The sequence below is a fragment of the Marmota monax genome, unplaced genomic scaffold (assembly GCF_021218885.2).
Source record: "Marmota monax isolate L192 unplaced genomic scaffold, Marmota_monax_Labrador192_F-V1.1 WCK01_AAM20220418_F8-fsc00028, whole genome shotgun sequence".
Classification (NCBI taxonomy): Eukaryota; Metazoa; Chordata; class Mammalia; order Rodentia; family Sciuridae; genus Marmota; species Marmota monax.
Window position 1 is genome coordinate 4,181,252 of NW_026694779.1, and position 144,179 is coordinate 4,325,430.

At 37.8% G+C, this 144,179-nt stretch overlaps 1 protein-coding gene and 1 non-coding gene across 3 annotated transcripts; one reads left to right on the forward strand and one right to left on the reverse strand.

Moving 5' to 3' along the window:
* The first annotated feature begins 2,954 nt into the window (after window positions 1–2,954).
* Rad18 (RAD18 E3 ubiquitin protein ligase) lies at window positions 2,955–107,541 on the forward strand. Of its 2 annotated transcripts, XM_046425498.2 has the most exons (13): window positions 2,955–3,065; window positions 5,661–5,742; window positions 23,027–23,088; window positions 24,099–24,169; window positions 33,511–33,848; window positions 36,001–36,100; window positions 39,976–40,160; window positions 50,596–50,672; window positions 51,933–51,993; window positions 65,273–65,407; window positions 70,969–71,143; window positions 94,268–94,330; window positions 105,840–107,541. In XM_046425498.2, the coding sequence occupies exons 1-13, from the start codon at window positions 3,015–3,017 to the stop codon at window positions 105,940–105,942; spliced, it is 1,503 nt and encodes a 500-aa protein (XP_046281454.1). In that variant the 5' UTR covers window positions 2,955–3,014; the 3' UTR covers window positions 105,943–107,541. The 2 variants fall into 2 exon arrangements, with proteins under 2 accessions (XP_046281454.1, XP_046281455.1); XM_046425499.2 differs by lacking the exons at window positions 2,955–3,065; window positions 5,661–5,742 and having other exon boundaries at window positions 24,099–24,146.
* LOC124079887 (small nucleolar RNA SNORA28) lies at window positions 76,919–77,023 on the reverse strand. Its single transcript, XR_006847501.1, has one exon. It is a non-coding gene; the product is annotated as a small nucleolar RNA SNORA28 (small nucleolar RNA).
* Window positions 107,542–144,179: the final 36,638 nt, after the last annotated feature.

The window sequence follows — 144,179 nt, forward strand, 5'->3', positions numbered from 1 at the left end:
TATATGTCCCTCTTTCCCACACTTAAAACACCCCTTAGAGCGGGTTCCCCTGTTATCAGCTTTTTGCATTCCAGTCTTAAGGGCAGCAGCCAAAACCTGACCAGTAATATGAGGTCCATCTATATCTTTGCATGCTCGAATCATGTCATCTATACTTTTGGCCCGGGAGGACTTAATAGCATTTTGGCAGTAAGTGTTGGCGTTTTCATATGCCAGTTGTCTAATAAGTGGCATAGCCTGTTCTAGATTAGGGAATATTTTTCCTGCAGCCTGCATTAGGCGGGCTATAAAGTCCGAATAAGGTTCAGAGGGTCCTTGAGAGATCTTGGAAATTTTTGTTTCAGTCTTAGAAATGGGCAGGGCTTTCCAGGCATGGACTGCAGCTGAGGCTATTTGAGCATAAACACCTGGGTCGTAATTAATTTGTTGGCCTATGGTGGCATACTGCCCAGTTCCTGTCAACATTTCAGCATTTCGCCGTTGATGGCCCGCATTCAGGTTAATCTGAGCCAGCTCGCGGCACCTTTCATGATATTCACTTTTCCACAATAAGAAATCCCCTCCAGATAACACAGCCCTGCAAAGTTGCTGCCAATCATTAGGTATCAGTTGACTGGCTGAGAAAGACTCGAAGAGGGTCAATGTGAAAGGGGCATGAGGTCCATAATTAATGACCGCCTCCTTAAGCTGTTTTATGTCCTTGAAGGCTAGGGGGACATGGGCTCTGGCCGGCTGTCCATCAGCATCGGCGTTTTCAATCATTGGAAAAACCTGAGCCGCTCTAGAACCCCAGTGGACCCCCGCCCGTCTAGTAGGGGCGTCCTCATTCCAATCAGGATTATAGGGAGGAGGTGCAGCAACTGAGGGGGCCCTAGGCACCCTCACATTTGCCCTTTTAAGGCGATGTTCTAATTCCTCTATCTCCCTTTCTAATCCCTCCTCTTCCTCAGAGAGAGAACTGATGTCCTCAGGATCCTTTTTGGGCTTAGAAATCTGGAGGCGTTTCCTACCCTCCGAGCCCGAGTCCTCAAGGGGACCCTCATCCTTTAAGGATTCTGCCATTTGCTCTTCCTGCACCTGATTAAGGGCCTGTTCACATTCAGCAAGCTGATCCTTGATCTTTACTTTATCTGTTAATAAAGCATCCTTTACCAACCTCCATAAGGAAAAGGTGGCAACTGGGACACTGTCCGAGCCCCGGTCCCTCAATAATTTCTGAAGGTCATGCCTCACCAGGTCCCAGTCACTATTATTAAGAAATCCTCCTGTCAGAAACCAAGGACAAGCCTGGGCAATAATTTCAACGAATTCGGTTGCAGTCTTAGTTTTTATTCCTGTTCCTTGTGTATTTAACAGCTCTTTCAGTTCGTTGGCCAGACGAACCTTCGCTGTTGAGTTACCCATGGTACGTACCCTGTCTCTTTAAAATATCTTTAAACCAATCCTCCCCCTTCCTTCTTAGAAGGTGAGCCCCGTCCGCTTACCCCTGCTTTCCGGATCTCGGTGAGAACCTCCAATTGCCGCGTCCGGCCAAGGGAGCCGAGTCCGGCGAGGGACGGCGAGGTTAAAAGACACACAGGACACCAAGGTTCTTCATCCAGGAGTCAATAATCTTTATTGCTAACACACCTTTTTTTATACCCCAAGCAGCAGAAGTGGAAAACTACCCAAAAGCAGGAGGGAGGGGGGAGAAATTTAGTTTCAACATCTATTATTGTCAGGTACCGAAACCTCCCTTAACAATAAGTCCATCAGACCAGAAAAGGTCAAGGCATTCCCGTGGGATACATATGTCTCAGACGGATAAGCAGGAACAGAAAAACCGCAAGTTCGCCATGGCCTTGTGAGCTGGCCACACTGGCATGCAGAACAAACTAGTGGAGGTAGGGCTCCAGGGGCCAGGGTGGACCTGCTGCCAACACCATCTACTTCCCCCCTTTTGGCCATCCCACCAAGCATTTCCTGGGCCTAGTCAAGTACGCAGGAAGGAGAAAGATAAGGGGGGAAAGAACAAAGGAAGCCTAGGACATTTAAAAAGGGCAGAACACCTCACCTCTTGGGATACCATGGCCCCCTTCTTCCTTGCGGGAGAAATTTATGTTACCCCCTTTTAAATAAACCCTGCTTCATATGCTTGCCTCTGCACGCTTCTCTAATGTTCAAACTTCAACAAGCAGGACTTGTCACCAATAACCAGAGGTATCAGTTCAAGAGTATGAATAAAGTTTGTTCAGGCAAAGAATCTTTGTTAGTCTACATAGGAAATATTTGGTAGCTATGTACAATACCAACAGTGGTTTTCTCTGAAGAAAAGGAATAATTTTAAATTAAGATTCTAATTTGAGGGCTCAGGGATGTAGCCAGGGGTAGAGTGTGTGTATACATGGGGCCGTCAGTTCCACTCAATAGCACCACCATGACTACCAAATAAATAAATAAATAAAATTAAAGCAAGAGCTCCCATTTAAAGCCTATATAGCCCACAGGCCTATTTGGAGTCTCCTCAACGCCACTGTGTGACTTGAGACAGATGCATTCACTGTTTTAGTCAGGGGCTTCCTCTTGTGCAAACTGACAAATGTACCTTCCTCCCAGAGTTGTGACATGGGTGAAATGAAATAATAGATCTAAAAACTGTCTTGCTCAGAGTAGGACAGATTATTACAGCCATCAAGGAAGGCGACGCGAAGGAGGAAGCATCGGCTTACATTTTTAACTATCTGACAGGGCCTGGCCTTGGTCTGTTTGCTGGCTGTCTTTTCCTGATATTCAACAGGCGCTGAGATTTTTAACCACGCAACTGCGCGGGAAGACGAGGACCAGAAGTCAGGCGCATGCGCCATTTCGGAACCTTCGGCGGCGCTCCACCTATTACTACAACTCCCAGCAGGTTCCGCGTTCGCCTCAGGCGCGTCGCGAATTGCTGACGTAGCTCAGTAGCGCGGGGAATTTCGAGTAGTAATCTAGCGCGGGAGACCAGTGGGAGGCGGGCCCCGGCATCCTGAGGAGAGATCATGGAAACCTTGGCCGAGCCTCGGTGGCCTCCAGGCCTGGCAGTGATGAAGGTGAGTTCTTTGGGGACGTGGGGGGCCCCGTTTGTCGGTGGGAGGACAGCCCCGCCTTGTGGGAGAAAAGACTCCGCGCGAACTGCCGGCTGGGGCAGGGTACCCGGCGCTCCTCCGCTTGTAGCCTGACGCTGGGCTTTCGGCCTGTTTTCTCCGCTGAGCGGTGACGAGGGCAAGCTTCGGCCGCTGAGGTGAACCGAGGCTGGCCGTTTTAAGGAACCGGGCACACTGCGTTTCTGTCACCACATTCAGTGTCATGGAGAAAAACAGTCACTAAGTGGTGACACCGACAGTGACAGCTACTTCTTTCAGGGAATTGCCCGTATGCCAAGCACTATATTATAAACAGCGACCTTGGGCATGATTTGGGGTGGACAGTACGTCAAATAATATTTTTTTTTAAAATTTTTGCGGCGCTGGGGGCTGAACCCAGGGGCGCTCTACCACTGAGCCCCATCCTTTCTGGTCCTTTTTTTATTTTTATATTTTATTTTGAGGCCGAGTCGCACTAAGTTTCTCTCGGACTGGCCTCCGGAGTTGCTAGATCAGAGGCTTGCGCCGCCACATCCGGCTTCTAATTACGTGGTAACCATCGCGTAGCAAGGCGGGTGCTCAGCTGTACAGAATCTTTCACTTTTATTCTGATTAGGGGCAAGCCCAGTCTAGTTAGTCCAGTCACACTGTGGCCTAACTCCTCCCTAACAGTTTCTCTTATCCACCCCGCCCTTTTTATTTATTTTTTTTAGTTGTAGATGGACACAAAATGCCTTTATTTTATTTATTTGTTTTTTATGTGGTCCTGAGAATCGAACCCAGTGCCTGTCGCTCCTGCTAGGTGAGCGCTCCACCACTAAGCCACCACCCCAGCGTCCCCGCCTCCTTTTAAATAGTACTGGAGATTGAACCCCGAGGGGGTTTACCACTGGCTCACATCCCATATCCCTTTTTAATTTTTATTTTAAGACGGGGTCTCACTAAGTTGCTTAGGGCCTTGCTTAGTTGCTGAGGCTGGCCTCCAACCTGCCATCCACGTGCCATCCTCCTGCCTCAGCTTCCCAAGTCATAGGGATTACAGGTGTACCTCACTGTGTCTGGCGGGCTTTGTTTTTAAAACTGAGATACTTGTGCTATGTTACTGTTGTTAACAGGGTTAAACTTTAGAGTTGCTCTTATTTTGTGTTATTTTTGTCGATTTCGTTTTCTGACTTAAAAAAAAAAGATGTCCATTAAAATGGGGAAATTTTCTTGTGGCATTAACTATTCTTTGAAATCATTTTTTATTTTTTTTTTTGAGAGAGAATTTTTTAATATTTTATTTTTTAGTTTTTGGTGGACACAACATCTTTATTTTATTTTTATGTGGTGCTGAGGCTCGAACCCAGCGCATGCCAGGCCAGCGCACTACCGCTTAAGCCACATCCCCAGCCCCTGAAATAATGTTTTTAATGGCTACATAATATTTTATATGGACTAGTAATGACATTAGTCTTTTTTATTTGTTCTTAAGTTACGTGATAGATTCATATGGTTCAAAAAATACATAAAAAAATGAAAAGTGTCTCTCCCACCATGCCCCTCGTTTGTTCAGTTTCTTGATCCCTCCCTGATTCCTACAAAACATTTATTGCTTTCTTGTGTATCTTTTCAGAAGTTTTAAAATATATATGATAAAATAGAAGACATTCTTAATACCTTCCCCCCATTTTTTTGGTGCTGAAGATCAAACCTGGGTCCTTGCCCATACTAGACAAGTGTTCTGCCAATGAGCTGCATCCCAAGCTCCTCACCCTTCTCTTTTTAAGAAGGTGGCAACTATGTATACTCTCTGTACCTTACTTAAATGACTTAAACAATTTTAGTTTTCAAGAGTAGATCCTTTTCTGTTTAGATTGCATTCCAAGTTGACACCCTTGTATCTAACATTCCAAATTGTCTGCTTCTTCATCTCCTTCTGCTATCACTGATCCTATCTATTTCCAGGGCTTCTTCATTTGTCTCTACTGTGTTGTACCATGCATAAAGCACTAAACTACTAGTAGGAAGACAGGAATTTTAATCCTATCTTGATTCATATCCAGCATTGTGAGCCAGCTTTGGTACAGTTTTCTCATTTGCAAAGTAAGGGTTTTAACTAGATATTTTCTAATGTTTGCCTTTAAAAGCCTCTGATTTGGCTCTTAACCTGTATGATGACTGTGGCTCATGGAACCTTTTGCCCAACAGTCACATAGGCCAGGGGATGGGGTCTAAAGAGGTGGAGGCTTGGAGTAAGAACTGGAAACACAGGAAGTAGAGCAGGAACGCAGTAGCCCTTTTGTAAAGGGATGAGCATGACACAGGAATCTGTGCAGTGTCACTAGTGTCTGTCCAAAGCAATTTGGATAACCTGAGATTTGAATGTGTAACAATAATGGTGGGGGTAGGGTTCTCTATTTGTCAAGATCCCTTGCAGTTTATCTGGAGTTAGCTTCTGAATATGTATATTTGAAAAAGAAGTATTATTGAATTGTTTTTGTGGGGGGGGCAGAGAAAAAGTTCTGTGATGATCAATTTCTATGTCTTTCTGATGTGAATATATGTGTTTTTGTCTTTCAGAGAATAGATGATTTACTTCGATGTGGAATTTGCTTTGAATATTTTAACATTGCAATGATTATTCCTCAGTGTTCACATAACTGTAAGTATGTTTTGATTCTGTGAGTTATTAAAAATAGTGTTAGTTTAGTGCTGATGATATGCACATATACTTATTTCTCACTTTTAAGTCTGGTGTCCTGAGATTTTAAGAAAGTCTTTTCCACTACTTTCCTCTTGAATATGAAAGTTTTTACAATGTTCCTGAATTTTCTACCACTTTCCTCTTGGATATTTTTGTGTTTTATAGTATTTATGCCAATAAAGATTTTGGTTACAATATGTGGTTCTTTTATTTGTCAAGCATTTTTAGATGTTAGACTTAAGAATTTTTATTTTTAAAATTTTATTTATTGAGTCGGAATCTCGTTATGTTGCCCAGGCTGATCTCAGACTCAGGGACCCAAGTGATTCCCCTACCTCACCCTTCTGAGTAGCTGGGACTACAGGCATGCATTACCATGCCTATCTCAGAACTTTTGTTTTTAACAGAATAATGTTTCATCCAAGTAGTACTTGAGATAGAATATTTTTGTTATAGAATATTTTGGTACCAGGGATTAAGCTCAGGGGCACTTGGCCGCCGAGTTTCATCCTAGCCCTATTTTTTTTTTTTTTTTTTTTTTTTTGTATTTTATGTAGAAATAGGGTCTCATAAGCTGCTTAGCACCTCACTTTTGCTGAGGATGGCTTGGAACTTGCAATCCTTCTGCCTCAGCCTCCCCAGCCACTGGGATTACAGGCTTGAGATAGAATTTTAACATTTTAAAATCTATAACAATAAGAATACAGATGCTTCTTAACTTATGATGGCATTAATCCTAGTAAAACCATCACGAATTGAAAAGTTTTATAAGTTGAAGATGGTTGAACACATCTAATCGACTAACATCATAGCAATGTTGCACACAGGAGAGTTTTGCCTGTTTACCCTTGTGATTTCGAGGCTGTCTGGTAGCAGTGGCTCTCTCCTGCCACCCAGCATTGTGAGAAAGTATTATACTGCATATTGGTAGCCTGGGAAAAAAACTAGAATTCAAAGTATGTCTTTTAGTTAGTGCATACCAATTTTGCATTATGGTAAAGTAAAAATATTGTGATTTAAACCATCATAAGTTGGAGGACTGTCTGAATTTGCCCACTAAGAGAGAATTATACCACTGAAAAGTATTACAGACTTATCACTTATCTGCTCTGCAATGCTGGAAAGATTGTTATTTATAAATGTTGGCAAGAGAAAAAGAAACATTCATACATTGCTGGTGGGACTGCAAATTAGTGCAATCATTCTGGAAAGCAGTATGAAGAATCTTCAGAAAACTTGGAATCAAACCACCATTTGTCCCAGTTATCCCACTCCTTGGTATACAGTCAAGAGGACTTAAAATCAACATACTATAGTGATGCAGCCATATCAATTGTTTATAGCAGCTCAATTCACAATAGCTAAGCTATAGAACCAACCTAGGTGCCCTTCAATAGATGAATAGATAGAATGTGGTACGTATACACAATGGAATATTACTTAGCCATAAAAATGGAATGGAATTATGGTAGTTGCTGGTAAATAAATGAATGTGGAGACTATTCTAAGTGAAAAAAGCCAATTCCAAAAAACCAAAAGCTGAATGTTCTCTCTGATATATGGATGATGACACACAATAAGGGGATATGGAGGGAAGAATAGAAATTCAGTGGCTTAGACAAAGGGGGATAAAGGGAAGGAAGGGAGGTTGGGAACAGGAAAGCTAGTAGAATGAGTTAGACCTAACTTTCCTATGTTCATATATGAAAACACCACCAGTGAAACTCTACATTGTGTACAACCACAAGATTGGGATTCTAATTAGAATAAGTTATACTCCATGTATATATAATATGTCAAAATATACTGTCATGTATATCTAAGAAGAACAAATTAAAAAAGAAAAAAAGGTAGTTATTTATTAAAATTTACTTGTCCTTGTCTTTATGAATTATATGAAATGCTTAGTACATAGGCATTTTTATTTTTATTTTATTTTTCTGTTTTGTTTTTTTAATGCTAGGAATTGAAGCCAGGGCCTTGCCCATGCTAGGCAGGTACTCTTCCACTGAGCTACACACCCCTGCACCAAGCACTTTTATGTAACAAACCTAAGTTTGAGGTACTTAGTACACAGGAGGTAGTTAGGAACTGGACATCCATCTTCTGGACTATTTAGGTTTATGGTCTTTCTTGTCCTCTATTTTCAAGTTGATTTGTCTTGGAAAGTTAAAAATCAGTCAAGTTAGGCTTAAAACAATGGTTTTAGTGGGAAGTAACTTCAGTGGAAAACATCCTGTAGAGAAACCATAATAAAAAGATGACAGTGGTAGCCACATAGGCTTAGAGATATACTTCATATTGACTCTTGAAGCCCCACTAAGTGGGTGAGTTTGCAGTTGGCCAATATTTCTTCAGATGTAAAAGTCTGATGATTAATTTCTATCTTAAAACGATGCTTATGAGAATAATGAGTCCTTAAAAATGTTATTTTCCTTCAAGACCAAATTCACATTAATAACAAAGATAAATATGGAGAGCTCATTTCTAACTATACTTTAACCTTATTTCTATTTAGGTATAATGCACAAATGATATGTACATTTTAAGTTCACATTAAAAGTTCACATTAAAATGTACAGTTGACAATAAGTTTTGACAAATGTACATGCAGCGTATAATGACTATAATTTAAGATAGCAAACATTTCTATCATCAGATAACATTCTTAGCATTCATTTAATGTGGTGCCAGTTAACCATGTGTGGGTCTGTTTTTGGACCCTTCTGTTCTATTGTCTGTGTCATCCTTGTGCCAATTCCACAGTCTTAGTTACTGTGGCTTTGTAGTAAGTCTTGGAATCACGCATTGTATGTCTGCTTTGACTCTGTGTTTAGGCTTTTAGGATATTTGCATTTGAAAAGCATCTTCATATACATTTTAAAATCAGATTGTTAATTTCTACAAAAAAAGCCTGCTGGAATGTTCATTGGGATAGCACTAACTCTAAAGATCTATTTGGGAGAATTGCCATCTTAACAATGTTGAATCTTCAATGTATGAATATGGTATATTTCTCCATCTTTTAGCTTTTCAGTTTTCTTAGCAATTTTATTTAGTTTTCACTGTATAGACTTTGAACAGAAACAATTTTATATTGCTCTCTTGTTATGTGATTGTGCTAAATTCACTTTTGACATTTGTTTGTTTAATTTTGTGGTACTGGGAATTGAATCCAGGGTCGCTTTACCAACTGAGCCACATCCTCAGCTCTTTTTAATTTTTATTTTGAGGCAGGTTCTATAATTTCAGTGACTTTGGAGGCTGAGACAGGCAAGTGCCAATTTTGCCTGTCTCAGCCTCCCAAGTCACTAAATTGTAGGCCTTTGTTACCATGGTTGGCAAAACTAGTTCTTTCTGGTATTGGCACTATGATGACATATAGACAGTAGAACAGAAGGGTCCATCAAGTGCTCTTGGTGGCTGGCGTTTCATGTATATTTGAAAAGGATGTCTGTGCTGCTGTTATTGGAAAGTATTCTATCAATGTCAGGTCAGGTTGGTTGATAGTGATCTTTAAATTGTTCTCTTTTGATTCTCTTAACTGTAGGAAGAGAGGGATGTTGAAAACTCCAACAGTAATTGTGGATTCATTGATATTTTTTTTCCCTTTTACTTCTCTCATGTTTTGCTTTATGTATTTTGAAGTGCATTTATTAGGTACATACACATTTAGGATTGTTTTATCTTCTTGAAGAGTTGACTACATGTTATTAAATATTCATCTTTATTTCTCGTAGCATTCTTTATTCTGAAGTATACTTTTAAAATACTAACATAGATACTTCAGCTTCTTTAAGATGAGTGTTTCTTTGGTTTATCTTTTCTGCCCTTTAAACTACTGTTTTTATATTTAATTTGTATATTTCGTAGATAGTGTATGTTTGTGTTTTGCCCTTTAATCCAGTCTGATGATACCTATTTTTACTTGGAATATTTATACCTGCATTGTTTAATGTGGTAATTGCTGGCTTGATACAGGGAGCTATTTACATGTTAATGAAAATTTATTGAATAAAATTATTACCTTAGTCGCACTAGCCACATTTCCAGTATCCAATAGCTACATGTGGGTAGTAGTAACTGTAGTGGCCAGTGTAGACATAGAATATTTCTACCATTGCAGAAAGTTAATGTAATTATTAATGAGCCTGGGTTTAAATGTACTACTTTTCCTTTTTGTTTTCAATTTGTCCATCTAGTCTTTCCTCTCTTCCTGCCTTTAAAAAAAAATTGTTTTATTTTAGTATTAACATTTTCCCACAATTATTAATTCTACTTATTTGTTTTTAGTGGTTTTTTAAAGTATGCATCTTTAATTTACTACAGTCACTCTTTAAACAATACTATGCTACCTGAATAGTGGAAGACTGGAGAGCGTAAGATGGTTACAAACATGTACTTCCATTTATCCCCCACGTTAGTCAATTTCTACATATTTATAATTTTCTAGTTTTCCTTCCACAGTTGATTTTTATTTTCATTCCAGTATAGTTGGAAAAGATACTTGGTATGATTTCAGTCTTTTAAAATTTGTTAAGACTTGTTTTTTTTTTTTTTTAAGGTTTTATTCTTTATTTTTTTTATTATTTTATTTATTTATTTTTATGTGGTGCTGAGAATCGAACGTGCTAGGTGAGCCCTCTACTGCTAAGCCAGAAGCCCAGCCCAAGACTTGGTTTTTGACCTAATACATGATCTATCCTAGAGAATGTTCCAAGTGTGCTTGAGAAGATTCTATGTTCTGCAATTGTTGGATGGAATGTTCTGTACCTGTCTGTTAGATGCACTTAGTATATCATGCTGTTCAAAATATTACTGTCATTATGCTGCTCTCCAGTTCTCCCTTTAGTTCTGTCATTGTTTGCTTCATATATTTGCTTGTCTTTTTTTTTTTTTTTGGTACTGTTGATTGATCCCAGGAGCACATAACCACTGAGCCACATCCTCAGCCATTTAAATTTTTTTAAATTTTAAACTTAAATGGAAGGGGATGTGGCTCAGTGGTTAAGTGAGCCACATTCACAAATTAGTGAATAATTTTTTATTCACTAATTTGATTAGGGCCTTGTCAAGTTGCTGAAGCTGGCTTTGAGTTTAAGATCCTTCTGCCTCACGCTCCTGGGCCCTGGGATTATAGGCATATTCCACCAAGCCTCACATTGTTTGTTTTTTATAAGAGCCAGGTCTTTTGCTCTGTTTTCCAAGCTGTCTGTCTGAATTAATGGGTTCAAGCAATCCTTCTGCCTCAGTTTTTGAGACTGTACACACTGTACCTGGCTTTATGTGGCTGCTTTCATGTTGAGTGCATGTATGTTTATAATGGTCATATTTTCATGGTGAATTTGACTCTTAAATCTTTAAATTCTGATAGTTTTTGACTTATAGTCTGGCTATCCTTCTTCTCTTTTGGTTCCTATATGCATAAAATGTCTTTGCCTATCCTTTCACTTTCAGTCTGTGTGTGTCTTTAAAGCATGTCTCTTACAGATAGCATACAGTTGTTTTTTTTTTTTTTGTAATACATTTAATCGTTTTCTGTCTTTTATTGGAGAGTTTAGTCCATAAATATATAATTACTGCTAGTAATGGACTTATTGCTGTTTTGCTCTTTGTTTCTGTCTTGTAATTTTTTTATCCCTCTTTTCCTCTCTTGCTATCTTTATATTTCATCATTTTTTTCTTTAAATAGTGATGTGCTTTGATTCCTTTCTTATTTTCTTTTGTGAATCTGTAGGTATTTTCTTTGTAAAATATCTGATTTACATTTTAAACAGTCTTTTTAAAGCTGTTAACAAGTTAACTTATATCTCAAACAAAATCTATATTCTGTTTTCTTCTATATTTTTATTTTTTAAAACCTCTACTCTTGGCCAGGTATGGTAGGGTACACCCATAATCTCAGCAACTCAGGATACTGAGGCAAGCTTGAGTCCAGCCTAGGCAATTAGTGAGACACCGTTTCAAAATGAAAAGTAAAAAGGGTTGGGGATGTGACTCAGTGGTAAAGTGCTCCTGGATTTAATCCCCAGTACCACAAAAACAAAACAAAAGAAACCTCTATTGTTTTACTTCTTCCTCTCATACTTTGTTAATGATGTTACAAATTATGTATTTCTTCTTGTGTATCCATTATTATATTTTTATAGCTTTTAAAACTGCTTTTGTCTTTTAAATTCCATACCAGAATTAAAAACAATATATACATATACAATATATTCCTGTGAATGTATAATTTTTTGGGGGTGCTGGGGATAGAAACTAGGGGCATGTACATCCAAGGCAAGTGTCTTACCACAGAGACACCCTCCCTCCTTTAGTTTTTTTTTAATGATACAAAAGTCCTCAAAGTTTTGGTAGTTGGAGCCAGATCTGTTGATTTGGTATTATCCTGGATTGACTATAATTAGTGATCCTAACTACTAGTCATTTATTGCTACTCCTTAAACATTTCAGTATTTATTATTTATTTATTTTTGCAGTACCTGGGATTGAACCCAGGGGTGCGCTGCCGCAGTCTGGCTGGGCACAATCAGGAGCCACTTGTCAAAAGAAACTAACTTTATTTTTAGAACCACACACGCCAAACAAAACAGCTCCTCAGGAAAAACCCTCAGAGCCCCAACTGCCACCACCGGCTTCCCACAAGCCTCTCCCTCAACCACAAGCCTCACCACCTCCCACAATCCTCCTGCTCTTGAGGCCGATTGGCTGGGTTGCATTGGCGGAGCCAAAAAAGTCCCCCAATGAGCAGTTCCGTGGTCTGAAAGGGCAGGGAAACAGCCCAATGAGCATCACTGCAGAGGAGCCAATCAGCTAGATGTTGCTGGGGCTGCTGTGAGCCAGTCATCAGCTGGCAGTCTGAAAGGGCGGGGAAACAGCCCAATGAGCATCACCGCAGAGGAGCCAATCAGCTAGATGTTGCTGGGGCCGTTGTGAGCCAATCCTCAGCTGGCAGTCTGAAAGTTTGCTGGGGCCCCTTCGGCTGTGGCTCTCAACATCTCCCCCTCTCTGTTTAAACAACAAGCATGTGGCTTAGGGACCGTGCCTGCCTTAGGTTGTCCAATAGTACATATGGTCCTTACCCGTTATCGGATGAGCTGACCTCAAGGCGTCTTAGGTTGGTACCATTGCACTTGGATCTTACCCGTCACTGACTACCGGTCCAGAATACAGCCACACCTGTGGAGAGGTCTTTGTACCAGCAGGGGGGTAAGGTTCTTTGCCTCACCTCTGTTGGCCCCCAAATTTTAGCTGAACGATCATGACGAGCAGAAGGGAGGAAGATACACCGAGCCAACTGACGGCTCCTTTTGGAAAAATTGTACCACCGATGACATCATCAGCAAAAATACCCCAACACTACCACAAGTCGCTGCACCAACAGATAGTTCACAATGCATACAGGTGAATTCACAATGTGTCCAGGCAAGCTCTGCAAGCAGTTCAGTGATGGCTATTGCAGAAGCTGTAGATTGGTTTTATCTTTGTCTTCACCAGCACTGGGATGAAGATAGGAATTCTGGCAATAATGGCTAAAGAAAAAATTATGTAACATTCCAGAAGGTACTAAAAGAAAACAATTTTCTTAACAATTTACATTGTCTTCACCAGCACTGAGATGAAGATAGGAATTCTGGCAATAATGGCTAAAGAAAAAATTATGTAACATTCCAGAAGGCACTAAAAGAAAACAATTTTCTTAACAATTTACATTATCTTTAAGAGAATTATTAAATATAATGAAAAGGAAAGGTGAAAGTAAACAAACAGATCTGTTAACCTCCTTTTTTGTTTACATATTAAAACAATCCTCAACAGTTGTTTACCCAATTTAAATTAAACCATTTAAATCACGTGAATAAAAAAAATATATTTGGATCCATTTTTTCATGAGCGCTCATCATATATGATATATGGACATACGTACATTCAAACATATAACACAAAACACAAGTGTGCACACATAATATAATACATACAACACATAACCTAATAGTAAAGGCCTTATAACTTTTTACAGGTGAAATCTCCATTGCAATGTTTAAAAACTCTATAGTCAAAAAATAGAACTGATCAGCAAAACATTAACCTAGGTCTGTATGAGCTCAAAAACGAAAATAGAATGAGGGAAAGGGCAATAATAAAATAGATATTGAAAAAAGCATCCTGGTTCTATTGCAGATGTAAGGATAGCCAAACTGGAGTTTTGGATATCAGCTGTTATGGACTTGAGTCAAATCATCTTCTTTTTGGTCTGTAGAAATCGCTTTAGTTAATCTCTCTGGAATCCAAATCGGCTGCTGTTCTCCCTGTGGAAACACACAAACAGGCCTCCGACTCCAGACAATCACTGGGTCAGGACCTTTCCATTGTCCTGTTAGAATATCCTTCCAAAGTACCTTGGGCTTATGCACATTTTTTGGACACATATGCCTTTCTGCAGCACTAAGTCCTGATGAATCCAAATTTAAAAAGTTTAGAGTAAAAAGCGTTATTTTAAGTTTATCTTTGGGGAATATATACTCCTTCCCAATTCCGTCTTTTTGCTTTAATATGTACATTTTAATAGTTTGATGAGCTCTTTCAACTATGCCTTGTCCCTGTGGATTGTATGGGATTCCTGTTATATGAGTAATGCCAAATGATGAGCGAAATTGTTTAAAAGAGGTAGAAGTATAACCAGGGGCATTATCTGTTTTTAACTGCTTTGGAACGCCCAGAGTGGCAAAATTTTGTAAGCAATGAGCTATAACATCTTTAGTTTTTTCTCAGGCATGAAGGGAGCCCATCAAAAATCCAGAAGTATCAACTGTAACATGCAAATATTTTAATTTTCCAAATTCTGGCAAGTGTGTGACGTCCATCTGCCAAATATGGTTAGGTATCAATCCTCTAGGATTGACTCCAAGATTAACTTGTGGTAAAAAGGTCACACAATTTTGACATTGTTTTATTATTTGTCTAGCTTGTTCCTTAGTTATTTTAAAACGCTTTTGTAAAGTATTATCATTGACATGGAACTTTTTATGAAAATTTATAGCTTCTTCTAGTGTAGAGAAAATATGTATGTCATGTGTAGTTTTATCTGCTAAATCATTGCCCAAACTAAGGGCTCCAGGCAATCCTGTATGTGCCCTGATATGTCCTATAAAGAATGGATCTTTTCTGTCCCAGATTAGACTTTGTATAGCGGAAAGCAAAGAGAAAACAGTAGAGGAAGGGGAAATCCTACCAGCATCTTCAAGGGATACTATAGCGTTAACTATATACTGACTATCGGAAAATAAATTAAATACAGAATCTTTAAACATCACAAAAGCTTGTAATACTGCATTAAGCTCTACCTTTTGAGCTGATTGTTTGGGTACTAAAAATGTAAAAGTTTGATCAGGTGTAACTATTGCTGCTGTACCATTATTTGATCTATCAGTGAATATATTTGGAGCATTCATGATAGGTGTTTTTCTTGTCATTTTTGGAAAAATTACAGGATGCGATGACCAAAAAGACAATAAAGGATTAGATGGTAAGTGGTTATCAAATGAAACATTAGATTTGCACATGATTATTGCCCAAGTATTTAACTCATTAGCTAACTCATCAATTTGATTCATAGTATATGGAGTAATAATTTTATTGGGAGAAATTCCAAATACTCTCTTTCCAAATACTCTCCAAATACTCTCCTTTTAGAGTAGAAGAGCTGCGTCCCAAAAATAAGCCTACTGTTCCTTTGGGAAGAGGTCCTTTTTCCCCTGTGGGAATGATTTGAACTCCCATCTCTGGAGTTAGTACTGCTCTGGCGGAGGCGCAGATGTCCAACCCTGCGCTCCCTCTGGTTTGTCTGATGAGGGATCTGATGGACAATGTGTCCTGGGCACTACCCTGATGGGGTTGCTGGGTTCCTCCAGTGCTCCGTATATTTGTGGTTTTGGGCCCCGGAGCACTGGGCCCCCCTGTCCATTTTTTGGCAACGGAGCCCGATGCCTTTCTCCACGATATCGTGGATAAACACCTGGTCCTTGTTCGTTTTTTGATAATGGAGTAACCTCTATGGTGGTTTGAGAACGGCATTCATTAGCCCAATGTCTCCCTCTACGGCATCGTGGGCAAATACCTGGTATTCTACTCCTTTGATACCTAGTTTTGTTACACCCTCCTCCTATGGGGCAATTCCTTTTAAAATGTCCTGTTTGTTCACAATTGTAGCATGTTCTTGGCCTGGCATCTAAAGCCTGTTTTACTGCAGCTGCCACAATTTGCCCTTGTTCATTAATGTCTCTGGCATCTAAAGCCTGTTTTACTGCAGCTGCCAACACTTGCTCTTGTTCATTAATGTCTCTACATAATTTAATATATGTGTTTAAATCTTCATGTTTCCATGGTCTAATGATATCTGTGCACCAACGATTCGCTTGCTCATAAGCCAGGTGTTTTAGTAATGGCATTGCTTGTTCTGTATTCCCAAAAACTCTGGTAGCTGTTTGAATAAGCCTATCTACAAATTCAGCATAAGGTTCATTAGCTCCTTGTATTACCTTAGATAATTGACCTTGTAAACCTCCATGTCCTTGTAAAGTCTTCCATGCCTTAATTGCATCTGCAGCAATTTGTGCGTATACACCAGGATCATATGCAATTTGTTGCTGCTGATCCTCATAAGGTCCCTTTCCTAACAACATATCTAGATTTCTCTGAGGATAACCAGCTGCTGCATTTCGCCTAGCCGTCTCCTTGCAAAATTCCTCATTGGCAACCTTCCATAACAGGTATTGTCCTCCATTTAGCACAGCTTTACACATATTAGCCCAATCTGCTGGCGTCATGTTCAAGTTGTTAATGGATTCGACCATGCTTACAGTGAAGGGTGCTTGAGGACCATAGGTTGTTACAGCCTCTTTTAGCTGCTTCACTGTTTTGAAATTTAAAGCATGGTAAACTTGCTGCCCTCCTGCCTCAAATACAGGGCATGTTAATATTTGAGATCTTGTCTCAGGATCCCAACTATCAACTGCGGGGGTTGGGGGCCTCCCAGCATATGGAGGTGGCGCTGTTGGTTGGACACTTACGCCCTCTGGTGATAGAAAGGTGTTAGTAGCAGTCTCCTGTAGAGGTGGTGCTGTTGGTTGGACACTTACACCCTCTGGTGATAGAAAGGTGTTAGTAGCAGTCTCCTGTTGTAACTTTCCTCCTGATGGCTTTTTCTGTTTTACACTTTCTTTCTCTGTCTGACTAGCTTGAGAGGCCTTCTCTTTTACTTGAAATTTTTCCTCTGTCTGACTAGTTTGAGAGACCTTCTCTTTTACTTGAATTTTTTCCTCTGTCTGACTAGCTCGAGAGGCCTTCTCTTTTACTTGAATTTTTTCCTCTGTCTGACTAGCTCGAGAGACCTTCTCTTTTACTTGAATCAATATGTCTTCTCCTTCCTCTACCATTGTTTGAATGAAGGCTTTGGACTAAGCAAACAAGATACGAACGTCCACAATGGCAGTGTGCCAACTGGCAGAGTTCCTGGGCTTTTCTTTTCTATTCTTTTTAAATCTTCACCATGATGGTTCCATTGTGATATATTTAACAACAACTCCTTAAAAAGCCATGGGCTACATTTTTGTATTGTATCAACGTATGCCCTGACTGTTCTTGATTTTACTGGGATGCCTCCTTCCTCTAACAATTTACTTAACACTCTTTCGGTTTGTTTTTTACTAATTTCTGATCCCATATTTCTACTATAATACAACCCAACAAGATAACACCAAACAAAACCGAGATAGAATGAAATAAAAATGGAACAACAAAAAATCATTATAGCCTTTCTCCCTATCTGTTCCTCAGACGCAAATAGTTTTTCCTCAGATGTGAGCGGTTTTTCTTCTGTCTCACTCATCTCCAGGGACAGGCAACTTAAAACAAAAGTGAAGCAAAACAAAAGAGGAATCTTAAAATGGCTACCCATCCTCTCGCCCTGCCCTCAGGGGCAAGCAGTTTACCTTATCACTTACCCTCAGTCGCTCCCCGTGCGAGTCACCAAATGCTGCAATCTGGCTGGGCACAATCAGGAGCCACTTGTCAAAAGAAACTAACTTTATTTTTAGAACCACACACGCCAAACAAAACAGCTCCTCAGGAAAAACCCTCAGAGCCCCAACTGCCACCACCGGCTTCCCACAAGCCTCTCCCTCAACCACAAGCCTCACCACCTCCCACAATCCTCCTGCTCTTGAGGCCGATTGGCTGGGTCACATGGGCGGAGTCAAAAAAGTCCCCCAATGAGCATCTCTGTGGTCTGAAAGGGCAGGGAAACAGCCCAATGAGCATCACTGCAGAGGAGCCAATCAGCTAGATGTTGCTGGTGCTGCTGTGAGCCAATCATCAGCTGGCAGTCTGAAACAGCCCAATGAGCATCACCGCAGAGGAGCCAATCAGCTAGATGTTGCTGGGGCCGTTGTGAGCCAATCCTCAGCTGGCAGTCTGAAAGTTTGCTGGGGCCCTTTCGGCTGTCGCTCTCAACAGTGCGCTATTGCTGAGTTACACCCCCAGCCTTTCTTTCCTTTCTTTTCTTTTCTTCCCTCCCTCCTTCCCTCTGTCTGTCTCCTTCCTTCCTTCCTTTCTTTCTTCTTATTTATTTTTATATTTTGAAACAGGGTCTTGCTAAGTTGCCCAAGTTGGCCTCAAACTTGATGATCCTCTTGTCTCAGCCCCCTTGAGTTTCTAGGATTGCAGGCATATGCCCAGCTAGATTTATTACTGACCCAAATCTACTGAATCAATATGATTGGGTATGGAGTCTGGAAACTACATTAAAACCAACAACAGTATCCATAGGTGACTAATCTGAGCAGGTGGTTTAGGAATTCTTTTTTTCCCTTTCTTTCTTTTTCATAGTACTGGGGGTGGAACTCCTGGCCTTGAGCATGTCTGGCAAATGCTTTACCACTGAGCTGCACCCCTAGCTCTTTTTATTTTATGATAGGATCTCACTAAGCAACTTATAATCCTCTTGCTTCTACCTCCTGAGTAGCTGTGATTACAGATATGTGCTATTGCACTTGGCAGGATATTTTCCCCCCAGTACTGGGGATTGAACCTAGGCTCTACCAGTGAGATACATCACCAGTTCTTTTTATTTTTTATTTTTTATTTTTTTTGAGATAGGGTGTTGCTAAGTTGCCCAGACTGGTCTTGAACATGTGATCCTTCTGCCTTAGCCTTTTTGACTTGCAGTATTGCTCAGGTGACTTCTTGTAATGCAGAGAGTGACATTGTTAATTAAGATAATGAGTCCGGAAAGGAATCTTCCCTCAGAATTGAAAAGGTCAGGCGAACTTCGGAGGAAAATACCACCAAGAGACTGTCTCGTGCAACAGCAAAGGGTTTATTGGGGGTCCAGCATGCTGTGGCTCAGAGCTCACTTCAGAAGAGCAGAGAACAAAGAGCCCCGAGAACAACTTAAGCAGAGTTTATATACATTCTTTGGAGAGGGCAGGGACTCTACATACATCATAGCCTCCCTTAGCAAATCACTGTACACCGTGGGAAAAATCAAATAACAACTCTTAAACATGATTAGTACATTCACTGGCGGGAACAGGTCGGGCGGGGGTGATAGGTCAGTCCTAAGGAGGGGTATGCATTCAAACTGATCGGTTTAAGCCCTAAGGTGTATACATGCTGAACTGCATGGTCTCGGGGAGGGGGTGGTTAAGCAACTAGGTGGTCAGGGGAGATTTCGACACACATCTAATGGGCAGTTCCGGGAATTGTTTTAACTGCCACAGGAATTTCAGGTTCTGAGTGCAGCTTAGAAACTTTACAAAACCTGGTCCTTTACATTTTAATTTCAATTTCTTTTATCCTTTCAGAATGATAGTCCCATTCATAATCTGATTTGGGTGGTGGTTAGGTAAAATTTTGGAATTTAGACTTGGGGCTGCAGTGAGTTAAGACTTTTGGGATTGTTGGGAATGTATTCTGCATGTGAGAGGACATGAATTTTGGGGGCCAGGCAATGCTATGGACAGAATTATGCCCTCTCCCCATTCATGTGTTGAAGCTCTAACCCTCACTGAGTTGGTATTGGAACATGAGGTCTTTAGGAGATCACTTGGTTTAGATGAGGTTATGAGGGTGGGACCCTCATGATAGGGATTAGTGCCCTTGTAAGAAGAGATACTAGAGAGCTTGTGTTCTTGCCCTGCCTTGCCCTCTGAGGACAGAGTGAGATGGTGGCCGTCTATAAGCCATAAAGAGAGCACTTAACAGATACTGGCACCTTGATCTTGGACTTCTAGCTTCCACAACTGGGAGAAAATAAATTTCTGTTGTTTAAGCTATCAGGCAGTAGTATTTTGTTATCACAGCCCAATCTGACTAATATATCTGATTTCTTCCTCTTGTCCTTTATGTTATTGCTGTCGTTCATTTTATTTATTCATAAGCTTACATAAGCATGCATATATACACAGACCACCCCATACACACATAAAACCATATGTAATTCAATATTCTGTTGCTATTATTTTATACAAACTGTTCTTTTTTAGAATAATAAGAAAAATCAAAGTGTTTATTTTAATTTTACTTATTCTGTCTACACTGTTCTTCCTTTATTTATGTAAGTCTGAGTTTCTGGCCTAAATCATTTTTCTTCTCTCCGAAGAACTTCGAGCAGATTTTAGAGACAGATCTACTGGTAAAAGACTCCCTCAATTTTTATTTGATGAGAAGATATTTATTTTGCTTTCACTTTTAAAGAATAATTCCATAGGATATGGAGTTCTAGGTTGGCCTTCCCTCCTTGTTTGTATGTTATGAGGAGAAGTCATATGTAGTTCATCACTCCTTTGTAGGTAAGTTTTTTTTTTCTCCCTTCTGGCTTCTTTTAAGAAATTTTCTTTATCTTTGATTTTCTGAAGTTTGAATGTGATCTGCTGAGGTATAGTTGTATTTTTCTTTTTTTTTTTTCTTTTGGCATCTATCCTTCTTGGTGTTCTTTGGTTCTTGTGGATAGGTGGTTCAGTGTTTAATATTAATTTGGGAAAGTTCTCAGTCATTGCAGTAAACATTTTTTGTGTTCCTTTCACTCTTCTGCTGGCATTTCCATTATGGATATGTTAAATTTTGTAGCTGTCCCACAGTTCTTGAAGATTCTGTTCCATTTTTTTTCTAGTCTTTTTTCTCTTTACTTTTCAATTTTTAAGGTTTCTATTGACAAATTCAAGCTCAGAGATTCTCTTCTCATTTGTGTCCAGTATATTTATTATCTTCTCAAAGTATTCATTTGTTACAGTGGTTTTTATCTCTAACATTTCTTTTTGCTTCTTTTTTAGCATCCCACCTCTCTGTTTACATTACTCATCAGTTCTTACATGTTGTCTGTTTCCATTAAAATTCTTAGCATATCATAGTTTAAAAAGTTCCTCATTTGATATATTGAACATTCCTTTTCTATTTGACCCTGTTTCTGATGCTTGCTCAGTTTCTTCAAACTGTGTGTGTGTGTGTGTTTTCTTTTTTTTGGTGCTGGTGATTGGATCTTTTATTTTTTACCTTTTAGTATGCCTTGTAAGTTTTTCTTAATAGCCAGGAATGATGTACTGGGTAAAAGGAACTGCAGTAAATAGGCCTTGAGTGCTATGGTAAATGTGGAAGGAGGAGAAGCATTTTCTAGTTCTGTGAGCAGGTCTCAGTCTATTAGGGAGCCTTGTCCCTGGAGCTTGAGATTCACAAATGCTTTGCTTACTTGCTCGTGAACTGGAAGAGGATGGCTAGAGAGTGTTGTAGTTGTATATTTCTCTCCTCCCAGTTCAGTTGGGCTCTGATAAAAACCCAATAGGTTATTCTGGTAAAATGGTTTTTCCTGAGGACAGGCCTTGTGAACTTAGTACTGGGGCTTGTCTCAGAGTGGTTACTTTTCCCTTCTCCCTGCATGACTAGGGATTTTATTTTTGGATAGTCACTGTGAGAACTTGGTAGAACTCCTGGAGCAAAAACTCACAAAAGCATGAGGACCTCTAAGGACAGGGTCCTCTAAAGCTTTTAACTCTCAGATTTGTCCTTCCTAATCTACTGCAGTTCATCAATGACCACTGAGGTTTTTCTTCCTCCACCCTGGTTTCCAGCACAGTATTCTTCTCTGGTTCTTGTGGATGTTTCTCTTGTGGGTTTCTCCGCCAGTAAGTGGCGAGTCTCTGTATCTGCTTCTCCATTTTTAGAGGAAGCAGTTGCCCTGTGACTTTGCTTTTCTGGATGGATCTCAGAATTGTTAGTTTTTCAGTTTAGCTTTTTGCTTGTCGTTAGCATGGAACGGCAGTGTCTGAGTTGGTCCCTTCTGTTCATCTTTGTTTCCCAAACCCTTTGATGGTTTTAGCCTTTTTATAATGTGTCCCTTTATTTTTCTTCCTGGGGTACTCCTACTGAGGATGGCAAGACTTCCTTATTTCTGAACACCTGTACTGTAATCATACCGTCTCCTCCTTCTCGGCTAAACTCAACTCTTTTTGAGGAGGCTCCTTAACTCAACTGAATTTGGGCTACTGGTAAATTAGCTTCAGTAAGATACTACTATTAGTGATATGTGCTTTTTATTTGACTACGAGAGTATTTTATACAGCCTTGAGTGGTGAATTTAGTTGGTGCTCATTTCTTGATTAAATTGTTAGAACTTATTACACTAAAGTACACTATGATTGCCTCACTACTTTCTTATCTCCTTGAGGTAAAGAACGTTCCCCTCTCCACTGCTCTTTTCTTAGTGCCTGCCACAGAAGTGCTTGTTAAATGTGCAATGATGGACATCACCTGCAGATTTAATATATAGAAATTGCTAATTTGTTAACCTAGGTAACATTTATTTCTTAAAATATGTATATGTCCTGTTTCAAAATTTATTTTTCAAAAGATAGGCAATAAGAGATATCTGACATGTTTATGTAATACTCAGCCCAGGTCTTGCACGCATGTTCCCACAGTTTACAAATGGAGAAAACAGAGTGATGCATATTGCTTACAGAATTGTGGTATCCTAGGGAGTCATTATATTTGATATATTTCCCTTTACTAATAACACTGTTTAATTACATGTGAAAATGTGCATAGAACACAGGTACTAAAAATTTAAGATTATAATGATATGCCTTAGATGGTGGAAATATTCCAAGGCCTAAGTCAGATTTGTTAAAAGTTAGATTCCCTTATTATTAATAAAGATTAACTTATATTCCATTTTGTGTTTTTACAGATTGTTCTCTCTGTATAAGAAAATTTCTATCTTATAAAACTCAGTGTCCAACTTGTTGTGTGGTGAGTTTTTATATCCTTTTTAAAAAACTTACTGATTGGTAAAAATATTTCATCTTTATGTATGTACAAAAACCCATGAGAAGATGTGTAATTATTGAATTAAAAAATATAAAAGCCCTTTTCAGAAAGAACCTCTAAAGTATATGTAAGGAGAACTGGATTTTGTTCAATTTCTCATTAGGATTTCTGATATTCTAAATGTATTTTCGGAAGTAAAAGCTAATTTTAAAATTGGGATATAGCACTCTTTAATTCTTATGATCTATGCTTTTATGGTTCCTATTTTTTTTTTTGAATAGTTTCTTAGTTTTGGTGGAGACTCTGATAGTGGGATTATGAATTTACAAAGGACTGGTGAAAGTAGTTGTGCAAAAGGCAAAGATTCATGGCCTGTGGGCTTAAGAAAATTGGATGTTAAAATTTGCAAAACCTTTCAAGTGGTAGGGACAGGTGGAAAGGTAGATTAAAAGGGAGAATGAAAATAAGTTAGGATAAAGAAAGAAGAGAGTGTGAAGTTTAATAGAAAGGAAACCTTATCTCAGGGATCAACTATGTAATGTTCATACTGAAGGAGGACAGGATTTTTCATTTTTCTCTTGTGTTCCTGAAAACCAATTTTATTTTTAAACTTTTCTTGGACACTTAATGGCTCTCCCAGTGTTTTACTTAGAAGTTTTCTGTTTATGAGGAGAAATTTTAGGGAAAGCTGAGTGCTGGCATTTTGAAGGATTCTTGCTCATATTAGGCTTTTTCTTAGTACAGAATAAATAATATATGATTTTAAATAGATGCTTTGAGAGCTTTTATCAGACTTCCAGTTAATAGGTACTGATTCACTCTTGTAAAATTCCATGTAGTCTGAGATAAATGAACTTTATTTTGAGTCTTTCCTGGAAGACTTAGTGGGATGGCGAACCTCAGGAGGATGGGTCAGACATTTTCAAAAACAAGATTACAACAAGTTAATTATTGTTTCTGACCTTTTTCCATCTGTTGTTTTTCTTTTCTAGACAGTCACAGAGCCAGACCTGAAAAATAATCGCATACTAGATGAACTGGTAAAAAGCTTGAATTTTGCACGGTATGAGTTAATTTTGTGACTAATCTCTAACCACTTTTGCTTTTAATCCTTCTCTGGCACTCTTCAGTTAGGGAATGCAGGGTTGCATGTTTTGGAGTAGAAGAAGTAAAAGAAGGCACATCTAATATGTAGTAATAAGATGTTCTCCCTTAATAGCAATATTTCCCTTATGAAGATCAATTAAGAGTTGAAATGAGGATTTGAGGACTTCCATACTTTTGGCACTAGAAAGATACTCCTGGTTCATCTTACAATTTACCTGTGCCAACCCTAGAATTAGCAGTTCATTTCTTCAAGGAGCCCTGGTTCCTCTTTATTGAAGAATGGTATTTAGAAACTAGGATCAGGTACTGGGTATGCTTGTTACTGCTTTTAGGCCCTTGATAGACCTAGATAATATATGTATACATGCATATGAGTGTACTAACCCATGTACATATACATGTCTGTAGTTGGTCCTGGCTGTTATGTATTAATCCATTAATTCTTAATCTGATTTACTCAGCATGTGTAACATGTTGTGCCATGTGAAGTACATAATTGCTTGTATTTTACAAAGCTCAGAAACATAGCTTAACTTCCTGTCAAATGCATGAATGTGTAAAAGCAGGTTTGGTCGCTCAAAGGGATATAAAAAGACATGTTTTACCAAATGATATTGTGAATTCAGTTTTAATCATGTAAGTCAAGCAGTAATTTTTATTAAGAGCATACTGTATTTAGATAGCAGTCAGGTGCCCATGTATTTAAGTATATGACTTCCTAGCTTGTTGGGGTATTCTTGGAGGTAACTTACATTGCTTGCAAAAACATAAACATTTCTTCTAATGGAATTGCACATTTGTTAATAGGTTTGCACTCGCAAAATGATCAAGCTTAGTACTCTGACTCAACTAATATGACATTCTAGAAATTGAGAATGATGTATTTGCCTAGATTAAGAAGCTCTACAATTCTCTGATTCTCCTAATTGAAGTTATTGTTTTTCTTAATGTAAAGCTCTTCACAGTTAGTTTTTAGATGAACTGAGATTCTCTGATTCTCATGATTGAAGTTATTGTTTTTCTAATTGCAAAGTCCTTTACCAGTTAGTTATAAGAGGATGGAGCCAGGTCTCTAAAAAGGAATCTGTGGGCTGTTTGAGTTTCTCCAAGGTGATAAAATTGTCAAAGCTGCTTCTCTTTTTGCAGCTGGTACTGAAAGCACAACAACCTGCCTGCTAGGAAAAGGGGAAGCCTTGCCAACAACAGCCTGTTTGTTGAGAAGTACTCAATACTTAGGCTCACAGACCTTTCGGTAACTTGAAGGAAAGTCTCAAAATGGTTTTGCTTTACTCTTCCCCTCTTCCTTCCAAAGGAATAGGCTAATTATTCATTAAAGCAGATGTGATGGGGTGGGAGGACTCTTTCTTGATTTGGGATGTATTTTTATCATTTGTTTCTCTTTGTTTACCCTCATGGAATTGCCATTTTTTACTAGCATCACCCTCGCAGTGAGCGTTTTGAGACACTTGTCATGTGCAGAGTGCTGAGGGACTTCTGCAAAAATAGTTCAAGCTCACCAATATCATTATTTGTTTGAATTCTGGTTTAAGATTGATGAAGGAAGAAGTTTAATCTTAGACTAAAATGTAAGATATTTATATTGTTCGTTGATTTTATTTCTTGTCTTCTCCATCTGTCATTGCCATTTTATTTGCCATTCTGATTTTTTAAAATTTACTATTATAAGTTGAATAATAAGAAGATAAAGGAAATAATTCAGAGGTTTTCAGATACAAAGCTGACATTCAGCTCCTACATTTTCTTGTAACCTTGGCACTTTATTTTCAAAGAACATGTGTGTCACCCCTCCCCCACCTCGACTCACTTTTTTAAAAAATAAAGTTTTTAAGAGCTTACTGATTTTTGTGCAAGTGGAACTTCATTCTAGCCCTATGTAGGACAGTATTGTTTCTTTGTTTTTGCATAGTAGACTATCATTCTATTATTATTTTTTATAAATTGCTTTGGTTTATCCACCAGTGAGTTTTTCCCAAGTATTCCATGTTTTAAGAATTTCAACATTTAAGATAACCATCATAGTGGATAATTTCCTTCACATCTACAAAGAGGATGTAGAATGTAATTTCATCTTTATATTTGGTTGTGGTGTAGTTTAAAGCATACTGGCTTTGGATTTAGGCAGAATTGGGCTCCAGTCTTGCCTTTATTCGTTTTTCTTTCTAATATGATGGTGATATTTAACCTTTTTGGCCCCTGTTTCCTCATGTGAAAAATGGGAATAACTCTATTGATGTTGCCCTTGTATATGTTGATGCCCTAAGGTGCTAATCAGAATTTGTGCTTTGGTGGATGACTGCCTGTTTAACCAAATGACTCCAAAGCATAGCAGGGACTTTAAAATAATTTTTGCTTAATAAACGTCTCAGGGATTCAGATAAAATTTAGGCAAAACAGCTGTGGCCTCCCTGGCCAGCGGGAGGGTCACATTCATACTCCTTGTTGTCCTCCATGAGGCCTTCTAGACCCAACCATCAGCTGTCTTGCTCAGGACTGCATCCCTTCTCTGGGATGCAATGATTTGGGACATTGATTTGGCAATGTGAACAGACAGCCTTCTTGAAACATCAGGATTATCTGGAAAAATAGTTCCTTATACCACATCCCAGTTGTCATTCCAGGCAGGAAGTTCTCAGGGTCATCTCCAGATTAATGCCAGCTTGAAAGTCCAAATTTTTTTTTACCTAGGTTTTAATGAAACAAGTGTTTCCACAATACAGAACATTTTCACTTTTTTAAAATTGTGACCATGGTTTCAGATATCTCAGTCCATAGATGGTTGACTTCATTGCCTTGGGCCCAAGGTGAGTCCATTATGGAGGAAAGGCATGGTGGAGGAAAGCTGTTCAGCTCATGACAGGATTCAGAAGCAGAGAAAGAGCTTTTTTGTACCACTTAATCTATTGATACGTTAGTAAATTCAGGTGGCTTCATCCTCACAAAATTTCTGAAATCTGAATGTTTTTCAGCTCCCTACCATTATCATCCATAATCTGGTCCAAGCCAGTGTCAGCCTACATGACTATGATAACTTCTTAATGGCCTCATAAAGTCCTTCCTGAAGACAGCGAGTTATCCCTTTAAAACAAGAAGCTAGATCATGCTTAAAATCATCCAGAGGTGGCTCCCTGTGTTTGACAGCTATATTATAACAACAAAATACCATAAAGAGAAAACATTTATTTTGGATTGCAGTTTTGGAGGTTCCAGTCCAAGATTGGGAGGCCCCCATTGATTTAGGCCTCTAGTGAGAGCAATATATCATATTGGAGAATGCATGTTGGAACAAGTGCTCATGTCTTGAACTAGGAAACAGAGGACAGGAGACTTATGGGGATAAATCTAGTTAAAGATATAAATCTGGAAGCCATGAATATACAAATGGCATTTAAAACCAGGAGACATTTTGTAATTCATATACTATAAGATGAGCTGGGTGAAAATATTAAAATCCCTTTGAGGGTATATCTTTAATGACCTCTGATTAGGCTCAACCTCTTAAATTTTCACAGCACCTTGAGAACCAAGCTTTGAATAAATGGATCTTAGGGGAACATTTAACATCCAAACTTAGCATTTTCCAACTCATTTGGAGCAAAAGCCTAAGTAAGACCTCTGGTTCCTATGTAGTCTTGCTCTCTTTTTTGCCCTTGTTTATTTGCTTCCAGGCTTTCTTGCGTTTTCTCAAACATTTTAATTATACTCTGATCCTAAGCCTTGTGCTTTCTGTTGCTCCTAGATGAACCGATGTTTCCCCAGAGGGCCAAGTGGTTTAAATCTCCCACTTTCTTTTTTGTTTCTTCAGGGTCATCTCAATGGGATATTCTGTGGCTTAGTGGTAGAGCACTTTCCTAGCATGTGCAAGGCCCTTAGGTTCATTCCTAACACCACAAAAAAAGGGAAAAAAAAATCAAGCTGTTTTTCTCATATTACACTTCATTTAAAAAAAAGTATACAAGAATGCATGCACGCGCGCGCGCACACACACACACATCTCAGGTTTTGTTTTGCCAGCCCAATCATTAAATTTTGATAACTGCATACACTTATGTAGTCATCATGCAGCCACAGGTATACCCCTACCCAAAAGACTCTTATCATAATAAGCTTCTTGAGGGACACCTCCCCACCATAATTCTTGTCAGCAAGATTTTACAAAGAGTGACAACAGTATTTCTGCAGAGAGCTCAATGTGGTTTGAAGCTTCCTCTTTCTTGTCAATGCCAAGTTTGAGACCAAAGGTATGGTAGACTCTGTCTTGAGAGCTTGTTGTATAAAAATTATTGTTTCTATTTTCTTGATAAAAACTTGTGAAACCTCTGTCTTACCTAAAATATGGGACAAAGAGTACCTGCCATGTAATCACCCACTGTTATGTAACCCTTCCCAATGTGTATAAATTTCAAAGAATTTCTAGACTCAGGGTTCCAAGATTTTTAGGTATTAGCCCCTTTGGACTGCTGTCGCTTAAATAAACCTGCTTCCTGGAAATTCCTTGGGCGTCCAGCCTCATCTATCTTACATCAGTCACAGTCAGGATTTAGAACATTTTTAAATGTTTCCTCAGAAATTTCCTTTATTCTGTTGTTAGTTAATCCGTACCTCTGTGGGCAATGACCATGCAATTTTCTTATTTATTTATTTATTTAATTTTATTTTTTAATTTCTTTTTACCATGCAATTTTCTATCATTGGATTATTTTTAAACTCCAGTAACTAAAATCATGGTATTCTTTTCTTTCACTTCATACACTGGTCATGTTATTCATCCCTGAGGTTGTGTGGGTTGGTGTTCACACTGTTTATTGCTGAATAGTTCCTTTGTGTACACTCTTTGCCCATCCACCTATCCATGGTTTTGAGTTGTTTCTAGCTTATGATTGTTGTGAAGAAAGCTGCATGAATATTTGTTTGTATTCTTTGCATATTTTCCAATGAGGTTGTACTACATCCAGCAGTAGCGTATGGGAGTTTCAGTCATTCTACATCGTGGTTAATGTTTGGTGTCATCAGGTCTATTAAGCATTCTATAGAGTATGAAGTGTAGTAGCTCATTGTGATTTTACTTAGTATTTCCTGATGACTAATGTACTTTTTCATAAGCTTTTATGTGTTTTGCATGTCTTCATGGTTTTTGTCTAGTTTTAAAATTTATTATTGACTTGTATGAGTTCTTCACATGTTTTTGCCAAATATGTTACATTTTTCCTTCCCTTATCCATGGCTTGCCTTTTAATTTTCTTAAGGGTTTCTTTTGATGAGTCAATGTTTTCATTTTGATGAAGTTAATTTTCTCTCTCATGAATTAGTGCTTTTTAAATCCTGCCTAAGAATCTTTGCCTATTACAAGAACTTTTGATACATTTTCTTCTAGAATTATTGTAGTTTAACTTTTATGTGTAGGTCTGTGAACCTATTCAAGTTAATTTGGGGATCTAATGGAAGTAAGGGTCAGGTTTCATTTTTTCCTCAACAAATATTCAGTTGTATCAGCACCACTTATTAAAAGGCCTGCTAGATTGCCAAGTGATTATATTTATGGATATATTTCTTGACATATTATGTTCTATATTCTTTTTGTCTCTCTGTAAACTAATACTTGCAGTGTCTTTAATACTGTAGTTATACTGTAAGTTCTTAAAATCTGGTAGTTTGGGTTCTCTAACTTCATTCTTTTTCAAGACTGCTGGCATTCTAGGGCCTTTTTATTTCCATATAAATTTTAGAATGAGCATAACATTTCCATTCTTCCAAAATGTCTTATATTTTAAATGGTATTGCAGAATCTATAAATAAAAGTGGGAAAAATGGATATTTTAACATTGTTGAGTCCTCTCAACTGTGGACATGGAATATCTCTTCATTTATTTAGGCTTTTCTTTATTATTTCTATAAGTAGCATTTTGTAGTTTTCAGAATACAGGTTTTATGCATTTTTGTTAAGTTTATTCACAGGTGTTTAATATTTTTGATGGTACTTTTTTAAAAATATATTTTTTTAGTTGTAGATGGACATAATACCTTTATTTTATTTTTATGTGGTGCTGGGGATTGAGCCTAGTGCTTCACATGTGCAAAGCTAGCACTCTACCACTGAGCTACAACCGCAACCCTTTTTGATGGTACTTTGAGTGGTATTTTAAGATTTTATTTTCTGTTTGCTAATGTATAGGTATATCAGTGTTTGTCTGTTGACATCATAACTAGAATGTACTTGTTGTAATTGTGAAAATGTAGTTGTTGGTTCTAGCTTCTTATAGATTCTTTTAAATTTTCTATGTACATAATCATTTCATCTGCAAATGAAAATTTTTTTCTCTTTTTCCAATCTGTGTGCCCTTCATATTCCCCTTCTTGCCCCCACCCGTTTCTTTTTGTCTTGTCATTAAGCTAGGTCCTCTAATACAATTTAAGAAGCTGGTGGTTATCTTATTTTTAGAGTTAGAGGAGGAGATGTTCAGTATTTCACTTATGATTGGTATTAGCTTTAAGTTTTTTTGACAGTAGTCTTTTATCAGATAAAAATATTTACTTCTGTTTCTGGTTTTCTCGAATGTGTTTATTATAAATTGATGTTATTTATTTATTTTTAAATTCTGGGGATCAAACCAGGGCCTCATACACAGTCTACCATTGAGCTACACCCTCAGCCCTGGGCATTACATTTAAAAAAAATTTTTTTTTTAAATTCTGGGCATTAAATTTTATCAAATGCTTTTTCTATATTTATAGAGATGATTATATAGCTTTATACTTTATTTTGCTCATGTAAATTTCATTTATTGATTTTTTTTTTTGTATTCTTGGAATAAATCCCACTTGGTTATGATACATTATATACATATTTTGAAAATTTATCTGTAGATTTTATTTGTGAATATTTCATTTAAACTATTGTATTTGTGCTCAATGAAAGATTCTTGAACTATAATTTTTTCTTCCTAAAATGTGCATATCTGATTTTATCAATTTGAGTTGGGAAATATTTCCCCATTTCTATTTTCTGAATGATTTTGTGCAATGTTGATATTATTTTTTCCTTAAATATTTGGTAAAATTCACCAGTGAAAATATGTGGGCCTAGAGTTTTCTTCATAGGAAGGTTTTTAATTATAGCTTTACTTTCTGTAATTGCTAAGAAGGACTCTTCTTTTTCTTTTTCTTCCATTGTCAAGTGGGTTTTTCTTCTTCTTTTTTGTTTTTTTTGGTATTGGGGATTAAACCCAGGTGTGCTTAACCACTAAGCCATATCCCCAGCCCTTTTTATTTTTCATTTTGAGACAGTCTTGCTAAATTGCTTAGGGCCTCACTAAGTTGCTGAGGCTACCCTTAACCTTAGATCTCTTGCCTCAGTCTTTCAAGTCGCTAGGATTATAGGCAAATTGCTGGGGTTACAGGTGTGCACCACCACACCTGGCTTCCTTTGTCACTTTTAATGAATAATGTTTTTCAAGGAATTTATCCATTTTATATAAAATTTCTAATTTATTATTATAAAATATTTATGATCTTACCTAGTGATCTTAATTTCTGTAGTATTTGTAATGATGTGTCCTTTTAATTCTTTGTTTTGGTAATTTGTATTTTCATTCTTTTTTTGGTATTTAATTTTGGTGGAGATTTAATGATTTTGTTAATTTTTTTTAAAAAAATCAACTTTTGGCCTTGCTCATTTTCTCTTGAATGTCTCTTTTCTATTTTACTTGTCTCTGTTATTAAATCCTTCCTTGTTAGCATTTAATTGCTGTTCATTTCCTAAGCTTTTAAATTAGAAGCTCATAATATTGATTTTAATCTATTAAAAATTTCCTTCTAGAGACTGTTTTGGCAAACTCCCATGAAATCATTCAACTCACTATTTTCTAGTTTCCACTATGATTTGATCAGTTGGGTAAATACTATTTGTTTTTCTGTCTTTTTCGCTCTTTGTGTTTCAGTTTAGATATTTTCTGTTGACCTGCTTTCAAATTTACTACTACCATCTTTTGCTATCTCTTATTATATCCATCCAACTTAGATAAACTATTTTGTAATGATAGAGTGTTCATTGTTTTTTTAAATTGATATAAAGTTTTCTTTCATAATGTAGTTTTTCATCCATTTATCTGTGTTTCCTCTGTAACATATTTATCATAGTTCTTTGGAATGCTGCTTTTTGGATCACTTCTGATCTACTGCTATTGAATATTTTATCTCTTTGCTAATGGCTATTTTTTCTTGCTTCTTTGCATATCTAGTAATTTTTAAATGTGTGTCGAACATTGTTGACAAAATATAGAAGTTGCAAATTATCTTCCTTTGAAATATATTGAATTTTGTTAGGACAGTTAAATTGCCAGCTCTTCACCTTTGTTCTATCAAGATCTGGTAGTGTTCTCTTAGATTGTTCTGTTTAATTTTGTTTACATGTATCCAGTGTGGTCCATTTTCCTAATGTGTGATCTTTGTGGAATTTCACTGGAATGGTCTTCATGAACGCCTCTCTGCTTTGATTGGGCACAAACACTGATGACATTGTAGCCTTGACCTTTGAAATCTCAATTTACTAGTGTCTGTTTCCTACCAGGTAGTCTGTGGTTTTGTTTGATTTTTCAACCTAGAGATGGTCACAATTGGATGAGAATTTCTGAGCAAATTTCTGGGTTTCCTTCTCATGACTTAAACATGCCAAGCACCCTAGCCTCTGTCCTACCTACCCTGTTTGGATTTGAATTTAGTACCCTATTCCCAGAAAATGCTTCCAAGGTACAATCTTGGGGGAACACTGACTGGATCACTTCATGTGTCTCTTCTCTCTTAGAGATCTCAGTTTTGTATTGATTACACTCCAGTGCCTATAACAAATTTGTCCAGATTTTAAAGTTATTTACCATTGGAGAATAAAACTTGCATAAGCTTTTCTCCATGACCAGAACCCGACGAAATCTTGCCATTTCCTTTTGTAGACATATCAACTACATTTAAAAAAATTTTTTTTTTAGTTGTAGATGTACACATTACCTTATTTTATTTAATTTATGTGATGCTGAGGATCAACCCCAGTGCCTAACACGTTCCAGGCAAGCAGTCTACTACCGAACCACAACTCCTGCCCTTTTAAGTTAGATTTTTTTTACTTCAAGTTTTATTCTAGAAGAAACATTTTGGTTTGATTATGGTTATGGTGTAAGCTTCATATTTCAGAAAAATAAGTGTTAATTGGGAAAACAGCGCATGTCAGTCCATTTATTATACATAAATTGATATCTTAATTATCTGTTGTGTTTTTTATGTTTCCAGGAATCATCTGTTGCAGTTTGCTTTAGAATCACCACCCATATCTCCTGCTTCTTCCTCTTCTAAGAAACTTGCTGTCAAAGTACATACTCCCGGAGGTTACCGACATTCTTTAAAGCAGGGGAGCAGATTAATGGACAATTTCTTGGTTAGAGAAACTAATGGTTCTACATCAGAGTTGTCAATGAAAGAAAATGACATTAAATTCAGCCCTCAGAAAGAGGCAAGCACTTCTCTGGAGACTAAAGCAGCATGTTTTATGGGAAAGACAGCCCTTGGCTTCTCAGATACTAATGGTCATGAGATACCCTCTACGTCCACTTTGAAGCAAGTTTCTAAAGGTGGGAAATTATTTTTATGTGTATTTTCTTATTTAGTGGAAATATTCTCATTCATATGACAGAAGAATAAATAGACAGCAATTTTTAGGGGGAAGGATTGGGAAGATATAAACCAGATTTTACTTTATCATAATCTCAGAGATTGATGTAGTGGGTACTTTTATGTATATTTGTTTTTTCTTTCTCATGGAGTAGAAATTCAGCCTGATTTCTTAAAAACAACAATAACAACAATTACAAAAAAGAAAGAAACAATTTAATTAGTTCATACTTCAGCCTCACAGTAACTTTCTTTCTCATTTTTAAATCCCCCACCCCCATTTAACATACCAGTTTTAATTTAATCTCTAAGAGCTGTTTTTGTCTTCTTATACCATTGTTTGAATACCTGCCTCCATGATGTTTTGCCTGTCATTTAAAGCCTTTGCTGATTTGGTTTCTACTGTAGCCATTCCACATTATTTTTTATCTCTCTCTCTCTCTCGTAGAAACCCATTTCAAGCCAAGCTGATCTCCTCATTCTTCCTCCAATATAGCCAGGGAATGGCAAACTGCATTTCCAAGACCAAATCTACCTTGTCACCTATTTCTGTAAATAAAGGTTTACCGGAACACAGCCATGTCCATTTGTTTACAGATTGACTGCTTTCATGATGCAGTGAAGGAGTTCATACTGGTGACAAAGGCCATACTGACTTGGAAAGCCTTAATTCTTTACTACCTAGCCTTTGCTAAGAATGTTTGGAGACCCCTGTTCTACACCTTTTTAAACTGTCCAGATTCTAAACTACTCATTGATTAGGGTTAGACAACATCCATATCTCACAGCCCTGAAAACACTTGTTTTCCAGCCATTTTGTTTACTGTTTGCTTATCTGTTTGATGAATATATTGCTTTGTTTAACCTTTTGTTTTCTATGTTTTTTCTTACCAGTGAAATTTGGAGCACCTTTTAGGCAGAAATAGACTTAGACATCTTCAGAAAACCTATGCCACCCACAGTGCAAGGCTGTTAGTGTTTTTTAAAGTTAGATAAATTAGAATTAATTTATTAGTTAATTGATTTATTTCTTAAGGGAATATAAATTTCACTTAAATTTCCTAGTATGTTTTATCCTCAGTCTTTTTTACCAGTTGTTCTTACTGTATTTTTTTTAAGCTTGATTGCTAATTTAGTTTTTGCTTCATAGAACCTTTTTTCCAAATGAAATCTTATAATGAACCATAACATAAAATTGGCCATGATCTATTAAAAGTAAGGACAGAGGACCTAGAAATTGTGATGCTGTGTCACAACATTACCTTCCCTGCTTTAGTCCACTGTATCCATAATGGCTTCTAAGTCTTGAGATTCCTCCACAGATCCTTTCAACTCCATGAAGAAACTTGAGAATGATTGTATTTAATAATTTTAACATTACATACGGAATTATAAATGAGAAGTAAATTAGCAAATTTGTAAGCACTGTCAAAATTGTATAGTATTTGATCTTATCCAGTAAATGCATTAATCCAACTGTACTTACCTGCTCACTTGCCCCAGGCCAGTTATGTCTCCCTGTAGTTGATGTTGATTGCTTCTGTGCTAACCAGGGATGCTCCTAAGGATTGGGAAAAACAGAAGATTTGTTTTATAGTTTGGTCTTACTTTGGTAGAAAAGATTTAATGAAAGCTTTTCCTTTTTTGGTACTGGGGATTGAAACTGGAGTACCTTACCACTAAACTATATCCCCAGCTTTTTTTCCTTTTTATTTCTTATTTTGAGAGAGGATCTTGTGAAGTTGCTAAGACTGGCCTGAACTTGTGATCCTTCTGCCTTAATCTCCCCAGTTGCTTGTATGATAGGTGTGTGCAACTGCGCCTAACAACCAGAGCATTTTCTAATAAACCAATTTCCAGCCTATGTTCAGTCTTTAAGCCTGGGATTCTGATTGGTGACTTCCCACAATGTAGTTCTTACCCATTAACCAGTCTGTCCTGCTGATGTTGCCCTCTTGGGTCATTCCTTTTCTCTTTTGCTTTTGTAAGTTCATGTTAAATTGGGATTATGTTTTTTTTTTTTTAATCTTAATTGCTGAAAGAACCAGCACATATATATTTTTACCCCTTCTACAGATAGTAAATTCTGTGTTTCTCTTTTTAAAAATACAGTGGATTGTCCTGTTTGCGGGGTTAGCATTCTAGAAAACCACATCAATAAACACTTAGACAGCTGTTTATCACGTGAAGAGAAGAAGGAAAGCCTCAGAAGGTAAGAAAGTTGAGCATAACCCAAGCTACTTTAGTTATGTGCTTTTTGTGGTTCATAAACCTGAAGAAACGGTTCATATTCATTTCATCCCAGTGACCAGTTGTATTCTCCCTCCCATTATTCTTTAATTCTGTTGATCAGAATCTCCATCCTTCTCCTTTTGTTCCTCCCTGAGTTCCTACTTTGCCAAATATAGTTATTTTGAATATGTAGCTACTGAATTTTTTACTTGAGAAATTAGTAACTTAAAATTCATTTCTTTTTAATCTCTTTTCTTCTTAGACTTTTAGAACTCCATAAAATCCTATGATTAAAACAAGTAAGGCTAAACTTTGAACATTGAACACATGAAGTCTTTCTTTTTTTTTTGTCCTTAGGATGCTCAAAAGTTGTAGAAATTTACATCAAGCCTTTTTAAAAATTTATTTTTGGACCAGGCATTTATGTACACATGTAAAAATGGTGAAAAAGAGTATGTGTGAAACATGATGTCCTCCCCTCCAATCTGCCCAGTTGACAAACTAGTAAGTTGTCAGCTCAGTATTTGTCCCCAACTACTATGCTATTCTGCCTCCTTTATACATCAAAGTAATAGTAATTTCTTAAACTCGTCCACTACTTTCACACATATAAGTTATTTAGGAATGAAATTTTAATTGAAATTAAATTGCAGGATATTAAGAAACCAGTGGCTGATGAAGATAATGAGGAAGCAGAAGCTGCAAATTAGATGAGTCTGATGATGAAGGGAACAAGAGCAATGAGATGGTAGTTGAGAGAAAGAATGAACAGCAAGATCAAGGAATGATTCTTTTAAAAATAGAGGTTATTTAAATCTTTAGTCTCTTTGCTTCCACTGTCTCCAGGGAGAGAACAGATGATAAATGGAACAAAGTGGTGAGTACTAAAGATCAAGAGTCTAGTAATGAAGTTATCCTGGGCCTTGTGAAACGTCTCTTTGGAAACTTTTAGGAAGAAAGGCAGAGAAAATAGGTGTAATTTTGTGAGCTTTGGAAAGACGGAGAAGGATACAATGATTGGTAAGAAGTAGGGATGAATAGAATGATGGGCCCTTAAGTTTGATCTGTTTTGAAGGACTTGGAAGAGTATTTTCCAAACACCACATTAATAAGGTAGGACCATCTTACTGCTTTTTATAATTAAAAGTAAAAAATGTGTCACTTAATTTTCACATTTGGAGTGAATGCAGGTTCTGGGGGAAAGTTATATATTATAACTTTATATTATAAATATAAAGTTATATTTCTCTAAGTTATAACACAAAGTGTTATAACTTAACACTGGGTATCATAAAGTTCAGTGGTGTTTTGTTAATTTACAGTGGGGGGGCAAACATAAGACAATCTGTGTGCACAGATTGTTAGTGAGGTTGCTTAGTTAGTGAGGATTTATGAGACTGGACAGTCCCATGGATTGTTTCCTATAAGCCATGAGAGTCTAATGACCTTTTTTAGAAGTGTTTCTTCCTTAAGAATGATTATAGAAGCTGAGGATTTTCTCCTTAAAGAGTGAGGAATCAACATTGATAATTCTGTTTGAATTCCTCTTTTTCTAGATGCATTTATCATATTCATTTATGTCTGCCTCTGTCAATTTATGGAAAGATGGGCTTATCCATGTGTAATTAGTGGTTCCAGATCCTGCTCCACAGAATCCTGGAGTCCTGCCAGTTGGTCCATAGTACAACTTAGAAGCACTGTGTATTGCATTACCCTCTTAGTGTACTGAGGCTGCTGAAAGTCCTACCTTATAGATAACTTCTGGGTTTTATCCTCATAACTCACATTTTACAGAATTGGTCAGACACACTTATGGGAGCATTTAGCTGAATCTGTCTTTACTTCCTGTCCTGGGGTTTTGTCACATAGAGGAGTCTCTGCTTATTTTTCAGTTTCATCCTCTGCACCCAGATCATCTCCCAGATATGAATGACAACCCTTAACTCATTCTATATAAAATCATCTCCTAGTTGATTCAAAGACTATACCTTTTCATATCCTCAGATTCTGAGCCCTTTAAGTGCATTACTCAGTTTTATCAAGTCATAGAAGAAGGATTAATGTCATTTTCATGTTTGAGGAAACATTTATCATGTTTTATATTTTAAAATTCTAGACAAATAGTTGATCTCTGGTGGTGCTTTTCATTGTAAATTCCAGTGAATAGTACGATTTATTATTATAATTTTTTTGGTTATAAATTAGACATTTATCTTTGATAAAATAAGTGTTTTAGATAGGAATCAATGTGAATTATTCCTTCCTGATGCTTGTTATAAATGCCTGTAAAATGATTCATCTGTTGCTACCTACTGTGATATAGTTAAGTAGTTATCTCTGGCTTTTAGATTTTATTAATAGAGCCTAAAAGAAATGGTTTAGTCAGGAAATGGCACTATTGGTTCATAAAGACATCTGTGGTTATTTTTGTATTTTTGACTGTAATATTTCTCTGAGTGTAACCTTTGCACCATGTGTACCAGGTGGATCTGGGGGAACCTTGCTGAAAGTATACACTTTAAACTTCCACTTCAGACCTGAACCACATGAGTAGTTGTTGCGAAGGGGATTGAGAATCTGCATTTTAACCAAGCCCTCCTTCCAGGGGAATCTGAGGGAGGCACAACTTTTGTGAACTAGTTCTATGCAGATCCTTTGTAAACTCTTGCTTTTTGGATAAACCTGTTACTCTCAAGTTCCTATTAATTTTTACCTTAACCTTTTCTGTTCTCATTTTGAAATGACTGCGGTTATAATAACCACTTCAAAAATATACTAAGCACCTAATTACCATCAAGCTGAATGAGGGGCTGTACTCAGGGAGTCATGCTATAATCAGATAAAATGGATTAAAACTCACTAAGGAGTTCCTGTTTATGAAGATTGTCTCAAGTCAAGATTGATGTTTGTAGGCAAGCTTGAATTCTAGTCTATTTTAAGAAATAATGTTTTCTTTTGGGGCAAAGAGTACAGAAGGTAATATAACATGGCTTTGTTATACTTAAAATTATTATCAGTGTATTTATTATATAAATAGATTGAAAAATGAGAAGCCAGATGGTAATTTTCCTAATGCATTTTTTATAAGGCCTTATGTGTTTATTAACATAAATACTTGAAGAGGACAGAAGCTTGTTTTTTTTTTTTTTTTTTTATCATTGTTTTCCTTTGTGTTCTTTGAAGATTATTGCTCACTGTCCAACTTTCTGAATTTGTTTTTCAGTGGCAGTAATGAGCTGAGTAAAGTTGACAGTTCCCCTTTTATTTATCTAGTCCCTTTCAAAACAATTTTTTAATGTCTGAGGGGCACGTTTGTCTGTTTATCAGAATGTTTTCTAGAGAAGCTATTTGTAATAATAAATACTTATACCCACAGCCTAACTCTCAATAGTGTTTATATTATAATCATTTGACATAATTGGTTTTTATAGGAACTTTGCATGGAAACCATGGGTAAATTTTAGGAAAAGCATGCTTTAAAGAGAATTGATCAGGCCTACATAAGTGTGATTCTAAGTGAAATTCTCATAACATTGAGTCCATAAACCTTCCATATAAGCTTTCTGAGTCTTCATCTTTAGACCTGACCTCTTTCTGAGACCTAAGTCTTACTTCAGGAGCTGCCTGGATTTCTCTATCTGAACATTGCTGGCACCTCAGGGGCACCATTGTCAAACACCGTCAACTTTTCCACAAACTAAATTCTTCTCTTTCCTCTCATTATTGTAATGTGTCTACTGTTCTCCCAGTCACCCATGTGTTGAGTCAGAAGATAAATTATTGTTTTACATGAAAGCATTTGATAATATTCACAGTAATCCTCAGGGAACTTTTTTTTTTCCTTTGCCTTTTCAGTTTTGTTAACAAAAGGAAGCCACTGCCCAAAACGGTGTATAACTTGCTCTCTGATCGTGATTTAAAGAAAAAACTAAAACAGCATGGATTGTCGACTCAAGGAAATAAACAGCAGCTTATTAAAAGGCATCAAGAATTTGTACACATGTACAATGCCCAATGTGATGCTTTGCATCCTAAATCAGGTAAAGTAGTAAAATAATGAGTTATGCTTATCATCTGGGTAAAACACTTCTGTGTAGCTCAGATATTAAAAACCATAAAGAAAAAAATTTTAGTGAGTACATTTTTGGTAATAGATAAGATATGCAAATTTATTCCTTCAAATGATACCTAGAGATTACTACAATAAGCTAGCCTTTTTCTCAGCCTGTCTCCTAATCCCCAAGTCCCCATTCTCAGAGATAGCACTGTTACCAGGTTCTTAGGCATTTTTCAGATAGCATGCTGGTGAAGAGTGGATCTGGAGATACTGGACTACTGTCCCAGTTCTTCAGCTCTGTGGCTGGGTGACTCTGGGTAAATTACTTGCTATCTATGTACCTCAGTTTTCTCATCCATGAAAGAATGGTTATGATACTATATATCCCCTCCTGTGTGTCTCATTTTGGATATTCAATTGCATCCTTTAAAATACCCTTCATAGTAAACTAGTAAATGTGTTTCTCTGAGTTCTGTGAGCTGCTCCTGCAAATAATCAAACTTGAGGAAGTGTTACCAGACCCAAGCCTGCCTGCCTGTTACTAGAAAACCAATACCGGGGAAAGGAGAGCTGGTGGGAAAGGAATCAGGTTTTGTCAAGAGCTGGCACCCTGAGAAGATGGGGGAGCTATCATGCTCCGAAGAAGTGTTAGGGAACTCATTTATGCAAAAAGAGATGGAAAGGAGGTACAGGAGGCATTCTGGGTGGGGTCTTTGTCATCTAGGGCATGTTGTCAACCTCAACCTAGTCTGACTGCAACATGGCTATCTTGACCTCTGAGTCTAGTTTGTATAATTCTTTAGGTAAACATATTAATTTTTGCAAGTTAAACTTCACAGAAAACCTATATGCTTTGTGTTAGTTGCTGCATAGGACTAAAGAGTAAGAAGAGTTAAACATTAGAATGTAATCTGAAGGTCACTAGATGTTCTAGGTTCTGTAAATCTAAAGAAAGATTATTTAGCAGGTAACCTTTTAATCACTTTGGGGTGGCTTTCCTTTAGTCTTTAGGATGCTGAGCAAAGGGAAGCGAATCAAAAGTAAGTCTGCCAAGGAAAACTGGCAGAGGGACAGCATTATCACTGTTACAACTGGATTGTGCAAACCCTGGTTAGTCAAAAGCACTAGTGAACAACCTGTGGCTTATGATTGGCATTGGAAGCATACAAGAGACAGTCTTGTGGCACAGATCCCTTGTCTCGTGGGGTCTGATGCTCTTTCAAGGTAGATAATGAGGGAATTGAATTGAGCATATAGCTGGTATCTTTTGAAGAATTGCTTGCTTGCATGGTATATGAGGGGAAATCACCACACATCTTGTTTCAGAAGTATGAGAGTATAGTGTGAGAGAGTAAGTTTCTTTTTTCTTTATTTTATTTTGTAGATGGACAGCATGCCTTTATTTAATTTTTTATGCAGTGCTAAGGATTGAACTCAGTGCTTCATATATGCTAGAAAAGTGCTCTGCCGCGAGCTACAGCCCCAGCCCCTGAATTTCTTTTTCTGCTGTACACACACAAAAACAAACAAAAAACAACAACAACAAAAAACTTTTATTTTTCGTCATCATCTAGTTTGCCATATGCATCTTTAACTTATTGTAGTCTACCTTCAAATAATATATTACTTCATGTTCTTCATGTGTGAGGGAAGGATTCTACAACTTCCATTCTTTTTATTATTGTCATAGATTTTTCTTCTGTTTATGTTAAAAACTCCTTAATACCTTTTGCTTTAAGCTGTCACTTTTTCTTTTTGATATAATAAAAAGTAATTGGATATTATGGCACATTTCTGTAATCCCAGCTGCTTGGGAGGCTGAGGAAGGAGGATTGTAAGTTCAAGGCTAGCCAGGGCAATTTAGCACAACCTATCTCAAAATAAGAGATAAAAAGGTATGGGGATGTAGTTCAGTGTCAGAGTGTGTGAGTCCGTGGGTTCAGTCCTGGTCCTTAAAAAAAAAAAAAAAAAAAAGTCTACCTACGTATTTACCATTTCTAGCATTCTGAATTTCTTTTTGTAGATTTAGACTTCCATCCACTGTCATTTTTTTTCCCTGAAAAATTTAGTCACTATTTCTTGTAATGCACATATATTGTTGAGACAGATTCTCTCAGCTTTTGTTTATCTGAAATGGTCTTAATTTTGCATTCTTTTTTTTTTTTAAGTGTGTGTGTGAGAAAAATGCTCTACCACTGATTGACATCCCCAGCCCTTTTTTATTTTGAGATATGGTTTTGCTAAGTTGCCCAGGCTGGCCTTGAACTTGTGATGTGATCTTCCTTAGCTTCTGAAGTAGCTGGGACTATAGGCATGTGCTTAAAAATTATTTTGTTCAGAAATGATACTGAATTTGTAGGAAAGCTGAAAGGGTGTCATAAAGAACATATTATAGTATACCCTTTATACAAAATGCCCCACTTGCTCTTTACTTATAGTTTCTATCTCTTTTTCTCTGTTGGTATGTGTGTGGGTGTGCATATATTCACACATACATTTATCTTCTTCATTAATTAATTAATTTTATTTAGGTATATATGACAGCAGAATGCATTTTGATTCATTGTATACAATTGCAGCACAACTTCTCATTTCTCTGGTTGTACACGATGTAACGTCACACCACATGTACAGTCATACATGTACCCAGGGTAGTGATGTCCATCTCATTCCACCATCTTTCCTGCCCCCATGCCTCCTCCCCACTCCTCCCTCCCCTTTGAGTTCCTCTATTTTTCCTATCCCCCCCACCCCCAATTATGGATCAGCAGCCTTAAATCAGAGAGAATATTCAGCCTTTGTTTTTTTTTGGGGATTGACAACTTCACTTAGCACGATATTCTACAACTCTATGCATTTACCTGCAAATGCCATAATTTTATTCTCTTTTAATGCTGGGTGATATTCCATTTTGTATATATACCACAGTTTCTTTATCCATTCATCTATTAAAGGGCATCTAGATTGCTTCCACAGTTATAGCTATTGTGAGTTGGGCTTCTGTAAATGTTGATGTGGCTGCCTTACTAGAGTATGCTGATTTTAAGTCCTTTAGGTTTAGACTGAGGCGTGGGATAGCTAGGTCAAATACTAAGTTTTCCAAGGAATCTCTAAATCTTATGAGAATAAATTGCATAACCTGGTCTCTTCACCTCTAAATACTTAATTGTGTATTTTCTTGGGTGGGTGAAGGGATAGTATTTATTGTTGCTGTACAGTTATCAGTTTCAGTGAATTTAGCTTTCTTGGAATACTCTAATTTATCATCTCTGTTCCAGTTGCTTCAGTGGATCCAATAATGGCCTTTATGGATTTTTTTTTTGTTCACTGCAGGATGTGATCCAGTTTTGGATCACTTATTGCATTTAGTTGTATTATCTTTTCAAACTCTTTCAGTGTGAAACAATTAGTCTTTCATGACATTAGCCTTTAAAAAAAAAAACTGTCTTTGGTGTGTGTGTGTGTGTGTGTGTGTGTTGCTAAATACAGTGGTTCTCCTTTTGGATTTGTGTTTACTGTTTTCTTATAATTTCATCGAGGTTGTGCATTCATGGCCAAAAACTATGTAAGTGACTGTCACTTCTAGGGATGCTTGACACTTATGAGCCCATCTTTGTGATATTAATTTAATAACTTGGTCAGTGTCTCCATTGTGTATGTTGTTTTCCCTCTTACTAGTGAGAAATCTATAGAGAGATAACCATTCTCTACCTTATTAATGTTTCACATGTGTATTTAGCTTCCTGTGGTAACTTACCTGACCGAGTCTTTTCTGTGATAGTTATGAAATGATTTCCCAGCTCCATCACTCCCTTCACATTTACCGGTTGGCACTTGTTATGATTCTGAAAACAAGAGCCTTTCCTCTACCTTGTTTCCCACCCCCACTTCATTTGTTATGGATGTGGATCCACAGATTTATAGCTTCTTACCATTCCTGGTTATTGTGGTGTTTGTAGTTTTTCAGATTTGACCAGTAGGAGGACTTCATACTGATTCCTAGTCCTCTTAACACGCATCCATTGCTTTTATTGCCATTTCCTTCTTTATGGCATAGTAAAATATTACAGCCTAATCTTGTCCTTCCACATCCCAGCCCTGGAATTAGCCATTTCTCTGAGGAGCTCTGAGAAACCAAGATGTAGCTACCAGCTATGCTTCTAGGCTTTGCAGATAGAGTTTGGGAGTGTGTGTGTGTACATATGTATACATATATATGCATATGGACAGATGGATACATACATAAATGCACATGTGTGCACACATTTACATTTATAACATGTATATGGATGCATGTAAATCCATTTACACTTACCATGTTTTTAGAGATCATGAGAATACACCAAAACCTCTACTTTTAGTCCAACCCTTCAGGGTTCTTTACTTTTCTCTAATCTGTGTTTTTCCTTTTTTTCTTTAAATTTTTTTTTTTTTTTTTTTGGAGAGAGAGAGAGAGAGAGAGAGAGAGAGAGAGAGAGAGAATTTTAATATTTATTTTTTAGTTTTTGGCGGACACAACATCTTTGTTTGTATGTGGTGCTGAGGATCGAACCCGGGCTGCACGCATGCCAGGCAAGCGCGCTACCACTTGAGCCACATCCCCAGCCCAGTGTTTTTCTTTTTTTTTTCTAGTCAGAATCATCCCTTCTACGAGAATCAAAACTTTTTCTAATTTGTTATTTATTTGATATATAGTGAGGCTTACTTGTTTTACTTTATATCCAACTTTTGTTGTTATTATTTACTTCCCTCTTGAAATTATAAAATATAAATAACTTGAATGTGTAACATTGAAACCACTGAAAATATATATTTTTGCAGTGGACCATCTGCTGTCATGAAGTATGACAGAGTTGCAGCATCGTTTTCTTTTGTTTGAAGAGGGTTCCTAATTTTTGTTGGATCATTTTATGATGGTAGCTTTAAAATTCCTGTCAGATAATTCCAACAACTGAGTTATCCTGGTTCTTAGCATGACAAGTTTTTTTTTTTTTTTTTTTTAATTTTATCCTGGAAATTCTGAGTGTTTTAGAATGGGACTTAGAACCTATTTAATTATTGTACATAGTAGGAAATCACCTTGTTGGGGTTTAGCCTACTTAGTGGGCTGAGTGTGACAGTTTAGTCTCCAGAGCTTTGCAGTGTTACTCTGGTCTTTGTTTAATTGTAATCTAGAGGCCACTTGGAGAATGTGGTGTTCCATACTGTGGTTTAGTTCTTAAACCTCTTGGCAAACTGAATTGTATAGTTTTACATGTGAATCAGTCAGGAGTGCACTAGGATTTCCTGGGTAGGTGTAAAGAATTCTCTTCTGCATATTCATTCTCTTTGGGCTCCTCCCCTTCTTTGAGAGTGAAGATACCACATGCCACTGCCAGGTCCAGGGTAGAAATCTCCATTCTTCCCTAGGCTTTCACTGACACTGTGTTGGTTGGGGAGGAAAGCTGGCCCCAGGCCTCCTGCTACCTCTCTAAGCCCACACTCCCCGTTTGTTCTGTGATGGTACTGCTGTAGAAGATGGAAAAATCTACTTTGTTCTTTTTAGGCAGAATTAATATTGTCAAAATGACCATACTACCAAAAGCACTATACAGATTTAATGCAATTCTCATCAAAACCCCAATGACATTCCTCATGGAAATAGAAAAAGCAGTCATGAAACTCATCTGGAAAAATAAGAGACCCAGAATTGCTAAAGCAGTCCTTAGCAAGAAGAGTGAAGGTGGCATCACTATACCAGACCTTAAACTATACTATAGAGGTATAGTAACAAAAATGACATGGTATTGGCACCAAAATAGCAGTCCATCTTTGTACCTTTCAGTGTTCTCTTAAAATTGTTGTATCCAAGGTAGTTGTCTTTAGTGGGGAAGAAGAGGGAGAAATGAGTCTAGCCCATCTTGTTTGGAATCAGGAGTTCTTTTTCATGTGTTTCTAATTTCTGTCATAGGTGTATGCACATTTAGGATTATTGCACCTTCTTGGTGAATTGACTTGTTTTTCACTTGAATTTTACTCTTTACCCCTGATAACATTGATTGTTCTGAAGCCAGTTGTGCCTAATACAGCTATTCTAGGCTTCTTTGCATTAGTGTTTACATGATACATCTCTGTCCATACTTTTATTTCTAATCTGTCTTTTTATTTAAAATAGGTTTTTGTTGCAATTTGGTCTTGTTCTTTTTAAAATCCAGTGTGACTTTGTTTTTGTCTTTTATTTGGTTCTTTTAGACCATTCATGTTTAATGTAATTATTGATGGAGTTGGCTTAAATTTAACATCTTGCTAAATTTTTTTTCTTCTGTCTGCTTTTGGTCTTTTAATCATTTTTTTAAAGCTGTCTTTTTGTTGATTTAGCATTTCTTATTGTTCCACTTTATTTTTACAGTTGGCTTAGTATTTCTTTTTTCAAAAAATGTGGTCACTCTACGGTTTGCAATATATATCCTTAGTTACAGTCTACCTTTAAATAGCATATAGCTTGCTTCAGTTGTTTATTAAATGTTTTAACAGTGTATTCTCAGTTCTTAATTTTTTGTGTGATTGAATCACATTGCTATTGTTTTCCTAGCAAACAGATAATTTGTTTTAGAGGAGCTAAAAAGAAAAATGCACATTTTACGTTTACCTTTATGATTGCCGTTTCCAGTAGTTTGTTTATTGTAGAGATCAGTTTCTGGTTCTTCTGCTTAAAGAACTTCCTTTAATATGTTTTGTAGTAGAGGACTGCTAATAAATTCCTGTCTGTTTGTGGTTGTCTCAGAATTTTTTTTTTTTTAATTTAACATCTTGCTAAATTTTTTTCTTCTGTTTAACTTTTGAAAGATACCTTCATTGTTATAGAAATCTAAATTAGTAAACTTTTTTTGGGTCAGTGCTTTAAAAATGTTACTGCATTATTTTCTGCCTGGAATAGTTTCTGATTAGAGATGTGATGTAATTCTGGATGTTTTTTATGTAATATACTTTTCCCATTCTGGCTTCAAGATTTTATGTGGGTACACGTTGTTGTTTGTTTTTGTATTTGTTTTATTTTGTATTAATGTTCTTTGACTTTTTTGCATTTGTAATTTGGTGTCTTTCATTATATTTGGCAAGTTCTAGACATTAGGTTTTCAACTATTTCTTTTTTTCTCTTCATTTCTTTGGGATTTCTATTACATTTGTTTTATTCTTCTGCTATTGTCCCACAGCTTAGATGCTTTGTTTGTTGTGGATTCTCTCTATTTTCAGATTGGATAATACCAATCCCATTTCAGGTTCATTATTTTTCCCCGTAAGTATTTCAAATTATCCTGTTACTTTTTCTTTTTAAATCTAGCATTTTTATTTATTTTACTATTATTTTGTTGGTACTGGGGATTGAACCCAGGGCATTTAACCTTGAGCCACATCCCCATCCCTTTTTATTTTTTATTTTGAGACAGGGTCTAACTAAATTGCTGAGGCTGACTTTGAAATTGCAGTCCTCTAGCTTCAGCCTCTCAAGTCACTGGGATTATAGGCATGCACACTGTGCCTGGCTATTTTATTCTTTTTTTTTTTTTTAATTTTTGTTTTTTAGTTGTTGATAGTCCTTTATTTATTTTACGTAGTGCTGAGAATCGAACCCAGTGCCTCACAAATGCCAGGCAAGTATGCTACCGCTGAGCCCCAACCCTAGCCCTATTTTATTCTTTTTTAAGGAAAGAATTTCTACTGATACACTTTCTACTGAAATGCTCCATTTGTTCATATTATTTGTCTTTTTCCACTAGATCTTTAGTGTATTATTAATTGTTATTTTGTATCCCATGTCTTATAATTTTAATATCTTGATGCAATCTGAGTTTGTTTTCTTATTACTGTTACAAGTCTTTGTTGAAAGCCAGACTTTATATGTAAGAATGTAAGAATCTGAATACTGAAGTATTATATAGTATTTGTGCCTAGAAGTAGATGTGTCTCTTCTTCTGCTAGGTCTTTATTACTTGGGATTCTTCAAATTTAGTCTATACTTGTACTTGGTTTGGATTTTGTTGTTGCTATGGTTACCGTCAGAGCAACATAATTTTCACATTTCTTGAGAACTCCCTTGTAGCTTATGTTGGTGGGTGAGTGTCATTAATTTTTTTTTTAATGTGTCTACCATGCATAACTGAGGTTTCCCCTGTGATCCTGTACCTTATGTTCATTTCTTTCCCAGTGGTGGAGGAAGCTTGCTGTTGCTTGTCTCTTGGAGCCTGCTCAGTTCTTGGCTCAGAGCAAGGGGCCCTTCTCTGTTGTACTGATTCAGACCGTGTCTCAGGCAGGCCCTTTGATTCTGGTCCCAGGGGTAGGGTTCTCAGTTACCAGTTCCACCCACAGTGGTGTAGTGGTCTTCTAGTTTGGGCCTGGAGTGGGATTTTGACCCTTTTGCAGGGGTAGAGGTTTTTGTCTGTGGTTATTTGCTTACTTTCCCCAACAGTAGTAGGGATTTACTTGTATTCTGAGGGCAACAGTTTTGCTGATCCTTTTCCAGTGGTTTAGTCCTTTCATTTCTTAAGGGATAAAGATTTAGTTGGGACTTCATCTCTGTCCTGCACTGTGGGTCTCTTCTTTCCCATGCCTGAATCTGGAGGGAGAATTTTTTCTTATCTATATTTCCCCAGTGAAAGACAGACTCGATACTCCTGAGTAGAAAACAGCCTGCATTGCATGTGATGGGCCTTGTGTTTAAGCCCCCCTGGGCTTTAATCTTCCTGGAAGCCCACCTTTGTTTGGCCTTTTGCAATTCATCAAAAAGTTTAACTAAAATCCTCTTACTCAGAGGAAGGGTAGTCCCAGTTTTTCTCCTGTACACTGTATTGTGTTCACTGGTGCTTATGACCCCACCCTACCTACCCCAGGCACCTCTCTTGTCTTAGGTTTCAGGCTAGTTGGTGATTTTAGATCTAATGAAGTAAAAAACAATTGTGGTTTTATAGATTATGAGCTTTTTCTTTCCATTAGGGTTAGAGTGACTCTGTTTCCAACTCTCTACATCCTAAAAAGAATCGGAACTCTCTCTGAAAGAGATGGAAGGAAGCTCCTAAATTGTAACTAATCCTAAGATCTTTTTGTTAAAACCTTAGAAGAGGATATGCTGGATGTTCTCTGTCTTGAATTGATGAATTGGATAGAATGCATATGGTTCTTTTGCTTTCCTATATTACCTACCTTGACTTAGTAGCTTTAGAAAGGAGAGAAGTGCTAGCAGAGAAAGGTACTATTTACATTGTTTTTACCGGTCTTACTATATTAGGGAGGCAGAAAGTACATCTCAGTGCTTGGAAAACACTCAGCTGCTTGCTTTCTTAGATGATTCTCTTAAGGTTTGTGATTTTTTTTTTTTTTTTTTTTTAAAGAAACTTTAGTAGGGATTAGTTCAAGCCTATATAGAAGTAAAGAGTATACTGGTTTCCCTCATATATCTACTGCACAATTTAAGCAATTATCAAACTACCCTCAAGTTCTTTTTCATCTACCATTTTCAATTCCCCCCACCGGTGGATTATTTGAAGCAAATTCCAGACATATATTATCTTTCATATGTGAATGAGCATAAGAGATTGTAGATTCTTATTCCTATCATACGTACCTTGGTTTTAATTTTTAATACATTGATTTTGGATGCAGAAGGATAGCATTTACAAATTCTATACTCTTTACATTCAAATGTGTGACAGAGTGTATTCCAGATCTCTCTGATATGTATAATTAGTAATTATACCTATAGGTAAAGGTTCTAGAAATAGAATTTTTTCCTTTGGTATTTGTAGACTTTTTCTCTCTTTGAAAAGTAACCTGTTGTACTACATTTAACATATTGGAGTTTGAGCAGGTAGCCCCTAAGAATTGAAAACATACAAATAAATGAATCTTCGTATTCCACTGGGATTATTGTTTATGCCTATGCATTCAAAGGAAAAAACAAAATTATTTGACTTTTCTTTTGGTTATACTTTGAACTGTGTTATACTAAAACTGTGTTTTAATTTCATGTTATATATTTTTAACCTAGGTTGAAATGATATTAGGCTTAGAAAAATTGCAAGAATAGAACAGAGGTATAGCCGGGGATGGTGGCACATGCCTGCGTTCGTGCCTGTAATCGCAGGGGCTTGGGAGGCTGAGGCAGGACGATTGCAAGTTCAAAGCCAGCCTCAGGAAAATTGAGGTGCTAACTACTCAGTGAGACCCTGTCTCTAAATAAAATACAAAGAAAGGGGCGGGGGGCTGGGGATGTGGCTCAGTAGTCCAGTGTCCCTGAATTTAACCTCTAGTGCCAAAAAACAACAACAACAACAACAGAGATATATCCATCACCCAGCTTCCTCTAGTGTTAACAACTTTCATACCTATAGCACATCAGTCAAAACCATGTGATTAACAATGATTATATGTTCTTATTTTAACAGCTGCTGAAATAGTTCAGGAACTTGAAAACATGGAAAAGACCAGGATGCGTCTTGAAGCAAGTAAACTCAACGAAAGTGTAAGTTGATGGTCTATTTCAGTGTCTGGTTAGAAATAAGGGGAAGAGAAGTTTAATACCTACCAAAACTAAAGCCAGCCATTTTAAAATTATTTAGTAGGAGATATACTAGACTACATTTAGTATATAAGATTTACTTGCAGAACATTTTAGCATGGATTCAATTATGTTTAGTAGACTTTAACACAGAATGCAATCCAAAGTAGAATTTGTTCATGAGCTGGAGTTCTGAGGAAAAAGCCCATGCTTTTGCATAATGGAGCTTTGATATTGGCCCAATCACATTTGAACAATTATTTAATCTCTGTGGCCTTCAGGATCTTCATCTGTAAAACTAAGTGGCTGAACATGACTTCTAAGATCCTCTTTTAACTCTGAAATTATGCAATCCTGTGATTAATTATATCTATAGAGATGTTAAGTAATTACAAGAGTTTATAAGAATTAGGTGTTCTACAAAGCTTTTGAGGGAGTCAGAAACATAAAAATTTTCACTGTTGCCTTCTTTTAGCTTTGTGGCTTAACATTTGAGGAAAGGATATCAAAGAAGAAAACGGTCACTTTGTCCTGTGACTATGGAGGAGGTGTTTGGGTCTCTCTCAAGTAGATTTTTCTAGACCCTTGGTAATGTCTTTGTAAGGAAGGCAATGATCTTAGGGAAGTAAGTTTATACCCAGGTAATAGAGAAAATGGGATTTCTATGCTCTTTATTATTATTACCTTTGTGCTAATTGTAAATGGAGATTGTGATGAATTATTTAGGTAAGTTTCTGAGATTTTAAAAGTAGAATAAGAAATTTAACACATTAAGTCTTGTGTTAATTTCATTTTCTCTACATATGATTTTTCTAATATAATCTGGAGAATTTAGGTTAGAAAGGAAAGAAGGCAGATAAGAAGGTGTGTCTTATTAATGATCAGCTAAATGTCTCCAGTCTTCTAGTTTCTAATATTACCTGTTGCATTAATGAGAGTGGAAGATGAGATGTTGAAAATAGGAAATTTATTGGATTGTTTTGTTAATACTTTCTTTATTATAATGGGATCAGTGTTGCATTTGCTACTGATGAGAAAAAAGTAATGAGTATAATGAATACTATTTATGATCATCAAAGGAAACACATAAGAATTGTTCTTAATCTATGTAAAACAGAGATAAGAGATTATTTTCCTTTAAATACATTGGAGAATTTAAAGTTTGTAGTATTTCCATTTTTGTCATTTTGGGGGAAATTTTAAAGATTTTTCTGATTATTTTAGGTAATGGTTTTTACGAAGGACCAAACAGAAAAGGAAATAGATGAAATTCACAGTAAATATCGTAAGTTGTACAAAGTTTTCTTTATTTGCAAAGAACTTGGGTTGATTGTTTTTATCTTAAGTAAATTTTAAAAACTGTTTTATGTTAATGTTCAATACGACTTTTGTTAATATTACTTCAAAGACTGAATTTTAGTTGTTTACTCAGTGACCTTCTTTTGTACTCAATGAACCTGCTTTTTGATTTATGACACTAGCTTTGAGTTAATCACTAAACACTTTGCAAATACTAATTAGTTCTCTAAAAACATCTCTGTGAGAAGATGAGACTAGCTTGAGAACATTCTTGACTCTCTCCTGTCCTCAGGCCTTTAATAAAAATTCTTCTGTAAGAAATTTCAACACTTCTATAGCTTGCAAATTGTGCCAAAAATAGTTTTCATTTTATTCTTAATACCTCCGAACTTTATCACTTTCTTTTCCTTAAATGGTCTTTTTATATATCTTTCCCAGGCTAACACCATTCTGTTTTTCTCAATTGAATATTCTTTGTTCCCTTGGTTGTTTTCTTTCAATAGCTAAGCCAGGGAACCTGCCTATAATCAGGTGGGCAGGATTTGGTCTCTCAAACTGCATAAGAAGGAAGCAATCTCCTCAGATGGCTCCAACTATGTGCATGTATGAATATAACATTTTGAATCCCACTATTATGTATAATTATAATGTACCAATAAAAAAGAAATAAGCAAATGTTAAATTGTAAATGAATAAATAAAAAAAAGAAAAGTGATACAGTCTGATCAAACTGGGGAGAAGCAGCTAGATTGTTTCTCCACTGGTCCTACAGAAACTGTTAAAAGTGGTAGAAACAAAAACCAGGTTTACACATGTAGATTTAGCTAGCCTTACAGTTTAATCATATATTTTAATTTGTGTCAGTCTCCAAGTAGGCTATTGATATATCTTCTTCTTGTAAACATTTTGTTAATGTTTTATATGCATGTAGTTTTTAAAAATCAGATATATCTGTGAGGCCTAAACCATCAATTTCATCTCTCTTCCAGCAACAACCTGCCTCCTATCCTATAAGGTGACAGCTATTATGCCTTTGGTTTTAAAAAAAAAAAAAAATATATATATATATATATATATATATATCACACGCATATATATATGTAAAAGATTACAGTATAACAACTACTTATAGCATTGACATTGTATTGGGTATTAAAAGTAATCTGAAGATGATTTAAAGTATATAGGAGGTCAGGTATGGTGGTACATGCCTGCAATCCTAGCAACTTGGGAGGCTGAAGTAGAAAGTTAACAAGTTTGAGACTAGCCTGGGCAACCTAATGAAAACCTGTCTCTAAATAAAAAATAAAAAGGTTTGAGGATGTAGCTCAGTGGCAGAACACCCATGGGTTCAATATCCAGAACTGGTGGAGGGGTGATAACTCTATTTCTTGAAGTTTTTCAGTTTTTTTTTTTTTTTTTTTTTTTATGATTGACATGTTAATAATATGGAAAAATGAAGATTTAGCTCTTTCATATATTCTGACCCCTCCATTTGCCTCCCTCTTATCCTTTGAATATTGTTACATAATAATGTTTTATTAGATCATTATTTAGGTTAGATACATTATTTACAACTTATACATAATATATATATATATATATATATATATATATATACACACACACACACACATACATACATAGTATGGATGTAATCCTTTTAGGAAAACATTTAGTTTTCTATTTGTCTACTATGGGTATATTTCTGAACATTTCCTCCTGAAGTATAAATTACTTTAATACATTTAAACACATACATTGTCAACTTAATTATTTGGCAGTGTTTTCCCCCAGAACTTTCTCTAACCTCTATTATACTTTTCAAGCCTCCTTTGGTTGCTTGTTTGGTCTCTCACATGGAATCTTCTGGAGATTCTGCTCTCTTCCCTCCTCTGTTTTTAGTATCCAAATCTGCCTTTTCTCTCCCCCCCTTTTTTTTTTTTTTTTGGTTTGGTGAAATACATTTTCCTGGAAAAGTCTTAAGAAAGGGTATATGGAGGAATACTTTTTGAGATCTTACATAACAGTGAGTAATACCTTTATTATTGACTAATAATTTGGCTAGTTGTAGAATTTGAGATTGGAAAGATTTTTTTTCTGTCTGAATTAGAAGGTATTCCTCCATTGCCTTCTGCATTCCCACTTGCTCTCAATAACTAGCTTGCCATTCTGATTCTTTATTCTTCATATTGACCTTTTTTTTTTTTTCTTTCCTGACTCTCTGTTCATCATCAAGTTCTGTCAGTCTCTTATTTTCTAAATAGTTCTTGATCCTGTGCACTTATTCTTCCCTTTAAATGACTCCCTGGGTTCAATCCCCCAGCACCAAAACAAACCACCTTCTGAAATTACTTGGTTTTTGATTGTGACATTGATGCTCTTCTGCCTTTATCAAAAACTTTTCAGTGTCTTTCCATTACTCTTCAGATAAGACTCAATAAAATCTGTTATTCCTTGAGTCTGGATTGCCTACTTCATTTGCCTCATTCTTCTTCTCCCCTACCTCTTTTATCAAGTTCTTTGCTGCTGCAGCAGGACCTTTGTTATGCTTTTCTCACTTTGTCTTGAGTTGTCACCTCTTAATTGTATTTGTGGCCCTATCTACACTCCCACCTCATTATTAGATTAATTGTAGTTTTCATGAGAAACCCTCCTGACTTCCCAGCCAAGGTAAGGTTTCCTTTACAGCCGTGTGCTGCATAAAGATGTTTCTTTCAATTGCAGACTACATTTGTGACAGTGGTCCCATAAGTTTATAATGGAGCTGAAAAATTCCTATTGCCTAGTGGCATTCTACTCACTGTTGTGTTACTGTTTCCTACAGTATTCAGTGCAGTTACATGTTATATAGGACTGTAGTATAGGGGCAATAAGCCCAGGAGTGTAACAGACTAGAGCATTTAGGTTTGTGCTCTGTGATGTATGCACAGTGATGGCGTTTCTTAGGCTATATCCCTGTCCTTAAGAGATGCCTGTCTGGCCTTATCATTCTTTACTATTCATTCAGTACAAGCTTTCTTAGTACTTATTATATGCTAGATATGTGCTAGCTGCTGGTGATATATGAATGAACAATATAGACAAAAACTCTGGGAGTGTATATTCTATTGTTTTAGAAACTGATAAGTGAAAAATTAAAGCAAGAATGTGTAAGAAATTTTAAACTTTTGACAAGATAGCCACAGTTATTGTCAGTTAATATTATTTCTAAATAATATTTAATTATGTTTATATTCTAATTGTGTGATAGGGCTGCTATAACAAAGGTACCATGGAGTGGCTTAAATAACAGAAATTTATTGTCTCACAAATCTGGAGTCTAAATGTTCAAAACAAGGTGTCAGCAGGGTTGGTTCCTTTGAGGACCATGATGGAAGGGTCTATCTTAGGCCTCTCTCCTTGGCTTGTTGATGGTTGCTTCTCCCTATTTCTCTTCCCATCATCTATTTTCTAGGTATTCCTCTGTGTCCAAATGTCCTTTTAATAAACATAATCAGTCTTATTGGATTAGGGTTCTCATCCAATGGCCTCATGTTAACTTGATTACTTCTGTAAACACCCTATTTCCAAATGAGGCCTCATCCTAAGGTATTGGGCTTAAGACTGCGACATATGAACTACAGTTTTATAATGTACAGAGGAAATGTTTTTATCTTATTCACCATTTGACAGAACAGTGTCTACAATCAGTATCTTGTCTGTACTTAGCACTTGCAAGTGCTCTACCACTGAGCCACATCCCAGCCCGGTATGTTTTTGACCAAGTGAATGAGTAGATGAGAATGGGAGAGGCACCATGGTTTTTAATCACAATCTATCAAGCCTATAGAAAGTAAAGTAAGAGAATCTAAACATTTTCTACATCTGTTACTATTCTAACTTTTCTTTCCTTTTGAGAAGAAGTAGAGAAACTTTGATCTATCTTCCAGGCTAAGATATTAGCCATGCTTCAGTGGTCTCATCTGTTCTACTTGTGTGCACTTCTACTCATTTTTTTTTTTTTTTTTTAAATATATCTCTGCCACAGTACTGGGGATTGAACCCAGGGGCACTCAATCACTGAGACACATTCCCAGCCCTTTTTAAATTTTGAGACGGGGGGGTCTCACTAAGTTGCTTTGGGCTTCACTAAATTGCTGAGATTGGCTTTTAACTTGTGATCCTCCTGCCTCAGCCTCCTGAGCCACTGGGATTACAGGAGTGCACCACTGCACCTGGCTTTACTTTGTTACTCTTTTAAAGAAAATAAAGGAAGGCAGAAAGGCATAATTGTTGAACGTGTATAATTTCTGTGCCGAGAGTTTTGCTTGTTATTTTAATAATCTTCCCTGAAACTCTATGCAGCACATATTGACCTATTTAAGAGGAAGAACTGGAACTTGGAAACATTAGACAAATTGTCCATATATCTAGTAAAAAGCAGAACTAGAAATAAAACTCATATTTAGTGGATGCTCAAGTCAAAGCCCTTTGCAGCATCGTTATCATGTTTGAATCTTAGTGAGATTCACATCTTAAGAAGGGTAAGCAAAAGCATCTGTGAGTGACTGGTATGTTAGGAATCTTTTTTTCTTTTTCCCCAGGGCCATCTTTAGTTTCAGATTATAGTGTTTAAAAGCAGCTTAATTTTATGAATGGGCTACTGTGGCATTTTAATGATAATTATGTCTTATTTTTTCTCTCTCTCTCTCTTTCTATACACACACACACACACACACACACACACTCTCTCTCTCTCTTATTATTTTTTTTTTTAGTGGTAGATGGACACAATACCTTTATTTTATTTTATTTATTTTTTATGTGGTGCTGAGGATTGAACCCAGTGCCTCATACATGTTGGTAAGAGCTCTACCACTGAGTCACAACTCTAGCCCCTCTAGCAATATTTTAAATAGATTTGTATTCATGAGTTTCTCTTTCAGAAAAGGAAAGAAGCAGTGGTAATAGTTAGTTTGAGTGTCAGTTGTATGTCTCTAGATGGGGTATTTGATGCAAAGATTGAGTCTGTTGAGTCACCTGGGTACTTCAGATATCAGATCTTTTGCTTACCCTTCTTAAGATGTGAATTACTCCAGTAAGAGGCAGAATCTTAGCCTGATGGAAAGTTACTCTACTTGCCTCACTACCATGACATGTATTTTAGGGATCTTATGTTTCTTTACCTTTGTAAAATAGTTTTATACTCAGTGATAAAAAAAAAATTTCAGTGAGTACTTGAGTTATCTCCAGCAATTTGCTGGGTCCCTCAGCTTAATCATGTTAAGTTGGCAAGGCCTTTAAAACATAGTTTAGCTTGTTTCTTTGTTCCTGAGTTTGGTCATTTATTAACTCAATAAATATTTAATGGGCGTCTTCTGTGTACTAGTTGATATTTTAGATGCTAGGAGTATGGAGTGACCAAGACACATAATTGCCTTCACTCGTGGAGCTTCATTCTGGTAGTAAACTGACCAACAGCATAAGAAGCAAATGATAACCCAATTTTAGGTGGAAAATGCTATGAGGACAATAAAACAGGATAATTTGATAGAAATTATGAGGAGCATTAATTAGATAAGGTAGTCAGGAAAAAGCTTTTATTGAGTAGTTGGCATTTGAGAAGTTTTCATTAAAATAAAATTAAAGAGGTGCTGAAGGAGGAGTATTTCAAGTAGAGAGCATCAGAAGCAGAGGCCTAACAGAGAAACAAAGCGGTCAATGGGCTAAAAGATAATGATATACTTTGGATGGAGAATAAATCACCAGGAGCAGGAATAGTATGAAAACCAGTGTAGAGGCTCTTTGGTCAGGAGATTTTTATTGACCACTGATCAGTACATCTCAATCAGTATTTTAGGTTTCAGGAGTGTAATATCAAGCAAAGACTACCTCTGCCCACTTGGAGCTTAGTTCTAATGGGTATCATTAGACAGTGAACAAATGAGTAAAATGTGTAGCTGTGAAGAGATATAGGGCAGGCACAGAATGAAGGAGCTGCTACTTCAGATTTGGTGGTCAGGGAAGGCTTCTTTAAAAAGATTATATGCTAAGGAGGAGACACCTGAATGAAGTGACATTTCTTTGCTAAACTAGGACAGATAATGGCTTCCTCTAGAATGGTAGCTATATAGAAGTAAAATGGGCATTTCAGGCAAAATTTCAAAGATGAACAAATATATTAGCTACTGAGTTTAATGTAGAGAGCAACTAAAAGAGGTACCAGGAATGACTCCTACATTTTGGTCTAAGCAACTGTGTAAAAATGATAGTGCCATTTACTAAGGTGGAGACCAGGGATAAATCATGGATGGGAAAGGGAATCAGTTTGTTTTGCCTATATAGTTTTGGTTTCTGTTGGATATCCAAGTGGAAAAGAGAATCAAGCATAAAAACTTGACTTTACCTCCTAAAAAGTAAAACCAAAGACCTGTTGTGGTTACAATTAGTATTTAAAGTTGGGAACCTAGGTAAGTTTATCCGGAAGGAGAATGCCGATAGGGAACAGAGCCTAAGGCTCCATCCTAGGCTCACCAGCATTGAGAACAACATTCTCAGTTCTCCAAGCTTCTTTACATTCTGAAAAATTATCAACATACCAAAGAGCTTTTGTTTATATGGGTTATATCTATTGATATGTATCATTTAGAGGATTGTTGCTCTGGCCAAGATGGAATAACAGATAACTGATTTACCTGCTTGAAACAACCAAAAAAATGGACAAGTCCTATGAAACAGCAGTTTTCAAGACATGTCAGCTGTTGGACAACAAAGGACAGGAACCTCTGAGAGATGGGGAAAGTGGGATGCACATAATAACAGAGTTTAAATGGGGACTTCCAGAAGACTCTGGATTGAGAAAGAGCTGAGAGACCAGAGAAACCAAAGAAATTTGAGTTTGCAGTATGGAGTACTGGGAAGAGAGAGTAGCTCAGAGAGAATCCTTGGGATGTGCAGAAGGAAGCATGTTGTCTGACCACAGTGAGATTAAGTTAGGAATCAGTAACAAAGCCCTTGGAAGATTCCAACTATTTGAAAATGAAATAATGCAGTTCCAAGTAACCCGTGGGTCAAGAAGCTTCAAATATATTTAACTTGTTTAACAATAAATAACATTCTACTAAAAATAACTGTTTCCCCCTCCAAAGATTAAAAGTATAGAAATTTTTACTTTTAGCCCAGATAGAATAACTTTCCTTTATTAAAAAATCAGAAGATCAGACGAAGTATATAAAAGAATGATTTCTTAGATACTAGAAACAGGTAATACAAGACAGTGATTTCTGAGAGAAGGAAAACAAAGTAAGATGATAAATTCTATAGCTGTAGTAGCAAATTTCAAGCACATGATGAGGGAACCCCAAAACAACCCAGTAGTATCACTGGGTTGAGACAGATCAAAGCTCTTAGAGGCCAAGATATCTAGAATTCATGAGATGGAGTACCAGAAAATAGGGTACTGCAGAGAAAAGACAGCTGTAATGATCTCTAGAAGGATCCTGTTAGGTCTTTGTCTGCCTAGCAATGTGCACATGAATGAAAGGAGACTACTGGAGACTAGGGAAAGACCCTCTTGGAAGGATTATGTAGAGCAATTTCTGGAGTTTAAATAAGGCATAGAATAGCCTGAATTAACCATCAACTAGAATAGAGAAAGCTCATAAAATATGGGCCCTCAGGCAGCATCCTCAGAAGTGTATGCCTTAGAATAGGCTGAATTACCTTAGCCAGATAATATATAGTTTAGGCTTTACAGGCTACATGTGCTCACTGACCACATCTTGTTTGTTTCCATAGGGCTATACAAGTAGGTCTTGAGTTGGATTTCACCCTTGGGCTATATGTTGATTCCTCCTCTAGGCTAAATGCTGCTCTCATCTTCCCTAATTTAAAAAAAAAAAAAAAATATATATATATATATATATATATATATATATATATATTTTTTTTTTTTTTTTTTTTGAAGAGATTTCATTTTTTAAATCAGTTTTAGGCTCACAGCAAAATTGAACAGAAAGTACAGAGAGTTCTTATATTCCCCTTGTCCCTCCCTGCACATGCATAAGTTCAATTGCTATCAGTATCCTGTACCTGAATCGTATATTTGTTACCACTGATGAACCAAAACTAACATAAAGTCCATAGTTTACTTTAAAGTTTACTGTTGGTTGTTAATATATCCTATGGGGTTTGATATGTATCCACCATTATAGCATCATACAGAACAGTTTTTCTGCCCCAGAAATCCTCTTTGCTTCACCTATTGATCTTTCCTTCCTCTCTAACCCTTGGCAAATGCTGAGCTTTTAGTTCCCATAGTTCTGACTTTTCCAGAATATCATATAGTTGGAACCATACAGTATAAAGCCTTTTTGAATTGGCTTCTTTCTTTAAATAATATACATTTGAGATCCTTTTGTTACTAGTGGAGGATCCATTGGGGGCCAGGTTCTTGGTGTCCTGAACAAAGAATTCCGCAAGAAATGCAGAAGTAACAGGCAGAACATAGAGTTGCTGAAAAGTGAAGTAGAGCAGAGTAGCCCAGCAAGGGAGGCTTAAGGCCCCCATGTGTGGGCGAGACTTGTTTTATATGCTGAGCTGTGCCTCATTCACCTCCCCATGGACCTGATTGAAGTCCTTGCCCTATTTGTTCCCAATGGTTACTTTATTTTTGCCTAATTAGAATACAGAGCTTGTAGTGAGAGTTGCCATGGTAATGGGACTGTATAGAACTTGTGGTAACAGTGTGGTGATAAGCTCTCCCTAGCAGGAGTTGCCATGGTAATGGGACTTCTTGTAAACAGGGACATGATAACATGTCCTCATATTGTTGTCTGGCCAGCATTTTCCATGTACCCTACCTCTGCTATCTTGACATCCCAAATCTCCTACCTCACTTCCATGTCTTTTCATGGCTTATTATAGCTCTTGTTTGTTGTTCTTGCCATGCTAGGGGTAGAACACAGGGTCTCATATGCTAGGCTAGTCCTTTACCACTGAGCCACACCCTAGGCTGGCTCATTTTTTTTAGCACTGAATAATATTCCATTCTGGATGTATCCATAGTTAAACCATTTACCTACTGAAGAACATCTTGATGGCTTCCAAGTTTTGTCAAGTATGATTAAAGCTGTTTATAAATGGTTGTGTGCATTTTTTTTTGTGTGAACATATATCTTCAACTCATTTAACTTAATATTGGGGGAACTTGCTTGTGGAATGGGATGGTATCCTTAATTTTGTAAAAAAATGCCAAATTGTCTTCCAATGTGGTTGTACTGTTTTGCACTCCCACCAGCAGTGAATAAGAGTTCTGTTGTTATGTATCCTTACCACATTTGGTAGAGTCAGTGCTTCATATGTCTGCCATTCTTGTAGTTATGTAGTGTTGTATCATTGTTGCTTTAATTTGCAATTCCCTAATTTCATGTGATGTTGGGCATCTTGTATTATATTTGTTTACCATCTATATATCTTCTTTGGTGAAGTGTCTGGATCATTTTCCCTTTTTGAAATTGGGGTTTTCATTTTCTTATTGTTGTCTTTGAAGAGTTCTCTGTGTATTTGGTTAATTACCTTTTTATCAAATTTGTCTTTTGCAAATATTTTCTCCCAGTCTGTAGCTTTTCTTCTCATTCTCTTGATATTTTGCCCTAATGAAATGTGAAAATAAACCTTAGGATGCTTCAATAGATTATATAGCTTGTGTGGTCCAGAACAAAACTCTTTACGGCTTTAGTGTCATCTTGTAATCTTCTACATAGATGCAGATAAGCATTTGATAAAATTGAACCTCTACTCATGGTCAGAGCTCTCAGTAAGCTAGAATTTCTTCAATTTGACAAAGGGTATGTATGGAAAAAAAACAAAAACCCTACAACTAACATATCTAACGGTGAATATTGAATGCTTCCAATTGAGAACAAAGTATAGATGTTGATTCTCACTACTTTTATTCACCATTGTACTGGTGGTCTCACCCAAAGTGATAAGGTACCAACTATTATGCCTGGAAGGGTTTTTTTTTTTTTTTTAAGTTTGTTTTTAAAATTAGGAGATATAAGTTTCCATTAAAAATTGTATGCCATAAAATAAGCAACTAGCTCACAAATCAAATAGGTACCCAACATACTTTGGTATGCCTCAGAAGGGCTTTATTTGTAGTTCTCATTTCATCATAGGTATGTACCCAGGAACCCATATTTAATAGACTGCTTCATCAAAAATATCCCTTTTCTCTGTGTGTGGAGGACTGTACCCAGTGTCCCAGGCATGCTGAGCACACCCTCTATCACTGAGCTAAACCCCAGCCCTTTAAATATGTTAAGTGAAAGTGACTTTTTTTGGTAGTTTAAATGGTGAGTGGTACATGCTAACACATCAGAAATTGTATCCACCATTGCTATTGTAATATAAATGTAATAATGCATGCATGTCCTACATAGGTATTGTTCTAATAATACAAAGACATGCGTTATTACATTACCTCATCTCCCCTGTGAAAGAGTCTCAGGGATCCTTAGCTGCACTGTACCTTGAAATCTGTTTTAGCACGTAGGAGATGAGAGAAGGAAGAGGAGCCTGCCCAGAAAGCTGCAAAGAGAAGGGAGGAAAGCTTGGAAACATGGTATCAGAAAATCCAGGAAAAGAGTGTTTTAAGAAGAAATCATGACTTATTCCACATGTTGCTATGAAAAGATCTGTAAGAGGCCATACAAGGAACCATTGATTTTCATAGCTTGGAGGCAACAAACCCTGACAAGAGGAGCTTCCTCTAGGATGGTTTCACTGAGAGGAGCTGTTTGATTGAGAGGAGGCATCAGAAGCACTTAGAATTCATTGAGATCAAATTGGAAATGAAGCAGTGAGAATATGAAAGTGGACAGTTCTTAGGCAAAGTTTCACTGTCATAGTGAGATCGTAGCTGGAGGTGGATGTTGGGTCAGGGGAGGGCTTTTAATTAATTTCTTGAGTTTGTTGTTTAAATTGGGAGATACTTAACTCAGCAACTCAGACTTTTTGAGGGTAGCCCATAGCAATAAATGTATTTTATATCATTACTGTGTACACACACATTGAAACAAAAGTTTCTCAAAATGCTATTACCTTTTCCATTTTTAATGCACTCTGAAACTTTCTATTCTGCTCTTTATTGTTTCATTAAGGGAAAAATCAAATAAGCAGTCTGAATTTACTAAGTTGTTTTCATAGCCCACTCACTCAATTTCAAACATAGCTTGTGTTTGAGAGGACTTCATGATGGAATCCACAGTGTAAGTTTGGAGTCAGCCTTTAGATATAGCAAGGACAGTCATTTCATGGTAACAGTAAGGAATAAGAGATATCATGTGTACATACACCAGATGTAATGGTGATTGGAAGGAGACAGAGTTCTGTTAGAATGACTCCATAGTTTTCAGAGTAGTGTGAGACCAACTAAGAGTGGGCCATAGAGGAGCAGTGTTAGAGGTTTCAATAAAGAGGAGACTATGAAACAGTAGTTCTGGAGAATTTAATGAGTTCGGGTTAACTGAATATGAACTTAGCAGATCCCACAACTAGCTGAGCCACTTAAAACTTTCAAGAGGTAAATTCAGGACAGATAACCAGCAGAATTGAGGTTTTATGCTGTAGAGTACACCTGGCCAAATGGCAGATCTCCAAAGATGAGGTGAAGAGATGAGTGGGAACAATTTTATTAGTCATAATCTGTTGGCATCATTCATTTTCTAAGCAGCATTATTAGACTTCTTGGGCCAAAGCCAGAGCAGTGGCTGCCATTTGGTTTTGTTTTCCAGCCTAGCTATGGGATAATTAGATTTCAATAAGAAAAGGAAAATTTTTTAAATCTGAGATTTTATTATTTCAAAATATAAAGTCATTAAGCCTCCTTAACTGTTAATACAAGTATTTAGCAAGTTTCTGTAGTAAATCTTAAGCCCACAATTCTTTATTTTCTAGTGGCCTAGAAATAGTATAAAATCTAGGAAAATGGCCTGGACATGAGCTAAATATAAATAAACTGCATTGATCCCATAGTGATGTGTTACCCTGGCCTAACACAACCTAACGATATTGGCCCATTAATTCTGGAGAACTGAAGAAGGATAGGATATGATAATTATCCTCAAATGCATGGAGTTAAATAGAAACCACCTAGCTTGTATCCATCTATGTAGAGATTCTACATAGAAGAATGTTTCTGAAGAGCTGAACTTTTCCAATCATCTTTATGGCCAGCTTATAATTTCTTTTGCTGAACTTTTAACTATCTTTTTATTTAAACTTACCAGTTTCTAACCCCACTCATTAGTTTCACTGGGAGTTTTAATGCACATAAACATAAATATGTTGGAATTTGTAGTAGTCTCTCCTAAATGTCTTCGCTATGCCTACTAGTATCCACATATAGGAGTCCAACTTCTTTTCTTCTTTGTTGCATCATATTTTAGTGTTCTTTTTTCATATTAAAGGATAATTTTCTGGGCTGGGATTGTGGCTCAGAGGTAAAGCGCTCGCCTAGCATGCATGAGGCACTAGGTTCGATCCTCAGCACCATATAAAGTAAAATAAAGACATTGTGTCCACCTGTAACTAAAAAATAAATATTTAAAAAAAGGATAATTTTCAAAACTAAATGAAATCATTCCTATGGATACATAATTAATATTTTTATTAGAGGTTTGAAAACCTCATTAGAGAGATTACCAAAAAGATGTTAATTCAAAGGAGAATCCAAAGAACAGTCATTTTATAGGTTAGTAATATTAAAATGAATGTACGAATGGAGGCAAAACTGATTTCTTCTATTGTGGTGTAGGGAATTTAATGAAATATCCACCAGAGGGGATTTTGTATATCTATAGCCAATTATTATTATTATTATTTTGTTATCACTTATCTACAACTAGCAGACCACAATTCAAAGGCACTGAATGACTGGAATCCTGTAAGGGTAGCTCTAGACAAGGCAGTTTTCAACTGAAACGCACTTTTTTCCCTACATGCAGTAGATTCTCTACACCTTAGTATTATGCTATGAGGGGGAAAAAAAGCCCCTCTCCGGAGTTTGGGATTTGGGAAGAAATCTAGAGTAGCAAACTAGGAATAGCATGGTTCTATATTTGTGTTTGAGGCTGGGAAAAGATAAGGAAACTTCTATGACCCCCTTGCCCTTTGTGCTTTTGTGCTTATTAGCAGGCAGCTTTTATCTTCAGTGCAAGGATGACGTTCATGAGTAAATGGGTTCACCTACTTTACCTAGAAGGTCTTTTGAATTTCAGGTAAAACGCATCAGAATGAATTTCGGCTTCTGGTGGATCAGGCAAAAAAAGGATACAAGAAAACTGATGGAATGCCAAAAAACAAAGTAATGAAAAAAGATGAATCTACAGAAAAGCTGTTATCCATGCATATGGGTAAGAGACATTAAAAAGAGAAGTATGGTTAATTTCATTATTTATTTCTATTATGAAAAGAAAACCAAAGGAATTTACTTTGGGGTTATTAGGCATTTGAAATGGGAAAAAGTATTTTTTAGATAAATTCATATAGCAGTGGTCGAATATAAACTGTTTATTATTATTCTGGGAAAAACAATTGGAAGAATGTCCTAAAGAAACAATTGCTAAGCCTTGGCTTCCTTTCAGTTGGTGGGAAAATCACAAGTTCATTAATTGTTTAAGCTTGAGGATATTTTCTAGGTTTAGGATTTATTGCTGAGAGTGAAGCTATCCTACAAAGAGAATAAATCATTATTGTTATAGAACACTAGCATTTACCTTGGATGTGATGGTCTGCTAAACAGTCTAAAGCTAATGCACTTGGTATGGCAATGCACATAACGCATTAATTTTGATCTATTTTAGAATTTGAGATTAATGTTCTATTTCTGTTGCCAGGGCTTTGGGCCAGCAAACAAAACAGAATCATAATGGGAAAAGGTGCATAAGAAAATTCTTTATTTTTTCTTTATTGTGGAAAAATACACATAACACAATATGTATCTTTTTATCCATTCACAAGGATTTAGTTCATTGGCATTAAATACCTTCATAGTACTGTGTAAATATTACCACTAACTATACCCAGAACCTTTCTGTAGCTGCCAATCCAAACTGTAATCACTATTTTGTACTTTTTTTTTTCTTTTTTCTTTTTTTTGGTACTAGGAATTGGTTCCAATGTGTGCTTTACTGCTGAACTACATCTCCAGTCATTTTTACTTTTCGTTATGGGGCAGGATCTTGCTAAGTTGTTGATGTTCTACCTGAGTTGTCAAGGCTGGCCTTGAACTTGCAAACCTCCTGCCTCAGGCTCCCAAGTTGCTGAAATTATAGGCGTGTGTCATTATACCTGGCCTATACTCATTATTTAATAACTCTTCCTTTTCCTCTCCCTCACATTCCTAATTGTCTTTATTCCACTCTTTGTATGGATTTGGCTATTCTGGGTACCTCATATAAATGAAATTGTATAGTATTTGTCCTTCTGTGTTGACTTATTTCTCTAAGAATTTTTTTCAGTGTCCATTAATGTAGCACATGTTAAAATTTTCCCCCTTTTTTGTGTGCTGAGAATGAAACCCAGAGCTTCTTGCCTGTGAGGCAAGTGCTCTACAAGAGAGCTACAGCCCCAGCCCTCTCATTCCTTTTTATGATTGAATAATATTCCGTAGTATGTATATGACACATCTTATTTATCCATTTATCCCTTAATAGGCTATTTTAGCCTTTTGGTTATAGTGAACAATGTTGTTATGAACATAGATTTTCAAATATTGGCTCAAGTCCCTGCTTTTAATTCTTTAGGATATTTACCTAGGAGAGGAATTACTGGTTCATATAGTGGTATCATGTTTAACCTTTCAAGAACCACCAAACTCTTTTCCACAATAGCTGTATCATTTTATATTGCCTACCAGCAATGTATGAGGTTTCTCCACATCCGTGTCAGCACTTATTATTTTCCTTTTTTTTTTGAGTCCATCTTAGTAGGTGTGAAAAGGTATGTCATATGATTTTATTGTTGTTGTTGGTGGTTTTTCATTTGTATTTGCTTTTGGTTTTGGAATTCTAGATTGAACCAAGGGTTCTTCTTCTACTGAATTATATCCTCACTTCTTATTTTTTATTTTGAGACATGGCCTTGCTAAGTTGCCGAGGCTGGCATTGAACTTGTAATCCTCCTGCCTCAGCCTCTGAGTACCTGGGATTATAGGAAAGCACCACTGTGCCTGACTGCCATTGTGGGTTTTGATTTGCAATTTGTTTTTCTTCTTTGGAGCGTATTCAAGTTCTTTGCCTATTTTAAAATTGTGTTGTTTGTTGATTTTATGGGGGTCTTTATGTATTCTGACTGTTAATCCCCTATCATATGTATGATTGGTAAATATTTCCAAATGTTCTCTTGTTGTCTTTTTGCTTTCTTGATAGTGTTGTTTCACCACAAAAATGCTTCATTTTGATGAAGATCAGTTTGTTTTTTATTGCCTGTTTTTGGTGTTATATCTATGAAGTCATAGCCAAATCCTGTGTCATACAGATTTTTCCTTTATATTTTCTTCCAACAATTTTGTAGCTTTAGCTCTTATGTTTAGGTCTTTGATCCATTTTGAGTTAATTTTTATATATTGTATTATTGTATAAGGTAAGGGCCCAACTTGATTCTTTTTTTTTTAATGGCCCTGGGGATTGAACCTAGGGCCTTGTGCATGCATGGCAAGCTCTGTACCATCTGAGCTATATCTCGAGCTCTCAACTTGATTCTTTTGTGTGTAGATATGTTTACCTAGGAGATATGTTTTATTCTCAGCCCAATTCATTGAAGATTCTTCTTCATTGATTGCTCTTGGTTAATCCTGTCCAAAATCAACTGACCCTGTGAAGGTTTACTTTGTATATTCCCTATTTTATTCCATGGGTCTTTATATCTGTCCTTATGCTTGTATTACTGTTTTAATTACTATAGCTTCTATAGTCAGTTTCAGAGTTGGAAATGTGAGTCCTTCAATTTTATTCTTCTTTTTCAGTTTTGGCTATTTGGGGTCCTTTGAGGTTCCTTGAGTTTTAGGATAAGTTTTAAAAAAACCAAAAAACACTGATTGCCTCTATAAAACATTGGTATTTTGATATTGGATTACATTGAATTTGTAGGTAGCCTTGGGTAGTACTGATATCTTAACAATATTAGATCTTCCAGTTCACAAACACAGGATGCTTTTTCCATTTAATTATCTTTTTAATTTCTTTTAGCAGTTTTATAGCTTTCAGTATACAAGTCTTTTACCTTCGTGGCTGATTTACTCCTAAGTATTTTATTCTTTTGGGTACTTACACATTCCTTGTTGTTTCCATTACTCACACTTCCTTTAGTAGGTTGCTGCCTCAGCATGTAGCTCATGGCCTTTGAACAACTTGAAGGATAGTTTTATAAATTATCATTGCTTAAGAAATTCTGGCTTGATATTTCCCACCAGAAGAAAACTATTTTTTTACTAATCAAATCTTTATTGAATATAGTTGGTTACTTGTGCTTGGGGGGTTATATAGAATGTGTGTATATACACAAAAGTATTTCTGTCTCTGGGTGACTGTTGATGTTAGGTTGTTGTTCATAATGGGGATGTCTGAGAGAGGAAGACACAGATTGGTTGAAGAGGTGGTTTTTGTATGGCAACATACAACCAGTGTAACTATTGCTCTTTAGAGTAAACTTTGAAGTGCCCATGTAAGTGAATAAGGTTCATGTTCTCTCAAGGGAAAACCTAATCTTTTTTATTGCATGTCTTTGGGGAGGTCTGATGTCCTAGCCTCATAGTTGGGGCTCTCCTTGAAGTCCTGTGTTCTTAGATCTAAGGGCAGACAGGATCTAAGGTCAGCTCATATTGTTGAGTGCTGTTTGTCCCTAACAGAGAATTTTTTTCTGTTATTTATTTGTTTAAGAGGGAAAGAAGTAAGAGACTAAAACTTTTAAAAATAAAAGGTTGTTTCAAGATGAATTCCTTTTCCCTGGCTTGCCAGCTTGATTGCATTCTCTGAGCCAGTTGAGTGATATAATTGCCTGGGTGCATCAAGTTTCCAGGGTGATGGGTTCCCCTTATAATGTGTTTACAAGAGGAGATCCTAGAGATTCTGGATGGTCATCTTATTAGCTCAGTTTTTTCTTTTGATAAACATTAGAGGATACAGCTTTGTTTTGGAAATGATGGCTTACTGATAGGCAGTATTAGGAGCTCTTCTTCCAATCTGAGAGAATCATTTGTGAAAAAATCTTGACTGTATGACCTTGGAAAGTTTTTGTCCTCCTTTTTGAAGAATTTGGCTTATTCTTTTCCCATGCAATATCTCTGGCTAAAAAGCCTGGCCTGTTCTTTTTAATGTGCTTTGTCACATGAGAAAAAGAATCATAGATAATGTCTTGCACTCTTATTTGCAGACATTTGGCTATACCTGTGTGTCTCATTCTTGTGTACACTTTGAGTCTTCCCTTTTCCTATATTTGCAATGAGAAACTCCGAGAACTAAGACTATGATAAAGGTTGTATAGAAATGTGACTTGTGGGGCTGGGGATGTGGCTCAAGCGGTAGCGCGCTCGCCTGGCATGCGTGCGGCCCGGGTTCGATCCTCAGCACCACATACAAACAAAGATGTTGTGTCTGCCGAAAAAACTAAAAAAAAAAAAATAATAAATATAGAAATGTGACTTGTATGTCTGATTAGTTTTCCTTTCCCATAATGAATTCATTCTATTTAGTAGGTTTAGGGTCCATGTAAATTCATTATTATGTAATAGTGTATTAGGGTATTAGCTCCTAATGTTACCTGTCTGATACACATATATCTCATTGGTTCTATTCCTCTATATGTAATCATATACATATGATTATAAATAATAAGCATATAAATAATATGATTCTATATATGTGATTATAAAGGGGAATTTATCAGATTGGTTTATATGACCAGAAGCTGGATATTCCCACAATGGCTATCTGCAGACTGGAGAGCTGGAGGAACCAGTAACTGCTCAGCCCAAGAAGCTGGAGCCTTAGAACAAGAGGAGACTCCAGTGATGCAACCCCAGTTCAGGACTGAAAGCCTGGTAACTTCCAGGACAGTTGCTAGTCAGATTCTGTTTTGTAAGAGTGAAGCAGAGCAGAAATTTGATGTCTTCAGGAGATACAGCTACAGCAGTTGAGGTACCTTGCTCAAGAAAGAACTGAGCTTACATCTGTTTTGTCTTCCTCATTCGTCCTCCTTTTCATTCTATCCAGGCTCCCAACTTATGGGACTGTGCTGCCCACATTTAGGGTGGGTCTCCTGGTCAGTTTGTTGTCCCACATACTGGTCATTCTTAGAAACCCTCATGATACACCCAGAAACCTCTTAATCTTAGGCATCTCTTTATCTACTCAAGTTGACAATTCAGATTAACTCTCATAGCCAGTGACAAATATTGTAGTTCTCTTTATTTGTTGAATCTTTAGTCATTTTTTGCTAGAGTGACAGTGTTCTCCATCTATGAAATGCTTAGGAATTTAGTGATATGTAAATAGGGGATTTATTAGAATTAAAAACTTGGGCTCAGGATATAGCTCAGTGATAGAGCGCTCGCCTATCATATGTGAAGCACTGGGTTTGATTCTTAGCATCACATAAAAATAAATAAAAAAGGTATTTTGTTTGTCTACAACTAAAAAATAATAAAAAAGAATTATGAATTTGTTCCATTTCTGGTTTTAAAGGAAACTTTATTTTTAAATTAATTAATTGTGGAAAAACAAAGCACCATTGTGGTATTATTGATTCTCTGGCTCTCACTGGAGTTTTGGGATCAATGTAATATATACTTAGATTTTACTCAATATAAATAACAATATTGTGTGTTACAGAAATAATAGGCATACAAAGGTTGTAAATTTTAAGATACTCTTTAATTTTTATTTCATCCTTTTTACATTTCTTTTTTTCCTTTTAGGACAGGAAGATGATAAAATGAAATTCTCAGATACAACCTCAATAAGAAATCACTTTCCTCCATCAAATCTATGCTCCCCAGAAAAAGTGAAGCCTGTTAGACAAGATGATTCTTCTAGTTGTACTGATATTCAGGAATCGGCTCTTTACTCATCGGAATCAGGTTCATGCAATAGGTAAGGAGCAAGTGGTAGTTGATAATGAATCTTTCAAGTTTCTATTTCCCATGTACGTGTTGCTAGAAATAATTAGAAGATAGTTTTGTGGCATTATGTGGTTTTTGAGGTTTCTTCCATTTCCTGTTTTTTACTTCCATGTTGTCTTCATAGTGATAGCAAGCCAGAATAAAAGGATACTACAGTGACCATTGGGTGACTTTATTTCCCACTCTGTAGGCTTTATGTAGGACTTCCTAGAGCTGGACAAGAAGCATGATAAGCAGAAAGTTGAGACAATGAGTAAAGGAGATGATCAGGAAGATGGTAAATAGTAAAGTAAAAGAAAAGAAAAATTCAGCCAAATGAATTGGGGGAATCTCTAAAAATTAGAGCTTCAATGGCAAGCCCTTTTGAGAAAGTATTTAAAAAATTGTGTGTTGTAAAAAGATGACATAGGGTTAATTCATTTTATACACACACAGGTACATACACATTTTATATGCTGGTGTCTTACTTTATAAGTGGAGCATCCTAAATTTGAAATCTGAAATGCTCCAAAACCTGAAACTTGGCACATTTGAAACATTTTAGATTTTGGGTCTGGGATGCTCACCTGTAAAAACTATGCAAATATTAAAATATCCGGGAAGCTTTGAAATCTGAAACACTTCTGGTCCTAACATTTTGAATAAGGGATGATCAACCTATACATCATAAATATTACTCATGTTTCTACCTCATATTTGTAACTGTTGTTTTTAATGGGTGCAGTATTATGTTGTGTTTCTGTACTGTAATTGATTAGTTCCTTCCATTTCTGTAAAGCTGTACATTTTCCCCAGTTTGTTCTTATGTACCTGATGCTATGGTAAAGCTCTTTTGTTTCTTACTGAATTACTTACATTCTTACCTTTGTCATCATTTTGACCGAAGTAGGTGTGGTCATTGCCTTCTAATTATATCAATTTAAAATGTTATAAGCAGCATGTGAATATGAATGTCTCTTGGAAATTATCTAATCTTTGATATTCACTTAAAATTACTAACATGCACTTGGGTGACAGATTTCATCAGTCTGAATCATGAGATTTAAAAAAAAAAAAAGTCTTACTTGAAGACCCTCTTCTTTCTTACTGTTTCTGGGGAGCATCTTCATATTATTCAGAATCAAGTGTTAGGAAAGGAAAGTATTCCCACCTCATCCCAAAGGTTTTCAAGGCCCAAAACTGCATTTTTTTTAGTTATTTGAGGGTTAGCTCTGAATTGTTATATACTAGAATTGGGCATTCCTGCAAGTTCAGTGGGTAGTATTTGTTTTTAAACATAAATCTCTTGTGAATACAAAATAAAAATAAGGAAAAATCAGAGGCAAGGTGTAAAGAGCTGGTTTTTAATCTTAGTTACTGGTTGCTTGAATGTTTTAGAAAGCCAGAGTGAATCAGGACATTGGTGTGGTAATGAAATAAACTAAAGGGAAAATATGGCCATCAAATATCTGTTTATCTGGTGATGACATTATAGCAAATAAGATGAGTTTGGAGTCTTGGCCTCAGAAAGACTCAATGACCACACTAAACTGTGAGAAGATGATTTAAAAGAAAGATGCCATGCCATTGCTTTTAGCTACACTATGGCTCAGGAACTAGGAGAGCCATTAGTAGATAGTCTTTTGACTTTGTTTCAAAGGTAAAAGAAATAAGACTGAAGGGAATATGGAATAAACCTTCTTGGGTCAGTGTATTAGTCAGCTTTCTGTTACTGACCAAATATCTGAGATAACCAACTTATAAAGAGAAAGGTATATTTGACTCAGGTTTTAGGGATTCCAGTATGTGATTAGTAGGTCCCACTGCTTTGGGCCTTTGGTAAGCCAGTACATCGCTGCGGGAGTACATGGTGGGGGAGAACTACTCACTAATGACCGGAAAGTAAGAAGAGGAAGGGAGAGCAAACTGGGATCCCACAGTCCCCTTTGACGGCACACCCTCTGTGACTTATGGACTTATTACTAGGCTTTACCTCCTAAAGTTTCCACAACCTCATGATGGTACCACCCTGGGGACCAAGCCTCTATCACATAGACCTTTAGAGCACATTCAAGATCCAAACTATAGAGCCGGGGTTGTGGCTTGCCTACCACATGTGAGGCACTGGGTTTGATCCTCAGCACCACATAAAAAAATAAATGAATAAAATAAAGTCATCTACAACTAAAAAACAACAACAAAAAATGATCCATACTATAGCAGAAATTTCCTAAAATGGGTTTAGCCCAAAGTCTGGTTGTTGTAACTCATCCCTCATGAAAAGAGGTAAAAAGTACCCTTATGTTTATCAGTCACATACCATTCCTACCACCATTTCATTACAGAATTGGGTTTTCTCATTGTTTACCTTTCTGCTGATCAGGATGCTGGGTAATATTATAGAAAGTTTCTCTGTTTACCCTAATGCTTCCTTTTGGTAAGGGTCAAATTGAGTTATTGTATGAGACATTTTGAGATGACAATTTTGTTAGCAACTCAAAATGAGCATTGTGATACTAGTAGCTTATTCTTTGCTCTGTCTTAAGCAGGGTCTAATATTGTACTCACTCAATAAGTACGAATTGTGTACCCAGCACTGTTCTAGATGTTGTAAGTTAGCAGTGATCAGACCATTATTATTTTTTAAAATTTAATCTTACATTCTATTTCACATGTGATGTCTGTATATGTACATATACACATTCCGTTGGCCCAGTGAAAATAGCTACAAAGGGCAAATTTTTAACAACTTTTATTGAGATATAGTTCACATACTACACAACTTGCCTATTTAAATGTACAATTTGATGGTTTTTTGTTTATTCACAAAGATATACAGCACATTTCACCACAATTTTTATCATCACGTAAAGAAACAGCAGTCATTACCTATTGTCCCCCTGAAACTTCCTGCCCTAAGCTATAAGCAACTACTGACCTATTTTCTGTCTATAGGTTTGCCTATTCTCTATTTTATATAAATGGGATTATACAATATATGGATTTTTGAAACTGTCTTCCTCAATTTAGATAAATGTTTTCAATGTTCATCCATGTTATATTGTGTTTCAGTACTACATTCCATTTTATTGTTGAATATTCCATTGTATGAATATGTTTTCTTTATTCATTTATTAGTTCCTAGACATTTGGGTTGTTTCCAAGTGCGTTTTAACAAGGAAAAGTATCAAGTTTGTTTGCACAGTTCGAATCTTAGCTTCAGCAATATTATTCAACATTTATAACTAGGCTTGCCTTGAAGAAGTGGGCAGTCTCTATTATTCCTCTCTCATGTAAGAAAAGGAAATGTTATACCCATTGTAAATATTAAATATGGTTATCTTTTAATTTTTATTCAGATTTTTTTATTTGCTGTCATTTTGTCTTGAAGTTTAAAAGGTAGTGCCTTCCTTGTATTAAACCTAGGCACTTAGGCTAAAGGGAAGTGGGGGGAGAAAAGTGAGACCTAATTAAGTACTGGTTTTGGTTTGATCCCAGAACAGACCATGTGGCAACAGATTCAAGAGTAGGTTGTCAGGGAGTTATGTGTGCAGCGGGAAGCAGCACTGGGGCAGCAGGAAAAGTGAAAAGCTTGTGTTGAAGAGCTTCAGGTCAGGTTCTGTGGAATGACTTTGGATTCAGTCTTTTTGAAGTGTACCTCCACACATCTTTCAAAAGCGTACTAAATGTATTTCGCATTGTCAGATGAGTGTGAGATTTTTGGGGGCCGGGGCAAAACGTTATGGTTTAGATGTAGTATCTTCTAAAAGCTCATGTGCAAGAAGGTTTGGAAGAGAAATGATTGGGCCATAGCCTTACCCATAGCCATACCCTAACCTGATGGGATTAATTGATGAGTGACTGGAGGCAGGGCGTGTGGCAGGAGGAAGTGGTTCACTGGGGGTGTGCCTATGGGGTATATATATTTTATATAAGGAGAGTGGAGTCTCTCTGCTTCCTGATCCTCATGTGAGCTGCTTCCCTCTGCCACACTCTTTCACCATGATGTTCCGCCTTACCTGGAGTCCCTGGGGAATGAAGCTGGCTGTATGTTGACTAAGAAAAAAAACTCCAAAACCACGAGCCCTTCCTTAAATAAACTTTTTCTCCTCTACAGTTGTTCTGATTGGGTCTTTTAGTCACAGCAGCGAAAAAGCTGACTAAAACAAGCATATAAACATGTCTCAGGCCTGTTGGGAAGATGAAATGAGATATTAGTTGTGAGTCTTTGCTGAATATGATTATTGTTATACTTTCATGAAGATGAATCAATTATATTTTCTTTAGTAATACTGGAAAATGTAGGACTTTGTAGCCAAATGTTACAGAAATGTCTCCACTTTCCTCATCATGTTGATTTTCAGACATACGTTTCAATTTTTGTTTTACAGAAGGACCTAGGAAAGAAATATACAAGTACATGAAGATGTGTTACATTTTGTTAATTAGTGAGTCAGATACAAAGGGTTGCCTGTATGTTACATGTTAGACCGAGGGCAGGAGGAACAGCCAAGTCTCTCGCAATAGATGGAAGAAATTTCAGAGCAATAACGGTGGTCATAAGTGATTCATATATGGCAAAGGACTATTGTTAAGATTTGAAATGTCAGTTTATTAGATACTTCTTGCTGTTTTTGAGCAGAAACTGCTTATCTTCTGGCTACATGCATCATGATTAGGGAATTATGTTCACTCTGGAAGATGGGTGTCAGTGCCTTAGATCAAATTCCCTGGGGATTGCAGTGAAATATTTTTGAGAATGATATACCTCTGGTATTTTGTGATGCAGAGAGGATGAGTTTTTGTGTAATACCTCAGATATTGTAAATGCTGATCAAAACATGAAAGGTATGATTACAATTTGAACTCTCGATCCTCCTGTTTCAGCCTCCTGAACTACTGGGATTACAGGCATGCTCCATCATGCCCTGCTTCAATTTTTTTCTTTTTATGATAGTTTTGTTGTTTTTATAAGGAAAGCCATACATTTCCAAAAGTATTTTTAATACATGTTGTTTGTGTTTATTGGGATAAACAAAAGTTTTGAATTGAAAGAAGAAAATTTCATAGTTTTATCAGACAGAAATAGCAGTGTTAAACTTCAGTAAATATATCCTTCCAAAAATAGATATGTGGGTAGATAAATAGATGAACAGTTTTTAAACATTTGTCATTTTTAAATACTTTCCTTTGAAGGGACAAATCATGCCATTTTAGGTTTAATGTGAGTAGAAGTAACATTGTGAGCAGTTTTTAATTCATGTACTCTTGCTGTCATATAGAATATAGATCTTATTCTTACATTGTTGAATAAAGAGGTCAGTTTTCTTTGTCCTAGAGAAATATTTGAACTCATAATTTGGCAGACTCATAACTAAGAATAATCTTATTTCAAGATTTAATTGGTATGTCCAATCCAAATTCTTAATTCTTCCTTGTTTTATTTGCCACCCTGGAAATGGAGCCTATGGCCTAACTCACACCAGGCAAGCCACGGTCCCAGCCCTAACTCTTTTTATTTATTTGTTTTTTTGTTTAATGTTTTTTGTAGTTGTAGATGGACAGAATGCCTTTATTTATTTGTGTATTTTTATGTGTCTTTTTGTGCTAAGGATTGAACCCAGTGTCTCACACATGTTAGGTAAGTGCTCGCCACTGAGCTACAGCCCCAGTCCCTCAGCCCAAACTCTTAAGTACTTCTTTTAGAATTTGAATATTAATATTACATTTATCTTCTCTTTTTTTTTTCTTCTTTTTTTTTTCTTACACTGTTCAAGCCCATGTAATGGCTTGTCTCACAGAAAAGAGACCACCAGAATAGGTTAGACTTTCTTACTATAGCAAGCTCAAATTGTGGCATTGATCTTCTCTTACACATCTTGAAAACATATGATAAAGGCTAATAAGAATTTTATATTTTTGAATAGCTTCTTGCTAGATTATTTTGGGAAGTTCAGGAGACTTATCCAAATTTCTGTAAATTATCTTATTGTTCTTATTAATCAACAAGAGTATGCTTTTGTTCGCTAAGTTTTGGCATGCATTGGACACTGCATTTTTATTGAGGGCTAAATTAAAAGAGAAGATTCTTTTGATTATGGCCCTAGAAAGGATGCGTTGTCTTCATGCAGGAATGAATTGTAGTCATGCTTTTTCTTGGAAGAATCATTAGGTTATTATTTTTTAAAAAAATTTCTGCAGTTTAGGTCTAGGCTAAAGAAATAGAAACAAACAGTGTCTTTTGGCATAGCTAGAGAAATGTGAATAGGTCTCTAGATCAGATAAAGTTTTTGTAGCAATGTTCAATTTCCTGAATTTGATAATTGTATCATTGTCATATAAGTGAATAGACCTGTTCTTAAGAAATGCAAACGATGAATTAAAGGGGAACAGTGACTACCAGTTACTTGCAAGAGTTGAGGAAACAACATGTGTTATGTGTGTGTATGATTGTGTGTACACAGAACAAGAGATAAATGGTAACGGTCAAAATCTGGATGAGGGATATAAGGGTTGTTTTTTGGTAGGTATGAAATTATGCAGAGTTTAAGAATTTTGCTTGTTGAATTCTGAGAAATAGAAGTTGCTGAGTTTCTATATCTGGAATTTTTTCTGTAAGGAAATATTTCATTGACCAAAGCCAGGGGGCCTACACGGATCATGACCCACCTAACATGGCTGTTTCTGCCTTGGTGTGTTAGAGAATGTGGACAACTTCAATTGCACTATTCCTGAGAACAGCTCATTTAATCATTTTGTGACCAAATCTGTAGCCCCTAACCTACCTAGGTGGGCCTTCCTGCAGATGCTAAGGGTTGATAGAAGACCCTTAGTGAAGATATAAGTGATACATTTTAATTCATCACAGTTCTGGAAAAGGCAGTTACCTCTTCTCTGATGTTACACTAGGAGTGGGATCTTTGTGTAGGCAAGACACAGGCACAGGCACAGGCACAGAATGCCAGGCACTTTGACTGAGAGGCTAATGAATTATTGGCTCTTTGCTTGCTATATTTTGCCACAACTTTTCTCTCTTTTTACTTATTTCTGAAAGAGCTACCCAGAAACTTAAGAGCTAGAGAAAAAACTGAAAACAAAAAATGTTTGATTCTTTGGCCAATGTAAGAAGTTAAATTCTTTCCTAAGTTCTAGTAAATAGGAAAATAATGGAGGTAATTTTAAGGGAAAAAGTTTCCATTTTGACATTTGCCTGAGGAGTGTTGGAATGCTGACACTATCAGCCTATGGATGAGAGAAGCTGAGTTTTGCTAAGTGAAGGGAAGGGGAAATACCAACTCAGTTTTCAGAGCACCTTCTCATAGCAGAGGGGTGCAGTTGGCTTTGAAGCTTGGTTCCAGGCAGGCCTTTCAGACAGGTCATGGTAAGGACTGGGTAAACTTTATAGTTTGGGTTTGGTAAATACAGCAAATGAGGATTTTGAGTTGATTGGTTCAAAAAGACTTGGGTGTTGTCCTTTGATGCTTTATATTGAAAAAGTTGATAGATCTTTTAGGAAGTTTCTGGACTCAACAATAAACTTAATCCATAACTTTTAGCTTCCTGGGCAAGAGTCTCCTGGAATAGTGAAGTTATATTGATGAAAACAGTGGAATGCTGAAGTCTTACTAATGTAGGCAGTGAGCTGTTTGGGTTCTACAGGTACTTCTTGAGTCCTGGGAGTGTTGCATGTGCTATATTATTTAGTTCTGTAGAGATGTGGAAATGAAAGATGAAAGGAGTCAAATAACTTGTTTGAGGTTTTACAAGTCGTAAGTGGCAAGTCCACATTGTTCTCCTTCATAATGCCACTGTGGACAAGCAACTTGGCTTTTTCAAGAGTAGAAATATCCAGTTATTGAAAAGGTTGAGTTTCCTCAGAAGCAGATGTGGAGATGAGGATTTAAGTGGATGTGGTTTATTTGGAGGGTGAAGGGGACACTGTAAGGGAGTGGGAAAGTGAGACAGGAAAGGGAAGAAGTGCTAAGTGTACCTGTTACCAAACCAGAGATCACCCTCAGCAGCTGAAGTCTAATCCTCATGGGGAATCTGGGAGCTGGTCTGAAATACTCCCTCAGTTATCCCACCAAAGGGCAAGGGAACTTCTGCTAGCCATTCCTTGGTGGCTATTCCCTGGTGCTCCCAGCGCCCATGCAGGACAGAGCAGGCTTGTACAATGAGGAATCACCCCTGGGCAAAGACACTGATAGTCCTCAAGCCTGATACACTGGGGGTGGTGGGGGGGGATATAGTGCAGAGAGTTAGGCAAGCCGCCAGTGGGATCTGCCCAGGATTGATTCCAACAGAAGACAGGGCAGTGTTTTGGATCTGTGTATTCCTTATGAATACAAACGTGGCTCTATGGGTCTTAGCCTGGGTCTCTAGCCCATGAGAATGTAGGAATGTGTGTGGCTTTCCAGAGCCCACTGTAGCTCTTGCCAAGCACACTTGCCCTTTGCTGAAAGGAAAGAAAGGGATAAAGATGTCTGGGGCTGCTGAAGATGTGATAGATAAGAAATGTCAGAGGACAAAGTGACAGGAGAACTAAAAAGCTCTGAGCCAAATGGGTCTACAGACTGAAGAGTGCATTTGTTGATGCGAAACAATTTACTTTTTCATCTTATATGATAATAAACTAAAGTACAAAATAATCCATCACCACACTGAAATTTGCCAACATACTAAATAAAAATGTCTTGGCTTTGGGTAAAAAAGTGCAAATACAGAAAGAACTAGGAGTTCTTTAATTGTCTGGAAATATTTCCTTATTATCCCGCTTTGTTTCTTGAAATGTACTTACCTATAGTGTTTAATTTTATATGTGACCTTAAATATTTCTCTAATGTATACTTTCTGAAGTTTCTTCTCAACTTGTCATTTCAGAAGTCTTTTCTCTAATTATACACATCTGTAGTTTAGGGTATTGCTTTTCTTATTATGTATTCCTGTCAGTGGTGGCACATGTTGAGAGCCAGGTTTCTCCCTGTTATCATGGGAAGTTACAGACACATAAAACTAAAACTATCCACATGATACTAGATTTGAATTGGAGACATTAACATGAACTCATAAATATGTTAATATAGATTGGAATGAACATATAGAAAGGTTTACAGATGTGGTTATAAACAATTTGGTTGTTTCACATCTATTTCACTGCTCTGTCAGCTCTGAGGCGCAGGAAGTAAGGATTCTACAGTGGCAATGAGCACACTTGGTGCACATATCTTGGTTTCTAATACCATTGTTCAGCAAAAGGAACAGATGTGTCTGAGAGAAAAGACTGGTCCTAGGGCTGGCACTGGCAGATGGAAAATGAGCTTGGAGCATTTTATAATGCCAGGAAGCAAGAAAGTCAAAAAAAAAAAAAAGAAAAAAAGAAAGAAAAGAAAGGGGAAAGGGAAAGATAGAGAAAAAAGGAAAGGAAAAACATAAACATGATAGTGGATGTATGTCAGAAGGACACAGGAAATAACTAAAAGTTCCCAGTGGCCAAAGCTGAAACAATTTAAGCAATGACATAAATTTTATAGCATTGGATAACTCAAAGTCTAAAATATCTTTTGAGTTCATTCATACTGAAAAAATGTAATGGGGGAGGATAGACAAGGCTTGTGTGCAGAGGAATCCCAGATAATTTACATTGATGAACTCCCTTCAAGGAATGTGGGCTTTGCAGAGTGATTTCCTTCCAAAGAAGGAAGTGGGTGCAGAGAGAAAGAGTAACCTCCACAGTGGGGAATCTGACAAACACTTCCTCAGCCATGTGAGCAAAATCAGTGTCAATCATAATGTATTGATAGTAGTGCCCTTGATGTGATGTAAGCCCACTTTACTTCTGTGATCTTTCTCTCCAAAACTCATAATCTCAGTCAAATTATGAGAAAAATATCAAACTCCAGCTGAGAGTCCTTGTATAAAATTCTTAATTAGTACTCCTTAAAACTATCAAGGCATCCAAACTAAGGTGGGCAACACTGTCATAATCTAGAGGAGGAGGAAGCATGACAACTAAATGTAATATGTCCTACAGAGGATCCTGGACCAGAAAAGGGACAACAGGTAAAGACTAAGGAAAGGGGCTGGGGTTGTGGCTCAGTGTTAAAGTGTTTGCCTTGCACAGGCAAGACCCTGGGTTCGATCCTCAACACCACATAAAAATAAATAAATAAAATAAAGGTATTGTATCCAACTACAACTAAAAAGTAAATATTTAAAAAAAAGGATGAAGGAAAGATGAATGAAGTATACACTTTGGCTACTAATCATAATGCATAATCATTGCTTCATCCACTGTAGCTAATGCATCATACTGACATACGTAGATTATTGACAGCAGGGGAAACTGGACGTAGGGTATATGGGATCTTTGTACTAACTTTGCAGCTTCTCTGTAAGTGTAAAACCATTCTTAAATAAACAGTGCATCACAGCATCAAAATGAAGAGGTATATTGGTATGAAAATATCCAAAGAATGGATTGATTATTGGAACACTAGAGGTCATCAAAACTAAATTCTTCAGTGAGAACTAGAACACTTCCTCTGGGTTGTAGTAAGTTTAATTATTGAACTATTATTTTTTTCAGTTAATATTACATATAACACTTAAATGTATAAATTAATAAAACCGTGTTTTAACACATCATATAAAATGCATTGTACTTTGTTAAAATTTAATTCATAAATGTGCATTAGAGAATTATATTCTCTCTTTTTCCCCCCAATCATCTTTGCCTTGTTTTGCTAATATTTTCACTTTTTACAGGATGGTTACCCCTTAGAGAGGAGGTGGCTCAGCCTTTACATATCATCATAAAAGACAACTTGCTCAATTTACAGTCTGACTCATCCTCTTCAATTACCATGTGTTTGTTCATGAATATATACTTTAAAAAGTGATTTCAATAGTGATTCCCAAGGAGAATATGAAAGTACATAGTTTTATCTTTTCTCCATTACTCATTGCCAAAGGTTTTTTCTTATTAAATAATAAGGTTTTCTTTTACTCTGAGGCAGTTCGTGTTAGTACGTCTTGGGTTTAAAAAAAATTATTATGCATTCTCATTGTGTATTCTGAAGAGCCTCTTTATAATAACTTTTGGTTTTGATTTTATAATAAATTACTGATTCTTAGGCATTCTAACTCAATTCTAGATAGTGGATATTATCGTTTTTACCAAATTCATGAAACGCTATGACAGAACAATCCTCTGTAAATGTACTCTTTAATTTCCTGTATCAGGAGAGTTTTAAAATTCTATACTTGATTATTAATTGTTTATCTAAAATGCTTATAGAAAGCAACTTTTCCTTCCAGGTTCCATGTTTAACAAATGACACCTTCTGTGTCACAGCATGTAGTGTCTGGTTATCACTCAAGGTTTTCATACGGTGACTATAGTGTTAAGAGTTTTAGTTGTCATGACATGATAATAATTGCATAAGGTTGATATATATATATATATTTAATCCTTCATACAGTCTCCAAAGGGGGAGTCTCAGGCATTAACATCACTGATGTCCTGTTTATGAGAACTACCTGTAGTCAAAGCTTGATCTTTTGGGGGCAAGATAACATCTGGCAGATGTTCTTCTGCTGAGGTTGTAATTTATTCATTCTTAGACTTATGGGCAAATATTTTCCAGATACCTCTTAAGTTAGGTGCTGTATGTTTCATAAAAATAGCACTTACTGACCATCCTTCAGTTCCCCCACATCGTTGTCTTTCCAAATGCTGGTCCTGCCCTTGAAATACATTCTTCCCTATCCTTCAAGTCCCAGATCAAATGTCTACCCTGTTGTCCTTAAATTCTCTTGGCCTTTCACATCACTGAAATTGTCTCTTCTTCCTGCAGTTGGGCCTTGTCCTCAGGATACAGCTCAGTTCTAGGACTTATGACATCCTAATGTGGTTACTTACTTAAAAGAATATCTCTTTTCCATCCCCTCTTGACTGGGGGTTAAGAACTGGAAGTTCATGGACATTGAGTGTTACTTTTTTAATCCCACTAGTCCCTAGGCCTTGCTCATATTAGGTGTGGGGTAAAGGTTTTTTAAGAGAATGAACAACCTGCCCTCAATTAGCTCACAATCTGACAGAGGAAGTAAAAGAGATGTGGACAATTACAATAGAGTATGATAGGTATTTTGACAGGTGAGATGTAGGATTCTGGGAGAAGGACAGCTAATCCAACTATTGTAGGATCAGAGAGGGCTTCTTAGAGGAGGTGACACCTGACTAGAATCACAAGAATGAGAAAAGTTTACCAAGCAAAACTGAACAGTGGAGATGAGAATCGAGGAAATGGTGATCTCATGCAGATAGGAAAAGGATGTTGCCACTTGTAAACATAGTTGGTTGTGGCATGTAGGGTACAGTGGGGAGTATAGGTGTCACCCTGAGACCACCTAGTTGGGGAGTATAGGTGCCACCTTGAGACCACCTGTCACCCACCAGGGGATTAAGGCTGAATTTGTTGAAGTGCATTTCTTTTTAATGTTTCAGGTGTTTTGTAAACTATAGGAATTCTTGTCCTATATGCTCCTTTATATGTTTAACTTGACTCATATAATAGGTAAAAATTTGACTGGTTCATAATTCAGTTCTTCATTATAAAAAAATAAAAACGGGAATAGCTAAATTATGAGCCTCTTAGAATGCTTTGAGAAAGCTTAGAGAATTTGAAGGAACTACAGTTCTTTCTAAATGTTAGACACACAGTAATTACTTTTGATCAATATTCTCAGACCCCCAATGTGGGTAGCCAGTTAAGAGGTGTCTCTAGTTTAATTAAAAAAAAAAAAAAAAAAAAACAAATCTGAGGCTTTTTGGCCTTGTTCTGGTGGATGAAATTGGATGTGATAAAAATGATATGTAATTTACAATATCATACTATTGAAATTTTATGTTTTTAATCAGCTGATCAAGATTTCATTTGTTAAAATCACCATGGCAGTTATCCAAATCAGAGGTTTTAATTTTTTCTTCCCTCACTTTTTAAATCAGTGTAACAGATGTTGTCAAGTCTCCTTGGAGACCTTGAGTCCAAGAGAAAGATACATTAGGATAGAATGCAAACATTGTCAAATTAGCAAAGAAGCTGAGAAGTCACTAAATACAGCTACCTATTTTCATAGATGAGAAAATGGAGCCCTGGATGATGTGGTGATGTCATTTATCTAAAGTAGTGAAATAAAGGAGTCATTCACTAATTCTAGCCCAGGTTTCCGCCATTTCAACATGAGTTCTATCAGGATTTTTGTCTGGCCACACATTAGACCATCATTGTTTTCTTTGTCAGAATTTAATGAAGTCATTCAAATTAGACAGTGACTATGTATGTTCTGCCTTCCCTGTGATAAGCTAGTTTCTACTTCTTATCTTAGCACATGATTAATAAACAGCATATTTTATCATTCTGAAATGTCTGCATTTGCACGATTGTTCAGGTGCCTTGTCAGAAGAGGGTGTTCAGTATGAACCTGCCTGTCTTTTTTTTTCCTCCCACACAAATATATTCTGGAACATGGGTACATATTAAATTGCTGATTTTGCTAACTCTTATTGATTTTACCATGTAAGTGGTGCACCTCGTTCCCGTATCTCAGAGGAAGCCAAGCATTAAAGGATGGTAGGTTTCATTTGCAGAGGAATATTTTTTAGGTAATGCAAATTATAGAAGCCTTTAAGATTTCATTAATGGGTAGCTTTAGTGTATTCTTCTTGCTCTTGCAAGCACATTTTATTAAAGCCATTAATAACCTGTTATTGGGGTACAGGTGGTAGTACACATAAAAAATTAAGAACACATCAGATCATTAAAAGTTTGGGTACATGTAGTTTGGGGGGATGATTGTTGTCATACACTTTTTAAAAAATATTTTAAAAATATCTTTTGATTGTTGATGGACCTTTATTTTATTTATTTGTATGTGGTGCTAAGAATCGAACCCAGTCCTTCACACATGCTAGGCAAGCACTCTGCCACTGAGCTACAACTCCAGCCCATGTTCTCATACACTTTTGATCATTTAGTCAAACACTTCCATTTTGGGTGGAGACTGAGTCCCAGGGAGGTGAAATGTCTAATGCCTAAATTACAATCATGTGAGTTAGTGTTGAAGTACACCTCCTTGAATAGATCATAAGACTGAAATTGTATGGCCCAAACTTTGATATTGTTTTGGGTGGTTGATGTTAGCATACTGTAGTTGCATGTACATTCTCCATCTAATCAACTGAGTAGGTTCTATAGAAGTTGCTTTGCTGGTCAGGTGCAGTGGCACACCCTTGTCATCCCAGCAACTCTGGAGGCTGAGGCAGACGGATTACAAATTCAAGGCCAGCTTTAACAACTTAATGAGGCCCTAAACAACTCAGTGAGACTTTGTCTCAAAAATGCAAAATTAAAAGGGTTGGGGATGTGGCTCAGTGGTAAAGCACCCCACCCCTGAGTTCAATCCACAGTACCAAAAAAAAAAAAAAAGTTTTCCTGCTATGCAGACGGTATGCTGGTCTCACTACTAGCTTCCTACTCAGCTGCTTGGTCCCTGCTAGCAAAGAAAATTGTAATCCAATCAAAGCTTAAGTAATGAAGGAAATGTTCATCTTTGCAATATTGCTTGTTTCCTGACTGTTTCTCCTTGTTAGGCTAACCTATTAATTACTATGATCACCTTATCTTTTAGTATTTGATTTTATTTTTATCATCATTTATACCACTGCTAGCTGAAAAAATAAAAACAAAACGAATCAACATTATTTTGTTCCCTTGCCCATTTAACTTGAGAGTTTGATTAATATGTAGGTGAAACAGTGAATATTTTGGAAATTAAAAAGTTTCCCTCACATTAGATTCTCAGACTTGACATCTTTTGTGTCTTAAGTTTGTAAGTTAAACATGAGTGCAAAAGTTTAAAACTATTTTAAACTTAAATTTTTCCAGAGAGTCAAGAGAACTCCAGTATTTGAAAGTAACTAAATGTCCTTTTATTTCTCTTCCTTGAAAGATTACATGCAGTACTTTTGTAAGAATTTAACGCCATCAATTTTTATTACTTTAGTACCCCTTTCCTTGGTGCACATAGAAAATGGTAGTATTTTATTGGCATGCCAAAATAAACAGGTGAAGCTGGAAACTATAGGTGCCAGCCATGGACTTCAGCCATCCTATGTCTCACCAGGGGCTGGAAGCAAATGCTAGTGTACCCCTGATTCACGGGGGTAGAGGGAGAACATATTGATGAGGTAGCTTTGCTTGTATGTGCTATTCTAATACACCATTAAGTCATTGAATAGGTGGGAAATCCATGGACAAATAGATTCATACTGTTCCTTGGGTAGAAAGGACAGCAGCAGCATTTGAAGCATCCCTTTCTCACTGATGAGGCTATGATTGAGTTAGTAGAAAGACATGTTGAGACACTTAATCTCATGAACTTAATGAGTGATAAAGCCAGACTTCCTTAATTCAAGTATAATGCCTTCTACTTGGTTTTGCTGTTCTCCAGATCCTCAGAAGCCACCAAGGCCAGATTAATAAAGTTTTGTGTTTGTTGAAGTGGAATTGAGTGAACAGATGAAATATTAAAAGCGTCAAGTTTCTGAGTTTCCCCAGTCCATTATTTTCATGTAACAGCAGAACCTTAGAGGATAAAGCACATAATGAAAGAAAAATCCGGACTGTTGCTACATTTCAGAGTAGAATGTGTCATGTTTTTAAAATTAAAAATTATCAATACTGATATGACTTTCAGATTTAGAATCTTCTAAAAATAAATGCTAAATACACTCTAGGTAGAAAGCTCTGGTTCTGGGGAGTTTAGGATCCAGAGGAAGGTATGCTCAGATGTGGTTAAAAGACTTGAATTGGTTTATCTGCATGCAAAAGTAGCCAGAGTACTGGAAGTGGACAACAAATTGTATGGGTTGGAGTATTCAGAAAAGAGGGAACAGATTAGACTATTGCAAGAGAGCACTTTCTCAGGTTCGCTCTTAGGATTAGACCTTATAAACCTCTAAATCATTTGGTATGCCCAGATCTGGAAAAGAGTTCTTACCCTAGAAATCAAGATAATGATTTTGTAGAAATACTTTCAACACGAAAAGAAAGAATGAAAATACTTTTCTCATTACTTACGTAGATTTAATTGAATCTTTGCAAAAACATTAAAGAGTAAGTTTGTTTGTTTGTTGAGCACCTAGATATTAAAAAGCAGGGACACCACAAACTCAATAGAAAAATGGACAGAAGTCATGAACAGTTAGTTTTCTGAAAGATAAATAAAAAAGAGGTTAGCAAATATCTTAATATTTGAGAGTAAGGCTTTGGGGTCAAGGACCCCTCATTTATTACTATTAGAAACTCTGTGTACCACGATCTATAGGGGGATCTGATGATATTAACCAGGAACACTTTTGTTTCACCTTTACTCAGTGTTAGGATGAATCTGTCCTGCTGATGTACCTGTACACAAGATGACCTATACACAGTTATTAATTGAAGTGTTCTTCCTAATAGCAAAACATGGGAAACTAGTCAATCTTCATCAGTGGGGCCTGGTGGTTACGGCAGCACATCCACATGCTCAAACATTGTGATGTTAAAAAAGAAAGATGTCGATGCTAATATACATAGATTTCTAGGTTATGTTAATTATCAAGAAGACCAACATCCAGCACGGCAACTATGGCATGCTGTTTTTCTTTAAAAAGGAAAATAATGTATACTTTTCTTTGGGTTTTTTTTCATAAAACAAACTAATAAAAAATCAAAAAAGTAATAGTGGTAGACACATGTTAGAGATAAAGGAGCAAAGTGATCCAAAGGAGGAAGTGAAACTTCTCCTTTTGATATCATTTTGTTTTTTGAACCATGTGAATACATTAATCTATTTTAAACAAACAAAAATGCATAGGTACTCTTTAGAGTTTCAGAAGTTACTGTCTAGTGGATTTGATTATCATAAATTGGTTCAGGTGAGACTGACATAGTAATGGGATTTTGTAATTTATGGAGCATTGGAATTATTAGAAAATTTGGTTAATAAATATTTGTATTTCTAGTCAAATTAAGAGAAAACATTGTCAAAATAACAGTAACCCAAGTTGTAATTATACCACTGTAATTCAGTGATAACTTTACATTAAAAAAATCTTCAAAGTTGCTATTAAAAATTTTAACATCACATTTAGTTTTTTAACTGTTAAGAAAGTAGCATTTATGGGGCTGATGCTGGGGCTCAGTAGTAGAGCGCTCGCCTCTATCACGTGCGAGGCCCTGGTAGAGGGCCTCAGCATCACATATAATAAAGTTATTGTGTGCAACTAGAACTAAATAAATAAATATTTTTTAAAAAGTAACATTTAATGTTGCCACAAAATCTTTTTGTACTAATATTCATTAATATTTTGTATTTTATTGTAGCCCTTTTTTAAATCCCTCTGGGAACATTTATGAATTTTGGAATATCCCTGAGAGCTAAATGGTTAATCGGATTTCAGGTAGTGTTTTGTTTGTTAAGATTCTAGTAAAAATAGTACCTCTTGCATTTTTTGAAAAAGCTTAAACTGGGTGGTACAGGAGAGATTATCTTTGGAATGAATGGGGCATTTGTTTGGGGGGATGTGTCCTCATTCAAGATCCTATGACATCAAGTTCTTGAACTTCATATGACTATGAGATCCATGTACTTAGCTAGCGGTCATTTAGTTTCATTGTGGGAGTTCAATTCAGCCATTGTTTTTTTGAGGGGTGGGGGTGTGGGTACTGGGTATTTAACCCAAGGGCAGCTTATGACTGAGTACATCCCTAGCCTTTTTTAGTTTTTATTTTGAGACTGAGTCTCACTGTGTTGCCTAGGACCTTGCTAAGTTGCTGCGTCTGCCCTCAAACTTACAATCCTCCTGCTTCTGCCTCCTAAGCCAGTCACTGGTTTTGTATCTCTCAAAAGCTTTCTGGCATGTGGGAGGTTGTTGAATTAATCTCACAGTGCTTCTCTTTCCTCCTTGATTAAATGGTATGATAGTTTTTTTTGGTTTTATTTTTTGCCCTGCTAACCTCCCTGGATGATTCTAGAAAGCAAAACAAGATGATCATACACAGTGATTGTTTTTTTTAAAAAAATATTTTTTGTAGTTGTAGATGGATACAATACCTTTATTTTATTTATTTATCTTTATATGGTGCTGAGGATCGAACCCAGGGCCTCAGACATGCTAGGCAAGTGCTGTACCACTGAGCTACAACCCCAGCCTCTGTAATTGCTTTTTAAACTGGACATAAACTTAATTATTATTGCTTTGTCTCATCTCTTATTAAGGATTTTTTTTTATGTATTACTTGAAAAATAAGTTCCTTTTTATTACCTTTTATCTGAAGCTTTCTTCATTTTGTCATTTTTACTAGATGTTAGGGAGAGCAGTATAACCCCTCTTAGTCTTGCTTTATCCATGAACCTTGTTGACATCTGGTAAAAGCCTTATGATAAAACATATAGGGGTGGAATTCTTAACTCTGAGATTAATGGTTTTTGAATTTTTTTTTGCTATAACTTGTTGAAGCAGCATGGTGGGGCAGAAGGAAGATGAGTTTTACATCCCCATCCCTGTTTTTCTACTTCACTTTCTCTGAGCCTTTGTCCATCTGTGAAATGGGAATAAACCTAATATGCTTCTATGAATTAAAGCTAATGTACATACAGTAATTATCACAGAGGTTGGTAGAGGTATTTGCTCAGAGAATGGTCATCTTTGTCATTGATTTTTTTTTTTTTAACCTAAGATGTTTACTTTTCTACTGTCATTCAGCTGCTAAAATATTTGTCATACAAGCTATTTCTCATCCTACAGAACAGATTCCTAAAAACAGGTTTGGGGAAGGATTCATAATAGTATGGTAGCAATTATATAAGTGTCACTGATAGATATTATACACTCTTCATCAATCCTCCGGTGATCTGTTCTTAAGGAGTTAAATTTTTTTTTCCATATTCAACCATATTCCAACTAATGCCACAATTAAGAGGAGAGAATTGGGGAAGGGGAAAACTCATAGATAATAAGTAAATAGATATACAATAATAATAATAAAGAAAAATTCCACTCATAAGTAATCTTTAATCCACAGGATTTTTATAGCAGATGTCTGCATTTTTCCTACCCCCACAGTACCCTGTGTACCTGACATACTGGATAAATAACAAGTTCTGATGAATTTGCGCCCTGGTGTCATGGAAACAGTGGAAATCAAAGATTAAAATGGTGCACATAAGTGATTGCGTTTTCTAGTACAAATCGAAACATAGTGCTATGGCAATTATTTAGGTAATTCAGAGTCAAATCTGTTTTATGAAAATGGAACCAACATTTACTAAACACTTACTATGTACTAAACTCTGTGTTATATTGATTCATCTTTAAAATATCCCTATAAAGCACATGTTTTATAACCTGATTTTACAGATGAAGATATTGAGTCTTGAAAAGGTCACATAACATGCCCAAAATCATAGTTTTGACAGAGATATGTGGCATCTTTTCATTGTTGGTGGTAAAATTTTTACTGGTAGGATAAAACTGATTGCTTCAAAAGGAAATGTGCAAAGGTATTATTTCCCTTTTTCTGAGAAGAAATTTTGCTGCTTTTCATCAGAGAATAATAATAGTAAAATATTTCAAATATTTGAAAGATCAGCCAATCCAAGATGTGTTCACATACTCACATACTCATTCAGAGTAAGCTTATGTTTCTGAAACTTTGAACTAAAAATAAAGTACACATAGTATGAAAAAGTAAATGTGGGTGTTATAACTGAGCCTACTAGTATCTTCTTGAATAGGCTGGGAATTAGAAATTTTATTTTTTGCCAGTGAGACTTGGTCACGTGGAATCTATATAATAATGTCCACTGTAGCTGGGCTGATGGTGACATCAGAGAGCACAGTTTGAATGCCCTTTCATGGGGACAGCATAAGTTTCACATGCCAGACCTCTTGTTCATCCACTTTTTAACATGAGTTCTTCCAGAATATTCTGAAACCAAATAGTAGAGAAGCTGAATTTTACTCTGAAAAAATTCTGTGCTCTAAACTTAAAATTATACTTGTGTAGGCTTGTGCATTCTCTGACCCCAGGTATACCAGAGTGAGTCATTTTCTCCTGTGGAGAATTTTTTTGGATGTCTTTTAAAAAAAAGTTTTATTGTAAATGGACACAGTACCTTTATTTTATTTATGTGGTGCAGAGGATCGAACCTAGTACCCCACACATTCGAGGCAAATGCTCTACCACTGGGCCACAGACCCAGCCCCTAGGTGTCTTGGAAGTATATTCAGGGAAATTTTGATCTTCAAGGCATATTAAAGACTTCAAATATATTAATGGCCTCTATCTACAGAAAGATATTTGTGAGTGATCATTTTGGTAACACTGATTATTATGCCCATTTGTCTCTTTAGAATCCTGTTTGTGAAACCATATGTTTAGTTTAAGGAGGGTAGCTTTTGTGTAGGCTGTAATTAAGTACATGATTTTAAAAAGAAGTGAACAGTCTTCCCTGGTGTCTTAGTATCAATTAGTGTTTCAGTGGTGACTTGATTTGGAGCAGGAGACATAGCAGACAGTCCTGACACTTCGTTGTTGGTGAGCTTCAGACTCCCTAGCTTTGTAGGAGTTCATTTGGTGACTTGGTGCACATTGGGGTGAATGCCTGGCTGGAGTAGAAGGAAAGACTGAGAACTGAGGACACTGGGGAGCTGTCAGCCTTGCTGGGCAGCAGTATTGAAGTCACAGAGGAAGCAGAAATTGTAAGCAACTCTCAGGCGTGTTTTTTGTTAAACCTCCTCTGCCATCTGTTTCCACTGAGGCAACAGCGAACACCTCTTCAGTTCATGTCATTAATGTACTGCAAATATTTTGCTTTAACAAATCAGTGATTTGTGCTGGTGATTTGAAAGCTATTATGTAAATTGATCACAGACTCTTCCCAGGTTAGTTGATGGACTTACCCATCCTGCTTACTTAGCTGGAACAGTAGGAATGCTTTGGAACCTTCCTATTTAAAAGAAAAAAAAAGTGTGTTGGGGGAGTGTTGGCAAGATGCTCAATTTACTCTTTCTCTGACTGTGTGACACCTGCAGAATCCAGAGTCACATAATCACCCTCAGCTCCTGGGTTCTTCAGAAGCAGTATCACCCCCAAGGCAATAAGAGTTGGTTTGGAGGGATTGGGACAAGAAAATCTTACTACTGAGATATATAATACATAGATATACACGTGTACACACAGATACTTAAAAAGATAAACATTATATTTGTAGTATTAAGATTTCATGAGCAGGATTAGAAAAAAATATATATAAAGATTGTTTTGGAGGACAATAATGAAAAAGTAAAAAAAAAAAAAAAACAACTCTGCCTTAAACTTTGTCTAGGTGAAGAAGAATAGATGACTTTAGAGTAAATAGAAGTGAATAAAAAGGTTAGGTTAAAATAACTTCAGCTTTTTAATGAAATTGGTGTACTTAACTCTGACAAAAGGAGGATCAAGGTTGAGATCTTGTGAATGGAAAGGTTTAGAGCCACTTCTGTGGCAACAGGGGTGGCAGTGGATATAAGCCCTCCAGAATGAGTGGCTATAGGGTCTGCCTTTTAGGATTATAAAAAAGTTGGTGAAATCCACTTAACATCCTTCAGGGCCTTTTGTTTCTTCTCCTTCTCTCCTAATAAAAACTACATTTAGCTAATTGTTTAATAGGAAAGCTTATTTTATGCCAGTTCCAGGCTTAAATTGATGATCAGTTAAGTTGGTAACTATTGTCAGGGTCACTTGCATTTTAGCAGTGTAAAGGAGTCAATGCTTTGGTTCTGTGACATGCTAGCTCAGTTGTTCCCACTCCAAGGGGGTGAAGGAATGACTGCAGTGCAATGTTGACAAAGCAGAATTGTCTGTAAACAAAATAACAGGCCATTACACATGGTAGTCACCATCAGAGTGGGCCCAGCACTCTGAGAGTCATAGAAGTTTGGGGGAAATCCCTTGAGTATAACGTTTGGTAAAGAACTCTGTTTAATGACTGTTTTTGCCCTTCTTTGTTGGGTCATCACAGGCAAACATTTCTTCAAAATAATTTGTCAGAAATAGTTGAGCGATTCATTGGCACTTTAAATCTTCCCAATTTTAAACTTATTGTTATTTATTAGAGTATCATTAAAAATGATTGACATTAACATTTCCAAAACTGTGATTTCTCTCCTGAGTGAGAATGGGGTTTGTTTTAACCTGCTCTACTCTGAGGTAAGTGACAACTGCTTTTGAGCTGCCCTGTGCAGTGCCCAGGACTCTTTGATGTTGGGATCCACAGGCCCTTTCTAAAAACAGTTTTTATTGATTTGGGTAGGAACAATAGGCAAAAAGCCTAAGAATCATTTTATGTCTCTTAAAGAAATAATGTATGCCTTCTATAACCTCCTTTATTGTGCATCCCTGTATAGGTAGGCCAAAGATACACTTTAAGCCAGGTTGCATTTATAACAAAATGCCATAATTAGCACAGTTGAAATTAAATTTTACTTTACTTTGGTTACAAAGAGTCTAAAACTTATTTTTTTATGATTTTTTAGTACTAGAATTTAGTTTTTAAAACACAATTTGTTTTTCATTTTTTCAAATTGCTAGAAATCAAATAAAACAGTTTGATCTTTGGGTGATGTAGAAAATTAAAGTGTCTTGTGACAGTATTCCAGTTAGATCCAGATTTACAAGTTGAGGGATTTATTTAAATCTTAGTGATTTTTTTTCATGACTCACAACTTATTGTTTTTCTTATAGTTTTATTAAAATTTAATTGATATATAGTAAATATAAATAGTTAAACCATATAACTTGAGTTTTCACATATGTGTCCAGCTGTGATGCCATCTTCACAATGGAAAAGGTGAACATGTATATCCTACCAAGCTTCCCTTTGCCCACCCACTTTCCCCTACAGGTAATCACCACTGATCTGCTGGATTGTTCTTTGTTATGATAGTCTAGTTTGCATTTTCTAGAATTTTATGTAAGCAGAGGCATACAGTCTCATGTCTGGCATCATATTGATGTGTATATCCTTTTAGTTCCAGTTCAGACATCATAAGAGATCTTCTGGAAGAAGAGGAAGCCTGGGAAGCATCACATAAGTGAGTTCTCATAATCAAGAAATAAGCATGTACTTTGACTTGAGAAATGACAATTCTATGCAGCTAATTTTCAAACAAAAGCATAAATGTGTTTTCTGATTCAAGAAAGTAAATCCACATATAGGGTAAAGATTTCCAGTTTATTACTTGTTTCTGTACATTTCTGCTTAGAAATGGAATACTATTGTAATAACTCTAGTTACTTCTCAGAAATTTTTTCTGCAATACCAAATTATTTTTATGGAATGATTTAATGGTTTTGCCTTAAGCACTGTCTCAGAATTGTTAGAAAACTTTCTCCATGTGCTCTTTTCAGCAGCTCAGCTGGATTTCTTACATGCAGGTCCAGGGCTCCTGTGCTACTTGTTAGTCTATTGCCTCTCCACTTCAAATTCACTCCATGTCTGCCTGTTTTGTGAAAATTGAACCAGGACCTTTAAATGTTTTTCCTGTGTTAGCTCTTCTAATGTGAAATTTTCTCAGTAGAGGGCCCTCGGGAGACTGTTAAAAAGAAAGGGTTTTGCCTCTCAGTTCCTGCATGTTTCCTCGCTAGACTTTTAAAGTGCTCATAGCTTTTCTAGCACCTGGCTCCGCTGGTGGCCCATCGCTGTATCTGTAGAAGTGGTTCTCATTAGACACAGTTGTGTACTCTTCAACCATGTCTGGACCTGTCCAGGCAGGAAGAGCTTTCCTTTTGTGCTCTGAGCCCAAGAGGGGCTATTCCTTTTATTTTGCTATTCCCATATTCTGTAGAGTTCTTTTACTTCCACCCTGTCATTTCCAAGTCACTTTAATACTTGTTATAGTTAGTAATAGTTAGTAATTATTTATATTACAACTATTCTTTATATATAAAGTATCATAGCTAATGAAACTCCTAGAAGTTCCAATGTGAAAGCTACCAGGCAGCTTAAGACTTTGTCCTAAAACTAGTACTGCATCATTTCCACCATAATCTGTTGGTTAAATTGAGTCACAGGACAAGCCCCAGATTCTAGGTTGGAAGGTGAGTTATTAGGGGACTCCACTGTATCCACGACACCAATCTAGATGTGGAACATTACCAGTATTCTAGGAACCTCCTTCACATCTCCTTCAAGTCAAAATCCCCCAAAGATAAGCACTATTCTGACTAATATCACCATGAACTAATTTGCCTGGTTTTAAACTTTTATAAATGGAATTATATAGTGATCCTTCTTTGGTACAGTGTTGTGTCTGTGAGAGTTTTTCATGGTTACAGGTGCCAGTAGTTTGTTACTTTTCATTGCTCTGTCTGTAGCAGTACTTGTCACAGTGTGGTCCTCAGATCTACTGAAGGAGAAACTGTGGGGAAGGGAACCAACAGTTTGTTTCCACAGGGCCTTACATGCTAGTGTTTGTGAACCACTGGCCTACAGTATTCCATTGTATGGATCTCAGTATTTATCTGTTCTGTTATTGATAGGTACACGGTTTGTTTGGAGTTTAGGGCTTTTATGAATAAGACCATCAAGAACATAATTGTAAATGCCCTCCAGTGCATATGCATTCATTTCTTTTGAGAATATTTCTAGGAGTAATATTGCTGGACCAAAAAGTATGCACACATTCAGCTTTATTAATTACTGCCAAGCATGTTTCCAAAGTGGTGTGCTAACTTTAACGCCCTTCAGCAATGGGAGTTCCAGATGTTCCATGTCCTCATCAACACTTGGTATTCTTAGTCTTTTTAATTTTAGTCATTCTAGTGAGTGTCTAGTAGTATCTCATTATGATTTAAATTTGTATTTCTTTGATGACTGTGTTGAATATAGTTTTATATGCTTATTAATATTTTGTATACCTTATTTTGTAAAATTTGTCTGGGCACCCTGCTGCATGCCTATCCCAGCTACTCAGGATGCTGTGGCAGGAAGGTCACAATTTAGCATGACCCTGTCTCAAAATAAAAAATAAAAAGGCTGATGTTATAGCTCAGTGATAGACTATGTACACTTGTGTTCAATCGCCAGTACCACTAAAAAAAGAAGAAAAGGTGAGGAAGGAACCTTGTTTTTTTTTTTCCTATTTTACTAACATTGACTACTGCTAATGACTGACTAATTATTTGGTCTGATTCTGGGAACCCTACAGAATAGAAACCTACGGACTGACTGAATAGAGATAACCCCACTTTGGTGGCTGTGTTCCAGTAAAACTTCAAAAACAGACAGTAGATGAAATTTGGTCCATGGGCCCTAGTTTGCTGACCCCTGATCTAGGACTATGTGAACCCAACAGAGAATTCATATGGTTAAACCAGATTTGGATCCCTGTGGGCCACTCTTTCTCAAATTGCCATCCAGAGGGTATAACAGTCTAGTCAATCTAGGGTTGCTGTTGGAAAAAGAAAGATGTATCAAGTCCAGGAACAGTCAAAGAGTGCTGAATTTTGAAACAGTCAATATAATCTCAGTGCATTTTTAATCTAGATAATTACTCAGAAACTTGCCAAAAATAGAAGATCCCTTTCTGGGGACAGCAGCATTTAGTGACCAAACTGCTTTACTAAGATGTGTAGACCAGGAAGATTTCTGAGGGAGGTGTCATAAATCTTTTCAATTCCACTTCAGTATTCAATAATATTAGATACCTGGAGATTATAAGGGTGTGAAATTCCACTGAATCCCTTGACCATCAGTCTGAGTGACCCAGATGGTTGCATTCACACTCTCTGTCTGAAGCCCCACTGAGCTACATCCCAAGCTCCTTTTAAAAATTTTTAAATTTTGAAACAGGGTCTCACAAAATTACCCAGGCTAGCCTCAAATTTTCCAAGCTTCCTGCCTCATCAGGCAATTATAAGCAACACCTTCTTTTCAGGAGTTTTATGTGTGCCTAGAACTGTACTTCTATTATAGAATTAATTACAGGCATTAATTCTTCACCCAGAATATGGAAATTAACACTATAAGGATGGCCTTAATAGACCTTCAAGTATTTAAGGAAACAGCACAAGCTGATCAAGCCTTCAGACTACTAGGGAGATCTCCCAAAGTGAGGCTATCCTTTCTTACATGGAGAGAACTTCAGGAAGGAAAAAAGGAGTATTTATACATATCCTGAGGCTGTTATCCCTACAATGGGAATAATCTACTTAGAAAAGATGGGATAAAATTTGTCCCAACCTTTATCTGAAATGATCATTGATTTCCATCTTGCCTCTGAAAGTATTTAGAACTCTCTCAACTCACTGATCAAGATTTTTGTGGGTGATAGAATTGCCTTAGGTTTCTTCCTCACAGGCCAGTATAGTCTAAAATTATTGTATGTCCTGCTATACCTGGATCAGTATCAACTTGGGCCAAATAGAAAGCTCAGGATGTACTCTACAATATTTTTTAAGGCAGATGCTGAAGGTACATGAAATTTGTGCTGCTGGCTGGATCTGGGCCCCTGGAGTCATTTTCAAGGTTAATATTGTAAGTTGGCCTCATTCTGCTGCCATTTGCTTTAATGAAATGCTATATGCAACAAATAGATTTAAATCCTATCTTCTGTTAGTTATAGTGGCTTATGAAGTGGTGTATGCCTGGGAAAAATTCTCCAGGGGCCACTGTGTTGTAGAAACAAAGAGTAAATATTGTCAGGAGAAATGTATGTTAAGAATTTCTTAGCCAGGCATAGTAGCACATGCCTATCCCAGCAACTCAAGAAGCTGAAGCAGAAGAATTTCAAGTTCAAAGTCAGCCTCAGCAACTTAGTGAGGCCTTAAGCAGTTTAGAGAGACCCTGTCTCAAAAATAAGTTTAAAAAGGGGTCGAGGGTTGAGGATTTGGCTCAGTTGTTAAGAGCCCCTGGGTTTAATCTCTGGTACCAAAAAAAGAAAAAAGTTTCTTGCTTTTTTTTGCACGTCCTAAAAAAGCAAGGAACTGACTGTCTTTTGTGAACTTCTTATCTTATCCAGGATGTTTGCATGGTGAGCGGACTTGGAAGACACACAGTTTCTTCCTCTGCAATAAAGAGGAAGCAAATTTACTGCCCTTTATAATAGAATAAAGTTTCCCATCTTCAGGGGGAAGTGCAGTCTATTTATTGCCTGTGCTGGTGTTGTATGTCCCTCTTCATGTCATCTTTGGAATTGAGCTTCAGAACCACACAAATGCTGACCCTCTGACAGCTCTTCTTGATGTAAACGATAAATTGTCCTCATCTCCACAGAAGTCCTGTATCTTCTGGCAGTGTCTATCAAACTGGCAGACTAACTTTTAACTTGCAGATAGGGTATATCTTAGGCCCTTCCCAGTTTCAACGTATTTAAATATGAGGTGGTGGTTGTTGTTTTTTTTAAATAGGATGTAGTTGTATCTTTTTAAATCCAATTTATAGTGCATCTTGTAAGTGGACAGTTTTAACTAGTTATATTTAACATAATTACTGATATGGTTGACTTTAAATCTATAATATCTTTGTTCTTTTTTCCTCTTTTCTCATCATCTTTTGGATCAGTTTTAAATTATGTATTATTTTATTTTTATGTCCAGTATTGTCTTATTAATTGTACTTTTATTTTTAAAAATTTAGTACTTGGGCTGGGGGTGTAGTTCAGTGCCTCTCTTGTATACATGAGGCCCCAGGTTCAATCCACAGCAGAGAGAGAGAGAGAGAGAGAGAGAGAGAGAGAGAGAGAGAGAGAAAGAGAGAGAAATTAGTAGTAGGGTTTTTAGCATATATTTTTGTTTTTTTAATTACCATGAGCCTTCAAATAATGCTTCAGTATGTAGTAAGAACTTACCAACAATGCTACCCTGCAGTATGTGGGTACTCTTTTAATCTAAAAAGTCACTTTTTTTTAATACCAATTAAAAGTGAGACATGAGTATCTTTTTTTTTTTTAAAGAGAGAGAATTTTTTAATATTTATTTTTTAGTTTTCGGTGGACACAACATCTTTATTTTTTTTATGTGGTGCTGAGGATCGAACCCAGTGCCCTGCGCACACCAGGCGAGCCGCGCTACCGCTTAAGCCACATACCCAGCCCCATGAGTATTTTTATATTTACCTCTAGTTTTATACTTTCTGATGGTCTTATTTCTTTGTATAGATTCAAGTTTTCATCTGATTATCATACTTTGACAAACTTCCTTTAATATTTCTTTAGGCTCAAAAATGTTAACAATTCTTTTAGCTTTTGTATGTCTGAGAATTCTTTATTTAGCAGCTTTCATTACTGAATTGTATTTTTGGATTGTATGGAATTCTAGGTTGAATTTTTTTTTTCTTTTGGCACTTTAAAACTATTATAGCATCATCTCATGACTTATATGGTTCCAACATGAAGGCTACTGTAAATCTGCATTTGTCCCTCTGTGGAATGTTTCTTTTCTGCCTGTGTTCAAGATTTTCTTTCTTTTTTTTTTTTTTTTTTAATTTTTTATTGTTGGTTGTTCAAAACATTACATAGTTCTTGATATATCATATTTCACTCTTTGATTCAAGTGGGTTATGAGCTCCCATTTTTACCCCATATACAGATTGCAGAATCACATCAGTTACACATCCATTGATTTACATATTGCCATACTAGTGTCTGTTGTGTTCTGCTCCCTTTCCTATCCTCTACTATCCCTCCCTCCCCTCCCCTCCCCTCCCCTCTTCTCTCTCTGCCCCCTCTACTGACATTCATTTGTCCCCCTTGTATTATTTTTCCCTTTCTCCTCACTTCCTTTTGTATGTACTTTTGTATAACTCTGAGGGTCTCCTTCCATTTCCATGCAATTTCCCTTCTCTCTCCCTTTCCCTCCCACCTCTCATCCCTGTTTAATGTTAATCTTCTTCTCATGCTCTTCGACCCTACTCTGTTCTTAGTTACTCTCCTTATATCAAAGAAGACATTTGGCATTTGTTTTTTAGGGATTGGCTAGCTTCACTTAGCATAATCTGCTCTAATGCCATCCATTTCCCTGTAAATTCTATGATTTTGTCCTTTTTTAATGCAGAGTAATACTCCATTGTGTATAAATGCCACATTTTTTTTTATCCATTCATCTATTGAAGGGCATCTAGGTTGGTTCCACAGTCTTGCTATTGTGAATTGTGCTGCTATGAACATCGATGTAGCAGTGTCCCTGTAGCATGCTCTTTTTAGGTCTTTAGGGAATAGACCGAGAAAGGGAATAGCTGGGTCAAATGGTGGCTCCATTCCCAGCTTTCCAAGAAATCTCCATACTGCTTTCCAAATTGGCTGCACCAATTTGCAGTCCCACCAGCAATGTACAAGTGTACCCTTTTGCCCACATCCTCGCCAGCACTTGTTGTTGTTTGACTTCATAATGGCTGCCAATCTAACTGGAGTGAGATGGTATCTTAGGGTGGTTTTGATTTGCATTTCTCTGACTGCTAGAGATGGTGAGCATTTTTTCATGTACTTGTTGATTGATTGTATGTCCTCCTCTGAGAAGTGTCTGTTCAGGTCCTTGGCCCATTTGTTGATTGGGTTGTTTGTTCTCTTATTGTCTAATTTTTTGAGTTCTTTGTATACTCTGGATATTAGGGCTCTATCTGAAGTGTGAGGAGTAAAGATTTGTTCCCAGGATGTAGGCTCTCTATTTACCTCTCTTATTGTTTCTTTTGCTGAGAAAAAACTTTTTAGTTTGAGTAAGTCCCATTTGTTGATTCTAGTTATTAACTTTTGTGCTATGGGTGTCCTATTGAGGAATTTGGAGCCCGACCCCACAGTATGTAGATCGTAGCCAACTTTTTCTTCTATCAGACGGCATGTCTCTGATTTGATATCAAGCTCCTTGATCCATTTTGAGTTAACTTTTGTGCATGGCGGGAGAAAGGGATTCAGTTTCATTTTGTTGCATATGGATTTCCAGTTTTCCCAGCACCGTTTGTTGAAGATGCTATCCTTCCTCCATTGCATGCTTTTAGCCCCTTTATCAAATATAAGATAGTTGTAGTTTTGTGGATTGGTTTCTGTGTCCTCTATTCTGTACCATTGGTCCACCCGCCTGTTTTGGTACCAGTACCATGCTGTTTTTGTTACTATTGCTCTGTAGTATAGTTTGAAGTCTGGTATCGCTATACCGCCTGATTCACACTTCCTGCTTAGCATTGTTTTTGCTATTCTGGGTCGTTTATTTTTCCATATGAATTTCATGATTGCTTTCTCTATTTCTACAAGAAATGCCGTTGGGATTTTTATTGGCATTGCATTAAACCTATAGAGAACTTTTGGTAATATCGCCATTTTGATGATGTTCGTTCTGCCTATCCATGAACAGGGTATATTTTTCCATCTTCTAAGATCTTCTTCTATTTCTCTCTTTAGGGTTCTGTAGTTTTCATTGTATAAGTCTTTCACCTCTTTTGTTAGGTTGATTCCCAAGTATTTTATTTTTTTTTTTGAAGATATTGTGAATGGAGTGGTTGTCCTCATTTCCATTTCAGAGGATTTGTTGCTGATATACAGGAATGCCTTTGATTTATGCGTGTTGATTTTATATCCTGCCACTTTGCTGAATTCATTTATTAGCTCTAATAGTTTCTTTGTAGACCCTTTTGGGTCTGCTAGGTATAGAATCATGTCATCTGCAAATAGTGATAATTTAAGTTCTTCTTTTCCTATTTTTATGCCTTTAATTTCTTTCATCTGTCTAATTGCTCTGGCCAGTGTTTCGAGAACTATGTTGAACAGAAGTGGTGAGAGAGGGCATCTCTGTCTTGTTCCAGATTTTAGAGGGAATGCCTTCAATTTTTCTCCATTCAGAATGATGCTAGCCTGAGGCTTAGCATAGATTACTTTTACAATATTGAGGTATGTTCCTGTTATCCATACACCAACAAGATATAACAATCATAAATATATATGCCCCAAACAATGGTGCAGCTATGTTCATCAAACAAACTCTTCTCAAGTTCAAGAGTCTAATAGACCACCATACAATAATCATGGGAGACTTCAACACACCTCTCTCGCCACTGGACAGATCTTCCAAACAAAAGTTGAATAAGGAAACTATAGAACTCAATAACACAATTAATAACCTAGACTTAATTGACATATATAGAATATACCACCCAACATCAAGCAGTTACACTTTTTTCTCAGCAGCACATGGATCCTTCTCAAAAATAGATCATATATTATGTCACAGGGCAACTCTTAGACAATATAAAGGAGTAGAGATAATAGCATGCATCCTATCTGATCATAATGGAATGGAACTGAAAATCAACGATAAAAGAAGGAAGGAAAAAGAATACATCACTTGGAGAATGAACAATAGGTTACTGAATGATCAATGGGTTATAGAAGACATCAAGGAGGAAATTAAAAAATTCTTAGAGATTAATGAAAACACTGACACAACATATCGGAATCTATGGGACACATTGAAAGCAGTTCTAAGAGGAAAATTCATTGCTTGGAGTTCATTTATTAAAAAAAGAAAAAACCAACAAATAAATGATCTCATACTTCATCTCAAAATCCTAGAAAAAGAAGAGCAAAACAACAGCAAAAGAAGTAGAAGGCAAGAAATAATTAAAATCAGAGCTGAAATTAATGAAATCGAAACAAAAGAAACAAATGAAAAAATTGACAAAACTAAAAGTTGGTTCTTTGAAAAAATAAACAAAATCGACAGACCCTTAGCCATGCTAGCGAAGAGAAGAAGAGAGAGAACTCAAATTACTAGCATACGGGATGAAAAAGGCAATATCACAACAGACACCTCAGATATACAGAAGATAATCAAAAATTATTTTGAATCCTTATACTCCAATAAATTAGAAGATAGTGAAGGCATCGATAAATTTCTTAAGTCATATGGTCTGCCCAGATTGAGTCAGGAGGATATAGACAACCTAAACAGACCAATATCAATTGAGGAAATAGAAGAAACCATCAAAAGACTACCAACTAAGAAAAGCCCAGGACCGGATGGGTATACAGCAGAGTTTTACAAAACCTTTAAAGAGGAACTAATACCAATACTTTTCAAGCTACTTCAGGAAATAGAAAAAGAGGGAGAACTTCCAAATTCATTCTACGAGGCCAACATCACCCTGATACCTAAACCAGACAAAGACACTTCAAAGAAAGAAAACTACAGACCAATATCTCTAATGAACCTAGATGCAAAAATCCTCAATAAAATTCTGGCGAATCAGATACAAAAACATATCAAAAAAATTGTGCACCATGATCAAGTAGGATTCATCCCTGGGATGCAAGGCTGGTTCAATATACGGAAATCAATAAATGTTATTCACCACATCAATAGACTTAAAAATAAGAACCATATGATCATCTCGATAGATGCGGGAAAAGCATTCGACAAAGTACAGCATCCCTTCATGTTCAAAACTCTAGAAAAACTAAGATTTTCTTTTTCTGTCTTTGATTTTTAGCACTTTGAATATGTGTCTGAATGATTTTTGTGGTTATTGTTTTATTTTTTATATTTATCCTGGTTAGGGTTCTTTGATTACCTTTGGTCTTTGTTTGATGCCTTTCATTATTTTTAGAAAATGCACAGCCATATAGCTTCACATATTTCTTTGCTATTCTTCTTTCTTCTCTGGGGATTCTAACTACACATATTATATACCATTTCTTATGGTCTCACAACTCTGAGTTGCTCTGTTTTGTTCCCCTCCCAACACACAGACTTTGTTCTTTTCAATTTGAATGATTTTTATTGACATATCTACAAGTTTACTGAGTCTTTTATCAGCTTTATATATTATTTTTATGAGTACTTTGAAGTATTTTCATCTCTGATACAAAGAATTTTTCGTAACATTTCCATTTGACTCATATCATTTCCGTGTCTGCTGAATTTCTCCATCTGTTCATGGATGTCATCTAGCTTTTCCTGTAGATCCTCTAACATATTAATTATTATTATCTTAAAGTCCTGGTTCTGAGATGTGGTTGTCTCTGTCTGTATCCCCTGGTTTCCTTATCTTTTGGCAGGGGGTTTTTTTCCTTTCTTCTTTTGTGTTGGACATTTTCACTGAATGTTGGACAGGCTGTGAAGGAATCTCAAGACTGGGATAAATAGAGTTTATGCCTAGACATGGGTATACTTCTGTCATGTTGTTATTGTGAGGAGTTGAGTCAGTTACTTAGGAGTTGACCTCAGCTGGAGTGACTTAGTGGTTAGCATTGAGGCGGAATTTGGAGAGTCTTGCTTAGTGACTGCTACCATTTTCTTTTTAGCTCCCTCTTCATGCCTGCACCACAGAGGGGCATCTCTTCTTGGTGTCCTTACTTCTCCCTCAACCATTTCCTGCTTCTGCTTATTTATTCACCCTGGGCCTTTGGTGGGGGAGAGCTGGGGTTTTCTATTAGCTTGGTCTAGCCTCAGTCTTAGGTAAGCCCTGTTCTCCTGGGTCTCAGCCATGGGGCTCTGCCAGAACTTCTTTCTCCTACCATAGTAGTCAGGCTGCATTGACCAAAGCCCTGTTTAGTATCTGTGTGAGATCAGCAGGCCAACATGATTTTCTGTGCCTCTTCCAGAGGTGGAGGTTTTAGTTTCCACTATTTCTCCAGCAGCAGTGGATTTTTGCCTCTGTTCCTAATGATTTTCTATCATTCCTCCTTCAATAGGCTTATTTTGCCTCATGTCCTCCAGAGGCTATGGATCTTTTCTCAAGCCTCATGGGCCAGCAAGTTTCCTGCTCTTCCCTCAGTAATTTAAAGCTTTTGCCTTTCAGAAGAAAAGCATCCAGGACACAGGCAGGGCTTTCTGCCAGTCTCGGTAGCCACCAAAGTAGGCTCTCTCCAGTCTCCTGCCTTTTTCCCAGTCTTTCTCATGAGTAGCTGGGGGAGGCTTATGGAAAAGAGTTTACTAGTGCATGTGGACTCCTTATATCAGGAGCTTTCAGTACTAACCTGTACTTAAGAACTCATGAGGGTGCCTGGGGGGGTAGGTAACTCGTGGTGGAGCACTTCCCTAGCATGCATGGGACCTGGTTTCATCTCAACCACCAAAAATAAAAATTAAAAATTTTATTGGCAATTTACCAGACTTCTTAACTGGTTACGTAATAATTGCACCCCACCCCCATCTCTCTCATAACTTTGCCTAGAGTGAGAGTTTGTGGGGCCCAACTCTCTTTGAAGGGGCTTATTTTTCTTTGGAGTTTTGTTTTCTTGGTTACTATACAGGAATGATTAAACTCTCTGGCTTTTTATTGTTCATTGTTAGAATGAGGTACACTTTTTTTGTTTGTTTTCTACATGTTAAGATGTTAAGCAAAAGCATAAAACCACAGATTTTGATTCAGAACAAAGAGGTTCAAGGTTCAGTTCCTGACTCTCTTTCTGTAATCTTGCACATTCACTCTTTTCTTCTTACTTATAGAGTGAGGATGATGATAATTGTAATAATAATAATTACAGATTTGTTGATGAGAGTAGAGGGTTATGGGGGGGTTGATGAAACGCATATGAAAGCACTCAAAAACTTGCAATTGCTTAAAACCATGATTATAATTCTCTAAGATACCATTTCTTTTTTTTCCGATTTCAGAAATGATCTTCAAGACATAGAAATAAGCCCAAGACAGAATCGCCGCACAAGAGCAGCTGAAAGTGCTGAGATTGAACCAAGAAACAAGCGTAATAGGAATTAGTGTGGGCTGTTGCTGATTTTTTAATTCAGTGATCAGAATGTGGTACTTTTTATTGCCATATATGGATTTCATATTTATAAATGTCCAAGGGAAGATGTTAATTCCTAAATGTTATGGTTAACTGATTTCTAGTCTCTTCCGCCTTTCCAGAAAAAGTTAAGCATCCTCACTTGTCAGTTGCCTTCTGCCTCTAAAACGTTTCTCCTTAAAAACACTATCCACATGTTCACCAGCTTTGCAGAGTGGGTAAACTATTTGGGAAAGGGATTTTGTTTGGTTTCTAAATTTCAAAATGTGCTTACACCATCCTCCTTTTCTTCCATGGACACCAATTTCACAAAAGGATTCTTTTCTGCCTATTTACTATAACAAGCACTTGAGTGTCTGTATTTTGTCCTAATTCACATTCTTGTTGTGTGTAAGTACCCGATGCCATTATATCAGCACACCCATGACAGCAATTCATGATAGTTATTTTCTAAGTTGAATGTACTTATTTGTTAAACTTGTGTTTTACACATTACTCAGAATAGGATTATAATTAAAAGTCACAAAGTTAGTATTATAATTTTTAAAAAGTTACAAAGTTAGTATTATAATTTAAAGTCACAAAGCCACAATAACTTTGAAACATTGAGCTTATTCTTCTGAATGGCTCTTAAAAAAGATTATTGTTAGTATTTTTTCAGTTGAGTTGATCAAATCTCCAACATTTTGAATCCCAGCCATTTAATGAAAAGTATGTAATGAATGTATTTTGTTAATGAATGGACTCTTACATTAATTTGGAATAATGTCCTTAAAACTGTATCCTATGAATAGTTGTGTACAGTTCACAACTTGTTGGTCAGAAATTGTTATCTGAGTGTGAAAAGTACACCAGTATCTAGTTCCTACTGCTTGCTTCTCTTTGGTATTTCAGAGCCAACCTACCCCCATCTCTTCCTCTGCCATTGCCCAAACCAAACACATCAACTTGCAAATAACATGGGAGCAAATGCAGCAGTGTTAAAATAACAAATTTACGAGTATGCCGGGGAAAGCATTTGTGATTTCTCCTTTCAAAAGAATATCTTCAGTGACTGGCTTCTTGGTATGCTTTGGGCTTTCTGATAACTTGGAGTCTCATGGTGAGAGTTTAGCATTTTCATACTGAAACTCACCATTTTTCTTTATGAGTTTCCTGAGTTTCAAATGGTTATAAAAGAATTTGTCATAGTCATTTCATCTGCCTAAAGCAATAAAGAAGCAGCACCACTCACTGAACTTGTCAGCAGATCTGCTGTGATGGTGAGGAGCATCCAGCCAAAGTGGAGGCTAGTGTTGGTATAATGTATACTAAGTTGCCAGAAATGATGCTACAGTGAAAATGGCTTCTTTCACTAAAAATTATAGTCTCATAAGTTAAACTGCAGGTAATTACTATTTTATTTGCAGCTAGAGGAGTAAATGGAGCAGTGAGATCCAAGAGAGGGAGATCTCCACACATTAATTCATTCAGTAAATTTGATTATCAACTTTGTTATATATCGGTCATTGTGCTGAGCTCTGGAAATACAAAGGTAACCAAATATTGAGTAAAATAGTGGTGCTCATGGAGCAAGCAGGAAGAATTTGTTCTTCAGGGGATCTGTGAGCAATATGTGGAGACGTTTGTGGTTATAACTGGAGGGTGGGGGTAGGAGGGATGATACTAGTATTGATGGACAGAGGTTGGGGTGCTGCTGAACATCATAATGCACAAGTCAACCCCCATGTGTTAGTTTGGCCAGGCTGCTTAAACAGCAGACTTACTTTGCACAGTTCTCCAGGCTGGAAGTCAAAGAGCACTAGGACATCACCTGAGGCCTCTTTCCCTAGTTTTCAGAGGGCTGTTTCTCACCACATTCTCAAGGGCTTTCCTCTGTGCACATGTTTCTGTGCCCTGATCTCTTCTCACAAGTTCATTAGTCATTGGATCAGGCCCATTATATCACCTCATTTTACTTTAATTTCCTCTTTTAAAAGCCTGTTCTAAAATACAGTAACATTGTGAAGTCCTGGGAGTTAGGCCTTCCAAGACATACATTTGGGAGGGGGTATAATGTAGCTCATAACATATAAATAAATAAATTAAATAAACAAATATATATATATATATATATATATATATATATATATCTCCAGTCTAGCCAGGTGTAGTGGTTCATGCCTGTAAATCCCAGTGGCTTGGGAGGCTGAGGCAGGATGATCACAAGTTTAAAAGCCAGCCTCAGCAACTTTGCAAGACCCTGTTTCTAAATGAGGTTAAGTTCCTGTGGGTTTAATCTCTGGAACAAAAAGTAAACAAACAAACAAATAATCCAGTGTAAAATCTCAATGGTACCAAGATTGAGGAACCCCCAATAAAAAGGAACTCCAAAGTTTATCTGAAAATTAAGACCAAAGGGGCTATTGAGTTCTATATGTTAGCACTTAGCATACATTTAATATTCATATATTGATGGAAAGGTATTTTTATATCCATTTAACAAAGATTAAGGAACCTTAGGATAAGTGTTAGATCCAGAATTGAAACTGATAAGCTTCTAAGTTCTGAAATTTGACTTTTAGAAATGTAATCCTTACCAAATTTACCAGTAATCCACTGGTTATTTATTGTTTTTACCTCCTAACTCTTCTCAAGGCAGAACAGCTGATGTAAATTATATCAGCTCATAGTGATAGCAATGCTAAGGTGTGGGTGGATGCTAATGAGCTACTGTGTAGATTATGGAAAAGGGCATGCACGTAGTTCAGTGTGTCAGGGCCTCATTTCACTGTCTAGTCTCTCCTTTTCTCTCCTATCCCACACAGAGAGGTCTCTATGAAAAAAGAATTCATATCGTTAAGATCCTATAATTCAGGGTGGCATGCCCTTACAAGTAGAATCACATGGCAAAGATGTATTGCCAAAAGTAGATGAAATAGAGAGGCCTTCCTGGAGGATATATATATATTTTTTTAATTTGTTTTTTGGTCCTGTAGAATAAGAATTGTCCAGACCACTACACTTGAACCACTTTTCTTGAACACTAAATTTGACTGAGTGTCCTTAGAACCAGGGAAAAGGCAGAAGTAGTGGATTTCAGAATTCTTAGCATCTCATAGAATAAAATAGCAATTTTTTCAAATGAGACATACTTTTCCCTACCTTTTTTAATTATAAAAGTAATTAATTGTAAATATTAGAGGACAAAGTCACAACCATTAAATTTATTGGCATTTTAGTCATCTTTCTTTGACTTTAATCTTAATGTTTCTCAGATGTCCATAAGAATAGTCATCTGGTCACATAAGCATTAATAACCATGTTCCTGGCTTTATATTTCCCCTTTAGGGTATTTTAGGTACTATAGCTGGTCTGGTTGGAGAGTTCTGCCTTGCCTAGGATGTCAACCCCAGTTTGTTGCCTGAGATGCAAACTGGCAGGGTCCTGCTTCTGGTCCCTATGCCCTGTTGGCCTCTCTGTGTGCCACATGGACACCAGGAGAATTTAGTCTCCTAGCTGATAGTGTGCTGTGACCTGGGTCCATAGTGTTTCTTGTAAATCATGTTTGTCTTCTCTTTTCTGTCCCTCTTTCTCCTTTCCCTCTATCACCTTCATTCCCTTTACTGTTAGGACTATATATTAAGTAGTGCACAAAACAAAGAGACCCTGCCCTGTGCAACTTGTAGACCAGAAGGGGAGACAAACATGAATTAAATGGTTACACAGATAACTGACAAGTGTAACAAAGGAAAGGTATATGGCATTAATGAAAGCCTATGACTTATCAGGACCACCTCTACACACACACAATGCTTTCATTGTCACAAAAAAATTTTACAATGCCTTTCAGTGCTCTTCAGTGATTGCATAACAGTTCATCTGGATCATTTGCCACATTTTACGTAAACATTCCTCTTGTCCTTGGACATTAATGTTACTTCCAGTTTATTTCCAATTGTGAATAGTTTGAAATTGGCCTTGTGTATAATTTTTTTTTCATGTGTGGTAACTTACTTAGATTAGGTTTCCAGAAATCAAATTATTAGGACGTTGGCTTTTAATAAAATATGTGATTAGATTTTTCAAAATTAGAGGCCCTAAAATATTAAACTCTATAGGAAGTTTTTTTTTTGTAAGTTTGAAAATAACAGATGTTATGAAACATTGGAGCTCTTCACTGAGAATTTTACAGCAATTGCAAAAAGTTTTCATATGACTGCTTCAGTTAACTGTCAAAGCTGAGGGTCCAGAATTAAAGGGAACTAAATAAGTAAAGACAGTTCTATAGAGTTATAAGCAAACAAAGACTAGACTTCTGGTATTCTAATGTGATAGTCTTTGTGTTGAAGATCTCTGAGGGAAAAGGCTAGAAAACATTTTTATTCTATATTACTCCAGGCTCTGAATAGAATAGCAGCTGGATACATTTTCTGCAAAATTGTATAGCTGCTTATTGTCATGCTGGCCAAAGAAGCCCAGCTGGTTCAGATGCTAGATGAATAAGCAGCAAGCAAAGTTGACATTCTATTATATGAATGTCTTTTCTGGAATAAGAGCCAGGTGGGAAGTGAGCAAATTTTTTTCAGTCCCCATATCACAGCTTTGGAACTACTCAGGCATACTGTTGAAACCCAAGGAGTCCACATGGCATTGTTTATTTCTATTTGGATCACATATCTTTTGTGTAGCATCTGATTTTTGGCAGCCCTGACTTTTTTCCATGACTAATAGCAGTATTAACTGCTAAATGTACTTCCAGGTAACCTTAAATTCTTTGTTACATGGAACTATTTTGGTTTATTTTTAATTTTTTTTTTTTGCAGTGCTGGGGATGGAACCCAAGACCTTGTGCATGCCCAACAAGCACCTACCACTGAGCCACGTCCCCAGCCCATGGGATCATTTTAATGTTTATTCATTTATTTGTAGACGGACACAATACCTTTATTTTATTTTTTTAATGTGGTGCTGAGGATTGAACCCAATGCTTCACACATGCCAGACAAGTGCTGGACTACTGAGCTACAGCCCCAGCCCCTAATATTAACTTATAAATTCTAAAGAATATCTGCTGAAGGCTGGGTTATAACTCAGTGGTAGAGCACTTGTTTGACATATGTGAAGCACTGAGTTCCATCCTCAGTACCACATAAAAACAAATAAAAGTTAAATTCTAAAAAATAAATAAAGTATTTACTGAAAACATTTTGGTAGAATAAATATTAAATTTCTGAAAGCATGCCATCTACGTAGAACAATTTATTTTTTTAATACATGATATTGGCTTCCATTGAAAATTTAACGAAGGGGGGGTGGGGCTAAGATAGGGATCTATGGTAGCATAGCTTAACGCTGCCATTTGATCTGTTCAGAGACTCTTCTTAACCAACTTGTCACAGGGGTATAGAAAAATAGGCTTTATAGAGACATGTTTGTCTGAGTCTACTTCAAGATTAGTTAAGACTATTGCTGACCAGAAGTGGAAAATAGGTGAATGAAATTTTTTTAAAGTCATACCCCATCTGGGGCTTCCCAAACTCAACATGTTCAAAACAGAACTCTTGATTTCATCTCACTATTCCCAAGTCTTCATTCCCCAGATCTTCCCCCATTTTAGCCTGTTAAACATTCCCATTCACATAGTTGCTTGGGTTAAAACCAAGTAATGAGTCAATTTATGACTTTTAAATTTTGTGATGATGCAAAATTAGAAACCATATTTTGAATTTGACTTTTGATCTTTTCCTAGGCTAGCCATGTGTGGTATGATCCTCTCTGGAAATGTTGTATGGCTGCAACTCCCAGTCAGGCATCACAGGGAGTGGCGAGAACAATGACATTGCACAGTGTACTGTGTTACTAAACACAGTGTTTGATAGGTTAGGCATATTAAATACTTTTTCATCTTATATTTTCAAGTGATGGTGGGTTTATTGGGACATAATCTCATTACAAGTTGAGGTTGTAGTCCAGAGTTACAATGTCTAGTTGTAATAAGATTCTGACCTTGGACTTAGCATATAGTTAAGAATTTTCCCTGCCCCCAATGGAGCTTGCTAATGGACTGGTTTCTTGCAGGAGGTGTGTAGAATAGGCATGGTCCTTGAGTACTTCTCTCCCTACTCTGCTTTATTCTTTCACCCATCCTTTACTATCTGGCAATTGGTTCAAGGAGTGAAGAGAGGGAGCATGGGAGCAGGGAATCTTTTTCCTGACTAGTGCTATCATCAGATGGTTCACCCACTGGGCCTGAAAGTTAGTTCACGTTGACCCTCCTGGTTCCTCGGAGGCTCCACTGTCCAGTGTTCGTACCTCCTCTCTCTTCTTGGTTTTCTCTGGTACCTCCACACAGGCTTTCTTGGGGAACCCATTGCTTTTCTGGCCAATTCTCTTGAGGACTTAACTGATTCCAGGTCTTCGTTCCCATGTAGTCTATACGCATTTATACACACAAAACCCTGAATTCATTCTTTACACTAACAAACTCTGGAATGAAGGTCAATTCCAACATAGCAACACTCCTTTGCTCTGGTGTCAAAGCAGTCCACCAACTTGTCTTTACCCTCTAGATCACTGTTGTCCATTAGAATTTTATGCAGTGGCAGAAATATTCTATATGCTGTGCAATATGGCAACCACTGGTCACATGTGACTACTGAAACTTGAAATGCTGGTGCAACTGAGGAACTGGATTTTTTTTGTTATTTCTTTTAATTTTCACTAATTAAATACCCATACAGAGACTAGTGTCAACAGTAGATCTAAAGCTAGATCAGCTCTAGATTTCTGGGCTCTTGAACTGGATATGAGTCTATCCTGCCCTCAACATCTACAGGGAGTGATGTCAAGCTCTATAAGTGGTTCTGCTGCAGGCCTTTTCACTTCCCTTGAAGGGAAGGGGCAGTGCCCCACACCTTTGTTCTGAGAAGAGAAGGATATGGAACTCTCAATAACAGTGCATTCTAAAGAAATCCCAAATTTCCCAATATACCCTCTTGGTGGCTGAAGGATTCAATCTGCAGCCAATTTTGCAAGTTCTGCCAGGTGATTTGTCTTACAATTTTCTTTGGCATCTGATATTATCTTTCCTCAACCAAGACATTTTAGTATTTTCTTATACTTAGAAGTCATCTTTGATTCTTTGAATTTGACTCTTTTGGATACTTAATTTAAATGAACGCATTCAGTATTTGGTGGTTTGTTTGTTTTTTTTTTTTGCTTACTTCACTTTTATGGTTGGCTTACTTCACTTAGCATAATGTCCCCAAGATTCATCACACATTATCATATGTGACAGGATTTCCTTCTCATTTTAAGGAGGAATATTCCATTGTATGTGTATACTGTGTCATTTTTTTATCTATGTATCTGTAGATGACCATTGAGTTGCTTCATTCTCTTGGCTATTGTAAATAATGCTGCAATTAACATGGGTGTGCAAATGCAAATATTATATCAAGCTTCTGCCTTCAATTGTTTGGGGGTATACCCAGAAGTGGGGTTGCTGGATTGCTTTATTTTTAGTTTTGAGAAACCCTTCATTCTGTTTTATATAGGAGCCATACTCATCTATACTGCCATCAACAGTGCATAAATTTTCCAATTTCTCTACATCCTCACTGTTATTTTCTAGTCTTTTGAGAGGAAAACAAGTAGCCATCCTATTGGGTATGAGATGATATTTTGTTTTGGTTTTGATTTACATTTGATTTACAAAAGATGTTAAGCATCTTTGATATGTTTGTTGGCCATTTATATGCTTATCTTCTTTGGAGAAATATCTTCTCAAGTCCTTTCCCCATTTATTTAATGAGTTGTGTTGGTTTGGAACTAATCTTTGATCTCTTATCTTTACCCACCACATCCTATCCATCACTATGATTATTGGTATACCCTTCACAATTTACCTTTTTGTGTGTACTCCCGAGCCCCTCCACAGCTACCACATTAATATAAGCCAGAATAATCTCTCAATGAGGCCACCATTCTAGCCTCCTAACTAGTCTCTCTTTATCCACAGTTACCCCCACTATAGATAATTCTTCCCCTAACAGCCATCTTACTGTGAGTTAAGTGGCCTAGGGCTTTATCTATCTCTCTGGCTTTTGTCTTTGGACTGCAGCTGTACAGACTTATTACAATTGATCTAACATATCCAAGGTCTTCACCTGGTTGTCCGCTTCTTATCAGTCCTAGAGTTGCCCCAACATACTTTCTCCTATCAGCTTTCCTGAACCTCTCTTTCTAAAACACTTCACTTCTCCCAGTTGGCATCTGCTCTAAACTCTCTCATTTTTAGAATAGGCTGTCCAAATGTGTTTATTTGTCTGCCTGTTTGTTGTTTGGTTTTGGTTTTCTCTTACCAAGTTCTGTGGCCAGAGTGCTCTGTCACTTTTACTGCTTTATCTGCCAGACTTAGTACATTGTAGAGATTCAAAAACTATTTGTTAAAATACAAAGGAAACAAACACACATTCATTGCTTCTTTTCTTCACTATTAGAGTGTGAGGTCTGTGAATCCAGGGACCTTACCTCTGTGGTGTTCTCCTGTGTTCTTAGTGCTCTGAACAGTATTTGAGCACAGAGTGTGAGCAGTAAGCCAAAATGGAAGAGATCTTGCTGAGGAAGCAAAGAGATCTTGGGTCAGGGCCCATGAAACAGTTTCTTCCACTCGTCAGTCTATCTTCTACTACACTGTTCAGTTGTTACAGAAATGCTTGATTCACTTGCATAAAAATAGCACCAGTTATATCATTTGTGTGAGCTGCTTATCACTCCAAATCATCATGAGTCAATAACAGTTATGGAGCACAGTGGCATAGTTTAATGTGGCCCTTCTTCTATATTTAAACATTTCTACTCTTATATAGTCCTTAACAAAATGAACACTAAAATGCAGCAATGGAAAATTAAGCCAAATCTGATGGAAAGAGACATAGGAGCAGAGGTAGCTAGGCACTTCAACTTCCAAATAAGTTTTCTTTAGCTAAGGCCAAATGTGAACTTGGAGGAATGCATTGTTCCCATTGGCTAACACCTCGTTGTTTTATTTTTGAGTTTCCAGTTCCTTGTAGCTATTCCTTATGCATTTTCTTATTTTAGGCAAAGTAGTGGGATTTGATGGTCATAGGTGAATAGTTCTGTCATTGTCTCCATTCCTCAAGCATGTCAACTGTCAGAAGAGCTAAGATTGAAAAATGTCCTCAGGCAGGAGGCAGCTGTGCCCTCAGGTCACTCCCTTCAAGTCCTGACTGGACTCTGGCCTAGCTCTCTTGGTGGCAGCCCTTCCTGACCCTCTTGTCAGCCACTCTGCCCCAAGCTTAGGCTGCAGTCTCTAGGACCTCTTTCTGCCCCTCTTCTGGGAAAGAGTAGAGAACTTGAGTTGGAGTGACAGAGCAATCATTGTAATTGATTCCAGTTTCATTTCTCCATGAGGGTGCTAACTTCCATCTGGCCTGGGTTGGGGCTTTTTAGAATTGAATAGGTATCACATGTCAATGTCACCTTAATGTGTCTGCTGACCCTTTAGCATCTCTGGAAGTTTGTGTCCTGTGGACATTTGTGAGAGAGTGATGTGGAGGAGGCTTGGGCAGGAAGAGCCCCAGCCGGCTGTGCTGAGAAAGTTTTGGTTGGACCAATGAGGAGCCCCAGAGCAAAGACTGGTGGCCATTAGAGTTGCCTATCTAGCACCTTTGGAGTAGCTGGCACAGGTATTTCACTTCTCATAGCTTTGCCTTAACCCTGACCAACTCTTCACTGAAGGGTAGGCCAGGACCCTAGGAGTACAGGCACTACATAACCACAACATATGTGCATTCACTCCCCAGGCCTCCCCATTCCAGCCCCTAATGCTCTGCTCATCCAGAGAACTGGATGACAGTAGGATAGGAAAAAACTACTGGACATGGACATGGGAGACCAGGATTTGGACTCCCTCTTTTTCATTTAGTTCAGTAGCACCCTCACCTGGAGTCTCCTAAAGGCTGTGTCCTTTACTAGCACTGGGACTATGAAGATATGTAAGGCACAGTCTTGGCCCATTAGGAACTTGGTCTTGTAGAAAGATGAATAAGTTGGCAGATTTTAAAAATAGCACTGCAGGATATTCAAGGAGAGCAGTACAATTAGGATGTTGTTGATGGGCATAAGAGCCAAGGCACTCACTCAGGACATGGGCCTTCTTCCTGTATACACTTACCATGGCATGAACATATTCCATTTCTCTTGTCTCCCATTAAGTAAAATTGAGTCCCTGAGATAAAACAAGATGTTTCCAGTGGAGAGACACACCTGTGTAAGATCAGTAAATGTACACCAACATGGGAGCTACTTAAGCTCACTCCTAAGACTGATCATTCTAGCCTGAAGGGACCTGAGGTAGTCTCTGTGTAATGGACTTTTGGGAGCCCCCCTTGTCCCCTATAGACAATTGGAGGCCCTGACAGGAGACAGACTACTCTCTGATGTGCTGAACCTGCCCTCCTGGCTTGAGTGTATTTTCCTTCATTTTTTTCTGATCTGGGTCAGGAAGGGAAAGAGCCAGAAAGGGGCTATTTTTCTCATAGAGGACCCCAGACCACTGGCCCACGAGGGCATCTGCAGGAGGTGGAAAACAGCCCCTCTGAGTCCATTCTGTCTATACTGGTTGCACAGCTGTCCCAAACCTAGAAATTAGGTCTTTTACTTTATCCCCAAGGGGTTGGCTAACTCATCTCAAGCTGGAGGGAAAGTTGCCAGCTTGGAGATGGGCATCTCAGTATTTTATGGAAGCAGATTTGTTGAAGGAAACCTTAAATGACAGTCATGAGACCTCAGCTTCCCCCGTGGTCAAAGAAAGGTGAGATGAAGGCTTCTTGAGTGCCTTTCAGCTCAACCATCTGATGTGCTCCCATTGTCTGACACAGTAGCATACCCAGCCAGTCAGACTTGACCTTTGCTCTGGAGGTCAAGTGGAGGCCAGAGGCTTGAGTCTGGGTGAAGGTGGTGGTCAGGGCCTTGGAGGGCACTCCCTGAGCTGAACAGAATCTACCACAGGCTTCTCTTTTAGCAGGGCTGGGTTCCTCATGTGTGTCTCTCCCTTGTGAAATGAGAGCTGGTATAGCCCATCTTCCTGCTAAGAGGATTCCCTGGACTCTCTGGGAAACCCTGACTCAGAGAAAGAGAAGGAAGGAACTGGTTCTCCATGTTTCAGAGACTGGATTGAAAATATAGTCTCTGGTCTTGTGCAGCTCAAAAGTGACAGGAGTCTTCTGAGACTCAAGAGAGGGTTTACGGGGGCTGGGGATGTATCTCAATTGGTATAGTGCTTGCCTCACATGTACAAAGCCCTGGATTCAATCTTCAGCACCACACAAAGGGGAGGGGAATGTTGACAGCACCAAGAATGGAGCTGTGTTGGTTTGATTTGAACATTATATATTATATTTTTCTCATTTTGTACCTACTTGCTAATTTCTTAGCAGATACCAAGCATTGTAAATTTCACCTTGTCAAGTACTGAATGTTTTTGTACTCCTATAAATAATCATGATTTTTGTTTGGGGACACAGTTGAGCTACTTGGAAATAATTTTTATCTTTTGGGTCTTGCTTTTAATATTTTTTGATGGTTCCATAACAAAGTTCAGTCTAGGTCTAATTATTCTTCACTATTCTTTTTTTCTCCTGAGTGCTTGCTGAATGATGAGATTTACAGTCTGGCATCTGGGGACAGTCTATATTCAGCTTTGGAAATAGCTGGTGTCCAGTTCTGTATGAATGTTAGACACTTACCGCTAATCCTTTCAAATGTTTTTTTCCCCCTCTAGTAGTTTTCTCATACATGTTAATCAGTATTCTGAAGACACAAGAGAGACCTGCAAGTCTCAAGGGTTTCCTCTCTATGCCGGAATCTTCTCTCCATGTCTCTTGTTTTCTGAACTCCAGCTGCCTTGGTCTCCCTGGACTGTCAGCTCCATCTGTTCATGTCAGGGCCACCATCCAGCCCTATTGGTTCCATCCCTGAGCCATGACCTGGAAACTCAAGTGAGCTGGGGCAGTTGAAGTGTTTGCCTACTTTGTTGGCTTTCTGACTTTCAGGGATCATTGTCCTTCATCGCCCGATGGTCAGTTTCTTTAAAATTGCCATTGCATGTATCTTGAATGGTTTTAACTTTGTTTTTCAGGTAGGAGTTTACTAGTCAACGTTCTCCAGAGGAATAGAACCAGTAGAATATATGTATATATTCTATGAAATTTCTTATAAGAACTTGGCTCTCAAGATTATGGAAACTGAGAAATCCCACAGTCTGCCATCTGCAAACTGGAGATCCAGGAAAACCAGTGCTATAAATTCCAGTCTGTCTCAAGTCCTGAAAATCAGGGGAGTTAATGGATAAATTCCCAGTCCAAGGGCAGAACAATGTTTCAGCTCCATCTATCAGGCAGATGGAGAATATTGAAACTTTTTCTATCTTTTGATTTTATTTGGGGGCCCAATGGGTTGGGTGATGCCCACTCACATTCCACCAGTTCAAATGCTAAGCTTTTCCAGAAACACAATCACAGACATGGCCAGAGATAATGTTTAACCTGATATCTGGGCCAGTGAAGTTGAGACATAGAATTAACCATCACAAGTCCATCTTGTCAACGTGGCCTTCATATGAATTTTTATAAATCACACTTAATCTCCTAATAAAGGCAAGGTTATAATTATGTCAAACATATACTAATATTCTGCATACAATAAAAAATATACTAACCTCTTTCTCAGAAAAGGAAGTAAAATCCTTGATATTCTATGTCCTTGATATCCATAATATTTAAATTCTAGGAGGTAAAATTAATAATGCTTTAAATACTATCAGATGAAATTAAAAGATTTATATTGCTTGATAAGAAAATTAGAGGAAAGAAAACAAATATATTTAGTTGATATAATAATTATTATAAATATTAAATACAATAAAAGCAAATAATAAATACAGTACACATATTTGTAGCAAAATCAGGAAACACTCATGACAGTTATAATCCCTTTTTTGTAGTTGGTCACATGGTCAGAGCTGGTATATAAACTATTCTGTTTCCACTACTCATTCTGTCTTCCCTTTAGGAAACAGGAAACATTGCAGTTGGTCATGATTCATTACCTGATGGGGTCACCTAAACCTTCATTCCTAAAGACTCTGTGCTATTAGTGTTCCTGCCCTGCCTTTATTGGGTTTTTGAAGTTTTCCACTGATCTTAATCACAAGGCATGGTAATACTAAGGGATGCAATAGGGTGGTCCCTGTATTCCACACATATTCTTCTTTCCTTTCTTTGTGGAATAGTAGTCCAATTTCCCATGGCAGTCTAGACCAGTCACCCAACTTACAGTAACTTCTTTCTTTGCCTGTTGATTCAAAGGCATAGAAAGCCCATCAGGACTGGGTGTGAACTTCCAATTCAGCAGAATCATTGTTGTGTCTCCTGATGGAAGCATTCCTCCCTCTGGATCTAAGACCTTTAGACCAGCAGAGTATATTATATGGTCACAGGTAAGGAAGCAAAATTTTTGCTTATTAGTATTAGTATGTAGTGCCATTCCTGTTTTCAGTTTTGATTCTCTGACCCATGAATTCTGGCTGTAGGAGGAATACCACCATATATTGGATACTAATTCAGAGAGTACTCAGCCTTCTAGAGGACTCTGGTCTAGGCTTACAAGGTATTGCCAGTTAGCTGGTGCTTCAAAAGGCCATTCTATCATCCTGTCAAGCCAGCTGCATGGTAACACTAGTGAATTCCATGAGCATGTGCCTACTGGTACACTTCTTTGCTATGAAGTAAGTTCCCCAATCAGAAGCAATGCTGTGTGGAATACCATGGTGGTAGATAAAGCATTTTAGAAGTCCACCAACTTTTGTTTTGGCCCAAGTGTTGCATGTAGAGAAGGCATATCCATATCTAGTGTCTATTCCAATTAAGAAGAAAGTGCTGCTCCCTCATCATGGAAGGAATCATGATATATACAGTATAATCAATCTGTCACCAAGTCACTGACTGATGACCTTGGGGAATGGTAGCCTATCAGGCTCTCAGAGCTGGTCTTTGCTCTGGCAGATTGGACACTCAGCCAGGTTGGCTTCAGTGAGTGAAAGTTGGTGTTGCGAAGCTCGTGCATCAGCTTCATCCAGGTCACCATGGCCACTTTGTTCTTGAGCTCATGGGGCATGATAGGAGTGGCAGAGAAAGAAGACTGCTGTCCACAGAACAGATTATCCTATTTACTTGATTATTAGAATCCTCTGCCAAGGTCACCTTTTCGTGATCATTTACATAGAATACAAATATTTTCACCTTTTTTGCCCATTCAGAAGGCTGTGTACAAATTCTACTCCCCCAAATTCCTTTGAACAAATTTTCCCATCGTGTTTCTTTCAAGTCCCTGACCATCCACGTATATGGTCACATGTCTTTCCGTTTATGCTTCCATAGTATACATCCAGGTGCACAATGAAGTCCACCCAGTGGGAAGATTTCCCTTTCAGTGATGCACCAGAAAGGGGCTGAGTCCTGCAAATTTCACCTTTGGGTAATGTTGCATATCATGCAGAACCATCAGTACAAGCTGAGAAAGAAGACTAATAGGAGTGGTGAGGGGTCATAATAATTTAGCCCACTTCTTCATGTACCTTACTTATGCATTTAAATCTTGCTGGAGCCTGATCTTGTATATAACCACTTCCATTTGATGCTGGAGCACTGCTGTGCATACTCAGCTGTATGGTTTTGTGAAACACTCAGTTCATGACAGACAGTTCTGGTCACATAGTAATATGGTGGTCCATGGTTAAGTGTTCAGACCCAGTAGCAGGCTGAGAGCTGGTTCTCAAAAGGAGGATAATTATCTAGGGGTGATAGCAGGGCTTTGCTCCAAATTCCTCAAGAGCTTCACTGTGATTCACCTATAATAAATACTCTGTCACACACTCCAAATAGCGTCTCTAACTGCCACTGATACTTCTACTAGACCTGTTGGATCCTATGGCTCAAGTGGCAGAGAAGTCTGCAAAGTACAGAGCCTTATCTTGCTCAAGCCCTTCTCATAATTAGTAGTTTTTTCGGTTACTTTGTAAATGGATCAGAGTAACCCAAATGAGGGATATGTTGCCTCCAGAATTGAAAGAGGCCCTCTGGGTATGTGCTTGTTTCACATTGTGTAGCCCGGGTCTGATGCAACAACTTACCTTTCACTTTAGAAAGTATATCTTGACATGTCCTATACCTCTGGGCCCCTAGAAATCTCACTGAGATGAAAGCCCTCTGAATTTTAGTTTATTTCCCATCCTGCAGCATGCAAATGTTTTACCAACATCTAGAGTACTTGCTACTTCTTGCTCACTAGCATATTTTCTTCAGCACAGTGGATCAGTTTGACAGAAGGGAAAGGTGATATAGATCTCTACCAATTAAATTATGACAGGGCTGCAGAGTTGATGTGCACCTGAGGTAGGACAGTGAAGGTGTGCTGCTGGCTTTGCCTGCTCAAAGAAAACTACTTCTGGTGGGTCACATGAACAGAGATGGGAAAGTGTTTCCCAGATCAATAGCTACATGCCAGTTATAAGTGAATGTTCTAATTTTCTTAAGCAATGAAACCACATCTGGTATAGCACTGCAGTTGGAGTCAACACCTGATTAAGCTTATAGGAAGTCATTGTTATTCTCCAAGATCCATCTCTCTCCTGTATAGGCAATAGGTGAGTCAAATGGGGATGCAGTGGGAATTCCACCCTGTGTCCTTCAAGTCCTTGAAAGTGGCACTAATCTCTGCAGTCCCACCAAGAAGGGGTATTACTTTGGTTTGCAATTTTTCTATGTTAAGGCAATTCTGGTAGCTTTCATTTGGCTTAACATAGTTGTTTAATTCCATATGTCAGGAAGTCACTGTGGCGATTCTGCTAGCTACTAAGTGCACCTATTCCAACTTTTGCATTCCATAACTGGGGAAATGACCATGGTGTGGGTTTGGAGACTCACTAGTTCCACTGTGAAATGTGTGTAAACTGAAATTCCACCGATCACCTGACCTCTCTTAGCCTTTACTCTGACAGTTGGGCCACAGTGATGTTTCTGGTCTCTTGGAATCAGCGCCAGTTCAGTGCCAGTGTCTAGTAGACCCTGAAAGATCTGATTATTTCCCTTTTCCCAATGCAGTTACCCTGGCCAGAGGCCATATTATAGGTCCCTTTGGGGAAGACTGGGAGAAAGATTTAACAGTATAAATTTTTCACAATGGACTGGGGTCCTTCCTCAAGAGGACCTGCTTCTCCTTTATTCAGAGCAACTAGATCTGTAAAATGACTCAAGTCTGAGAATTGATTGTCTGGGAATATGGCTCTGGCTAGATCTTCATTTACTTAAGCTGTAAACTTCCTGCTTACATTGATCAGGTAAGAGTTTCATTGGCTTATCTGTTTCAGTTCTAAAACACCACGATCAATGGGCTAGCATCACATACACACAGGTACACAGGACATGGGTAAGAAGAAAATATGGAAGGTCAATTATATGAATACAGAGGAGACTCATGCCATAAGCCACGTTCTACTACAAATTACCTGTGAGATATGGAAAACATTTTGTACCTTTGGGCCTCTATTTTCTTGCTAGCCAAATGGTCTTCAGAAGTACCTTTCTGCTAGGACATTCCATGCTTATTTTAAAGTGCATGTTGCCTTGCTTGTTCTGCCATTTTCATTTCTCCAGAGCTCCTTAGACCTGGATAGAGTGAAACCTTTCCCAGTGTTCTCTGTGAGTCCAGGTGGGATGACATTCTTTTCCTGGTCTTTTTTTCTGGGTTAAAGAGGTTTAGAGTAGGGAGTTGGAGAGAATTTACACTTTTGAAGAAACATCTCCTTCAGCTGCTTCCTGACAGTCTGAAGTAAGCAGTCTAAATTGGGCTGGGTAGGGAAGGGCCAAGGCCTGCATCCATGTAACTGTGCCCAGCCCTGCACCTTGCAAGCTGCTGGCATCTCCCTTTTCACTTCCAGGACAGCTATTCTCAGCTTCCCTGGGCCCCTGCCTGTTCCTGCCAGATGTGCAAGCACAGCTTGTTCTTGGTGCATAGCCCTCCCACTTCCAAACAGCCACTGGTGTTAGCCCTGCAGTAGAGGATAACAGCAGGAATTTGCAAATACAGGTCAACTAGCAGGCAAGGAAAGTCCCCTCACATAGGTGATGGACAGCCCAGAGCCTATTCTGCATCTGTAATCCAGGATAGTGAGGGTCTGAGGACCATACCATGAACCAGAGATATTTAAAAGAAAAGAACATTCTTGGAGAGGTTAATATGTTTGATAATAAATGTAAGCTTTTACTGGGCTCTAAGTATGTGCTAGGCACAGTGCTAAGTGTATTTACAGGCTTTTTAAAAATTCTCATTGGTTCCATTTTACAGATGTGGAAACTGGTGTGCAGAGAAGTAGAAAATGGCTACTACTCTTCCACAGTACTAGTTCCCAAAGACAAACTCCACCAGTAGATACTAAAGTGAATGTGCAAAGAGCTAAGGCACAATTAGGATGGGCAAGGCTAACATCTGAAACCAGGTTTGTTTGATTTCTGTTGCTATAGTATTAACTGCCACATATGGGAACTTTTTTGTGACACTTCATTGTAAAATTTGTACTAATAGATGGAAGCTACAGGGAGACATACTTTTAGTTCTAGTAAGTGATGTCTATTTCCACTATTCAAAATGGAATAGGCAGGCCATTTTGACAGGTAGTGAGTTCGCCATCCATGGTTAAAAACAAACCTAGCTTTTAGCCAGAACACTACAGAGAAGATTCATACATTGAATAGACAATTTATAATTGTTCATTTACAAAATGTGTAAGTAGAAGGATGTGGTGAGGGGGCAGGGAGGAGTTGGTCAAGGGACAATCACTCAGATTTGGAAGCAGAATACCTAGCTGTGCTACACTATGCCACCATCAAGGATACTTGGCATGGCCAGAGATGGTGTCCTGTAAAGGGACAGAAGTTAACAAAAATGTAGAGCAGGCAGGTTTGGGACTGAGATTCTGGGGAAATCCCTCACAAAAGGCCTTCCCACAGAAACCTCATAACTAAATTCCAAACCTGGACCCTTAGCTTTAGACTTATCTTTGTTAAGAAGGGAGGTGGTTTGGAGTGAGAGAAGTTGGCTAAGTTGTAGCTGCACTTCCCATAATTCCATTCACTTTGTGGTTCCAAACAGAGTTGGTTGCAAGAGGACTTTACATAAGATTTGAAAGGTTAAATGAAGGAGCAGAATTTTTAAAGTGCTGAAGGTGCCAGATACTGCAAGCACTCATGCCTGTTGTTAACTAGCTGCCTCACCCTGCTGGCACCAGTGGCACCCAATCCCCCAACTCCCATGGTTCCTGCCCCATCTCCTTAGATCTGGCTTGTACTGATGTGTGCACAGCTCCATTGCAGTGTGCCACTGCATTTGCATTGCCAAGATTGCAGGTTGTAAAGGATAGGCAAGGGTTCTGTTGTTCTTGGGAGTTCAACCACTCTTTGTTCTCTTGGGTTGCATTTCATCTGCCTAGGTTCTCATTTGTCCTTGCTCTCCTCCTACTTCATGCCCTGCTTTCCCTCTTAACTGCCAGCTTATTGATTTATAATGCCTGCAGTCCCACCACCAGAAGCAGACCACAGCTTTGCATAAACTTCCCCAATAGTCACAATTGCTGCTATGGTTTGGATCTTGGAATGTCCCACAAAGATGCATGTCTTAAAGGCTTAGTCTCCAGTTTACAACCTTACACTGTTGTGAAGTGGTGGAGCTTTTAGGAGATAGCCTGGTAAGAAATTTTAGGTCATGGGGACATGCCCTCCAAGAGGAGTCTTTTTCTCTCTTTTGCTTCCTGACCACCATGAGGTGAACAACTTTGCTCCATTGCATGCTCCCCACCATGATGTACTGCCTCACCATAGGCCCCAAAGCATAGGTGTACCTGATTGTGGACTGTAACCTCCAAAACTATAAGCCAAAATGAAACTTCTCTCTTTATAAATTGATTATCTTATGTATTTTGTTGCAATAATGAAAGGCTGACTAACACAATTGCATAAGGCCCAATCCCTTTGTCAAATTCCATATTCTATATCACTCATAATGGTTGTTCTTCTCTGATCAAACCCCTTTTAAAGTCACACATACCTTTCTTCCCCTATACACTGCCAATCCTGATAATTTGATTCTGGCATTTCACTGACTTTTTATCAGTGGCTTTTTCACTACTCAGAAAATCAAGTGCAGATCTGTGAGGGTGGCACTGAAACCCCTCTATTCATTTCACCAAAGACTATCCTCTTAGTTGCTATAGTAAATTGCATTCCAGGAGGCCTGGGACTGAACCCAGCTCTCCCTCTTATTAGCTTATTGGTCAGTTTCCACAGAATGTCAGTTTCCTCATCTTTGAGATGTTCCTCCAGATGACATGAGGCCTACCTAAATCATTACCAGTTATTTAGTTCCTATGTCTACTCTGATTGGTTGGTGCTCATTCTTAAATATTGATAATTCTTAAATATTTTGATTATGATCTTATATTCATTTTCTATTGCTGCATAACAAATTACTAAAAACTCACTCATTTAACATTTGTAATCTCAAATATTCTGTAGCTCACAGGACTGGGCACAGCAGAGCTAGGTTCTCTTCTCAGGGTCTCACAAGGCTAACATGAAAGTTTTGGGCAGAGCAGCACACTTATCTTCAACTCGGGGTCCTCTTCCAAGATCATTCAGGTTGTAGGAAGAATTCACTTGCTCATGGATGTAAGACAGGTCCTTGTTTTTTTGCTGACTGTCCCCGCTCCTAGAGGCCATCTTCATGTCCTCTCCATGTGGCCCTGTCATGACACGTCAGCTCCCTTCTCCAAAGCCAGTAAAAGAATCTCTTTGTAGTTGGCTATGACAGTCTTACATGAGGTAGCCTCATCAAGGTAGTGATATCCCATGGTAGTCACAGGTCCTGCTATATCTAACAGGAGACTTTACAATGTGTACCACAGGGTGGGAATCTTGGGGCCATCTTAGAATTCTTTCTACCACAAACCCCATCTACCTCTCAGCACTTTAAAATAAATATATATACAGAAATTGTGTGTGCACATGTGTGTGTATATGTATGTGTGTGTACACACACACACACACGCATACACAGGGTCTGGCATGTTTGGGGTCATATATATGTATTCATTCAATCTCTTTCTCTGATTTGTTTGTGACTACTTGAGGGCACAGTATCCCTCCTTGATGTTTTCTCAGTATCTCTAGTACTGGCAGATGGCAGGCCCAGGACCTGTGTTCCCTTGTGTGTAGGCAGGCTACAACTGGAAAGCAGGAAAGGGACTCTGAGAAGAGTCAGGATACAGGATGAGAGTAGAGAACAGGCTCAGATACAGACAAGCAAAGAATATCTGTGGCTACCATAAAAGTTGTCAGAATCAAAATGGAGTCTCTTTTATCAAGACTTCACCAAAGTAAGTAAATCAAGAGGTTATGAAGCAGGGGGTCTCATGAATATTTGTTGTCTAAAAATTACTTACAAAAGATTCTGTCAAAATCATAACCGTAAACTTATACAAACAATATTGCAAGGACATCTGCCCAGCAACTGTCTGTTCAGCTTTGGACTAGTGCCACTGTTTTTGTGGTTAAGGATGATTGTTTCAAAATATCTTATGAATCCTCTCCATTTCACCTTTGAAAGCTTCCCCTTTCTTCAACCTTCTTGAATACTTTAACAGTGTACTATGGCACAGTTATTCCCTTTGCAGTGCTCTGCTGTTCCAAAATATCCCCGAGAATCTCTCTGATCATCATTTAGGTTGACACCACCAAGGACAAGATTTGCTCAAGTCTCTTGCAGGTCCAATGCAGTACTGCTCCTTGCCTATGGATGCTGACTTGGCTAACAAATGTACCATATGTACTGCCCCCGCAGTGCCTCTATAAGAAGATCCTGGAAGAGCTGCTCCAGAGGCAGGGGAGGGGCTGCTCAATTAGCTATGTGAAGTCTCTGGTGCAGAGGCTGTGTCCTCTCATCCTGCTCTTTCCCCCAAGAGGGCCCTGTGGGAAAGACCTGAAAAATACACCTTAGAAGTACTTGATGAGGCACCTTCCAGAATTCAGGGTTCCAGCTGTGAATACTCCAGCAAGAGGAAGCACTCTACCAAAACAGAGGGAGAAGAAACAACAGGGATGGTGTGAAGAATTAAAGGGCTGATCTGTACTCGTGCCCTTGCTCATGCCCTTCCCCGTGTCCCAAACCTACCTTCTCCATAATACTTTCCCTACCACTGTTAAATGAAAGTGGCCAGCTCTTCTTGTTCGTAGGTAATGGATTTCCAGTGGCAATAGGTTTCCAAATTCAAGATACCTGGGTCCTGCTTTGTCAAGTTACATGCCTTTGTGAATGCAGGCATATCATTTACCTCCCTGGAAATCAGGTTTTCTTACCTTTTAAATGAGGGAACTGGAGCCCAGGACCTTTGGGGTTTCTGTCAGTGTAAATATTTGGAGATGCTTCAATTCTAAAGGCTTTTTTTGTTGGTATCTTGCTCTTAGCCCTTTTCCTACCAGCCATGAGCTTAGTCTCACTGTGGCCCTAGTCCTACATGGGCTAAAAACAAGCTGGACCTCATCCCATAAATGTCTGCCAAATGAACACCATGCCTAGTGCCACTGGTTCTAGTTTTAAGAGTGCTCCCTCTATTCCTAACCAGACTGTGAGCTTCCTGAGGTTAGGGAGCAGAGGGTGCCCAGCCTTAGAACCAGAGTTGGCTTAAAAAAGGACTCAGGGGCCTGGTCACTTCAGTGACCATATTGCTAATAGTCAATCAGCAGTAGAATCATCCAGTGATCATGCTGCTAAACAAGTAGAAAATCAGCAATAGTTACACTTCTATAACCATATTTCCAAGTTAAAGACCAACCAGTCCTCAAACACTCCCGCTTCTGAATTCTAGACATTCTATAAGGCTTTCCCTTGCTTAGCAAACAATTCTGTTTCTGGTTTGAGACATCAGGTGGTTGGTTAAGACACCAGGTGGCTAGTGAGACTGTCCTGGGAAGAACCTCCTTCCTACTAGGATGATGGCACCATGAAGGTGGTGGACCATCACAGTTATTTCCTTTTCCTAGCAGAGTTCCTGACTCATCAGAGGTGCTTGTGAATAGCTCTTAGGTTTACTGTTTGCAGGTCTCTGACTTGGACTGCTACAATGTTAGTTGGGGAATAGCCAGGGGAAGCAGAGCCTTGCTCCTGAGAGAGCATCATGTACCTGGCCTCAGGGATCTGAGCCAAGAGGTGAGAAAAGCTCTTAGAATTTAGGCAGTGTTGCTTCTGGTGTTCACAAACCCTCTATTCCTTGTGCCTAAAATGCTCCAGATCCATTTTACCCATCTGTACCTTCATACCTCTTCAAGGTCTTTACGTTTCCACACAAAAGAGGGCTGAGAAAGGGTACAGAAAACATGTTCTCTGAGAGGGACCTTGACACTGATAGAATCAGAGCTTCCAGATAACCTGAGAGCCTGAAACACAGGTTGATGTACCAAAACCAAATTTGAAAACATCAACAGAGAATCCATTCACTTTTCTTGGCCTCAGATTCCTCCCCTGCACAAAGAGGACACTGGTCTAGCTCAGTGGTTTTTCAGCCTTACATTTCAAGAAATACTGATGTCTACACTGTGGCTTCTGAGATCCTGATTTAATTATAATTAGTCTGTAGTTGGACCTAGTAGGTAATATTTTTTGAAAGCTCCCAAGAGGATTCCAGTATGGTTGAGATCCACTGAGACAAGTTGACATAAAAGCAACCCTACCTCTGACATTCTGTGACTCCTGTACTCCCACCTGTGTTGTTGGCACAAGGATAGAGGACCATTGTATGAAATACCCAGTTAGAGGGTTACATTTTCCTGGTAGTAAATAGGCATTGTGGCTCCTGTTTATTGAACTCATTTTCTATGCTTTGTGCTTTCAGTTCTGTTAAATATCTTTTAATCAAATACATACAACAGCCCTCTGAGATCAATTTCATGATTGCCATTTTTAGAGCTCAGAGAGGTGATTTGATCATTACAAGGTCACACAGCTAGCAGATCAGTGGCTGAGCTGGGATTTGAATCCACATCTATCTGACTTCCAAGTCCATGGTCTTTCCAAACTAGAAAGCTCAAACTAGTGGTCATTTAGGTAGTTTTGTGGACAGTGTGCAGTTTGGGGGCCCCTTAGTACTTAACCTGGGTAGAAGAAGTCCTCTCTTCTGTTTTGGCCAGACAGCATTCCTAGAGGTCCACTTGCTTACTTCCAAGTCTCTCTACTTGACCCAACTTTAGTGAGGTCAAGTAGAGAGAACCTTCTTCTCAAGTAGGCCATTTGGCTTCTGTATTATTCTTTGTGCCCCCCTATTTTAGAAAGAATCCTGCTAAGTCAGCTTAGTGAGATTTCTACATTTGAGGTCTAACAAATTCCTTGTTATCCTTGGTATATGATCACCTAGGTCTGCTTCAGCAAGAATCTATTAAACTGGATTAGCCAGACTCCATCCCTACCTTTGATGTTTCCTCTTTGTAATTTTCCATCCATTGCCTCCCATCCCACATCCTGCTTCTTGGATATAAATTTCTACTTGTCCCTGCCATATTAGAAACTAAGCTCAGTTCTAAAGTTTAAGATTTTTCTAAGAGTTCTATGGTCTCTTTTCATATATTGCAATAGTTCCTGAATAAATCTGTCTTGATTGCTCTAACTACTGTCAGGCTCTGGTTGTCTTTATCACTTGTATTTGAAGAACATTGGCAAGCCAGGATGTTTTGGATGAGTGAGGTCAGCCAGGCAACTAAGAAGATTTCACTGTCACTTTGAGAACCGTGGAGGAATAATAGGCTTTAAAGGCAGAAGCAGAGAAAGGGAGACAGGTATCTCAGGCATCCCAGCTATTGAGTCCATGAAGAAAGAATTCTGATACAAAGGTCTGGAAATCCCACAGATTTCCAGGACAGCTCTCACTAAATAAAGGTGAAGAGACATCTGGCATGGACTCATTTTAAGGTGAAGTCAATGTTAAGTGATTAACCCATTTCCTGAATGCTCCATATGCTTCTGAGACATTTGCTATTCATGGATGACTATTGGTGAGATTGCAAGGCATGTCCCCTGTGGCCCTTATCATCCATTCTAATATCTCACGGATGCAGGTTTTTCCTACGCATGCTTCCCACGCAGGCAGAGCATGCAGGCTTCCACCTAGTTTGGCACATGTTTCATGTTCCTACAGTTTTAAACCAGAAGCATGGGCATTGGCCTTGAGCAGCAAGATTTTGATGTGCTAGATGGATAATGAATACTTGAATCTCAGATATTGGTGCAAAGTGATGGTTTCAACTGAACAAACAGCATCTACAATATTGCCAAGTTGCCGCAGTCTGGCTGGGCACAATCAGGAGCCACTTGTCAAAAGAAACTAACTTTATTTTTAGAACCACACACGCCAAACAAAATAGCCTCTCAGGAAAAACCCTCAGAGCCTCAACTGCCACCACCGGCTTTCCACAAGCCTCTCTCTCCCACACCAGCTTCTCTCCACCTCCCCCAATCCTCCTGCTCTTGAGGCCGATTGGCTGGGTCACGTGGGCGGAGCCAAAAAAGTCCCCCAATGAGCAGCTCCGTGGTCTGAAAGGGCAGGGAAACAGCCCAATGAGCATCACCGCAGAGGAGCCAATCAGCTAGATGTTGCTGGGGCCGAGGAGCCAATCAGCTAGATGTTGCTGGGGCCGCTGTGAGCCAATCATCAGCCAGCAGCTGGAAGTTTGCTGGGGCCCCTTTGGCTGTGGCTCTCAACACCAAGTAGAGAGACAGGCACCATGGGGACCATAACATGAACTGAATGTAATTTCTGTCCCTGGACACTCATGGGTCTTGTTTGAGGAAGACAGTAGTCATATCATTGAATAAAATAGGAGACTGACAGTGGCAAGTGTGACAGTAATGTGATAGAAGGAAAGGAATGAATTCTGGTCAAAGGAAGAATTCCCAGCAAACATCACAGAAGCAGTGACAACATGCAAACAGACTGGGGGTGCAGGGGCTAGTTAAAAAGAGATTGTGGGGTGTGGGGCCTGGGGTTGTGGCTCAGCGGTAGAGCACTCGCCTCGCACATGCGAGACTCTGGGTTCGATCCTCAGCACCACATACAAATATAAACAAGTGAAATAAAGGTGTTGTGTCCAACTACAACTAAAAAAATAAATATTAAAAAAATGTTTAAAAACAAAAGAGATTGTCATGGGCTGCGGTTGTGCCTCAGCAGTAGAGCGCTCGCCTCGCATGTGCGGGACCCTGGGTTTGACCACATAAAAGTGAAATAAAGGTATTATGTCCAACTACAACTAAAAATAAATAAATATTAAAAGATTGTCATTTAGGTGGGGTAGGTGCTTGAAGACCTAATATGGGGGAGGTCACCAATGTGACTTGATTGTAGAGAAAAGAGTAATGTTTAGAGTGTGGGGTATCTAGAGATAACAATGCTTTCAAACTCTGTTGTACTCCCCTCTGCGCTTCTAAAAGAATTCTGCTTCCATTTGGTTGATCTGCCCTACCCATGGCCTTGCCATTCACTACATCATGGCAATCTCATTCCCTTTGCCAGAAGTTAATTTATGTTTGAGCGTTTATTGCAATTATGGCCAAGAAGTTGTAAAAGGAAGTGTTTTAGGGGTTTCTGGGGAAAAAAAATCTTCCTGATTGTCAATTAGAAGGAGATAGATGGGGCTGGGGATGTGGCTCAAGTGGTAGCGCACTCGCCTAGCGTGCGTGAGGCACTGGGTTTGATTCTCAGCATCACATAAAAATTAAAAAAAAACAAAAAAAAGATATTATGTCCACCTAAAATTGAAAAATAAATATTTTAAAGAGAGAGAGACAGACAGACACTAGGATAGAACTTTTATTTTTTTTCTTATTGGATATGATACCACAATGGGACTCATAAGGAGTGAGTCTGAGGCAAAGTTTCAGACTAAACATGGTAAGGCAGAAAGATGGAGACAATCATATCCTTGAAAATGTCATTGAGCAGCTGAATTTGCTCACCTAGCTCTGGACTTGTTTTGTCAAATAGTATACCTTCAATGTTGTCATTTTGAGATGGAGTTACCTATTACATGCAGATGATAGCAATGTACTGGAAACAAAGGGAATAGAGGACATTTGGAGGGATATCACTCACTGAGGACTTTCCTGAGTCTGATGTCCCTCCTCAGAACTGACCATTGCTAGTACAATAGCAAACCATCTTCCGCCCCTCAAGCCTTTCCTAAGCTTGTTCCTAAATGGAAGCAGTCAATTGGGAACCTCTCTATTTTGGACAAATTCTTTTTCCCCCTAAGGCCAGCTAGAATTGTCTGGAAGAATTAACTATCAATATATAAAAATCTGCTGCAACTACCCTGAGATCTTGCCACAAAGAGTTGCCTAGATGAGAAGCTGCTCCATCATCAACCAGCACCTAGAGGCAAAGTGTCTGCCCTGACACTTCAGATTCTCTGTTGGTTATTGAAACCTATTTATCTCTGTCAATGAGCTGCAACGAGCCTCCTACTGTAGCTCAGTCTTCTTTGCTCTGGAAGATAACCACCTATATTTTCTGTTCTCTAGGAGACCTTCAAGAGTGAATTCTTAGTGAACCAAATAGCCTAAATTTAATGGTAGGCCACCTACTCAAAATATACTCTTCCACATTTAGTTTAAATTCATCAAGCAAATTTTACATGCTACTGTTAAAACAGCAGACAAACTTACTTTTATTCAAAGGTGCCTAGATGCTCAAATTTCACCTTGAGAAATTATTTTAACATAGCATCTGGCTTTTATAGGAATCTCCCTAAACCCTGACCAAGGCTAGAATAAGTATGACCTCTGTTTGCATTTCAATATTGTTTCATTGTCCATCTTTCTCCTGGAGACGAGGATTCAGGAATAAATGAGCCCATCCCCCTGGCTCCCAGGGCAAATTCTGAGTGGTCAGTCTAAGGCAATTGCAATGATCCTGTTCCCCTTGTCAAAGATTGATTGAGGCTGTGAAGGTACATAAGTGCATAAGTGTGTGGGGTGGAGTGGCAGTGGGGAGAATTTCTGGGAAAATGTTTGTGCTGGACACACAGCCAAGAAGAGATTTTTTTTTTCCCCCTCCTGACAGATGCCATTGTATTGGCATATAATGCTTTTGAATGTAGCAGGCAAATGTGAAGTAACCTAATCAATGTTTATATCCCCTTGGGAAACATTAAAGACTATTTTGGGGTGCCAACCTAAAGCCTATTAGGAGAACCTTGTTTTCCTGGAATTTGGATTGCTCATACCTGGGACTGTTTTCCTGAATAGTAGGATTTCTCACCCTAGCAAAATTTATTCCCAGGGGTCTTACAGTGAAAGTTCTTGTCACTGATGTGAAAAGCTGGGGTATAAACCAAGTCTGTCACATTCTATCCTCTCCTGTTGTCCCAAGTGACAGGGTAAAAACTACAGACAAAGCCTGTCTGATCCCTGGAGCATGTGTGACAAGTGTGACTCAGAACTGGAGACAGCAAAGGAGGAGGTAGGAGGCTGGTCTCTTAAAGACACCCTAGGGAGAGCTTCATCCTTCAGGGCTGAGAGCTAATAGGGAATAGTTCTCCCTGCTCTTCTCTAGCAAGGGGTTCTTGATGAAGACCAAGGCTGCAGACTTGGGATTCCTATCTTTATTTAGTGGACTGGACTTTTAAATATGTAATATTTAGACTTTGTCTAAAACCCTCAGACTTTTACAAGTACAGGAATTAGTACCAAAAAAAAAAAAATGCTGGGTTAAGATTTTAATTCTACTATAGACTTCTCTTAGACTAATTATAATTTGGGGCATCATTTGCCATGTCCAGTTTTCAGTTTCTGTAACCATAAAATGAGGTTCATGGCCATACTAATACCATGGAATTGTTGGGACTGTTAAGTGACAGAGTATGTATGAAACCAAGGGTAGCAATAGCAATGTAAGGGCCACCTACTGTGTGTTAGCCTTGGTAAATAAAAAGGTAAATGAGAATTCTTTCCTGTCCTTCTCAAGTTTACAATCTAATATCGAAACCAGTTTGTAAAATATTGGTTATTATTGCTACTACACAGCATCCATATATTGAAAGTTAATGTAAAGGGTTTGAACTCTGGATGTGCCTGACTTCAGATTCTAACAGGGGGGAAAGGCAGAGTCATGGTGTTTCTTCTGTGACCCAGAATCTGTTACAAGGAGCACCAGAGGGTTTTTTCCATCTTTTAACTCAGATGACACTCCATTGTCTCTTAGAAATGGGTCCAAAAATTCATGTCAGAAACTAATCCAGTGCTTACAAGAAAATGTTCTTGTTTCGTGTTCTCTCATTGACTCTCCTCTCATTCTTCTGAGTGGAGGTTCTAAGCTCCCTCCTTTCCCCTGGACCTGAAATGCTCCTAATTTCAATCAGATGAGCAGAATTTTTAGTGTCACAATACAATGAGGTAAAACTCTAGTCACCTGATATACTGCATCCATTTTACCCTTTCTAGTACCTTTGCAATTGTAAAAATCCTGCATTTACTATATGGACTGCATGAGATTTACCTGTACTTTGAAGTTCTACATGATTGTATTATGTAGGCAATCATCTATGAAAAATGTAAGAAGTGGGGCAAGAGAGGAGAAGATTTTTCTCATTAAAGAACCCATTCTCTTTGGGTTTAACATAGGCAAAAATAAAAGTCCACTTACTAACTTCAAGCACACATATTTTCAGAACACATTTATTGTGCCTAAGAAAGTACAGCTGCATGTAAGTATCAAAGGAAGAAATTTCATTCCTATTCTTGACAAACATGAAATTACTTTCAAGAAAATGCATGCAAAAGCAATTACAGTTACGAATGGCATTGGCAGCTCCCCTTCTGCATTATTAATTTTGTAATATACTCAACCTCCTCTTCATTTATATTTGATAGGAAGCCTGTGCAGTTGAGAAGGAAAGCCAAGTGTAGTGTTGATAAAGTTGTTTATAAGGATTGAGAACAATAGTGGTGCTATTTCTGCATTCAGGTCTGTGCTCTTCCTTCTCTCAGTGACCCTGCTGGGCTTTTGAAATCCATGCTAACCTTGCCTTTGAGGTAGTGACTGCTTTTTCATAGCTATGACTAATATTCATTAGGGCATTATCAAAATGGTAATGAAATAGTTTTGAGCATGACTTGGAATCTGCCACATTCCTCTGCAGTGGAAAGGTGCTGGGAGGACAGGGTATTAGTGGAAAAGAGTCCCTCCCTTTGCCTCTGAGGAAGAGGAGGAATCATGACAGTTGTGATCCCAGCATTTGTACCACATATCATGGTCACATTTGACCTCATGCGAATCCTTAAAGTAGACTGGGAAGCAATGATTTGACTCATTTTACCAAAGGAGAAAGAGAAGCTCAGCAAGGTTAAGTTATATTTAGCTTGTTCTAGTCTCCTGTACACACTCACTCTCTTCCTTACTTCTACAAACACCTTCTCTTCCTCCTTTGTCCCTGTATTGCATTATCAAAGACCTTTGCATCTTGCCTACCACTGACTGGTCCCTGCTAAGGATTAGCTCTGCGGTTTTCACACTTCCCCCAAGGTGCCCAGGATGCTGCTGGGAACTCAAAGGAGCTCTGTGAGTTATTTACAATTTTTAAAGGGGAATAAAAGCAACACTTGATATCTACTCAACTCCTTGAAAAAGGGGTGAACATAAACTCTGTCTTCCTTCAGATGATCTCCTATCTTTGCCAAGTTGGATTTTCAGTGCTTGCCACAATGAAAGCAAGTACCATTGAAAGTCAACATGGAGCAGGAATTGAAGGTGACAGTGTGCAGTCTATGGCAAGGTTTGGGAACTTGTTCAGTGTACTATAAGAACATATGTATTTGTTAGAAAGTGATTGTGTTCTTTAAGAATGAGATACAAAGGTTATTTTTTCTTTTTACTTATGTACATTTTTCTTGTTAGGCTATACTTATTAAGTTACTTAATAAGTGAACCTGTTAAGCATTTCTTTTGGATAAGGGGCATTGTGAAACATTCCTGAGATGCTAAATGTCCCACAAACTGTAGAGCGCTTGCCTAGCATGTATGAGGCACTGGGTTCAATTCTCAGTATGCATATAAATAAAGTCCATAGACAACGAGAAAATATATATATTTTTTTAAAAAGCCCAAGATATTTACTCCCTTTTTTCCTCAGAGGACTATGAAGTTTTGAAAAACTTTCAAACTGCAAGACTGGAGGCTGCCAGAGGGATTTTACTGCTCCAACAAGTTGGTAGGAAGGAGCTGGGTGTGGTGGTGCACACCTTTAATCCCAGCAACTTGGGAGGCTGAGGCAGGAGGATCACAAGTACAAGGTCTGACTGGGCAACCTAGTAAGATTCCTGACACAAAAAGGGCTGAGGCTGTAACTCAGTCGCAAAGCACCCATGATTTCAATCCCCAGAACCAAATAAAAACAAAGCAGACAAGATGGCAATAAGGACAATTTTAGGTGAGGGTCTTCCTATCCCTCCTGTGTCATACTCTGTCATCTATGATGGGTCTGTCCCTGAATGCATACAGATTGGCCTAGAACAATAGGCTAATGACTTGTCCAAGGGTAGATGCTAAATGCATTGAGCATCCATCATCCCCAGGTGTCAAGGGGACGAGTTGATAATTGTACATTGTCTATTTCCTGACAATAGTGCATTTACTCAAAGATCTTTATTCACTGTGCCCTTTACACACTTGCCTCCAAGAAAAAAATATGGGAAGCCCAGAATAATGGGACCTGTGACTTGTGTCAGTTTTTTTTTTGATGGCACATATTTCAGTTTCTTCCTGCTCCCTGATATTGCCTACTCCAGTGGTGCCTTTGCCTTCTTCCCTACTGTTCTTATCCTAGGAGATCAAGAGAGGATGAGAACAGTGGTACCAACTGGTGTTAAAGACTGGCGTGAAGTAAAAAGTATCAAGGGACTCTTAGGTGCTTGCCATTTCCACATTTCCATCTTAGAGAGCAACCCCAGGGAGTTCCTTTTGCATTGGTTGCCAGGTTGTGAGTCTTGGTTGATCGTGCTACAGCTGGTCGACCCATTATAGCCAATAACTGCTAATGATATGTTGGACTAGAACCAACCATTTCCATTGACCTTGAGTTCTAAAACCCTGTGTTCCTGGTTCGAATCCTGGCTCTACCACATACAAACTTTGGGAAAGTTATTTAACCCTATCTAAGATTTAGTTTCCTCCTTTTAATGTGGAAATATTTAATAAATGACCTCATAGGATTATTGTGAATGGTTCATTGAAATATCTCATCTGAAGTACTTAACATCATGCCTAAAACACAAGTCTTCACTATGTGACAGCAATTTATCTTATTTTCTTTTTTTTTTTTTTTTTTTTAATTTATCTTATTTTCATCATCACTGTTGTCGTCATCATCTTAGTGAAGCTGTTACCAGAGTCCTAGGCTAGAGAGCTGACTCTGAGGATTCCAACAAACCAGGTCTGGCCAGTCTCCCCGAAAACCAAACAGAAAAGGTCATGGTAAAAAAGCAGGAAAAGAACTTTAGTCATTATTTCCATATTGGAAAGGCAATGCAAGCCAGCATCTCAGCCCTGTCTTTGGGGTGCTGACAAGAGCTTTAGTTTTAAATAGAGGAAGAATTGGGTAGGAGGTAGAGGTATACAGAATTAAGCAATCTTAGTCAAACTGGTTTGTCCGATCACTGTCAAGTCTGGTTCTGAGGTGGCTCCTGGGAAGTTTTTCACAGAAGTCCTTCTCACTTGAGAGGGCAGTTTTCACTTGTTGCTCAGGTTGTTTAAATGTCAGATCTGTGCTATTGGAAAGGAGACAATGACTGGAGACTTGTTGGTACCACTCCTGGAGTCTGATGCCATAAAAGCTGACAGTTGAATGTCCCTGAAAATCTTGTCTTGAAGAGGGATGGGATAGGAGAGGTAAATTTAGGGCTAATAAACCAGTATTATTAATTTTTAGATGAACACTCCTTAAATGACTAACATGCCTACATGCAGAGCTGAGCAGGCCATAAAGTTTAACATATTTCCTACTTTCAGTTACCCATTGAGCATCTGCAGGCCTAAATAAAGAGTCAGTGCTTTTAGCAAAAGCAGTTTCTCTCAGTCCCTGTTCTAGAAACAACAAACCTGTGATGAGGAGAGACTACTACTCCCATTTTTCAGATATGGAAACCAAGGCTTAGAGACATGACCCAGGATACACTGGTACCAGCTGGTACTCCAAACCCAGGTGTGCTTTCTTAACCTGGCATTCCTTCTATGGTACCCTGTGGATCCCACCTTCATTCTGTCCCCCGTCTCCTAGCCCACTCTTACTGTAGTGGTGGCAGGTAGCTCCTACTATGTTCCTGTGTGTGTCCTGCTACTCCCATCTACATGTCAGATAGCTGGCTGGTGGCTGGAACAGCCCTGAGGAGATAAAGGGGAAGGCTTCTGGGCTGAGGGTATCTCCTGAGCCAACACATACTTGCCCACCTGTTTTTATGACTCCTGGCTATCCTGATTACATTAGTTTTGTCTTAGAGACTCTGGGGTCAGCATTCTGAGGAGTGAGGCACAGAGAATTCTGTACCCATAGGACTCCATTGTCATGGACTTGCACAGTAGTGGCCAGCAACAACAGCCAGATATTGTTGGGGGTGGGGGCAGGGGCGGGCAGTGTGCTCTTTTCCCTGAGCTTTCAGATACTGTGACTCTGAATACAGAGAACTTCCTCCCCACCTGTCCGCCACCTAACAGAACAGGCTATGATTTGGCACCCAAATTATCCTTTTCTCACCCCACACCCCACCAGAAGAGAGCATGGAACATGCCTGGACTAATCAGGGGTCAGTTTTGGGTCTTCCTCTCTATCAGTTTCTGCTATATAACAAACCACTCTCAAACTCAGTGGCTTAAAACAGTAATGATTCATTATTCCTCACAATTGCAGAGTTGTCTGGAGTGGACTCACTTGCATGTCTGGGTTCTCAGCTGGGTCATTAAATTAATTATGCCTTTATATTTTCTGCATTCTTGATGCCTTGGGGTCTTGCTCACCCTGAAGGACTGCTCCTCCCAAGATTAGCCAGTTCCTTGAGATAATAAATCACTCCCCTTCTGACTCCCTTTCTATAAGCAAACCAACCAGTCTGGAGTTCACACTTCCAAACATCTCCTTTATGGAGAACTTATATCAGAGGCCACTATTTCCCTAACTGAATTCACCCCAAGTATCAGATCCCAGACAGCTTGAATCAGCCCTTTTGTCCTAGAGCCCACTGAAATGATTCAAACTAGCTAACCCTACTTGTTTCCCTCGCCTTGCTTATATCTCCCCCTGGAAACCATGATAGAAGTTTTTACCCATGTTTCCCCCTCCTTCCCTGTCTTCTGACCCTATTTGGTTCTTCCCTATGCAATTCCCTGTGGTATGTGATGCTCCTCCTCTTGAGATCTGTAATGAACTATTTTCAGTAGCAGTTGTCTTCTGATCTGTTGGCCTCACTGTCTGAACAATAAAACCAACATTTATAACAGCAGCTAGGATGGTTGACTCTTTCCACATGGTCTCTCATCTTTCAGGAGGCTATCCCAGTGTTCTGCTCAGCTTTTTTGATCCTGTGACCAAAGTACCTGACGAGAAAAATTTAGAGGGGGGAAGGTTTATTGGGCACTCATAGTTTTAGAAGTCTCAGTTATTAGTCTGCTGACTCCATTGCTAAGGACCCAAGGTGAGGCAGAATGTCATGGCAGGAGGGCCCATTGGAGGAAAGATGCTCAGCACACTGCAGGGTCAGAAAACAGATGAAAAGAAGAGAAGGGTCTGCAGGAAAGATTTACCCTTCTAGAGTGCCCCTAGTGACCTGCCTTGTCTAGCCACATCCCACCTGTCTAAAGCTATCACTCAGCCATTCAAACTAGGATGGACTGATTAGGTTACAGCTCTTATAATCAAAACACTTTACCTCTGAACATTCCTGCATTAACACAGGAGTTTTGGGCATTCAACTCATATTCAAGTCATAATGCCTGGGCTTCTTCCCACACAATTTCCCTGTTCTTAGCAGTAAGGGAGGCATGCCTCAATGCACAAGCACTCTTATCCTCTGACTTAGCCATGCTTGGGTAATGTCCTATTTGGCAAGAGCATGCCTCATGGCCAAGCCCAGATTCAAACAATGGAAAGCTATAGACTCCACCTCTTGTGGAAGGAACATTGAAGACACATTACAAAGGTGCATGCACATAGGGATAGGAAGAATTTGTTGCCATTTTTAAAAATACCCCATATGATCTGCTTGTGTGTCTTTGGGCAAACAGCTTTCTGTTCCTTAACTTCATTCTAATCAGCTTTATAATGGATTAATAATTCCTATATCCCATAGAGTTTTCAAGAGGGTCAAAACATCATGAACTATGGAGTGCTATGGTAGTGTAAGGGCTCTTTGTCTGACATCTATACCCCATATGTCACATTTTGAATGTGAAAGATTCACGTTTGGATCTTAAGAAGTGATCCTAAGAAATGACTTTACTATACAGTTTAGTTTTCTAAGCTTTAGTTTGATGATCTTGAGAAGTCCTTGATAAGATGCCCCCACCTCCATTTTCTTGCATAAAATACATTTTTACTTGTGGTGCTAGTTGAGATTCTCTCTCTTTTTTTTTTTTTTTTTTTTTTGAGAGAGAGAGAGAGAGAATTTTTTTAATATTTATTTTTTAGTTTTCGGTGGACACAACATCTTTATTTTACTTTTATGTGGTGCTGAAGATCGAACCCAGCGCCCCGCACATGCCAGGCGAGTGCGCTACCGCTTGAGCCACATCCCCAACCCTAGTTGAGATTCTTGGTCTCATCTGCCAGTTTCCCAGTTCTAGATCCCAGGGGAGAAAATCTGACTGGTCAAGTATATAACTTTGGATAAGGTATATAACTCTGGTCCAACCATGCCCACCAAAGAGGCATGCCAAGAGTACCAAATGCTGTTTTAAGTCTGTCTTGACCTTATTCCATTGATCCAGCTGGATGTGCTAACCACCATGCAACCAGAAACCACAAAAACAAACTGTGAATACTCACTCCCCAGGCTTCTTGCCCTAGACTTTTCTTGCTTGTTCCTGGCTTATTCCAACTTCCCTGTGATTCTTGTCTGATTCCTGACTCTTGGCTTTCTTGTATTTTTTTAAATCTGGCTCTTGTATTTTCCCATGTGGTACTCTTACTCAAGAATCATCAGCCCCTACATTTCAACTCTTGCAGAAGGGCTTTTGTTCACATTCACCTTCCTAGCTCTTGTGGATTTGGTTTGAGATTTGGGGTGCAAAACCCATCTGTCTGTCTCCTCAGGACTCAGTTTTAGTTTCCTACTGAACTACAAGAATTGGGGAGTTAGACAATAAATATGTCTGTTTCTCTCACCAGATCATAATCTCCTTGAAGGTAGTAGGTACCATGTTTCCAAGTAACCAGATGTTATTTTTTACTTTGTCCCTTCACACTGATCTAAGAGGGATGCAGAACACAAATAGAATACATTTGGGCTGGGCAATTGTAATTATCATGTGTTGTCCTATCTTTTAAGAATCCTTAATTGGTGACAAGCTCAGTCTTATCTCCCACTTCACAGTGCAAAGGAAGCCAGACATTCCCTTCCTCAATTCCTGGCCTTTTGGGTATATCTTAAGTCTATTTGGCCAAACAGAAGTTCCCACCTTGAATTTTGAATCTTAATAGCCATATGAAAACAATGGTCATATGAGAACTCACTCATGCAGGGTCTTCAGATAAGCTGAGTTCAATCTCTAGTGTCAGCTCTTTTGGTCACAGTGATGAAAATATGAGTAAAACATTTGTGTGTGGGTTTTTTTTTAATCTGTGTATATATGTGTGTTAGTCTAAGAAACTGATGCAGGCCACAAAAAAAAATAATAAACAATGGCTTCTGTTCACTAAGGATATACCATGTGCCAGGTGAGACACTGAGAACCTTATAGAGATGATAATAGTCACAACAGATCCAGGTGGGAGTTATTATTTTTCACATTTTGCACATTAGACTCAGGCTTTTTTGAACAATGCTGCTATGAACATTCTTGTACATGTCTTCCTGGAATTCATGTGAACACATTTCTGATGGGCATATATCTAGGAATGAAATTGCTGTATCATAACATGTCAGTGTGTTCCTCTTTGCTATCTAATGTTCAACTGTTTCTTAAAGTACTTTTACAAATTTATATTTCCACCAGTACTTACATTAGATTCTGGTTTCGATATATGGATGGCTCTGAGCCAACATTTGATATTGTCTCTTTAATATTAGCCTTGCTGTTAGGTATTTAGTAGTATTACTTTATAGCTCAATTCATATTTCCATCATGCCCAATAAGGTTGAGCACCTTTACAATTTTTTATTTAAAAAATGATGAGGTCCGGTATGGTGGTGCATGCCTGTAATCCCAAAGGCTCGGGAGGCAGAGGATATAAAGTTCAAAGCCAGCCACAGCAACAGCTAGGCCCTAAGCAACTCGGTGAGATCCTATCTCTAAATAAAATACAAAAAAAGGGGGGGGGGGCCTGGGGATGTGGCTCAGTGGTTGAGTGCCCCTGAGTTCAATCCCCAGTACCCCCTGAAATAAATAAATAAATAAATAAATAAATAAGCAAGCAGATAGTGCAGATAATTCTTAATTCTCTACCTCCTCACTCCAAACAGTTTCTCCTATTATTAACATCTTGCACTACTATGGTACATTTGTTACAAGTAGTGAACCACTGTTGATGAATTGCTGTTAACCAAAGTCCAAAATGTGTATTAAGGTTCAGGACTTTGACAAATGCATAATTTTGTGTGTTCCATGATACCATTATAGTATCATGCAGAATGTATCTCTCCATACTCCCTCCCTGATTCCTCAAATCTTCGGTAATTACTGATCATTATTATCTTTATAGTTTTGCCTTTGGGGAATTTCATGTCAGAAGAGTCATAGTAAAATGACTCTTCAAATCAGCTTCTTTCACTTAGCCACATGTATTTAAATTTTTTCCAGGTCCCTTTGTAATTTGGTAGCTCATTCATTTTCCACTGTTTGGATTAATATTTCACAGTTTATTCATTCACATATTAAAGATCATCTTGTTTACTTCCACATTTTGGCAGTTTTGAATAAACTATAGACATTCACATGCAAGCTTTTATGTAGACATAAATTCTCAACTCATTTGAGTAAATACAAAGGAGCACGATTACAGAATCATATGGTAAGAGAATGTACGAAACTGCCTAATTGTCTTCCAAGGTGGCCATGACACTTTTCATTTCCATCAGCAGTGAATGAGACTTCCTGTTGCTTCAAATCCTCATCAGCATTTGGTATTGTCAGTTTTTTGGATTTTAGCCATCCTAATATGTGTGTAATGTATCTTTTTGTTCTGATTTGCAATTCTCCAATGACATATAAATTCGAACATCTTTTCTTATGCTTATTTGCCATCTGTATATCTTTATTGATGAGTTGTTTGTTCAGATTTTTGCCTATTTAAAAATTGTGCTGCTTACTCTCTTATTGTTGAGTTTGAGAGTTATTTGTATATTTTTGAAATGAGTCTTTTACTAGCTATGTCTTTTGCAAATATTTTCTCCCATACTGTATTTGTCATTCGGTTCTGTTAATGGCATCTTTTATAGAGAAGAAGTTCTTAATTTTAATGAGGTTCAACTTATTGATTTCTTTTTATCATAGATTATGTTCTTGATATTGTATCTGAAAATTTATCACAATATCTAGGGGTTTCTCGTATATTCTCTTTTAGAAGTTTTATAGTTTTTTTTTAAAACACCTTTATTTTTATTTATTTTTATGTGGTGCTGAGGATAGAACCCAGGGCCTCACACATGCTAGGCGAGCACTCTACCGCTGAACCACAACCCCACCTGAAGTTTTATAGTTTTGAATTTTGCATTTAAGTCTGTGATTCATTTTGAGTTAAATTCTGTGAAAGGTACAAATAAGGTCTGCATTGATATTTATTTATTTATTGTATACAGATGTCCAGTTATTACTGTATCATTTGTCAAAAAGCTCTCCTTTCTCCATTGA

Excerpts from the sequence above, each read along its gene's own strand:
- Rad18 (XM_046425498.2), top strand. The coding sequence starts at position 3,015 with ATGGAAACCTTGGCCGAGCCTCGGTGGCCTCCAGGCCTGGCAGTGATG. Across the intron at positions 40,161-50,595 it reads TGCTTTGCATCCTAAATCAG|CTGCTGAAATAGTTCAGGAA; the intron begins GTAAAGTAGTAA and ends TTATTTTAACAG. Across the intron at positions 71,144-94,267 it reads GAATCAGGTTCATGCAATAG|TTCCAGTTCAGACATCATAA; the intron begins GTAAGGAGCAAG and ends ATATCCTTTTAG.